This window comes from Brassica rapa, chromosome A02 (assembly GCF_000309985.2).
Source record: "Brassica rapa cultivar Chiifu-401-42 chromosome A02, CAAS_Brap_v3.01, whole genome shotgun sequence".
Classification (NCBI taxonomy): domain Eukaryota; kingdom Viridiplantae; phylum Streptophyta; class Magnoliopsida; order Brassicales; family Brassicaceae; genus Brassica; species Brassica rapa.
Genome location: NC_024796.2, coordinates 9,015,379 through 9,149,170, shown reverse-complemented (window position 1 = coordinate 9,149,170; position 133,792 = coordinate 9,015,379). Strand labels below are relative to the sequence as shown.

Below are 133,792 nucleotides of genomic sequence, written 5' to 3'. Positions count from 1 at the left end.
ATCATATTATTATGATAATATATAAAATTAGTCATTTAATATAATTAATAACAATCTTATGTTTATCTTTTACTTTTATTTTTATTTTTATTAGATGAAAGATAATTTCAATGAAATTGTGAATATTTATATTAAAATTTTAAAATATATTTTGTTTGATTTATATATATGTATATATTTTATATATGTATATACATTAGTGTCTAAAACATTATAGTGAATATTTTTGGTTTATAGTTTTTAATATCACTACAAGAAAACAGCGGTATTCTGACGGACGTTCCGACGGAAAATGAATTCCTCGGAATATACCGAGGAATTTCCGAGGCAATTCCGAGGAAACACAAAATTTGGCTTCCTCGAAATTTCCTCGGAATATACCGACGGAATTCCGAGGAAAATTCAGTTCGTCGGAATATTCCGACGGAATACCGAGGAAAATTCAGTTCGTCGGAATATTCCGACGGAATACCGAGGAAAATAGTATTCCTAGGAAAAAACCGATGAATTCCGAGGAAATATTATAGACGTTAGAGAGCCGTTGGGGAGATTTTAAAAATTCCGAGGAAATTCCGAGGGCATAAAGGTTTTCCTCGGAATTTCCTCGGAATAGATCTTGTCGATTTAGGGATTTGATTATGCATTCCTTTTCCTCGGAATTTCCTCGGAATTTTCCGAGGAAATTCCGACGACGATAGAGTTTTCCTCGGAATTCCCTCGGAAAATTCCGAGGAAATTCCGAGGAACTTGGGGTTTTAAACCGAAAACAACATTTTACGGATTGAATAACACATATATAACCTTCATTAAGTGTCTTAACCAGATTATGAAGTCAAACTTTGGTGTTTTACCCAATAACAAACACTTTTACGATTGCATGAACGAAAACCACACAACATAAGAGAAACACTTATACACTTTAACAAACGGTAAAGAGAATACTTACAATTATTTTTGAAATTTTGTTATTTCATGGTTTATGATCATCTATACAAAGAATCCTCAATGGTATGCATTATAATTGTATAAGAAATGAAATACGGCGAAAATAATCGATGTTTTGAAACCCCAAACCCTGGTTCCTCGGAATTTCCTCGGTAAATTCCGAGGAAATTCCGAGGAAACCTGGTTCCTCGGAATATTTTCATTTAACCGGGTAAACCAAGCCGCCAAATATTTCGCGAAAATTGAATTAATGATTTCCGAGGAAATTCCGACGGATATAGTAAATATTTCCGAGGAAATTCCGACGGATAATTTCCGTCGGACCCCTCATTTTATTAGGTCGAGCCCGACCTTCTTCCCCATTTCTCTCCGCCGCAATCTCTCTTTCTCCTGCGATTTCGTCGACTCCTCTCTTCTCCCTTGCGATTTGCGGCGCTTTCTCTCTTCTCCCTCGCGATTTCCACCCTAATCCTCATGTATGAACCCTATCCCACTCTTTTAGGTTAGATTTGTATGGTTTTTAAGTAGATTTGATGATTTTGGAATGAGATTTATAGATTTTGTTAGGGTGAATGGTAGATTTATAGATTTTGTTAGGGTGAATGGTAGATTTGATTTGTATCACTTGATTTGAATTTTTTTTTTTAGTTTTTATTAATTTTGTGGTTATAAAAATCGAATTTGTAATTATATATATATATTGAAAACGTTTTTTGTATATAAAATCTATTTTTTGCATTTTAAATTCATTTATATATTTATTAAACATTTTTAAAATCTATAAAACTTTTTTAAGATTAAAAATCATATATATAATATTTAAAATCATTTTTTTGTGGTTATAAAACGTTTTATGTATTTTATATAAAAAATATAAATTTCTATATTTATTAAACATTTTTAATATTATGAAAACTATTTTTTGTAATTATTTAACATTTTAAATATTTTTAAAACTATTTTTTGTAATTATTAACTGTTTTTGTGATTTATTTAAACTATTTTTTTAATTTTTATACTATTTTATATTTATTAAAACTAATTTTGTATTTATAAAACATTTTTTTTATTATAAACACTATTTTATTATTTTTTGTATTTATAAAAACTATTTTGTATTTATAAAAAGATGATTTCATATTTATAAAAATATTTATATTTATTAAAACTAATTTTGTATTTATAAAACATTTTTTTGATTTATAAACACTATTTTATTATTTTTTGTATTTATAAAAACTATTTTGTATTTATAAAAAGATGATTTCATATTTATAAAAATATTTATATTTATTATAACTAATTTTGTATTTATAAAACATTTTTTTATTTATAAAAACTATTTTAGTTTTTTTGTATTTATAAAAACTATTTTGTATTTATAAAAAGATGATTTCATATTTATAAAAATATTTATATTTATTATAACTAATTTTGTATTTATAAAACATTTTTTTTATTTATAAAAACTATTTTATTTTTTTTGTATTTTAAATATATTTTCTATTTCAATTTTAATTTTATATTTTCGAATTTCAATTTAAAAAAATAAATTTATATTTTTTTTTTAATTTTGGAAATATTCCGAGGAAGTGTATCCCTCGGGATATTCCGACGACATCTTCCTCGGAATATTCCGAGGAAATTCCGACGAACATGTGGTCCTCGGAATTTCCTCGGAAATTCGTTTCCTCGGAATTCCGTCGGAAATTTCCGAGGAATTTCCGAGGAAAAATGAAATTCCGAGGAGTTATTTCCGAGGACTTTTTTCGTCGGTATGTCGTCGGAATAGCGTTATTCCGACGACATACCGACGATATTTTCCCTCAGTATGTCGCTGTTTTCTTGTAGTGTATAAATTATGATAGTTTTAGTGGATATAAATTAAAATATGAAATGTTTTGTATTTTTGTATTTATAAATTTTGGTTTTAAATTTCTTTCTGATATTTAAAAGATTAAAAAATATTATTATTTATATGTAATTTCTTTTAACTTTTAACTGCAAACGTTAACTTAAGCTAATTTTTTATGGGAAATTGCCACAAATACCACATTCATAGTATCACTTTTCATGTTTACACTAACCACTTTTACCCTCACTTTTAATGAAGGGTAAAATACAATTATACCCTTAGGGTTGACTAATCTAGACTTAGGGTTTAGAGTTGAGGGGTGGGGTAGGGTTTTGGAATGTGAAATTTATGATTCTAATAAATATATAAATACTTAAAAAATAGATAAATTTTTTTTAAAAATAGTTTCAAACACAATTTCCGTTTTTCAAAAAGAAATTTGAAATTTTTTTTTTAAATAAATTCGAAAAAAATTAAAAAAAAATTCGAATTTTAAAAAGTATGTTTCAAAAAAAAAATTTACCTTTTATTTTTTATTTCTTATTTTTTTATTTTTTATTTTTTTTATTTTTTTTTATTTTTTTTTTTATTATTTTTTTTTTTTTATTTTTTAATTTTCTAATTTTTATTTTTTTTTATTTTTTAATTTTTTAATTTTTTTATTTTTTTATTTTTTTATTTTTTATTTTTTTATTTTTTTTATTTTTTTATTTTTATTTTTATTGTTATTTTTATTTTTATTTTATTTAAATAATAATTTATTATATATATAAATAACAAGGTTATAAAAGTCTTTTGTCACTTAATGAAGAATGTATTTTTGAAAATGTCTCATTAGTAGTGGTAAAAATGAAAAGTGGTACCATAAAAGTGGTAAACATGTAATTTCCGCATTTTTTATTTTGAAATTTTTTAAACAATTTGAAGTGCTTTACAATCTTTTGTGATTATTGTAAACGTCAACAACCACTACGATTCACAATATATTACTACGATAAAATTGTCAAACCCTTTAAAACTAATATTAATATATTATAAAATTTTAAATTTATATTATTATGATAATATATAAATTAGTCATTTAATATAATTAATAACAATCTTATGTTTATCTTTTACTTTTATTTTTATTTTTATTAGATGAAAGATAATTTCAATGAAATTTTGAACATTTATATTTAAATTTTAAAATTTATTGTGTTTGATATATATATATATATATATATATATATGTATATATTTTATATATGTATATACATTAGTGTCTAAAACATTATAGTGAATATTTTTGGTTTATAGTTTTTAATATTAATTATGATAGTTTTAGTGGATATAAATTAAAATATGAAAATTTTTATATTTCTCTATTTATAAATTTTGGTTTTATTTTTTTTCGATATTTAAAATATTTTTTAAAAAAATATTATTATTTATATGTAATTGATTTTGTCTTTTAACTGCAACGGCTAACTTAAGCTATTTTTTTTTATTTTGAATTTTTTTAAACAATTTGAAGTGGTTTACAATCTTTTGTGATTTTTGTAAACGTAAACAACCACTACGATTCACAATATATTACTACGATAAAGTTGTCAAACCCTTTAATACTCTTGTCTACTAAGAAAATTGTTTACCACTCCAAATTTGGTACAAAATCCATATATTTACCATTCGTTGAATCTACAGATTGAGGTGTTTGTTTGTCTCATTTAAAATGATTCTTAGTCAAAGTTAATTCCTAACTAATATAACAAAGAGAATAAATTGTATGTAATAATTCCTTTTTAACTTTTTTTGAAAAAAAGATTTAGTCCTATTCAACTTTCCATTCCAAATTAATCTTTATATACTAAGAAGATCCAGCAATTATGACAACATCATCATATAGTTTATCATTCGTTGAATCTAACGATTCTAAAAGATTTGATCCCTTTTGTTCTTGTTTCGGTTCCTTCATGCATAGATGACAGATTTATTAACATTATTAGCAAATAGTGCAAATTTGCAAAGCTCCTAAAAACAAATGGCTGTCAAATTATATGTGTTCACTATTAAATATTTTTATAAATAACTGTTTCCTTTTAAAATACGTATTTTTAAAGATAAATAATATTTTTTAAAATTTGTAATCAATCATTTAAAATTTATTCTTAATAAAAAATTATATTCAAAATAATATAATATATGGTTTCCATTCAACTTGTTGATTTTAAAGACTGCATCATAGTGGGCAACAAGAGAAGACTGCGTTAGTTGTGATAAAACCTCAAAATTATTCTAGGTGTTCGAATAATGCCAAAGATGCATTACCAACTAAACATGGTGATAGGTTTATAGTTAAAAAGTTTATTTAATTAATAAGTTTTCATTGATTTATGAAAAAAAATATGAAAAGATTTATGAAAAACTAGAATTGAAAATCTATAGTCTCTGGTCATGCAAACTATTGTGCACTCCGGAGGTCAAAGATAGGTTTCTAAATTCAAAAAATACCACTTATAGTATTTTGTTCTGGAGACACCTCTCAGATCATGACTAGATTCACAGAACCCTATCATGCAACCTATCAAGAGTGTATATATAAGCACTCTCTGTAGCATCTAACATATCAGATACAAATCCGCAAACACCTCTTTTCTTTCAAAAATCTCCACTTTCTCTTGATTATCACAATGGATTCGAGTGATCAAGCAGACAGAATATCAAATCTACCAGATGTTCTTTTGGTCCTCATAGTTTCATGCTTGTCTTTCAAGGAATGTGTTCAAACATGTGTCCTCTCCAAGCGGTGGAGATCTGTCTACCTTGAGACGAGGAATGTTTCTTTCAAGGAAACCGACTTCTTGAGCCCTTCTGTCAACGCAAATCCCATAAGAAATGCTTTGGGTAGGATTGTGTTTGTTGATTACGTGCGTCGTTGGGTCGCTAGAATCCATGACCAACCCATCGATACATTCGAGATCTCTATCTCGTATCCAAAGACTTACTTGTATGTGATCGAGTCCCTGATAGCGTTCGCGGTCCGAAAAAGGGTCAAGAACTTGGTTCTTGATTTCTCAAACCCGGCGTGGAGAACCTTTCATGATGTAAACCTTGATGAGTTGGTTGTTGAAATCCCAGAAAGCGTCTATGATCTAGCGACTCTTGAGTCGTTGAAAGTTTGCGCGTGCAATAAGTTTGACCCCGCAAACCTATCAAACCTAGGAAAGCTCAAAACCGTCTCTTTCGGCTGGATGGAACTGACAGATCCTGAACCTTTTCTAACGACTTCAAGGGTTGAGAGTTTAACTATCAATGACTGTTGGGGACTTGAATTCAATATGATAAAAGGGAATATGAGAGAAGTTGCAATCATAAACTGCGAATTTCTCCTTAACTGCATCTTTGATCTCCCTAGAGTTGACATACTCAAGTACTCGGGAGATATTTTCCCCTTCGAATTCGATAAAATGAATACCATCATAAGCGAAGTTGATTTAGATTTCCGCGTGTTGGACAATAACAATGATGAATCAGACGATTCCAACGCAGAAGGAGGAATGCTTTGTCATCTCCTTAATAATCTCCTTGATGATGGTGGTCGATCTGCTACGACGTTAACGGTTTGTCCGTTTCTACTCAAGGTATGTCTTTAGATTTACATTACATTTTGACACATTAGGTCAGTCAGTATAGGTTCATTTTAATTCATGGTTCTTTGAATGTTTTGAATACTTTGGCATGTGGTAGTAATTGCACCTAGTGAAAAGAAAATATGTTGAATATTTAGATGTTGTATAAACAGATTAGATATTAGTAGTTTTTTGAAATTTATTAGGTTAAGTGTCTGTGTGTGTGTCACAGTGTTTTCGAAATATAGTGTTGAGATTTTTTGTAGATATGATATTTTGAGAAAAAAAACAATGAGATTTTTTCTGTTAAATATTAAATAGTTTTTATTAATTTTTTGTTGATAGTTTCTATATATTATATTTTAAAAAGTAACAATTCCTATACAACAAACAAAATTCGTTTTTAATTAAAATCTCACATAAGTTTTTTTTGTTTATAAATGATAAAAAAAAATGAAACTATTTTTCCTAAATTTTAGGAAATCTATTTATTAAAAATTAGGTTGGCTAATAAAGTGTTTTAGAAAAAAAAAAAAACCAAAATCTGAATCCTGAATAGTTTAAAAAGTGTTTTTGAAAATCTAAAATCCAATTATGTTTTAGAATCTATAAAACAAGCAATGCATATATTTTGTTTACATAGGAGACAAAATTTCTTTCCATAGTGTTAATTAAAGTAATTTCTTAGTGAACAAAGAGCTATACCTAAAAGTTTAGCGTTAAATTGTTGTATATATTGACTGTTTAGAATAAAATAGTGACATATTGAATTTTTTTTTTCTTATGTAAGATGATTCCAAGATCTGAGCATCCACATTTTCTTCGCCCGATGGAAACAAAACATTTAGTGCTGAAGACGGAGTTGCATCCGAGAGAGTTCAATGGAATTGGGCTTCTTCTCATGAATTGCCCAAAATTGGAAACACTCACAATAGATTTGCTTCCTCCAAGCCCCATTGCGGTAAGTTTTCTTAATGTAAATTATATATACCCTCAAAAATGAATTATATGTTACAATATATATATGTGGATCTCTTCATATTATTAAACCACGCGACAATAATTTCATATTTCTCAGATGGCTTCATCATATGCTGGAATCGATCCACAGACATACTGGATGCAAAACATATCATATGAGTGCCAGAGAGAAACTCTAAAAGCAGTTATAGTGAAAAACTTCATTGGTGGCGCAAAGGAGCTGCACATAGTGAAGTTTTTTATTCGATCTGGATGTAAGCGCCTGGAAAGAGTTGAGCTATACATGCCGTTTGATTTGGACAACGGTCGAAAGGTGTTTGCATATGCCAAATCTGAAATGTTGCAGAAAATTTCAAAGCATCTTCAAGTTGTGGTGCACAATTCTTGAAGAGGTGATCTATCAAGACTTCAGTACCGGGTTTACTTTGCCATTTAATAATGTTTTCAAGTTTGGTTTAATAACTTCAAGAATGGATGTTCTTGTTTAAATCTGTTATGTTTGTTTCGGTTTATTTGTTTTATGAATAAGAGCCTCAGGAAAGACGAGGACTTGGTCATCTCTATGAACCAAAGAAAAACTTTCTCTTTTAAAGATTTGGTTATTGTTTCCTGCTAGCTTAATTTCTTTGAGTTCATATGCTTTTGGTGCATCTTTGGCTTAGTTAAATTGATAATGTACAGGTGCTCTTGTTATGAAAAATGTTTATACTAGTATATTAATTGATATAAGTGGTAACTCGTGCCCTGCGCGGAGTGATGGATTAAAAGAGATTATAACTTTGAAACTATATTAATTTATTGGTGTAATTTAAGTATATTTGAAAGAAATAAATCTGTAAGAGTAAGTAAAGACTTATATAAATTTATTATGAGTTTAAGATAAAATAGAACAAAACATAAGCAATAAAATTATTGTTTTCATAATATAAATTATGAATATAAAATAAAATAAAACATAGGGAATAGAGTAATAAAATACGAAAGAAACAAATTATAAAAAAACAAATAAAAACTGATAAAATCACAACTGCTGTGAGAAGTGTCTTCAGAACTCCTAGTATGCAATCCTATAAATAGCCATAACAAAGTATCAGCTTACTAAACTAAACACAGTTAATGATATTCCAAATTCACTAAACGAAATGATATACCACTTTCTGAAAGCATTAATTTCTAGAACATCATTGGGTTCATAAATAATTTTTGAAAACCCATCAATGTTAGTAACGTTATTCAATCGATCTTATCATGATAAACAAAACAATGTAAGCAAAATATTAAGAGGATATCACCTCCAACACTTTTTATTTAAATTATTACAGTACATTACCTATTCTCCAATTAATTTTCCAAAACTGTAACACACAGGATACAACATTTGCATATATAGAATTCCATAAATCTTGGAAAACATGAGCAAGTGCTTCATAAGCAACCCAATTAATCACGACGTTACTATAATCAATTAAAAATTATAATATTTCAGCACACATGAAAACAAACTAAATGAGTAAAAAAAAAATCAAATGTGGAATACTTACTCCATGTATGTATGATATATATGCATAAATTAGAGGGTTTATTGCACAAGAATTACGTAAATAAATTTATTACATCGCGAGATCGTAGGCAATCAAAAAATCACAAAGATTTCGACTTTCCATATTGACTTAAGTAAATTTATGCGTAAGTAAATGTATACCATATTGACTTTCCATAAACTTTTAAATCAGATATTAGTTACTTTCCTATATTAACCGGATTGGACTGCGTCGCGATGATTTCGTGCATGGTATCCATAATTAGTGTATTTCTTCAATTCCTTGTTGACACAGCAATTAGTGCTGAGAATCCCATAAATATATGACTACTAATAGATTTATTTGACGAAATTCAAATACATGATCGAATCCACAATTAATTATTCGGAAAATCGGAAACCTTATTTTTATTTTATAACTATAAAGGTTGAAGTTGGAAACCACAATTAATTATTCAGCAAGAAATTTTCAAATTGTTATCTTCCAGTCAGTCAAGAAATCACATTGCGAGTGGCGTTGTAGGATTAATACGCCTACACAAATTGCCATCACAGATACTCAAATTGCCAAAAAAAACAAAACAATAGAAAAACATGATCTGGATGAAAAGGATCAAACTTAAGACATGGCCGGGTTTCTTTTTATTTGACCAGAGATTTTAAAATGATATTATATATATATATATATATATATATATTTCTAAACCTTATAATGAAAAGATCAGAAAATTATAACGTAACCCTCGATGAGTAATATTAAAATCGCAGGTCAAATGATCAAAAAATCATGTTTCCAAACCCTCGATGAGTAATATTAAAAGATCAGATAATTATAACGTAACCTAAGATGACCACATTGGTCAATTTATACACAATTAAGATATCTTATTTGACGTGGGATTTCCAATGATATGATATATATATATATATATATATATTTTTAAAGCTTATAATGTTTTATATATTTTCATAATACGGTAACATTTTCATTGTTATGTAGTGACATGGTAAAAGAAAAGTATATAAAACATACCAATAGAGACTCATAATGTACAATAAAATCACTATGTAGTGACATGGTATAAGTATGTAAAGACATAATGTTATAGAATATAAGTCTCTTCCGTATAGAAACCAATATTTAGATATAGCAAGACACGGATCTTTTAAGTATGATAACATCGTATCCTATATGGTATATTAAGTATTAACAAACATGACAATTTTAAGTAAAGGTTATCATGTTAAATGACCAATGACATAACATCTAATTCGTTTAGGCAATGGAAAGTTATTCTTTAAAGGCTATGAGGAAGACTCTCGTGATGACACATAAGTTCGTGACAAATTTGATAATAACACATGAAGCAAATCTATACTATACTAAAAGGGAGATATAAGCCATGGAGAGGGTGTCCACATAGGATAGAAAAATCAACCAATCAGAGAACCCGAAATTGCCATGTCATCTCATTTATTTTTCGTAAAAAATAAAAAAACAATGCGAAGGTGAGAATCGAACCCGGGTTAGTATGATATATATATAGGACAGTTACCACTAAGCCATTGAAACTTTCTTGGACACATATACAAAAACCTCTATACTATACTAAAAGAGAGATATAAGCCATGGAAAGGGTGTCCACATAGGATAGAAAAATCAACCAATCAGAGAACCCGAAATTGCCATGTCATCTCATTTATTTTTCGTAAAAAATAAAAAAACAATGCGAAGGTGAGAATCGAACCCGGGTTAGTATGATATATATATAGGACAGTTACCACTAAGACATTGAAACTTTCTTGGACACATATACAAAAACCACTAAGTATATAATCACAAACTCTTATGTACATTTACAATAATATGAATTCAACTTTCAAGACTCCGATACTTTGTTTTGTAAAAAAAAAATAAGTAAGTGACTAAGCTAATATATTCTTAGAAAGTGTGAGAACGTTGACAAATATGAAAAAGCATAGATTTTTGTTTTCGTGACAAAGTTAAGATTTTGTAAAAGTAAGTTTAACATATAAATTTTCGTGACAAATATGAAAAAGCATAGATTTTTGTAAAATTTTGACAAAACAACTCATAACATACTTCTCTAATGTCTTAATAAAATATTATTTAAGGGTGCAATAATTAAATATATTAATTCAATAAATTTTGTAATTTATAGACAAAATAATAACACAACAAATTTTGAAACATTTGTTTAACCTATCGATTTTTTTCATGAGAATCCAACTAAACAAGATAAAAATAATAATTAGATTTACAAATATTTAATTACCATTTTATTCAATTTTGATTAATTTCAAATTGTCATAATGTATCTTTTTGAAGTTACAAATATGAAAAAGCATAGATTTTTGTACAATTTGACAAAACAACTCAAAACATATTTTTCTAATGTCTTAATAAAATATTATTTAAGGATGCAATAATTAAATATATTAATTCAATAAATTTTATAATTTATAGACAAAACAATACCACAACAAATTTTGAAACATTTGTTTAACCAATCGATTTTTTTTCATGAGAATCCAACTAAACAATTAGATTTACAAATATTTAATTACCATTTTATTCAATTTTGATTCATTTTAAATTGTAATAATGTATCTTTTTGAAGTTACAAAAAAATAATGTTCTTTCTTTATTACACTAGCATTATATATAGATTCTATATCCACAAAATAAATATAATATAACAACATAAGCTTGCTTTCCCTGATTCATATGAAAACTTTTTAAGTTATCCACCAAAGCAAATTAATTAAATCAATGAAATTGTTAAAATACAGCAAATTAATATATAATTTTATTTTAAATTAAATTATTTAAAAAGTGTATTTTCGTTAAAACAAAATAATAAATAAGTAAAACTGATTTGATGGTAATTTTTATGATATATATATATATCAATTCCGTGAAAGAAATAGAAGCTTAATATGGAAAAAAATCTTAAATACAAAAACCTCTAAAAATTAACAAAAAAAACTAATAAACTAAACTATGATATCACTTAAAAGCTTCTTAGACCATATTAATAAAATATTTAAGCGATAATTAGACAAATTTGATTTTTTTTCAGCAAAAAGTTTATTATTAATTAGCATCAGTTATTTCAAGATGTTTAAGAAATGGTGGACAAAAAGTAGAATGGACATTAATGATATATGAACTATGAATAGTACTTTGTGAAGCAGACTTAGATAACATATCTGCACATCCATTTTCAGTCCTTTTTGATGCCTAAATTCAATTTCTTCAGAGTAGTTATTCCACAAATAAATCGTATGAGATATTGTTTTGATATGTAGATTTGTTTTTTCAATGTTAAGAAGATTGATAACTGCAAAAATGTCTCCTTCGTATATGATATGTCTATAACCGAGTCTCCAACATGAGACAAGTTTGTTTAAAAAGTAAATAATTTTATTTTTCTTATATTATATAATCAATATATATTATTTACTGATAATAAAAATATAGTTATTCATCGATCACAAATATCTATGCAAATATGTGAATCAAGTACAACAATCAAACAACATAATGATTTCCACAAAGAAAATTTAAAAAATATATTTATGTTTTTTTTTTGTCATCATATATTTATGTTATGTAGTCATATTTTATATTTTTTAAATAATGTAATACAATATTATACATTATTTTTTTAGAATTGAGAAATACATATATCAGTTAGACAAATTAAGCGATAATTAGACAAATTTGATTTTTATTTTGTGAGCAAAAAGTTTATTATTAATTAGCATTACTTATTTCAAGATGTTTAAGAAATGATGGACAAAAAAATAGGATGGACATAAATGATATATGAACTATAAATAGTTTTTTGTAAAGCTGACTTAGATAACACATATGCACATCCATTTCCAGTCCTTTTTTATGCATAAATTCAATTTTTTCAGAGCAGTTATTCCACAAAGAGATCGTATGAGATATTGTTTTGATATTCAGATTTGTTTCTTGATTGTTAAGAAGATTGATAAGTGTAAAAATGTTTCATTCGAATATGATATGTCTATAACCGAGTCCCCAACATGAGACAAGTTTGTTAAAAAGTAAATAATTCTATTTTTCTTATATTATATAATAAATATATATTATTTACTGATAATAAAAATATAGTTATTCATCTATCACAAATATCTATGCAAATATGTGAATTAAGTACAACAATCAAACAAAATAATGATTTCCACAAAAAAAATATAAAAAATATATTTATGTTATGTAATCTTATTTTCTATTCTTTAAATAATATAATACAATATTATACATTATTTTTTAGAATTGATAAGTACATATAATATCTTATCCGCGCGTAGCGCGGTTAAAAAATCTAGTGTTTAATAATTAGAATGTTCCTCAAATAATAGTAAAGGGATATGTTTAGTCACTCTTACTTTCTTAAACTTCTTTATATCGTGTGAAATCCTTCAAGTTCATATTGTTGTCTGAATTTGAAAATCTTGTTAAATTTTATTGGAGTCATACTTCTTTGTCAATTGTTGTATGTATGCCATGTTATCTGTGGTAGTCAGATATAACAATTCTCGTTCTCTAAAATTTTAGCAAGTTTGGTCAATGTTAAAAACGATGAATATGAAAATGATGAATATGAACAACTGGTCTAGTATCAAGATGATTTCAAGCTAAAACTCATAGGTTACTACTACATATAATATCTTCATTTAAAAAACCAATTGCAAAATAGACATAAAGTTTTTAGACAGCTGGGTGGTGGCGTGCGGACGACGGGTGATGGAATGCGGTGGTGCTCAGGCGCGAGGGGAGAGAGCGACACAAGAGAGAAAGAGGCCGAAAGAGAGAGAAAAGGGAGAAAGAGAGCTATGACGGTGAGGTTAAATTTCTGCAAAGCTTTGTTCTATATTCGGATGGAAGAGAAAAAGAGAGGAAAGCACTCTATTTATGAAAAAGAGAGATATTCATAGATTTACATATAAGGTCTATTTACAAGTTTTTATTACATTGTAGGACACTTATTACTACTGAAATTGTTTTCTCTGACCAAACCACAACTAGAAGTAGGCTTGTTTGGTTTTTTTTTTTAAACAAAAAAATATTTTTGATTTTTTATTAAAAAAATTAGAACTTAAAAATTGAAGATCTAAAGTTTAACAAATGACGATGGTGGCTTACTCTGCCAAAAACACTCGTGGTCACTCTGCCAAAATACTATATATCTCCTCTGTTACGCAGTTTCTTGAACTGCGCTGCGCCATCACTACGCAATCATCTCCGCCGCGTCTCCTCCTTCTTTTGATTCAAAGCCACAAACAATGAAATTTTGGACCAGGGGTTTTGGGATGTTACACCTTTGGCGTTTTCTCCATTAAACTCTCGGATACATCATAGTAGCCTTTCTACATTTACGAAACGTTTTACTGTGGGTCCGTTTGTTTCTTCGTCTGGATGAGTCATTTGGATGAAGATGAAAGTTTTGTTTGTTTAGGCATTAAAAGTGCAATTCATTCAGATGGATCATTCGGATGACTTTTGAAAATTTAGGCTTAATTTAAAGTTCATTCAGCTGAACCAATTTGGATCATTTGAACGGAGATGGTTCATTCAAAATGATATAATGTTTATTATGCCCCTAATGTAATTCACAAATTACAAACCTAAACATAATATCATCTTTGTCACATACAAAAACTGACAAAACTACAAAACATGTTTTCCTGCGAAAACCTAAAAACTATTTTTTTCACGCCAAAATCCCAAAAACGCAATTTCTCGCCAAAATTGCAAAAACATGTTTTCCCGCCAAAATTGCAAAAAACTTATTTTTCCGCATAAACAAAAAAAAACGTGTTTTTCCGCTAAAACCAAAAATCCCATTTTCCCGCCAAAACCGAAATCAAAACCGAAAAATCTCGTTTTCCCGCGAAAACCGCAAAAACGTGTTTCTCCACCAAAACCGCAAAAAACATGTTTTTCCGCCAAAAACGTGTTTTCCCGCCAAAACCGCAAAAAAACGTGTTTTCCCACCAAAACCGGAAAAACACGTTTTCCATAAAACCGTAAAAACGTGTTTTTCCGCCAAAACCGCAAAAACGTGTTTTTCCGCCAAAACCGCAAAAACGTGTTTTTCCGCCAAAACCACAAAAATGCATTTTCCGCCAAAACGCATTTTCCCGCCTAAACCGCAAAAACGCGTTTTCCGCCAAAAACACATTTTCCCACCAAAACCGCAAAAATGCTTTTTCCCGCCAAAACTGCAAAAACGCGTTTCTCCGCAAAAAACGTGTTTTCCCGCCAAAACTGCAAAACGCGTTTTCCTGCCAATAATGAAAGATCTCGTTTTCTCGCCATAATCGAAAAATTTTGTTTTTCCGCGAAAATCGCCAAAACGTGTTTCCCTCCAAAACTGCAAAAAATGCGTTTTCCCGCAAAAACGCGTTTTCTCGCCAAAAACGTTTTTTCCACCAAAAACGTGTTTTCTCCCCAAAACCGAAAATTTGTATTTTCTTGCCAAAACAGAAAAATATCATTTTCCTGCAAAAACCGAAAAATGTGTTTTCCCGCGAAAACCGAAAAATGTGTTTTCTCACTAAAGCCGAAAAATCTTTTTTTTTTCACCCAAACCGCAAAAAGAAAATCGTTAATTTTGAAATAATTTTAATGTAAGTATATTAAACTAAATTATTAAATGTAATATAGTTAAAATTAATATCAAACATATGATTAAACCAACACAAGGATATTTTGGTGATTTGTATATAAACTCATTTGAATGGAAATGAAAATAAAGAAATAAACATAAGATCCATTTAGATGATTCATCTAGATGAAACATGTGGATGGACAAACAAACAATCACAAAAATCTGAATAGATGATACAAATGAATCATTTAGATGGAGATGACAAATGGTGAAACAAACAGGGCATATGTGTGTGGAATCTTCATCCATTTCACATCTCTTTGAGATATAAAAGTGGGGACTCATTTATCAGGAAAGACCTAGCATTTCACGTACATGGTGTTATGATTTTGTAGCATTTTGCTACCCTTCTTCAGTCTATATAAAGTTCCCACTTTTTGAGTGAGATCAAAATTGAAGAGTGAGAATAGAAAGGAAGGACCATTTTAAATGTTTTCTTGGTTTTTGTTGTGTACAAAATCGAATCCAACACAAATCTTAACTCCAATTCCCAACCTAACGAAAGTTAAAAAAACTCTTATGTCCGAAAGATTCTCTCACAAGAAAGCAACAAGGTTCAAAATCACTGTCAAAATGCTCCACATTCCCCGACTGTAATACAAATCATCACTCCCTACTCCAGAGCTCGTCGAATTCGCCGATGGCGCCGTTATGTTCACAGAGGTCCCGTTCTTGCCACTACCGCGGCTGCAACCCAAAAAAAACAAACAAATATTAATACATGTTACTAGTACAAAAGACATAACCATGGTATAACCATATTCTGAGACTACACCTAGACCGAACTAAGCTGTACCAAACCCATTGGTTGACTCAAAACCAGAATACACCCAAGCATAAACCAAGATTAAACACCTAAACCAAAAATAGCTTAAAGAAGTACGAGATGATGTACCTTCCTGAAAACACACATAAACCATGACCTGCATAGCAACCACAAAGCATGTAAAAAGGATATCAGTATTACACACTGTAACTATTTAATAATAATAAAAAAAATCTTTCTTGTGTCTCACTCGGATCTGTAGTGGTGACACTAGCAACACCATTGAAGTTGCAAGCTTCCGGATTATTCCCAGTCTGATGATAATAAGTATCAAACGCATAGTTAGCATGCGCAATCACATTATCAGGTTCATAACAAGCCTCTCCTTGCTTGATAGGCGAACAATCAATCTTCCCAGGCCCACAAGCCCAGTCAAGAGCAGCCTGAAGCATCTTAGGATCAGCGCCCTCTCTCGCAGTACAGTAAGTCTGGTTGGTCGTGTCATTCGCTAGAATCGAGCCTGAGTTAGTCAGCCTCAGTATGTAAACAGGATCCCCATTCGCGTTAAACAAACCCCAGCTCTTCTCCGACAAGGACCCCGCCTTCGTGTCTTCGTTGTAAAGCTCGTAGATGTACGTGCTCACGGCGATTCCGGGACGCTTAGGCGTCCCGGTCTTGTTGAGAACGTGTCGTATGAGATTACTGTTGTAAGTGTTGGCATTGTCCAGCGTGGCGTCGGGCTCGTTGGTCTCGCCTTTGGAAGGCCAGCCTGACTCGGTTACGAGGACCGGGATGTTCGTGAAGTTGAGGAAAGCCATAGCGAAGTAAGTAGCGTCGACCATCGCGTCGAAGGCGTTTGAGTAGTGGACAAGCGTGTTGGCGTCAACGGCTTCTTTGTTCGGAGGGATCGGTTTGAAGAGGGCGTAGTCTAGAGGAATCACGCCGTTTGATTGCATGTAGTCGTAGTATGGATACACGTTGATCATTAGGTACGAGTTCGTGGACTGGAGGAAGCTGAGGAGTGGGACTATAACCGGATTCAAAGACCGGTTAAAGAAGGCTTGCGAGGGAGGGAAAGGGTCAAGGATCAAGGAAGTGGATAACGGAGTAGAGACTTTGATCAAACGGTCGAGATTCGCGGAGAGCAAAGCGGAGTGAACGTTTTTGATGGCGCTGACTAGAACAGGTGCGGCGTTTGAGAGGCTGGTTAGTACCTCAGAGCCAACGGAAATTGCGGTGATAGTGGTCGCAGGGTAATGTGCGATGACGTTGCGTTTAACCCAATTGGCTGCGGTTGAGTTGGACTGACCGATGCCGAGAAGCTGGTCGTTAGGGATTGTGATTATGACTTTGATCCCTGAGTTTGCTAGAGCAATTAGCATCCCTGGATCAGCGTCGTATAAGCGGATGTGTCGGATTTGTTGTACTTTTAGGAGAGCAACAACTTGTGTTGGATGTGGCATGTCGGAAAGATCAGTTCCTATGTTTACTCCAATGTACGCACCTAAAAAAATTGTAAACAAACCGTTACGCCATCAAGATAATACATAAAGATTTGCATTTTTGTTTTTAAATGCCCTTAACCCTTAAACACTAAACTACATTTGAGGTGCAACAAGATTTAAACTCCTAAACAGAACTGTGAGTATCCATTATATGTCCAAATACATTTGTTCTGTAATAAATCTGTGGGGCATTACAAACACCATTCTTGTTTCCTAGTGGGGGAATTAAAATAATAAGCCAACCGGCCAAACACATACAGACATTTAATATCATAACCTACCACTCAATCAATTAAACAGGATAGATAAAGCCAAACAATACATATACAAAACCTTATTAATCTGATGCAAATTAGTTTATAATAAGAGAGAAGAGCCAGATTTAAGCTATTTGATTAATCACTGACAGTGTGTATTGCTAATGAAATGTAACTAACTGACACATGCAAAGCTATAAAATGGAGATTTTGGTTAAGCCTCGAATATGAATCTGAAACTCGAGCTCAATGATTGAAAACAGAGATTCAAGATCAAGAAAATACATATTCACCTTCATCAGGTGGAGCAGAGGGAGAAGCTGAAGCAAGAACGAAAAGAGAAAGGAGAAGAAGAGGAAGAAGAAGATGAGGAGCCATGGAAAGAGACAAAGACTTTTTTTCTGAGAATCTGAGATAACCCAAAGAGACAAGAAACAGAGGAGGAAGCAAATATTTATGGGTTGTGAGTTATAATAATGTCGACTTTATGAAGAATAAGTTGAAGCCAACAAAAAGGGGAAAGGTGAAAATTGCGTGAGGGTAGAGAAAATAGGGTAAAGCTGTGAGGAAGAAAGGACATGGAGAAAAAGTTAGAAAATTTGTTGGTGATATCGAAAGAGAAAGAGTAATGAAGTAGCAGTCGACTGGACGGCTGAGATCTTTTCTTGAGATTTCAAACGGTCAAAAATAAATCCAACGGTGTTCTCAAATCTATAGAGACACTACACAGTCAGTTGTCACTGTGGTACTGTGGGAAACAAAACCTAGAAACTTGAATCATACTATTAAAAGGGAGATTATAAAACTATAACATCCTGTAAATAAAATAAAATCAACTTCGTATAAATTCCAAAATGATTTCTGAAATATTTTTAAATAAGTTCTAACTATTTAAAATACTCGTCAATAAAATAATTGTTATTAGTTTTTTTTATTTGTGAGACATTAATGACATCTTTTCTTTATAAAGAAAAGAAGAAATAAAATTGAGCATGTTAGTGCAATTTGGTACTGAGTACTGTGTTAAATGTCTATATGTAAATAAGAAAATGTACACGACAATCAATGCTATCTGAATATTCTGAGCATATGATGTTAACAAAACACATATATATATATAGATTACATTTTGTTTTTTATTTAATTAAAAGTTTTAAGAGCACAACTTTTGAGTGAAAACAATTTGCATTGGACAGCAAAATAAGTGGGTAACTACGAAGTAGCCGTTGCCACTCTTTTGTTTGCTTCCTCCTCACCTTAAGTTTACTCTATGAATTACCTGACATCATCCATTAATAAGTTAATTCTTATTTTCCATTTTTGTGCATTTGCTAGATATTGCTCCTTCTGTTTTCAATATAGATGCTTTTAGCTCAAAAAAATTGTTTCGTGTTTACATAACTCAAAGCAATTTTTACATTTATTAGATATTGTCTGATCAATCCAACAATTCATGTTTTGCTATTATTGGTTGAAGTTAGGGCTGGGCATAAAATCCGAAACCCGAAATTCGAACCGAATCCGAACCGAAAAATCCGATCTGTACCTGATCCGAAATGTAAAAATACCTCAATAGATTTTATAGGGTGTTACAAACATATCCGAACCCGAAATGTTATTAACCGAACCCGAACGGGTAATCCGAAAACCCGAAAAACCCGAAAACCCAAAAAATATCCGAAGAAACCGATCCAAATGTACAAATTAATATATAATATAAATATTTGAAACATAAATATGTATTTCAAATATTCAATTTCATATTTATTTGGATATGATATCTAACAACAAGTATTGAAAATTTAAATAAATACCTTAAATACTCCATTATATACAAAGAAAGATATATTTCTTATGTTTTACTTTTAAATTTTAGATTTTACTTTGGATATATCCGAACCGATCCGATATAACCCGAATCTGAATGATATATAGTTATTTTGAATATATCCGAACCAATCCGAAACTGAAGTGTTATATCTGAATCCGATCCGTACTTGTAAATTTACTAGAATGGGACCAATGAGGTGTTACAAAATAGAACCAAAATCCAAAACACCCGATCCAAACCCGAACGGGTACCCGAACGCCCATGCCTAGTTGAACTTATATATTAAATACTATTTTTCAATATTAACAAAACTTTTATTACTTTTAACAAATTCTACTTACATATTGAAACGAAGATAGTATTCGATTGTTAATTGTTTTTTACCTTAACCATTATAAGAACATAATGACATTTATTATATTATTAAAAGAGAAGTACCCATTAAAAAATACTCCTAAATTTTTTAAGTTAATTACACTTTCATGCCACTGAGAATTAAATTAAATTTCCTATTTTAATGCTTGTCTTTTTCAGTTAGATTAATTTGTTTTTCTTATTCAAATATAAACTTAACATCATTAAATTAACTTACATATTTTAATGTTTGTCTTTTTCAGTTAAATTAATGAGTTTTCCTTAATCAAATTTAAACTTAATGTCATTAAATGAACCTAAAAATACATCATATTTAACATAGCTTATTATGGACGAGTACGACCCAATAATGAATTTGAATTTTATTTTTACGAAAACGTGAATCACTTGACGTATGTAATATTTAAAATATATTAACTACAATATAACAAATGCATATAACATTCTTATACTTTAGTTTGAAATGATCATGCTCAAGTTTTATATAGTCAACTTACATCTTGCATCAATCGATGTACAATATTCAAATCACCTATAGTTTTTGTTTTACTTATAAGATGTATCAACCAACCAATCATCATATTGATTTTCTAAGCTTTATAAAAAACAAATCAATAAATACAAACTCAAAATGTCGTATCTTTAATGTATTTATCAAATATAGAAACTGTAACCATCATTACACTAATTATAAGAATAGATTTGATTACAACCAATTGATATATTACTTCGGTAATTGATTTGCTTGCAGAAGAGGAAACAATAAATTTAAAATTTGTAAGACTATAAAGATATAGAGATTCCAATCAATTTCCTATATTTGCGTATGATTTTCGCATAATAAGCTTTAAATTGAACATTGAAAAAGATAGAGAGATTTTTTTAATCTTTTACCGACACAGAACTTAAACAAAATGAAGAGTTAAATGTAATTTTTTTGTTACACTTCCCGGAAAAAATGGTTACAACATGGAATTTCATAATATGACCTTTTAACATAATAATGTTATGGACATTTAATAATTATCTTGACGAAAAACAGAGACTATAAATAATTTATTATTAAAAAATTATGAAATTATTTACAATTTGATGACTAATTCATCGCCATTTTTTATATGTTAAATTTTTCGTAGAAGTTTTAAAATCATTGTATTTTCTTTAAACATGTATAACTAATTTAAAATTTTTTATGCCATCCTAAGTCATAATATAATATTTTTTCATATTTTACATTAATAACCATTATTTTTATATATCGTCTACAATTCTATAATTACGTCTGTTTGTTCTTTTTTTTATATATGATATCGAATATTCGTCATAAATAGATGGTTTAAGATGCCAAAAAATTATTTATTTGGTGAATATAATACATCAAATATTACAAATATATCATTTAGTTAAATAAATAACCAAAAACCAAAAATTCATACCGGCGCTAGCGCGCGGATCAGGGTCTAGTAGTCTATTATTAATAGTAGCTAGACTTTGATTCACACGACCGTGAAGGTAAGAATTTTCTATTTTTAATTTTTATTTGTACAAAATGATGTATTTGTACTATTTGGTTGTTTTACATTAACTAAATCATGATTAAAATAATATCATTCTTGAAGATGATATTTGGTTGTATTTCTAGTTTCCAAGTTGGCTCAATGATATCATTCTTGAAGATGCTTCCAATTCTCCATCTACATACCCAAGATGAGACTGCAATAGTCTCTCTTAAGGAAGTATGAATACATGGTTTCTACACATTTCGCCCTTTATAGGGTATTTGTCTTTCAAGCATCTATTGGTGTATTCTTTTATCTGTCTTTCTCTTTTGTACTTCCTTTACTCCGACAATTATGTTGGAGACCAAACATTTGAAGTTATTTCAATGACAAAAAAAAATAAACTAACTTTGATAAGTTCTAGACAACATCTTGCGTAAAACCACACTATATACAAAATTCTAGGAAACAAACTTTCACAAAACTAACTTCGACAAGTTTTATGGAATATTTTTCGTAAAAATTTAAATTTAACATACCTTTACGAAAAAAATTCCGTAAAGCCAATGAAACCATTTTAAGAAACAGCTTTTGTAAAGTTAAAATTTAACAAAGTTCTACGAAAAACTTTCAGAGACTAAACAAGATCATACAAAACGATCACAAGGTGAGCTACTAAGGGAGAGGACCTAGCATATTGCTGTTGATATTTTTATGACACTTCAACATTGTAGCAGCTTTATACTTTGTAGATGTAATTTCTGAATTTCAACTATTATGGGCGTGAAGTTGACGCAAAACGTGTTGTCCAGTAGTGATTCTCTTTCTATGTAACACGAGGTTCCCATCTTGTTTAAATTTCTGCTCCTACCACTTGTTGCCGAGGATGTATGCTCTACATATCCCATTTTAAACCTTGTAGTTGGAGGAATTAACAAAGTATTACCATTGTCTTGCCTGTTTCCTTGGCGATTCAAGTCAAGATCCTTGCTTCTGATCACTTTTTGCGTACCTTTTCATACTTCGGTTCTATGACTTCAGCTTACCCATTAGGAAGATTGATTTTCTTTGCGTCTCTCACAAGCTGTTCCGGGTCTAAAATTGCCAACACTGATACATATTCTTGTAGAACTTAATTTTCTGGATCACATTCAACTTCCTTCACAAAGCATCAAATCCATGTATCCACTACCATACTAGTAATTACAAGTCCAAACTGATGCTTCATCACAGCTCGAATGTTTGTTAACTCAGTACCTCTAACCCTTTCATAAACCTTCCATATGTTTGGCTCAGCATTATCGGCATGTTTTGACAGTTAGGATTGAGTAGCTTCCCAATCAAACTTCATACGTGCCTCATAAATGCACTTAAACTTCATACATAAAGTTTATCATCTTCACTGAAGCTTTGCTTCAACTCACATGGTATTAAAGCCCTGGATCTTTACATTCCACATTCCATTTTGTAAGAGACAGTTTGGAACCATCCTCAGTGGTCAAGGACTTCTCGGCTTTGTTACAGGGTCTTCTCCACCACCTGTTTTGGTTCTAAACATTCCGAGTATTCGGAGTTGAGTCTATTTTAGGGGTTTTTTTAAGTTTACGTTTGTTAGGATGGGCCTCAGTCCAAGCCAATTTTGAAAACATATAAGTGTGCTATAAAAAAACCCAAAAACACACACACAAAAAATATATTAATGCAAACAAAAGTAAAAAAATAAAAAATCTTACAAAAAAAATATCAAGAGTAAACAAAAGCTGATAAATTATGGACAATCTCTCAGCACTAGATAAAAAAAAAATCGTTGATTTAAATTACTGAATTTCGTTGATTCATTTTTTACCAAATACACTCGCGAATTCTTGAAGAAAAAACAAATATTCCAATTGTAAAATAATGGGAATATACCTTTAAGATAAGATGTAACATCCAAGGGAAAAAAAGCAAAGCTGAATAACATCAACCGCCCAATGAGCCTAGACTACCAGTAATAGGCAAATTTCTTTGTTTCATCTTTTCTCTGTGTCCACCACATTACCTAAACTGAGTCAGTGCCCACTCGACGAGCATACATAACACACACATATTCGGATTAAAAGTGGATTTTTAGTCTTTTGAGATTAACGGATGTAAAAGTAGATTCTGAGTGGTTCTTGATCGATCGGGTCGTAGTCGTAGAACCCATAAAAGCAGTGACAAAGTCTAGTTAATATCTAAGAAAAAGATGTCAAGCCCTCTACCATAGCGATACATTTTATGGATGATTAAATTCTATCATTTGTGGTAAAATTCTAAACAATTTCTTAATTATATATATTGAGTTGTACATTTTTTCATAAACTACTAATATAAGAACTCTAGAAAATGAAAAGAAATAAGAAGTATAAGAACAAGTAGTTTTTTGGGAGCATACTTAACACTGTCTTTCTAAAAGTTTCTACTATAAACCTACATGGTATTAAAAAAAAGAAATGCTTCTTCAATGGATGTTTTCCCAATATAGAACCTTTATAATAAAGACTGCGCCACTAATACATAAAAGATGGGAAGAAGAGTTCTAAAAGTGATTCGCATTAGATTCGACCCAAACAAACGACTGGTTTTCCTTCGATACAAAAGCAATGGCGTAAGAATTTATAATATTTTCATTTAAAATAATTATTTTTTATCCTGGATGCATATTGTTTCTCTACTCTTGATATCATCATGTATGATGAAACTTTTGTTGTCCAGTCGTGCTCTGAGCGTGAAACTAAAAAGTGGTTTTTTTTCTTTTGCTAAAATAATGGTGTTTTGTTTTGTTAGTTGCCAAATATTACCTTCTATCATATCCCTTTTGGTGGCAGTAATTATGTATACTTTGTCTACGATAGTTGTTTATTTGGTTATATATGTGTGATGTCATCGTTTGTTTATGCAGTTTGATAAGTGTATAGATAGCATTTATAAGATGTAATTCCAATTAAAATTGCTGAAATTGATGAATGCCCAAATGTTGTAAAATGGGATAGGATCATGTTCATGTCATTCGTTTCTAAGGTTAGGTTTTTTAATGCATTTTATAAATGTATAGGCTGAACACAATTTTTTTTGACAAAGAGGCTGTACAAATTTATGAATCTATATTATACCGAACTGAATTAAAAATGAAAGCAACATTTGTTGGCTAGCTATATTCTGGACTTGTTCATATATACACACAGCAACCCGTAATACACGAAAGCAACACAATTTGACTTGTTCATATCTGACTTAAGTTCAAATTATGTAAGCGTCATTTCGGTTAAATTCGTGTTTATAAGTTAAAACTGCACGCATACAGTGCTCTAGCTAGCTAATATGCACGTAATGAGTTGCGTAAAAATATGCTGTAAACTGTTGACAATTTGACATGGATATATATACATACACTGAAACGATAGTAGCCTAAATTTACTTATGGTTCGGTATAATCGTATTAAAATTATAATAACACATTGCCTATTTTATTAACATATGTATATGGTCGGATGCATGTTCATTGTCAAACACATTACCATTGATTTGATTACAACGGGTACATTTTCTGTTAAAGCAAACAACCAATTTGTCAAATAATCACATATAATAATAAATTATATATGATATATATATGTGTGTGTGTGTGTGTCTATATGTTATAATACTGTGTGTTTAACCATACGTATTACATACAAATGTCCGAACTAGTTGATGTTATTTAGAAACAAATAAATAGTAATATGAATAAAAAAACATTAATTTATATTTTTGATGTGTGATATAAATATCACTTGGTTGACCAATCGACTACCATCAAGCAAATTTTACTCAACAAATTAACAAGTGTTAAAATGGTTGGGATTTAAAGAAATTTAATACCATGAGAGGCCACTTCTACGTGGTGGGGCTATTAATTCGAAATCGGTAGCATATTTTGAGTTTCCCAAAAAGAGTATGAACCGTTTACGGTCACGGCCCCACGGGTCATCTCTCCGGCTACGCTTCTCCGCATATTTTTTCACTAGAGCGACCACTAATTTTCATAACTTAAATAACTCTTATATTTGCCGAAAAAATTATCTTTTTTAGATTGATCAACAGACTTTGACCCAAAAAAAAGATTGATCAACAGACAGACTATAACTGTTTATGAAACTCAACTTTTGTAGTCTGTATCATCTTGAAAGCAAAACAGATTACCGATTCATTAGTTAAAATTGCATGTACTTTTCATAGAAATTTATTTTTTATTAGTTATTCTATTTTGGTGGCTTTCCATATAACATATTATGGAGTAATATAATAGCATTTTGATCTACAAAAAGTTGATAATTTCGTTCTTGACATAATTAAAAGGGAAAACAATTTACCTTTTCGCATAATTGAGACAATTTAGCTTGACATCAAATCTTTGCAATAGAAATGAATTTTGAGTTTTTAATTATATATAGTTGGAAACCCTAAGAACTGAATAATTATATACGAAGAAAATGATTAGAGTTTATAGCTTTAAGTGTGTACTTAAGGCCAAATTAAAGCATTAACGTCTTAGATTAAATAGAGTGACAATGGCTAAAGTCTTTTCCAAAAGGCAAAGTTGACTAGCATTTGTCCCTTAATCTCCTTCTGGCGTATGTATGAGGAGACCAATCATAAATAGTTAATCATACAATCTACAGAATATAATACTAGTTCATAAAATATACTTAGAACCGTAATAAATATGATACATCATTAGGAAAATAAAAGATGCTCAAGTATACATTATCGGCTGTTTATAAAAGTAATTGTTGTAGATTATACTTCTATAACAATAATGTGGGCGCTCCATTATATATCAGTTGTAAATTTGCAGGTATAGACATATGAGGACATGAGCGCTGGATCGTGAGAGTACATAACATGTGATGACGTCTAGAAACCGCTAATCATATAAATCTGACATTAACTATAATTTAAGTTGGTTGAGATTCAGATTCTATATTTCAATTATAAGAGCACTATTTACTTTATACTTATATTTGTATGGAATATAGTGTATTAATTCAACAATGCGATTAATAATCAACAGAGGGACTTCAATACGTCATTGTACTAATAATTCATCAACATTAAGCTACTAATTGTTGAAAGATCTTCTTTTAATTGGGAACCGGTAATTAGATCTATTCACTATCCGAAAAGTAATCTTTTTTTTTTTGGAAAAGATCCGATTTTAATATACAGGTCGGATAAATAGTGGAAGATATTCTTTAAATGTATCATGTATATTTTAATTTCAAAATATTTACTAAACCTGACTATACGGTCACTTCAAAATGTACTTTGTTTTATCTATATATATACTATTAAAACAAGATCCTATTGTCATAATTACCTTAGGGGCATGTTTCCTTCACTAACATTGCATGTTTCATTAAGAGCAATTAAGTAATATTAATAACAAATCTATATTGGGTCATTATTTTTGGATCCAGCCCAAATCAAATCTCTCTTGGGCCATTTGGGCCTATTAAAAAATCAGATTCAATTCTCACTTTTTTTTTTCCTTTGGGCCATTGAGTCCAAGTTCAAATAATTTTTTTCAACTATTCTTAATTATTATTTTTTTCTTTTCTTAATATAATTTAAGCATTCATAAAAATAATTGAATTTTTTATTGAAAAGTATAAATCTTTATTAAAAGTATATAATTTTTTAATTAAAATATTAACCCCATAATAAAATTAATTTATCAGAGTTATACCAACTTAATTCATTAAAAAAATAAAGTTTAATTTTTTTAACATAAATAGTCATTTAAAATAAAATACGATAAATAAAGATAAAATTTTTAAGTCTTTTATAAAATAAAACACAAATATATGAAAATGTGACATTTACTAAATATTTGTCAATTGAAAAAAAAACAAAAATAAATCCGCGCTTTGAAAGCGCGGGTCAAAATCTAGTATACTATTAAAGCATAATCCATCTTAGAATTATGCCTTTAGTTTTTTTTTTCTAATTTACAATCCCATGCCATTTTTTTATTTATGAATAACAATATTAATTATTTTAAAAATATTTATGGATACTATCTAACTATTTATCCATAATCATTCCATATAAATATTTCATATTTTTTGTGTGACCCATATCATTTATATTTCGGTTTTGTTGGACTATATAATTATAACTTTAATAATGAAAGTTATAAATATACGTTGGAAAATAAAGATTTTTTATAAAAACAATTTTTTTTTATGAAATTGAAACTTGCACACTGTGACATATAGTCAACTTAAGATTTCTAAGAAAATGAATCTCAAATTAATACTAAATTATTATATTTTAAACAATGTAAAAACTGAACAAACTAGTTTCATCTAAAATTTTAAATTCAACTGATACTTTAAACCGAATTACTTCTTGTATTCACAGTTTATTGGATCAATTGTAGTTGATCCATAAACAAAATAATAGTAAAATGTTTACATATAAATATAAATAAAACACAACGTATACTAGAAAATACAATATAAAATATAAATACACGTTTTATTTATAAAATAAAATTAAATGTGAGATTTATGTTTTCACATTCAGTTTTTAATTAAGTAACTTTTATAACAAAACAGTAATCATTATAAAAAAATAAGATAATAAATAATTAAAATGATTATTTAAAGTTAATTTTGAAAATACATCCAACTAATTTTAGTTCTTTATATCACAATTTTTTTTTGGTGGCATAATATCAGATCCTGGGTTGATAACGGTTTTTCGATATTTTAACAAAATTTTAGTTATTAGTTTTTTATTATATCAAAACATGTTTATATACGAGTCACCGGGTTCATCGTTGAAACCGCATGTTTAAAATAGATATGAAAATATTGATTTGATCTAATTTAAATAATTTAGTTAAAAATAATGAACACTTTAAGTCCTGGTTTAAAGATAGATAGAGATTACAATATAAATAAATATAAATAATCAAAACAATTAAAATACAATTACATAAATATAAGTTTTCTATTTATGTGTTCATAGAAATATAAATTATGCATATTGAAAGATAAAAATATATAAAACATGTAAATTTTATATGTGTACTTAATATATTTTTTGACAAATAAAAAGGTTCCGCGCTTTTAAAACGCGGATCAAAATCTACATTACTTATTAAATTAGTGACTATAGATCATCTAATATTTTAGTCACTATAAATGATATAAAATTATTTTTATGACCATCGTCAAATTTTTTTTTTTTTTTTATAATAAAACTAAATAAAAAAATATTTATAAATGTTATATGGATGGAGTTTAGAAAGATAAAAACATATTTATATGTCAAAGATGGTTTTAGTGCACAGAAAATCTAACATGCAATATCATGGAAATCATGAATATCCGATATAGTATATTACTTTTACATGCAAAATGTGAAACTTGGATTTGGCAATAGAGTGAATGAAAACTCTGCAGTTTCAGTTGGTATTTGCATAAGACTATTCTCTACTGATAAAAATAGTGCGTAGGTGTCTATAGAAAGACCAGCTTTTACCGTGCATTTGAATAATTTTTAACAATGAAATAATTTATTCTCTAGTCACAATCCAACATATCACAAAAACAAAGAATACAATGATGGATAAATTTACACGAAGTGCTCCTCAACTATCATCTATGGTTTATGTTAATACCGTTCCACCGGTTTGAATACTTTCGTCGGTGTCTAGTTTGAAGTAGTGTAGTTTATTGTTAGAAAAAAATGTAAGTCCTTCTTTTAATTTATGGTATCATCAATATTATACAGTTTTTCTTATAAAAAAACTCAACTATCATCTAAAAAAGTCGTATCAGTCATTGCATTAAAAACATTATTTGCAGTTGAAAATTAGAACAGTTTACGTCTACATCTACACTACATAAAGTGTCCACATCTACATTGCAAATTGCATATGCAATAATAAATAATACCCCTTGAATTGTACAAGGAAGTTCAATCCTTTTTTTAATTGGTTATTGGTCCCCATAGCTTTCCAACTTCAGGATTATTTCTCTTCTCAAAATTTCTTCTAATGTTTCTTTTTCTTTTTATCTTGATCTCATTCTTTAAAAAAAATTATCAGTATACCAGTTCAATTTTTCTTCTCTCTATTCTCTCTTGATTATTTCAACTAAGCTAAATTGATATGTTTAGAGATCAAAACAATATGACCAGTGAATGGCCTCAACTTTCTTATAAATTATTATTAGTCCTTTTAAAAATTTGATATGGAATCTTATCATCGTAACACACAGAACATGCTGGTCGACTGAGAAGTCGGTTCTAGACTAAGAGCATGTCCAATCTAACACCATTTATTTTTTTCGAAATGGAGTAAAAAGAAATATAAAGTAAAAAGTACTTCAATTCTATTTTATTTTTAATTCTACAATGGGATTTACTTTATAAATAGAATAATCTATTTTTGTTTGTTCATGTGACATTTTGATTTTTGGTATATGCGGAGAGGTTTAAGAAAATTGATTTGGCTACCTATGTCATCAAAGTGCATTTACTTTTTTCGTTATATAACCGTTTAGAATTTCAGGATTAAGCGTGATTAAGCTGAAGTTGTGAAAGGATGAGTGGCCTATGGGAAATTGATTCCCGAGTGAGGTCGAAGCACGAGAAAAGACCATGTGATGATTGCAGGGTAAGTAAATAATGATTTCGAGCTTTCGAAAAAATTAACGCACTGTCCGTCCAACGGGATGAGGTCCATGGGCCGAGTGAGCGTGTGTGGGTGGCCCATAGAGCTGGGAATTTTAATCAATTCCCGCGGGCCCCGCCCCGTTTGATCCGCGGGTGCTGGTCGAACAATTTGAAAATTTGCAATGGCGGGTGCGGATGCAGGTCAAGATTATTTTAAGCAGAGCGGGTGCGGGTCAGTCGAATTTGAGTCGCGGGTACTCGCTAACCCGCAATTTAAAAAAAAAGATTTTTTAAAAAAAAAACGTTTTTTATAAAAATATATAAAATCTCGTATATATTTATATAATTTTAGTTATAAATATATAATTTTAATATAATTTTTTAAAAAATAATAACTTTGAACTATATAATAATTATTTTTAATATAATTAATATTACCTGCGGGTTTGACGGGTTACCCGCAGATTTTTGCGGGGCGGGTGCGGATAGAAAATTTTTTGTTTGCGGGTTACGCGGGTTGATTTTTTGAATCAAAAATTGATTCAATCCGCAGCGGGGCGGGGCGGGGCGGGTTGATCCGCAAAGCCAGCACTAGTGGCCCATTAGCTGTGGGCGGTCGGGACGTTACAGACTACAGTTTGTTATTCCATTATGGAATGAGAAATGAAGTAGGATTGAAACATTTTTACTCTATATTCCTTTCTACTCAATTTTGAAGGAAAAAAGAAGTTTTACATTAGACTATTTTCAATGGTTTATTTTTTTATTCTAAAATATAGTAGTATTTTATAATAGAATTGAGTTATACTTTAATGGTACTCTATTTTAGAATGAAAAATAAAATAATGAATAAAAAATAAAAATTTATTCTATTTATAGAGTAAACCTGTTTTTTATTTTATGATAAAGTGAAGAATAGAATATAATTGAATCTTTTATTTAAATTCTATTTTATAGTGAGAAATATAGTGGAGTTGGAGATGCCATTAGAGATACATAGGAAATGGAGTAAAGTGATACACGGTTTCAATCAATCTTTTTCATTTGTTTGTAATGTGGTAGTTAAACGTAAAGGAAATAACATAAGGAAGCCAATAACCCGAAGTAGCTTAAAGATTTTTAATCTACGAACCGTATTAATCAGCGACTCTAAGATTCATCCCTTTATCAAGTTGGAATTTTAATAGACCAAATTTTGTTAGTGAGAACTAATCATATCGTTGACTTTTGATTCACGTTGGTTCGATATTAAACAACCTATCAACTTTTTTTTGTGAGAACGTAAAATCGACTCTAGCTGTTGGTGAAAATTAACATACATTGCAAAAAGACCGCAAAGGTATTCTATTCAACTTTTAAACACAAAAGATGTGAAAGAAGAATATTCTATTTGGTTGGTAAGGTGTGAAAAATTAGACGTACGGTCAAAAATCAAAGCATATACTTTACTTTCCAATTCTTCTCAGAAAAAAGAAGTAATTAGTAGAATTAAGTCACATGCATTCTTTTTTTGAAACTTAAGTCACATGCATATTGAATACACTAAAAGAATTCTTGTTAAACTTTCCATGGAAAAGTTTAGAATATAAAACAACAAAACAAAAATTTATTGATATAATGTAAAGAATTTTTTTTATTTTACTTTAGTTTTGCATTTTTATCCTAAGAAACAGGCAGACAATAAACATGCTACGTAAGTTTTATTATTATTTTGTTTCCACTAACTTTTCTTGTGGTTATGGGTCAAAGAATTATGGCTATCACGGGCCTTGAAATGGAGTGCTTAAAATGGCCATTGTGGTTGTTGTGGTGGTACAACTATTAATCTGGTTCTTTTTAGAAAAAATTCTTAAGAACATAAAACATTATAGTAACATATCTGCCTAGCCTTTCTCATTTTAAACTTTATTTTTAAGATATATTTTTTAAAAATTTATTTGGTAACTAGAGATTAAGTACTTGAAAATAATAAATACTTAAGAATATATTTAATCAGTATTTTTTGATGAAAATGCGAAAATATAAAAATATTACTATAAAAATATAAATTATTTTAAATATAAATAATAATAATAAATTTATATGGAAAAGGTTATAAACAAAATTTAAGGTTTCATGGATGTCCTAGTCGGTGGTTTTGATGGTTGTACTCCGGGCCAGCCTTGTTGCGAAGTCATTTTAGTAAAACATTAAAGTCGGAGAAATTTAGCTATTACTTGGTTTTCTCATTGGTTACTGTTTAGAGTTGAACATATATTTTTCTTATTATTTACGGGATTATAGTAGGAGATATTCTGCGCTATTCAAATTGATGATGATACACAATTAAATTTAGAAAATTTACTTCTCAGATTATATTTAAGAAAAAGAGATGGATATCTTTTTTGCAATTTGATATCTTTTTAATATATATATATATATATGGTTTTCTATTACAAAATTGTTTTAAAATTAGTATTAATGATATTACTTGAGGCTGATTACATATATATAATGTAGTATCAGAGTTTTTTTTTACTAATTTTGAAGGCATGTAAAAGACTAAAATATTCTATCATTCGAAGCTGTTTACAATAGCTAAAAAAAATTTAACACTGAAATTCATCCAAAATTAAAAATGAAAAAATATAATAATTTTAAGATTTTTTCAATTAAATATCAATACTATATTGTGTTTATGTTAGATTTCGTATATGAACGTAAATCTTTATTGGAAAAGCTCTACAATTTAAATTATTAATAAATGGTCAAGGTTGATCTCTAACATAAACCTCCAAAAACATTTTTTTTTTACCATTTGAACAGGATTGGTTTGTAGGTGATTTACTAAAAAATATAATAATTATTTTTTAAAAAAAATTGAAAATCTATATCTATGTAATTTATTTAAAAAAAATTGAGACCATAAACTAATATTTTATATAACTTTGCCCAGAACCCCTGCATTTGAACTCTGTGCCACATGACGGATTATTGGTTTCCTCGATAATTCTTAATATCATATAATCTACATGTAAAAATAACAAAAAATAATAATAATAACAAACTAAACAATATATGTATATATTATATAATATTTTTAACATAAATAATAATATATATATTCAACAAAGAACGGAGTGTGCTTATCAAAGATCGAATCTTTTTGTTTCTTTTCTGATATTTGATTGATTATTTTATAATAACAGAGTGCGGCTCGCACCTTAAGACTGGCACGAGTTAGCAACAACTTTGAGGAAGCAGTTACTTTGGTTTGTGGACTGAGAGTGGACCGGACGCGTCCTCTAGCCGTACAATAGCCTTCCTACTTGCAATTAACCGGCTGCCGGTTTAAACCGGTTCTTCTCCTTTTGATTGGGACAATATGCACACGTGTTTACTTTTATACTACTCTTTCGTTGTTAATAATCTTGCACGAATGGATTAAAATGGCGGTGTTGTTGTAATTAGCTAGTTGTAATCGAATCATCAAACGACGGTTTTCTTTCATTTCTGTCAATTTTCGTTTTAACAATTGTTCAACTGAAAAAATAATTTGGTTGAAAGCTTTGGTTAATTTCATGTTTCAGGTTGGACCATTGGATCACAAAATTTCAAACTGTTTACCATAGCTTTACTAAGAATATATGGTTCCTTTCGCATAACTAGATTTCTGATGAGTCATTTTAAATAATATAATATTTAACAAAAAATTAAAGTATAATGTAAGAGATGATGAAAATGATAACGTCAAAGCTTTATTGTTGGTGTTTTCAAAGCTTTTATTGTTGGTGTTTCAGGTTGGATCACAAACTTTCAAACTGTTTACCACAGCTTTACTAAGAATATATGGTTCATTTCGCCAATGCATTTTCCATTCAGCAAATTATGAGTTTGAAGAGTCTTATAAATAGAAATAAAACAGTATTTTTTGGTTACTTTCATTTTTGGTGTTTTGGAGTACATTAGTTTTTTTTCCAATTTATTTTGCGTATTTTTCTTTGTAAATATATGATCTACCTTTTAATTTTTTGAACGATGATATTACGTCTATTATATGCTAATCATATTTATCGTGTTTCATCCATTTGATATTTTTATTTTCAGCGTCTTCTGCTCTTATATTCTTACGTCTGTAATAAGCTAATTAGTAAATTATACGTCTATTATATTTTGATTTTCATCCATTTGATATTTTATATTTATCATTCGGACTTTTTAAGTCTGTTTTTTTCCACAAACGATACTTACAAAACATTTTTGGTCCAAAATCGGTGAAAAAACGGTTTTTTATTTTTCCTCGCCTATTTGGCCAACTTCCTTGTAAGACAAAAGTATGAACGGTTACTTTATCATGCTAAAGTTATTATTACCCTAGAATACCTACTCAGCTACTCTTACAAGAAAATCAACGCATACATAACTTCTCATAAATTATCCACCTACTTGAATATCAAATGTACAATATACAGTAATCAGAGAATAAGTCAATAATGAATTATTTTGATTCTTGTAAAAAGTCAACAATCAAATTTAAGGACGACACGAAAACAAAAATCACCATTAAACTATATAACTTCAATTTAATACATTGGTTAGATAAAAAGAAATCGCGTTAATATATTTTATGGTTTTAATTTAAAAATAATATTTGGAAAACAGAGGCTCTGCTCTCTCTCCCTATCTCTGTAGTATGTACCCTCGTTGCTCTCTATAAGTACTCCCACAACCACGAACTCCAAAACATCATCTCATAAACCAAAAACCACATTATCCGAGATTTGAGTATATTTCATTGCAACCTTCTTGTCATTTTCTCTGTAACCATGAGTCTTCTGACCGATCTCGTTAACCTTGACCTCTCAGACAACACTGAGAAAATCATCGCTGAATACATATGGTTCGTCTTCCTCCTTCGTTCTTGCCTCTTTCTTACACATTCTTGTTTATGTTCTTGTTCTTTCCTTATCCAGATAGATAGAAGATATTGTTTTGTAATTACATATTTACATCTTCTACCACACAAAAAAAGGGTTATGTGTTTTGTCTTTTCTTATTTTGTTTTTTTTTTTTTGAAAAAAAAACAGGGTTGGTGGTTCAGGAATGGATATGAGAAGCAAAGCCAGGGTATATGTTTTTCACTTAACTCGACGAAAAATAAAAAAAAATTGTCGGAAAATTGACCCACACGGAGAAAGATTCTGAACTTTTTTGGTATTAGAAAGATTAGGAGTTTGATTATACTGAGTTACTGATTCTCTGTTTTATTTACCTGCAGACTCTCCCTGGACCTGTGACCGATCCATCAAAGCTCCCAAAATGGAATTATGATGGTTCAAGCACTGGCCAAGCTCCTGGTGAAGACAGTGAAGTGATCTTATAGTAAGGCCTCTTCTCAAATTTTTATCACTATTTCAAACTCATCTTTTAATTTTATTTTTTGCTTAATAACCTTCCTTTTTATTTGTGTTCCTTAGCCCTCAAGCGATTTTCAAAGATCCGTTCCGTAGAGGCAACAACATTCTTGTGAGTTGTTAAACTTCGGTTTTCTTGCGCATGTTCTGTTTTGGCAGTTAATGATAACGTTTTTTTTAATCGGTTTTGTTAGGTCATGTGTGATACTTACACCCCTGCGGGTGAACCAATCCCTACGAACAAGAGACATGCTGCAGCTCAGATCTTTAGCAACCCTGATGTTGTTGCTGAAGTGCCATGGTTAACCCAAATTCCCCTGTTCCCGTTTTCGTTATATATTTTTTTGGTTTCTTGCGGTCTGATTTAGCTCTGCATACTAGGTACGGAATCGAACAAGAATACACTCTGTTGCAGAAAGATGTGAATTGGCCTGTCGGATGGCCCATTGGTGGATTCCCCGGCCCTCAGGGACCATACTACTGCAGTGTTGGAGCTGACAAATCTTTTGGAAGAGACATTGTTGATGCTCACTACAAGGCTTGTTTGTATGCTGGAATTAACATCAGTGGAATCAATGGAGAAGTCATGCCTGGTCAGGTATAACTTCAAGATCCAACAGAATTAAATCTTTTTTGCATAATGTAGTAATGACCAAATAATTTTTTTTTTGTTGAGACAGTGGGAGTTCCAGGTCGGACCATCGGTTGGTATCTCAGCTGCTGATGAAGTGTGGATTGCTCGTTTTATTTTGGAGGTATCACCCACTCTCAATTGTTGTTGCTCTCTTAATGGAATATAAAATTGAGTACAATTTTTTGGTGGTTTTAAAAAACAGAGGATCACAGAGATTGCTGGTGTGGTTGTATCTTTTGACCCGAAACCAATTCCGGGTGACTGGAACGGAGCTGGTGCTCACACCAATTACAGGTAAAAGGATCATGTAACTTAAGCTTGTTATATAATTTGTTCTTTTGGAAAAAAAAAATCTGAAATATGGTAAATAATTTTTTCAGTACTAAATCGATGAGGGAGGAAGGAGGATACGAGATAATCAAGAAGGCAATTGATAAGCTCGGACTGAGACACAAGGAGCACATTTCTGCTTACGGTGAAGGCAACGAGCGTCGTCTCACTGGACACCATGAAACTGCTGATATCAACACTTTCAAATGGGTAAACATTTAAATTTTTTAAAGAGTTGATAACATTTTTGTGTACTGAACTTTGTGTTAATTTTTTTTGAATCTTTGTTAAAAGGGTGTTGCAAACCGTGGAGCATCAATCCGTGTAGGACGTGACACGGAGAAGGAAGGGAAAGGATACTTTGAGGATAGGAGGCCAGCTTCCAACATGGACCCTTACACTGTAACTTCCATGATTGCAGAGACTACACTTCTTTGGAATCCTTGAAGAAATATGACAATAATATAACTTGAATCTGGTTTCAAGTTTGTGTTTCTACAGTTTATTAAGCAATTACCGGGTTGATACTGCCGGAGTTTGTGGTTTGAGGCCTTTCTTTTAATCTCTTTGTGTTTTGGGGTTTGTGATTGGAGCAAAAACCCTGATTTGCTCTGTTTCTTTGACCTTTTATTTGAACCCTTTGTATTTGAATTAATAAGACGATCTGAAAAGGCCTTTTCATGTTTCTATCTGAGACTGCTCAACATGTTCACAAATAACAAAACTCTTTGGTAGGCCGAGAACCTGTAAGCTAGACGGGTCCATCTATAAATATATTGGTACACACATAAATGTATTCTAGGCACCGTATAAAATACAATCATAGATCATATTCAATCCGGAGAAACATGTCTTTCTCGAACAATAGATGGAACCTAACTAATTAGAAATTGGGCATTTGAAATGTTTGTAATGCGAGTATCAAGTCCTCAATCAAACTTGAATTGGCATGATGTTGCTGGTTGCACCTCCAAGAAAATGACAACTCGATCACCTTATCCTTTGGATCATGCGATGAGAGTCCCAAGATTGTGCAGTCTTTAAGCAACAAGAATTTCTCGAGATCAATCTTGTTCTGTGATCCATCGAACGTTGTCCACTTGAGACTTTTTATTTGTTTATGTCAGTTTGCCTCGATGATTAGGAACCATACACAACCGGTATTTATGAAAAGTTATTTTCATAACTCCTGATTTTTGGTTTGAAAAAATGTGTTTCTTCGTTGAAAATATATGTAAGTTTTTCATATTATTTCTTGGTTGTTATATATATGAGACAATGCAAAGAAGAGATAATCAAAACAAAAACAACAGTTAAGGACTGTTGTTAGAATTCTATAGAAAATTCAAGAGATAGTATTGAGATGAAGACTTGAAGAGAAGTTAACATGATCTCTGCATGTTTAACATTTATTCTCCTAGGAAATGAAGATCTCTTGCATGTTCATCATTTAAATTATTCATGCAAGAGAGTGCAAGTGTTGTTACATTTATTGATGAATCGTGTATTGCCTATATAAAGGCTGTGACTTCTCTCTTGTAATATATAGAAATACACTGAATATACATAAAATAGACAAGTTCTCTCATCTATTTAGTGCTCTCTCTTCTCTCTTTGTGTTTAATCAATGTTCACAATGTAAAGTGCTTGAGGATCATGCTTTAGAGGCTGCTTTGTGGCAGCCTAATACTTGTCTAGATGTTCACTAAATTCTTTATTTTTTCTTCTTAACTCTAGATTACTGATTCTTAGTCCCCTGAATCTTTGGTACACAAACTCTATGTGTTGTGTTACTTTTAAGGACTAGTCTCAAACTAGAGTGTTTATCTCCTTCGTATAACCGATTTACTCTGTAGTATTTTTGGTTGTATGGTAGAGTAATTGTGTAGATTCAACTACAAGTTGGTTGTATCTTCTCTTGTTAAGAACGGGTTCTCTCTTGTGGGTGAAGGAGATTCAGTCACAAGTTGATTGTATTCTTTCTTGCTATGAGTCAATCCTCATAAATTCTTACATGGTATGAGAGCTTTGTTGCTATTCTTTGGGAAAACTCGTTCTCTCTGTTTTTGAATCAATTTTTTCTCTCTTTTGTTGTGTTTGCTTGGTCTATATTTTTTGTACCTTGGGATCAAACATGGGGGAGGGAAGAGAATTAGACCAAACAGTTTTGTTGATGAAGCATCACTTTGGACTGTGGATGATCTGTGTTGTTCCATTGGTTTCGATTGTGTCTCAGCCTACACCAAATCTCTTTTAGATTTGTGGGTGCAGTTGGCTGCTAAATGCTTTTGCTTAAATCAAGAAAACAGAGCATATATCTGTCCATTGGAACTCTTGAGTAAATTCTCTATAATCCATTCATTCATTCTCGATTTACTTCCGCTTAATCTCTGGTTCTCCTATTCTGGTTTACATTTCTATGGTTTCTTATTCTCTGGTTATGTGTTTGATGCATTCACACGAGCAGGGGGGTCTGTTGGTGATCTGATTCAAACCTTAAAGGCTTTAAAGAAAGAAATAAAAGGCGCAGCTCATTGCTTGGAAGTTCAAGTGTTACCACCAAGTTTCAGAGACCACAAGACAAGCCCAACCTAGTTTAATCCGACTGACTTGGACATGGCAGACCATAGTGGATGACCGGAAGAAGCAGACCCCAAGGTGGCTATTGTGGAAGTTCGAGTGGAGAGGCAAGCTGGTGGGAAGCTTTGGATCAGCCCAATGCATGTTTTTTTTTGGTGCTAAGTTGTTGGAACTCAAGTCTGGATGTGCACAAGATGACAAGATCCGTGCTGCACAAGGTTTCAGGAGTTCAAAACGTGGCTTCATACCATGACAAGAAAGCAATCTCAAAATGGCTCAATCCGTATCTCGTTCAAAGCCTTCTTCTTCGAAACGAAAAGGCTGAACTCTAAAACTCTATCCAATTTTTTACCTTAGTTTAAATGATATTCTTATATTTCTCTTTTTGCTATCGCAATGTCCCATGTTGTTTTTTCTTAAACCCCACGACATTTACTTTACAAAAATTTTCTTTAAATCTCTTGAAGAAGGTTTAAAGGGGAGGAGTCATGCATGAACATTCTCAAGAGAAACACAAGCCGAAGCAAAGAAGGCCATTATTAGAGAAATCAAGTCAAGAAGAACTAAGAAATTGAAACTCTTGGAGAACGAGCCGGTTCTCATGTTTATATACCAAGGTCTTGCTACTTCATGCACCGTGAAAGCTATACTATTTTTCCTCATCATGGTTTTGTCTCATGTGGTTTTACATGATGAGATTTTTTATAATGAGGCAGTCTTTCGCGTGTGGCAAGCTTGACCTTTGGTCCTTTCAGTTCCCGACGATCAAGCTTGGGGGAGGGAAATAGAGAGGATAAAGGAAAGGAGAGGTAGAAGCCGATGTCTCTGGACAAGGCTGATCATCTCCATGAAAAAGAAGAATAGAGAGAGAGTCAAGGCCGCAGTCATCATGACAAGGCCGAAGACTTCTCATGTCTGTCCAAATTAAAGAAGATGATGTGCACTTAATGCTGAAGATCGAAGCTCTTTGATCAAGCCATGTCACAACCAAGAAATTGATGATGAAGGTTTTCATGGTTTCCTAGCTTGACTAGTTCCTATTGTCAAGCTTGAGGGATAATATTGAGATGAAGACTTGAAGATAAGTTAACATGATCTCTGTATGTTAACATTTATTCTCCTAGGAAATGAAGATCTCTTGCATGTTCATCATTTAAATTATTCATGCAAAAGCATGCAAGTGTTGTTGCATTTATTGATGAATCTTGTATTACCTATATAAAGGTTGTGACTTCTCTCTTGTAAAACATAGAAATACACTGAATATACATAAAATAGACAAGTTTTCTCATCTATTTCGTGCTCTCTCTTCTCTCTTTACTTGTGTTTAATCAATGTTCACAATGTAAAGTGTTTGAGGATCACGGTTTAGAGGCTGCCTTGTGGCAGCCTAATACTTGTCTAGATACTCACTTAATTCTTAATTTTTTCTTCTTAACTTTAGATTACTGATTATTAGTCCTCTTAATCTCTGGTACACAAACTCTATGTGTTGTGTTACTTCTTAAGGACTAGTCTCAAGCTAGAGTGTTTATCTCCGTCGTATAACTGATTTACTACTCTGTAGTATTTTGGGTTGTATGGTAGGGAAATTGTGTAGATTCATCTACAAGTTGGTTTGAATCTTCTCTTGTTAAGAAAGAGCTCTCTCTTGTGGGTGAAGGAGATTCAGTCACAAGTTGATTGTATTCTCTCTTGCTATGAGTCAATCCTCATAAATTCTTACAGATAGACAAGAGAAAGTTCTGAGGAATCAATGAGAAAGACACTTAGAAGTGGTTGATTTTCATCTGTGATTTTTCCCGACTGTTGTATCTATTTCCAACTCGTACCGAGTGATATTTATTTCTAAATCGGGTTACAATATGCATTCAGTTTAACATGTTTCCACATATAATTTTCTTACTAATGCATTTGGATTCGGTGCTGAGTTCTGACATGTTAACGTTCTTAGTAATCATGGTTGAAAAGTAATGTGTTAGTTGTGCTCATTCATTATAACTGAAGAAACGGACACTATTTAAAATAATGAACCCTAGAATTTAAATAAATGGGAAATCAACCCTAGAATTTAAATAAATGGGGGATTTGATGGCTTCTTTTAACATCAAATCCAATAATATTGGTTTCCTATATTTACTTTATTCCTTTTGTTAATTTTAAGTTTGACTGTAATTTATGTAATAGACAAATAAAAAAAAAACTGTTATACAAAATCAACATAACACAATCTGATTTCGGTAAATATAGAAAAGTCACTACTAATTTATACACAACTTTCATGACCAATTAAAAATTATACACAAAATTGTAGATATTTTTTTACCACTAATCTCGCGATGGAATATATTTGATTGACTTAATTCTTGTGGCCTATAATTTGTTTCCTTATAGTTTGTTTATTTCATATTATATTTTTCTATAGTCTATGCTTCATTTTATCTTATATTCATAATTTGTATCATGAAAGCAATAATTATATTGCCTATATTTTATTTTATCTTAAATTTATAATTATTTTATATAAGTTTTTGCTTACTCTTATATGTTTGCTTTCACAGATTATACTTCAATTACACTTAACCAAAAACAAATGTTTTTTTTTTTAAATCGAAGGTTACTTTATATAAACATACATAATTTTGTTCAATCTTTCATTATATAACATGTAAAATTTATGATTATGACTTTTACATTTTTACTATCTATAGATTAAGTCATAATTTTTTTACTTTATTTACTCCGCGCATGACGTGGTCATGAATACCACCTAGTATATACAAATAATATATGAATTATATTAAATCACACTGTCCGCCTAGTTTTATTGATTAGTCTGGCCTTCTTAGAGTCACCAACATGAACAGGCGGGTCAAAATTAACGTCTGGCTCAATGTCCCACGTTCAAAACGTTGATATATAGGCTTTACATAATTTTATCATTTAATGTAATCAAAAACGAAAAAATTATATGTAATCAACCACCACGAAATCCCATAACATCATCCACTTCAAATTTGTGTGGACGTGGCCTAAACTTTTACTTATATATAATCAACCCACACAAGTATTCTCATTATAACATCATCCACTTTAATCTGAGGGGAATGGCTGGAGAAGAGCAAAGACGTAGATGGAGCCTTCAAGGCAAGACCGCACTTGTCACCGGTGGAACCAAAGGCATTGGGTTCGTAAAACCTTCTTCTTTCGATATTCATCTTAAAAGCAACGGTGACAGACTCTTTTGAATATATGCTGTTGATTCTTGAAATTTTTAGGCATGCTATAGTAGAGGAACTTGCAGGATTTGGGGTGATAATACATACATGTGCTCGAGACGAAGCACATCTCAACGAGTGTTTAAGCAAGTGGAAGAATAAAGGGTTTCAAGTCACTGGTTCAGTCTGTGACGTATCGTCCTGGACCGAAAGAGAGAAGCTAATGCAAACTGTGTACTCTTTGTTTGATGCCAAGCTCAGTATCCTTGTAATTAATCTCCCTATATCATTTGATTGTTTTTATGTTATCTTAAGAAAGACAGATCAAGTGTAAAACTTTTGGCTGATTAACTTTTTTAAAAAATTGGCTGATTCATGTCTCCGGTTGTATTCTTGTTATTAGATCAACAATGCTGGCGCAATCCGGTCAAAGCCAACAATAGAGCATACGGCTGAGGATTTCTCGTTCCACATTTCGACCAACTTGGAATCTGCGTATCATTTTAGCCAGCTTGCACATCCTCTGCTCAAAGCTTCAGGATGTGGTAACATCGTGTTCATATCCTCCATTTCTGGGGTCGTCTCACTTAGCATCAGCTCCATCTACAGTGCCACAAAAGGTACATACTGACCAGTCGCGAACCTAGATGTAGCTTTTACTAGGTGCATAAAGTTTATAACTGGATCACTGGGTGCAAATATAATAATTTTTAAATTCACCTTATAAAATAATCAAAAAGTGAAACCAAAACCAGAACCACTCAGCTCAATAAAATAATTTTCACCGTGATACAGTGATACTGACTCACTCAATAAGAAACCAAAACAGTGATACTGACTCACTCAATAAGAAACCAAAACCAAATATCAGAAATAGTCCAAAACCCATCTGTGTGTGAGTCTTGTTACTACAGCTTACACTAGATCGTCAATGTTCTAAAATATGATGTGTTAGCCGGATGGTGAACTACAGCTGTATATACAAACATTGTAGTTACAGCCAAAATATATATATATATATATATATATATATATATATATATATATATATATATATCGTAACTTTATATAATTTTAATTATTTTAAGCTAAAATAAATATTATTTATTTACAAATAAAAAATATATTATTATTTCAAATGTATATATTGAGATGATTTTTTTTGTTCAAACCGGATATTGAACAAAAAATTACATTATAAGTTTAAATAGTTTGGACAATAAAATACAACGGCCACACGTTTATCTCCCGCACTGGTACAAACCTTCGGTATAAACATATGAATTCATTCACACTTTACAGGTAATTTGAGTATTGATCTTTGTCAACATGCCCAGTAAAATAATTGTCTTTTTAATATAAGTAAGAGATTCCAAAATAGGTAATGCCGTCTAAATTAACCGAACTATGAAATTCGGTATGTCATGCTTCCGTATAACGATAGATGGCCCTTGGACGGCCTTATAGGGCATAGCTGAGAATCATGGGTAGTAAGAGCATTAATATCGGTGCCTCTTAAAGACTGATTCTTCCAAAAAATAATAATTTAAAATTATGTGGGTCCTACTATTAATTAAAACCTGCATCTTCTACCTTTTCCGTAAAAGGTTAGTTTGTGAGGATTTTATCACTTTTCGCGGATCCCACTAATACGTGGCGGTCCACGATTGGTCAACTTTTTTTTTTTAAATCGGACAAAACAAAAAAAATAATAATAAAAATTTTTTTTTAACCCACTCTTCCTCCCCTTGCGTTAATGCTGCTCTAAGCTCTCGACAACCAAGTATTATGATTGGTTTTGAAGAATATCTAACGCGCACAAGTATCTAACATAGATATCTCAAATAAAATGAATTAAATAGATCTATAGCAAATGGTAAAATTCATCCAAACTTTTTTTTATTTGAGACATTATTAGGTAGATTTCTCCACTATTCATCTAACTAAATATTATTATTATTATTATTATTATTATTCAGTTTGAAATTCAATCCACTTGTATTATATTTTAAACTACATTTAAAGTAGAAATTATCTATAATTATCTTTATATCTCAAGAAAATGCATACCTCAAAATAAATACTTGATCCGATCCCAAATATTATACTTGAAATCAAATATTTAATTAAGATGAGTTTTCATACATGTAAATTATAAAATGACTTCAAACTTATAAATAAAAGAAAGAATTATTTACAAGCTGTTATCATATATTTTAAAATAAATAAATAAATAAAAATTAAATTAAATAAATTTTATTTTTTGAAAATTTTATTAATTATAGGCATTAATAATTAAATACAATTTAAATATTCATTTTTAAATAAAGAATGATATATTGAAAGTTACTCTATATACAAAAATTGAAGAATTAATAGAGATTATTTAGTTATTTGTATTGTTGCTCTTTCTCTTTTTTAGAGAGTCCAATTTGACCTTTATGGATTGTGTCATTACCTTTTTGTTGGATTTGAATATTTTCAATATATTTCTATGCCAATCATGTTCTATGATATTTGTTCCAGTAGGAATAGAGATCAGACTTAGACCTATATTGTTTGAAATTTAACTTGTTCGTTCATGTTCACGTCATAAACAAACTTAGACCTATAAAATTCACCGCTCAAAAAAGCAAAGAATGTGTTCTGCTACACAAAATATGAATGTCAACACGGTAAACAAACCAGGTTTTATAACACATTAATATGTGTGTACATAGGGGCAATGAATCAGCTAGCAAGGAATTTGGCATGCGAGTGGGCGAGCGACAGCATAAGAGCTAATTCTGTAGCTCCTACATTCATTGCCACTCCACTGGTTGATAATGTGAGATACAATTATTTTTTGAAGATATGCTCATTTTAATTTGATGATATTTTGATTTCTTGCGCATTGGATGATGATTTGTAGGCGTTTGATGATGAATTTAAAAAAGTGGTAGAATCAACAAATCCCTTGGGGCGCATAGGAAAACCAGAGGAGGTAGCATCGGTGGTGGCATTTCTTTGTATGCCTGCAGCTTCTTACATAACGGGTCAGACCATTTGCGTTGATGGAGGTCTTTCGGTCAATGGCTTCTCGTATCAGCCACACGCTTAATCCCAACCACCAAAACAAATAAAATTGAAGTTCAGTAATAAGTTTGAGTCTTCAGACTTTGTATCCTTCATATGATTATGTTTTTCATTATTTCCCTCTGTTTCAAATAAGTTGATGTTTTTTAAAATAAATAAAATTAGTTGATGTTTTAAGGTCACGTTTTATGAAATTATTAATTTTATTTCATTTTTCATTAGTTAAAGTCAATCTAACAAATAAAAATAATTCAATAGAATATGATTGGTTAAATATACCAAACAACATTTAGGTTTTGCATAGAAATCTTTTAAAGAAATAGAATGAAACAAAAATACAATCTTAAAACATCAACTAATATGAAACAAAGAGAATAGCATATGTGGCTGAGTCACCATTTTTGTTGTAAGATTTGAATTTTTCCACTATCTCCTAAGTGTTATTGCGAAAGCCCAAGTAACAAAAGACTACTAGAGCTTGATCAGTGCAAAATTTTCGTTTTTATAAATAAAATAATATAAATTTATTGTTTACGTATATTATATAAATGTTTAATATAAAATTTTAAACATAATAGTTATTTTATTTATTGAGTAATTAAATTTCTATTTTTTTAATAGTCAATTATATCACCCATACTTTTTAACATATAAATTTATTGTATTCAGCTTTCAGTGAACTTTTATTTATATGAAAATATGTTACAAATAATATATTAACTGAATAATTTATATTTTATTTATATATTCTATAAATGATTAATTTATTTTTTAGTTATTACTAATAAATAATAGGAAATATAACTATATAGTTTTAAAATGATATTGTATTCTAAATTTATTAAACGGATACCTAAATCCGTTTAAGTGGCTTTTAAAAATTATTTTACGTTTATGTAAATTATTTATTGTTTTACATTAACCTTATATCACGTTTTGACATATTTATTAATTAATGAAACACCCGTTTTTTTCTTCTAAATCAATTATATATAGATGCATGTTTGACTTTATATAAATCTATTTGACTAAATCTGATGACACACATAACTAAATCAAAATGTGAGACCTATTCATCTTTATAATATGAAAATTAATTTTCAGTATCAATCTAAAAATTATATTTAAATTTTGATGCGTCTTACTTATAAAAACACACACATGACTATAGTACTTCATATATATATATATATATATTTTATTAATTAGTAAAATTTATTTTTTAATAAATATTGATACAAAGTAAATTTTGGGAAAGTAATTATTATATAGGAGATTTGTTATTGTATTTATTTATTAGGTAGTTTTTTTTGTTGATGACAAAAAAAAGAGACTTACCAATTATAGAGATCCTAAATATATGGATCTTGATTTATGGTATATTAATTAAGTTTTAAATTTATCTTGAATTTGTTATAAATTTAGTTTAGGTAATTGTCAATTAAATTAGGAAAAAACAGTTAATGATAAAGATAAATTAGTTATTACTTCAGTGGCATTGAGACGTAAATAAATTTAAGTTTTAAGGGCTAATTTATAAGTGTACTTCTGTTTTAATAATATATATAGATTTGACCAAGAGAAGAAGTTAATGAGTGATTTCAACATATGTAATACTCTTGTTTTTCATATATATACAATATAATCTCTTTAAATTAATACTTTATAAATTAAGAGAAATTGGGACTCCTATACAAACATAACCTTGTAATTTGCAGGGATGGAAATTGACCTTTTTTGGATGATGCGTTTTTTTTAATGACACTTTTACCCCTATATTGATATATCACAGTGAAAATGTTTTTTTTTCAATAAAAAACACTATAATCGATATATGCTTTGTTTCTGAAATAAACAAATTGTTCATTTCTCTTCTTTCACATTTACATTGTTTACATCGAAAAAGAGAGATGATGAACAGCTCCACCCTCTCTCTCTCTCTTGCTTTTCTCTTCATCCTCCTCCCTTCATCTTCCATTACCTCTTCATCTAAATCCCCTTTGTTTCCATCGACTGGTGTTTGCCCATTCCTCAGTTGGATCGTCCCATCGAAATTCTCTGAGAATATCTCACGAGAGGTTCCATACTCACAGAGCTCGTGTCTCCGCCTCCGATTGTGTTCCTCCTTATCACCACTGGTTGCCTGAATGGTCAGAGATACTCAAATCTCAAAAGGATGAGTCTTCACCAGATCGCTCTTCTTGCTGAGAACTGGAATTAAATACCTTTTGGCTGGTAGTATGTCATGTTTTAAATTCGAAAGTTTTTTGTTGTTTTCAGTTTTAATTGATTTCGTCAGATTCCGATTGAAGCTTTACTTAATGAGGAGTGTTATTGACGACCATGATTTTGTTGTACATACATGGTAAATTTTGAGAGAACCTTTTATTATCAGAAACAGTGTTAGCCGGATAAATATAATAGAAAACAATTTTTTTAATGGACTCACACTTTTATCATCTGGTAACCAACTTTTTTGTTTTATTAGAGTTAAACGAACAAATTGGAACATAGCCATTCTTAGCTCAATCATACATAACTATATTTTAAATATTATCCGTTTACGAATTGACATAACCATCAACAGATCCAATAGCAGGTAATTTTAACTCTAAACATTAGTCAATATGTAAAGTATCCGGATAAATCACAATATAATCATGCTAATTTATGAAAAATATAAAAAACCACATTTAACCGTGTTAATTTACATATCAACTATATGATTTGATATTTATTAGCTGGCTAAAATAAGTCAAAATAAAATCAAAGAAAATAAATACAAAAACATATATTTGTTAACAGGCTAAAATAGCTTAATAGCTAGAAGCATATACATATTAGCCGGCTAAAATAAGTCTAAATAAAATCAAGAAAAATAAATACAAAAGCATATATTTGTTAACCGGCTAAATTAACTTAGTAGCTAGAAACATATACATATTAGCCGGCTAAACTAACAAATATACTGCATGAAAACATTTGACTTAAATACATAAAAATATATTTGGTAGCCGGCTAAACTAACAAATACGTAAACATTAATAATTCATGTTGGCTGGCTAATTATTATATTATCTTTGCGCCGTCCTTGTGAAGATTTTGGTGTCGACAAGCTTGTGTTAGAGATGTCGGTTCTCCGGGACATCTCCCTCTTAGACGTGAAGCTCTTCTTGGCCTGTAGATTTTAGAGTTTGTGCGCGGCGATGTAGGATGCGTGTGACAGCGAGGAGCAGCTGAACTTTACAGAGGAAGTTTGAGAATCAACTCTCTTGTAGATTCCGGTGGTCGGGGCGCGGAGCAACTCCGGGGATAACTCTTTTGGTGAAGACTAATTATGGATAGATCAATGTCCTGTTTCAAACACACCGGCTGCCGAGAAGCTGCGATACCCATTCGCGTTCGTCGAAGCATTCACGTTCGTCGAAGCTGGGGCAATAGCTCTTTTGTCTTCTTTCCCTCGCTCTAGTCTTCTCTCTTTAAATCTTGATGTGATTATGCTTGTTTTTTTTGTTGAATCTACTTGGGGTTTTGATGTTTCTTTGATTTCTCCTGGTACCATAATGTATATAAATGTATGCTTTTGCCGATGTCCTTTTATCAGAAAGAAATAATTTAATTTTGTTTCTTTAAAAAAAGAGAGAGAGATACAAGTGATAGGGTTATCAGTGTATTTTCATACCCACTGGTGCTGGGCTCCACTGTTTTTTTCCATTCCCGCCAATTTCCCACTCTTTGTATATTTATGGTGCAAATCGCTCATAAATTAATATACACTATAAATTTCTATAAAATAATATAATTTTATAGTTTCAAATTGAGTTTTTGGTTCAATTAGTATATCGATAAATTAATCTTTATAAATTAGTAAAAAAGTTATAGTTTTGGTGTAGTCTCAATATTATAATTTATAGAGGTTTCACTGTATATGATGTTTAGCTAAATAATTGATTCAAAATATTCTAAAAGTAGTGAACACAATATTTTATATGTTATGACATTAGAGAGGTCAAACTTTGTAAATTATTCAGGCCCATTAGCCTATTTATCTAGGGGTTTTTTAGCTAAGATAAAATTAATTTAAATACGTGTAAGTCAATTGTGTTTGGAAACTTTGGCTGCACGACAGCACGAGTACCTCTCTCTTTCTCATTTATGAATGAATCAAAACCTTCTTTATCTTTGTGACAAAAGCTAAAGCTTTCTTCTTTTCTTTATTCTTTTGCTTGTCAGTAAAGCTCTGGTGAGGTATGTATTTTCTTTCGTTTATGTATCAATAAGAACACAACTTTTATCTTCTTTTGAATCTGTAACATGGTATCAGAGCACCAAGAAGCAGATCTTGGATTTGTATCTCTTGTTTGCGCATAAAATCATCATGTGACAGTTAGAGATTGTGGAAGCCATGACGGTGCAGGAAACTCAGCCAAGGCAGGATACTGAGGAATCTCTACTTGCAAAAGGAGGTGCTAAGACAAGAATCTGGACAGGAGAAGCAAAGCCAAAAGATGAGTACTTTTCTTCATGGGATTAAGAGCGGCTCACTGCCTATGCTTGCAAACAAGCTCTAATAAGCCTCAACATCAGAGGTTGTTGTTTTGAGAAGATTCCAAGAGAAAGCACAGTGTTTAACAATACCGGTTTAAACACACAGGAGTAACATTTGAATACTAGCTTTGAACTCATGAAGCTAGAGTGTAATCAGATTGTGCGACTGGTTTTTGTTGCTGTGTCTAAGATTGTGATTAAGAAATGTGCTTCAAAGATATCTAGCAGAAACTAAGCTCGATCGATGGGGTTTGTTTTCTGAAGTACAATCAGTGTTGGACTTTGGCAAAAGGTCATTTTATTTGAGCTTGGGCTAATTCATTCTGTTGCTGAAGTTTTGTTATTTCAACGTCTATTTCAAGCTAGTGTTAGTGGTTACAGACTACGTATTTGGTAAAATGCCAGAGATGAAGAAGTTGATAATGGCTTATGGATATGAAGTAGAGAATGAGTAGGACCGTTTGGTAGATCTGGAAATAGAGTTCTTCTTCTTTCTTCATGAGACATGTTAGCAGAATTAGAAAGGTAAGAGGAACCTTGGTTCTTAGTGAGACAAATAGGCCACAAATACGTCTGAGTGAGATTGTTTAGATTCTTCAAATATCAAGAGAATACCTCTAAGTGAGTCATGCGATACTCTCTATGTATAGATCTGAATAGATCTAACACTAAGTTTGTTCTCCATGTATAATTAATAAATAACTTTCCTACATCAAACCACCTTCGATTATTCATTTTCCTGTCACAGCCATCTTAGTTTGCGTCCAAACTCGGACCCTTGATTTTACCCGACGCCAAGTTTGCGTGAGAGTATTATAGAGCTCAAGTCCAAAGAATTTTTTAAATACCCATTAGCCTATGTAGGGTCATTGTGTTTGGAAACTTTGGCTGTGCACTATCAGCCTCTCTCTTTCTCATTTATGAATTAATCAAAACCTTCTTTATATTGGTAACAAAGCTAAAACTATCTTCTTCCCTTTACTTTCTTGCGATATTTCTACTGAACTATATGTCTTTGTTTTCGTTTGTGTCAATAAGAACACAACTCTGATCTTGTTTTAATTCTGTTAACACATGATAGAATTTTGTGATATTTCTATGAGAAAAATAAAAGCTAAGACAAAAGAAGTAAGATTGATGGTAACAAAACAGAATTACAAAAATGATTTAAATTCAGATTAAAAATGGAGCTAGATCTAAGGCGGTGGTTTGGAAATCTAACGATCATGAGTCAAAAAATTATTCAAGGAACCAAACAAAACAAGTCTCAAACTCAATTAAAAGAGCTAGATCGATCCACTTTCATGGCTTCATTTATCAAACAATTTTAAAATCTAAACTTCCGTTTGAATTAGAGAAAGATGATAAACATTAATGATCATAATTGATAAGTTCACGATTTGCCTTAACATCTACTTTTGTCGGTCAAAAACAAATCGCTTGTATTTCTAGCAGCTTAAAACATTTTCGGTGAATAGATTAGACCTAGGATCATGCACTAAGTGATCTATTTAGGATATGACTGGTTCTCCGCTACCACCCACAAACACAATTTTTTGCGGTTGGTAGCGATTGTTGGTTTTTTGCAACAATTACAAAAGTGCTTTAAATGGTTTGAACCGCTTCAAACCTCTTAAAATCAAAATCTGGTTCCCGCAAGTTTATGGTTACGGGTGGATAAATAATTATAAAAATATTTAAAAAATATTTAAAAATTTTAAATTAAAGTTTTAAAATGGAAATGTTATAAATAAATATACATATATATATATATATATATTTCATATTTTAATTAAAATACACAAACAATATCATAATTTATTTATAAAAATTTAAACTAAGCATAATCACTATAACTTTTCAACGTTAATATATGTACATATATAAAGATATATACATAGATTAACGAAAAAATAATATTTTTTAATATAAATCTTCCAGAAGAATGACCAACTTTTACAATTATTTAGAAGATATCAAGATTCTGAAAAAAGTTTTCATACCTCAAAGCTTAGTCATACACTAAGAACGATGAATTGAAGGGCATACAACCTTGGACGCAGTGTCAGGATACAACTGTCTTTTGTCGTGCATATGGATGCAGAGTTACCAAAGTGGTTCACATAGTCTATATGAGTCTGTAATGCTGATGACAAAATAATAATATAAATTTTCAAAATAAATTTTAATGAAATTATAACTTTCATCTAAATTAAAAAATTTAATCAATAAACATAATATTATTATTAATTATATTATATTAACAATTATTGTATTTTATCACAATAGTATGTTTTTGATATTTTTATTATGTTATAATATGTTAATATTGGTAGTTTATTATTAATACGATGTAGTATCTCATAATCAACCGGTCACAAATCAATCAAACATACCAATTTCTAACCGATGTATTGTCGTACATATCGCTTAATAACACTAGAAACCGCAACCACCCAAATCCACAAACTCCCTCGACAGCACCCACAACCAATGCATTTCAACTAGTCATACCCTTAATACAAGCCTTAAATTCAAATATGAATGGAGACAATCAAAACATCAATCCTTATTTTTGTTCAGCTCACGAATCTATGATCTCCTTGCCCCATAGACCTAAAAAATAGACTACTCAATCATGGATAGAGAAAAAATAGAAGTAAGAGACCTTGTTTGTTTCTATATCCAGACGCTGTATCTTGATGTTAATAAGATTTTGTTCGTTTGGACACTATTGCATCAGCATCTAAATACAACATATATAATATCTTGAATATCTATATATTTGAGATGCTAAAAAAAATATAGAGTTTAAATGCTACATTTGCATGTCAAAATTCAAATACCTAAATACCCTTAATACAAATATACAAATAAATGAAATTAAATATTAGAATTATTATATAATATTTTTATTTTTCCGTCAAAATCAAAATTCACGTTTTTCCATCAATATCATAAAATTGCATTTTCTCGCCAAAACCTAAAAATACACTTTTCTCATCAAAATGTAAAAGTATGTTTTTTACCAAAACCAAAAAAATCACGTTCTAACCAAATACGAAAACCGCATTTTTCCGTCAAAACCAAAAAAATTGTGTTTTTCCGCCAAAACCGGAAAATTGTGTTTTTATGCCAAAGCCGAATATTGCTTTTTCTGCCAAAACCGGAAAATCACATGTATACCAAAACCGGAAAACCGCCTCTTCTCGCCAAAATCGGAGGATCGTGTTTTTCCGTCAAAATCGAAAAATAGCATTTTCCTGCCTAACTAAAATATTACGTTTTTCCGCCAAAATCGCTAATTGTATGTTATTCACTAAATTTCATAATTAAATTTCAGTTCAAAATCTGCGAAATAGCATTTTTCCACAAAAAATACAAAATTAGTTTTCAAAATATTTATTTGAATATTTTAATCAATTCATTATTAAGAATAAAACTATGTTTTCTAGTCTTTCTAACTATTAGACTTTTGGTCGTATTGTCTTCTGATTGAGACTGACCTGGTTGAGCCGGATGGTTAGATTGTCTAAGCTGGTTGGTGAAGTCAGGAGAACCTCAATTGACTGGTTGAAACTTTCTCATAAATCCTTTTAGGATCGGTCCTTGGAGCTATCTTTATGATTAGAATTTGGGTGGTTGGGTTAAGGTCAGTTTATGATCTTGTATCAAGAACACTTTCACCTTAGAAATTAGTTATTTAGAAAACCTGTTTGGTTAGGCAAATACCACCTCCATATGGGATTTGGGGACAGGGTAGATGGTCTTGGCATTGAATTGCGTCAGAAAGCTGTTAAAGATAGGCATTTTATCCACGTACGTCTACAACAACACCTATCCCCACAATAAGCCAAGTTGTCTTATAAATAATCTTGGATTGTCTTCGTTCTTTGAGGAAGATAAGACAATCCGCGTTATTCTTTGTCCAAGGATAAATGGATCCGACTGATTATGATAGATAGTTAAAGATAATCTTTACAAAATGAAGTACAATTGGAAATTTGAATTCTTATATGTAACCACTTATTCTTTCTTTCGCAATGACCACTTTTCCACTTTGGATTACTGTTGTAAAGATTCTACTTTTGTAGTCCAGAACATGGACTTAAAGTTTCATCATCCATGCTTTATTGATATATTAATCCACGATAATAAATATGCGTAGAGGGACCGATGGTGATACGTTGGATATACACTATGTACAGTACATCCAATTCCAACTAACACAAAATAAAAATAACATTTTCCCTGTGGAATTATTTAGATTTCCGTATCCATTGGTGGACCTTAAAGAAAGACCAACACACCTACTTTCTCTAATTTTATTTAATATACACACAAAAAAAATGAAATATGTTCCTCAATAATATTTCTTAGCATTTCCTTTTGCCATTATTTAACATGAATCACCCAAATGTGACATACTCTAATTCCACAAACCATTATCACAATGCTCCCATTCGCCAACTACTACATATCTTCCACATCCATGTCCGAGAACAATGTTAACAACAGCAAGAGGAGGAAGAAGAAACGTCCGATGATGGTTTATGGAGGCGGAGGAGGAGATGATTTGGCGGTGGTGAAGGCGGCGGCGTGGGCTTGGTATCAAAGGAAGGAAGGCAAACCGATTATGAGAGAGTTTGAGATAACAAGAGCACCGAGAACACCTCGACCTTCGCGATACAAGATCGAAGCTACAAAGAACATGATCCTCTCTGACAACAAGGTTTTAGCCGAGAATAGGGTTTCTAAGTCATCGCTTTGGTACACAAATTTCCATTACCAAGAGGATCAAGAAACCCAATACTCTCGTCTACTTGACACTTACGAGAACAAGAACATCTCAAAAGGGCTTAATTTGGATGATCCTGGTTTATCCGTGAGTTTGAGCAGTGCTTTCATGCTGAAGGACGATAATAATAATCATGATTGTGTTTGTGATGATCATGGTATGTTAAAGAGAAATGGCTATGATAAGAATACTAATAGTAGTAGAAAAACTGATAACAAGAGTTCCATGAAAAAAGTGAGCAAAAGAAGTTTGTGGAAGGGACTGATTGTTATGGGTCCAGTGTCTACGGTTTGTGGGAGAAGCGATGATGTGGATCTACGGGCTTCTAAAGCTAGCCGGAGAACAGTTAAGGTTGCGGCGGCGGCCGAGGCTCTCCTCAGGTCGGCAGCAAGTGGCAAGATCACTCAGACCCGTAGTCACTAATTTTAGTGGTTATTAGGATGGAAAGATTTGAACAAATTGTTAAAAATTCGTACATTTTCATGTTTCTGTATTTGTTGAACTAGCGTTGTATTTTCTTCCAGTTTCAGTAAATACGTACATTTTTTTTTAAATTTAATATGTACATCTTCGGGGAACAAAATGACAAGAAAATATTGAATTTATTCTAACTCGGTTGCGAGTCTTGTGACATTTGTACTGATGTTTAACAATTCTTTTAATTTCAGTAATTTTTTTATTATGGTGTTGTTTACATGCATTGATTCATCTGGATAAAGCTGCATTGATATCCATGTTGTTAATTCAACATAGAAATGGATCAAATTTGTTTTTGAGCTTAGCTGAATTTTCATAAAAAATTAATAAAGCTTTCACAGATGATCTGGATGAACGCAATTCAATTGAAAATAATAAATGACAAAATGACAATTCTAAACTTAAAATGATCTATAATTTTTTTAATATACGCTATTTAAAATTAAAATTTCTATCACATATTTTATTCAAAACTAACAATAATATTTTCAGCAAAAAAATAACAGAAAAAATCATAGTTTCTCCAGAAGTCACAAAATTACATTTTACACTAAAAAGGTCAATTGTTTTCCTAAAATCGAGAAATCATATTTTTGTTAAAATCATAAAATCACATTCTCTCTCAGAAACTGGAAAATCATATTTTTGACAAAATCATAAAATCACATTTCTTCAGAAATGAAAATCACATCTTCCTATAATAAACTTAAACTCACATTTTTAACCAAAACCACAATTCACATTTTCTACCAAAATTGCAAATTACTTTTTTTTTTGTCTAACTGTATATCTCAGTTATCGCCATAATAAATCGTCAATATATTTTTGTTACAACAAAATGGTAAATTCCTTTTATGAATTTTACATTGAGTTAAAAATTCGTATAAGGTTTATCCACAAAGTCACATGCATCTAGAAATTGAGATTAAAATTTAGGATTTTAAATTTAAAAATATTAGATTTTGGATTTTAAATAAGAATATGTAATTTAAAATATATATAATTTGGAATTTAGAACTATGATGTTTGTGTTTAGAGTCAAAGGTTTAAAATTTAGAAATTTGTGTTTTAGAGTTTATGTTTAAGATTTAGAATTTTAGTTTGAAAATATTAGAACTAAAATTTAGATTTAGAGTTTAGAGTTAAAGTTTAGTGTTTATAATATAAGGTTTGGAGTATGGGGTTTAGGGGGTTTAGGGTAAGATTTGAGAATAAAATTTGAAAATATTAGATTTATAGTTTATATTTAAGATTTGGTGTTTAAGTTTGAAAATGTTAGATTTAGTCTTTAGATTTATTATTATTAGGGTATAGGGTTTGAAATATAGGTTATAAGGTTTTGGTTTATAGCTTAGGGTTTTAAATAGCAATGAAATATTTGTTGCAAAATCATGGCTATTTTAACCATGAAAAGTTGTAAGACTAAATTGTAGAAAAAAATATTGTGGACTAACAATGATTATAGCCATATTTTATCTTGTGACTATTATGACACAAAATATTTATCGTAAAATTGTGGCTATTTATAAATGTTACGATTGTGATTAAATTATGACAAAAATTTTTTTTGGATTAGCCATAGTCTTAATCTCATGTTATTTCATGACCATTTTGTCATGAAATATTTGTGGTAAAGATTTGACTATTTTACTTACACACGTTTTGTCTTGTGGCAAATCCATTGCTTCTGCCACAATTCAGACACGGATGTTTAGATTTTTCACATTGTGACTTTTCATGGTTTTTTTTGTGGCTTTCAAAATTGCTACAAAAATTTTGTGGTAATTTCTGTGGCTATAACCAAAAATTTTATTAATGAAATAATGGTGGAACATACTCACACTATGCGAGTCACACACATAGACATATGATCAATGGTTCACAAGTAGTATATTCTCCGTTCTCATGTGGACTAAAGTACAGCTCCATTCTTGCCATCGGATCTTCGACGAAGCAGTGTGAGCTACGATTCGTAGAGGCATAGCTGGGATATTCCTGGTAAAGGCTGACAACTTTTCTTGCTCCAAATGGAAAATTTCACATAGTATGAACTGAAAAATAATATTTATTCATGTAGAACCATATTAATGTATCATAGAAAAAACTCTTTATGTAAGGCAACTATTACCACATCAGATCTTATATATTCATATACATATATATAGTAAGAAATACTTAATATTAAGGCTAATTGAGTTTAGCACACTTGTGTTGCCTAAAGTGCTTATGAGCTGCACGATTTTCTTCGACCGCCACATCAATGAATTTTTTCTCTTGTTTGTCAGAAAAGGTTGTACTGGAAAACGTACATAGATGAACAAGAAAGTCTATGATGCAACCAAGAAGAGGAATACTCGAAACTTTTGATGTAACTGGAGGAACCTGAGGATCATCTATATGAACTGGAGGAACCTGAGGATCATCCATATGAATCTATCTCTTGCAATATTGTAAGAGTTCTTTTTGAGATCTGAAAATTGGGATGATGAATAACAGAAAAGAGGAAGAGATGTGTTTATCTAATCCTAATGGGAAGAGTGACTCGATTTCCACGAATGACCTAAAGTTCTCACCGCCTCTTATGATTTTTCAAAAGTTGAGTGGTCATAAAGAATCAAGAAAATGCCTTTCTCATTCTTTTGACGTGTTGTAATCACAAAAAATGTTACAAAATATACAAATCTGCAAATATTATTCTAATCACAAAATTTAATTATATCTTACATTAATTTAATCTGAATTTTGGTAAATTAAATTAAATCATTTTGGAAGATTAGTTATAATAAACATGTCCTTTTAGAGCGGTGGTTAAGCTAAAACGTTACAATTTGTATATGAACACTTTTACATGTTTATATATGCATGTAAAAACGTAAAATTACGATTTTTTAAGAATGCTTTTTTTTGTTAAAAAAGTAAAAAAATTGGATATTACGCTCATAGTTTGGATCCAAAGTTGGCCTTTAAATATATTGATTAACGCTAAAGAATCATCCAGAATCAAAGCAGTAATAAATATAATACAACTAGGAGCGTGTCCGCTTATCTGATATATGGTGTTTTTGATATCATTGTAAATATTTTTTTTTATCTTTTTCAGTCTTCTATCGAGTCTATCTAAATTTTTTTGAATCATTTCAGGTTTCGAGTAGGTTGCAGAGTTGAAGGAAGGTGCATATAAAAAAAATCATAATTGGAGTATTTCCTGCAGAGCAGCCAGACAGAGCAGTCTACAATTGATCTCAGAAGGAGCAGCCGAGTGATTGCTCGCGACTTTTATAGAAACTTTCAAGATATTTTAAGATTAACCTTAACCACCATATCTTCACTTCTAACCCAGCGGCGCCTCCATATAAAATTGCCACTTATCCTTTATTTCTTTGGACTTCCGTTTTTGTAAGAAACACGGCTACATCTTTCTCACCATAGAGAAGATTATCCTGAACCTAGTTTTGTTCTATTAAATCGTATCATGTATTATTCAGAATTTCTTTCTATGTTTGCTTGTCCTATGATTGAGTAGCCGTTCTTGTTAGCATCATTAATTGTCTTCATTCATAACTGATTTTAACGTTTACATCAAACTGGTCACTTAATGCATGAACTTATGTAGATATATTGATTAACCGTGAGATAGATTGCTTGACACGTTTTGAAGGAGCATTTCATCCCTAATCAACGAAAAATAGATATTAGGATGTCTTCTGAACAGATCGGGTCAGTTCTTAATGTTTATCATCGCATCTCAGTCCAAACGAGAGTTTAAGTACTGAGATTGATTGATAAAAGAAGAAGCACCACAACAGTGGGCTGATTTTCCTTGCTACTCGAGTTCTAGACTCGAAATAAAAGAATTTGAATAGTTGTTTGGTTCGCACCCTTGTAACTCGTTCAATCATTCTAGGCTAGCTCGCTTATCATCCTCGAGAAACCCCTTGAATTACTTGTTACTTGCTTTCTACGCTTCAAACAATTATTAAACTCACTCGTTGTTTTAGCTTAATATTGAACCAATAGGATAAATTGTGAACTTGTCCTCTGGAATTTAATCTAAACATATTACAACAACACTGTTAACTTGACAGTAGCATAAGATTCATTTTTACTGTATCAACTTCTTACCATTACCAGAAAAAGACTCACTTATAAGCTCTTGTTCTTCCTCGTTTTCTTCTCTTGTGAAATTATCTCGTATTTGTTTTAAATCAGATTTTACATTTATAGTTGATTCGATAATGATAAACTCAATTTGAAGACATTAATCAGATAGAAAAATAGAGACACAACTATTTAGATAATTTTTAGACCTTTTTCCCTTGAAAAAAAAATCGGTGATCATCTAGATCTATGGAATATTGTAGTTTCTAATCTAGAGATAGAGAAAGATGGGAGGGTGCATGTGATATTTTTGATCATTTTAGTGCTCCGAGTTGTATTTAATAGTCATATTTGTGTGCATTAATGATTTGTGTGAATTAGGGGTTAAGGTCACGATTATAAATTTTGGGATCAATCCAAGTATGAAAGTGCACAATTAAAAAGTGTTGTGCCAACTTGTAGTAATCTAAAGAAAAAAGACTTAAAATGTAAAAATAAAGATTAATTGAAGACACATATCAACAAACTCTCTCCCTCTACATGTTTCAAATAGCTTTTAAAAGTTTTTGTCACAAAAATAAGGAAAAAAATAACCAAAATAATCTCTTTTATTTTGAAATTTTTAAATATTTATTTTTATTTTAAAAACATGAAATCATGTCACCAAACTATCACCTCTTAACCCTAAACCTTAAGTCTATATTAATTAATCCTAGGATAAAAATGTATTTTTACTCTTTAATAAAATTTATTTGATCATTTTTTCCGTTAAAGGCTATTTTTGTGAAAATAAAATTAAAAAAAATTATCTTAAGAAATTTCTCAATTTAAAAACTCTAAAAGAGCAGTAAAATATTTTTTTTTTTTTTGGGCAAAAGCATACTTGAATTAGAAAATAACAAAGCGTTCGAAACTCATCCACAAGCCGGAGAGTTAGATAAGGAGAGTAGCGCTGACTTAGCAATTGTATCAGCCAGAGTATTACCCAATCGAGGGATAAAATGAAAAGAAATACTACTAAAGGAGACTGATAGAGAGTGAATATCAAAGAGAATTCCTTGAATCCACACATGGTTCTTCTTGGTAGACAGAAGGGTGATGAGACTTTTGGAGTCTGAGAACACTCTAAGGGAGTCAACACCACGTGTAACTGCAGATTGGACTGCAGCCTTTAACGCCAGGGCCTCAGCTACAAGGGCTGAGGGGACAGATCGGCGGTATGAAGAGAAGTTGCCTGCTGGTGCGTCTGTGTAGTCTCGAAAGTGCCACCCCATACCACATCTTCCAGTCTTTGAGTCCCAAGCTGCATCAGAGTAAAGACTCCATGTGTTGGTACCTGAAAGAGAAGAAGGCGGAGGCAAAAGGTTGTTAGGCGCTAGCAGGGAAGGATCCACACACTGTGGCACTGCGGGAATATGCTGTGATTCTTGAGCTCCCTTCCAAGCTCTTGAATCCTGTAGTATTTTCAGAACAGTTTCTTCAACAGAAAAATCTTTACTTTCAAACAGTAACTTATTCCTGTTAGTCCATAGGGTCCAAAACACCCATGGGAACAAGGGAATGTCGCTTAGACCCGTTGGGGGCAGATTAACAATTTTACTGCAGCTTTCGATGAGGTTCATGACTGAGTTTGGTAGCTGTGGACGTGAGGACGGTGAGTGCATACATGGAAGCTGACTCCAAACTCTCTTAGCAAAAGGGCATTCGAACAAAACATGGAGTTCTGTTTCTAGTTCCCCACATCTCTTACAGTTTGCATCAATGGCCATTCCTCTGTTTTGGATCGCTGAGCCCACGGGTAAGGCTCCTGCCGTAGCTTTCCAGAGTAGATGTCTTAGTTTTGGGGAGGTATTAACCTGCCAGATGCGTTTCTTCCAGTCAAACTGGTCAAAAGGCTCAGCCTCAGTGTTGAGTTTGGCAACTGCGTAACCCGATTTTGTAGTATAAGTCCCCGACTTATCCTTTAGCCACACCAGTTCGTCGCTCATATTACAGTCACTGGGGGTGATCGCCTTAATGTTCTCCTCATACTGAGGCAGGTGCTCTCTTATGGCTTGTACGTTCCACTCGGAGGAGTTAGGTAGCAGGAGGTCAGCCACACATAGGTTAGCGTTTTCTAGTGTTGGTGGCCCTATGGGAGTTGAAGGTCTGTCGAGTTGTAGCCATGGTTGAGACCAGACCGGAATCGATTTCCCATTTCCCACAATCCAGCCAAGGCCCTTCTTTAGCACCTCCCGCCCCGCTAGTATACTTCGCCAGCCATGAGATGCTGAGGCCGGAGCAACACAATCCAAAAAAGATGAATTGTTGCAGTATTTTCCCATGAGGATTTGGGTAAGCAGGGACTGAGGTTCCTTTAGCATTCTCCAAGCAAGTTTTGCAAGCAAAGCATCATTAAACTGTTCTATCTCCCTGAATCCCAAGCCCCCAACACTTTTTGGCCGAGTTAGCCTTGTCCAAGAGACCCAGCACTATGGGAAAAAAAATAGACGCAAAGTACTAAACATATCTATAAAAATACTCATTAGTTTGCAGTTGAGTGTCTCGGGGCCAACTCCTCTGAGGTAGTTAAACCGTAACAAACTTACAGTTACGATAATAGACGGCCGAGATGCATCTAACAACCAAATCAATCTTCAACCGTTAGATCTTAACGAGATGATAACGAGCTCGATGGCACTAACCGTAGATTCTGATCACTCCGAGTGTATTTTCTAAAACAGACTCCGTTCCGTTTCGTTTCAAATTGAAGCGCCTAAACTCATTCCACAGTGAGTGAGAGAGAGAGAACAGTCTTCGTCTTCAACGGTGATGAAATCTCAGAAACCCTAAGCTTCACAGACGATGCCGCTTCCGATAATGGACACATGCCGGAAGCGAAAGCGGAAGCCGAGCGTGTACAGTCTCCAACGATTGGGAGAAGAAGAGTTCCCGATTAGCCGGAGCGGGAGCTTCCGAGACAACGTCAGGGTTTTTCTCCGGGACTTCGCGGAGGTCGAGGAGTATAACGTCCGCGGATCGCCGGTTTGGTGTACGCTCCTCAGCCACGAAGCGAAGAACACTGTGATTCCTCTGTATACAATCGAAGAAGACGTTGTTCGATCCTCGGAGCCTTACTGCGATCACTGCAGGTGTACAGGTTCGTTCCGCTTGGGTTTTCGATCGTATTCAAGTCTCTGATTGTAGAAATTGGAATCGGATGTTTGTTATCATCAATCGTATTTGGGGTTTGAGGAGATTGTGAAGAGATGAGTTTGCAGTTTGATTTTGTGTTTTAGATGTCAAAATGAATGAAAGTTTGTTTCTTTTACAGGATGGAGCAATCACTTTGTGTCAAAACGAAAGTATCATTTTATCATACCGGTTGATGCTGAGTGGGATTTGCCTCTAGAGGATGATGTATTCGATCTGCAGACTCATCTTTTGCATGGACTGATTCACACGAATGGGTTTGGTCATTTGATCTGCGTCAATGGTCTTGAAGGAGGGTCCAGATACTTGTGCGGAAGAGAAATGGTTGATCTTTGGGATCGAATTTGTACCAACCTTGGAGCAAGGTAATAGAAAAAACTATTATCCTTTTGTGTTTTTTGGTTTTGACTTGATTGGAGATTGAATGAATGTGTTATATTGCAGGATGATAACTGTTGAGGATTTGTCAAAGAAGAGATCTTTGGATCTTCGGTTGTTGTACGGTGTGGCTTATGGACACTCGTGGTTTGGGAGATGGGGATACAAGTTCTGTCGTGGGAGCTACGGTGTGACCAAGAATGATTACGAGAATGCTATAGAGCTTCTTGGTTCCCTTGAGCTTGATCAGATTGAGTTTGATTTTGGAGAGCATAGACAATGCAAACGGATCAAACAGGTTTTCCGGCACTACAGAGAAATGAGTGAAGGGCATTTGAAGACATTCAAGGATCTCTTGCGGTTTATCCTCATCATCAAGTCTCATGCTCCTAAAAAGAACAAGCTTCACTCTGCTCCTCCTCCTACTCTCTCAACTGATTCTCCTCCGAAGAAGAGATCAAACAGGTTGTTTATGAAGAAAAGCGATGCCGTGGAGAGTGAGAAGTCTCAGGGGTACCGGAGTTACAGCACTGTGGCAGCTAATTTGGGAAGTAGATGGCCTGTGAGAAGACTGGAGTATGCTGCTGAAGTAATCGTGGAGGCACTAAAAGAGATGAAAGTACTGAAGCAGAGTGGTATGACTCGGCAAGATGTTAGGGACTCAGCTAGATTGCATATTGGAGATACGGGTCTGCTAGACTACGTGTTGAAGTCGATGAACAATGTGATTGTTGGGAATGCTTTGGTTCAACGTTATGTGGATCCTCTTACAAGGATTCTTCACTACACAATACAGGAGCTTGATGATGCTACTAAACTGGTGGAACAGAAGAAAGATGCTGTGATAGAGGCGGTTCCTTTGAGGGTTGTCAGTGAATCAAAAGCTGGAGGTCATGTTCATGGAGATCTGTTGTTACTATACACAAACGTGCTCTTGAACTATCCAAAGTCCGAGTCAGTGAGATCTGCAGCTCAAGTAGTCCTAGACAGCAAACACTTCGTAAAGGAGTGGCCTCTACGGGACAACGATGACAAAATCTTCCGGTTTGTTTGTCGTATCAATAACCCAAGTTTGATTGATTTGAGAACAGAACAGGTCACAGAGCTGCCTCCAGGTGAGCTAGTCACAGTCTCGTTACAAGCCACAGTCTTTGATCTAAAGCAAGCCATCGAAGAAACTTTCAGAGACACTTACTGCATCTTGACAAACTTTGAGGTGAACGAGATCGATGAGCTTAAGGAAGATGATGATGATGATAGCAACTTGCTGTTTGGAAAACTCGAGCCTTGCTCTGCTTTGACTGTGAGAGGAGATGGGATTGATTTGGAATCAACGCTCAAGTTCCAAGGTGGAAGCGACACATGGATGGTGAAGTGTGTTTGCAGAGCTAGAGATGACGATGGGGAGAGGATGATTTCGTGTGATGTCTGTGAGGTTTGGCAGCACACAAGATGCTGCGGAATTGATGATTCAGATACTTTGCCTCCACTTTATGTTTGTTCGAGTTGCTGTGATGAATTTGCAGAGCAACAGAAGAGAGTTTTGCAGCCCAAGTACGAGTTTCAGAATCCAGGTCAGATGTTGATGCTTGGAGCAGCGGATGATTACTTCGCCGAAGAAGATGAGGGATGTCTTGGAATGATGATGTTTCCTTCAGAAAGTTTCGTTAGTGAACAATTCATTTTGTAAACCATTTTTTTGGTGTCAAACCAAACACTGATGATTTTTTGTTTGTAGATAAATCATTCTTTGGTAATGAACCCAAAAGGGGGAAAAAAACCTGTATATACATTTTTTGTGTTAACGAAGCAAAATGCATTTGTTACCATTTGGTCTCTGGTTTTACTATACTTGTTTAGACTTCTTCTAATCCAACTAGAGTTCGGATTGCTTGCATATCAAGGTAAAAGTATTTATTTTCCAACTGATTGATGTAACATACTTTTAAATGAAAAGATCGCTTATTAGTTATTACTACATCACTACCGTGTCCATGTCTCTATTCTAAATCAGTTTAGTGATTTAGAACCCGAAAATGTAACTCACTACCGCAAAGAAACAATCAAAATGAACTAACCCCTTATAGACAAGCATCCACTAAAATGAATCATTTTGTAATGAACCTGAAATCAATAATCTGAATAAAGATCCCTCCCAACGCGAAACAGACCTGGAACTTGAACTCTTGTTTTTTTGAATCAAAATTGTCTATGATTTAGAAAACAAATGTTGTTTCCACTTATTTAACAAATAAAAGTGAATTAAGAAGGCTTCTTTAAATGCTTAAATTCAATTGAAGAATCAGAAACATCAACAAATCCATTCATCTTCATATGTCTATTCATCATCTTCAACAACTCTGTAACTTTCTCCTTCGTCCCTTCTCCACATCCAACTTGTAACATCACAACAAGCTTCTTAAACGCACCTAATCGCAACGCTTCCTCAACCTCAGACCCATCTCCACTTTTACAAATCTTCCACATCACAGAAACCAAACTCTTCTTCGCAAACTCTGAAATCTTCAGAATCTTCTTCACCAGAATCGGCATCACTAGCTCGTTTCCTCTCACTATCGTCCTCCCTTCGTTACTTTCACAAATCGCGTCTAGAACCAGTAACGCTTTCTCGCAAACGCTATTCTCTGAGTCAACAAGCATCTCCACCGTTGAATTAACCAGACCCAGCTCCATAAATCTCGAGGTAGTCTCTGGTTTGGCGGAGATCATGTGGAAGATCGAAGTCAGGGACGACGAATCGCGAATCGATTTCACCAGCGCGTCGAAAACGCCGTTAATCGCGGCTAACTTGTGCACGATTGCTTCGTCGAGAGATAAAAGCTCCTTGACCAAAAACGCGGCGTTTTGATCACCGCTTTTCAGAAACCCCACTATACGCGTAAACGACGTCGTGGAAGTTAAATTCGCTTGACCTTCCGACCCAATAGGAAACATCCACGTCAGCAAAAGCAAAACATCCTCCAACAACTCCGACGCGTTTGCGTTTTCGGAAAACGCGTTGAAACAAACGCAAAGAACCAATCCGACGCCGTTTGCTTTAAAACATTTCGTGTTCCTCTCACTCTCTTGCCCTAACCTCTTCATTTTCTCGACCATCTCCACACACACCACGTGATCTCCACGCCGCGTCGCAGACAATAGCTTCCCGCAAATCTCGATCGCTTGATGACTTGAAATGGGAACACGTGGGGTCGGAACACGATCTAACGATGATCCTTTAGCGACGCACCATTCTTGGATCATCCTCCGAATCGCGTGGTTCGGTGTCTGTTCCAAAGTGGCTAGAACCGTGTTAGTCACCGGACACGTTTGGTTACCTGACTCAAACCATTTCTCGATGTTTTCGCGGTCGTAGGTAATCCCCGAGGCGATAATCACCGGGTCTTTCATTAAATCGTACGATATCGGACACTGAAACTGCGACGGAATAACGATTTCTTCCTCCTCTTCCTCCGAGGAACTCATCGCCGGAGTTAGTATGTCCTTCTTGGCTCCTCCTCGCCGTCTCATTCTCAACGAAAGTCCCATAACAAGAGGAGGTTAAGGAAAAATAAATAAACTTTCTTTGACTGTCTCATACTAATGAAGGAGACAAGTTGGGAAGAGTTTATATATGTTTTGTAATGTGATGATAATGGTTGGTCATAGGTTTCTGGAAACGCGAGTGGGTCAAAGTGAATGAAGAAGGTTTTTATGTCATATGATTTGATTATTCGCTAGCTGTTAGGAATCGGAAAAATTGACCGTTGAATGTTTGAAAATCTTGAATGATAAATTGACAACTAATCGGAAAGAGGAAAAAAATTTAAGTTCGAGATTTAACTTATTATTTGGGGTTAGGATTGGGTTTTCTATTTCTTTAAAGGTGTGAAATTACATACATACTAATACTCAGAGCAGTATATAGTCTGTTTTAGTACTTTTTGCAATATGTTTCACTAAGTTCTTTGCTTTAGATCTGAACTGATGGCAACAAAAAAAAACAGAACTGAACTTAAAAGAAAAGTTTTACACTAACGAGTTTAAGCAAAAACTTACATACTAATATTCAGAGAAAATATTCTAAAATATAAATAAACAAATATATGTGTATATTAAGTATTTCTTTTGTCATCCTAATTCTATAACTATAAATTTAAGGAAGGTTTTTATGTGTTTTAATTATTCTTTCACAAAACAATTATTACTTTTAATAATTTTAGCATGCAATAAAATATCTGATTAAAAATTAAAAATTTATCAGACATCTGCTGATTAAATATACGGGTATATATATATGGGCAATTCTCTTAAATAGAATTTTTTTAAAAATTTTATCATAAAAAGCCTCAAAAGAAAAAAAATGACCAAACTAGATTTTATTAAAGAAAGAAAAGACCCTTATACCATAGATATATAAATACAAATAAATAATAAATAAAATAAAATAAAAATTGTATAGTTTCAAATTATATGTTTTCAATTTCGAACTTTCAAATTAAAAAAAATTGATTTTTTAAAAACAATTTGTTTTAGTTGTTCAAAAAATAATTTGAAATTTGAAAATGCTTTTTGAAGCTATATTTAAAATATTTAAAAATTTTATTTTTAAAAATTTAATATTTACTGTTAAAAATTTTAAACCTCAATCCTCAAACCCCATTCTTTAACTCTAAACCGTAAATCTAGATTGATTAATCTTAAGGGTATAAATATATATTTACCGATGTCAAAAAAAAAATATATATATATATATATATATATTTACCAAGATAAAAATTGTTTTTTTTTTACATTTTTTTAACACTAAGTGTATATTTATCTCTTCGATGAACCATTTTGGTTAGAGGTATATTTGTGACAAAAACATTTTTAGGACTATCTTAGAGTTTTTCTCTATATGTATTATTAAAGTGTAAATATTACATATACCTAAGAATTAAAATGATATATTTTTGAGGGAATTTCATGTTTACCACTTTCTTGGTACCATTATTCATCTTTACCACCACTAAATGAATATTTCTAAAAATAAATTTTTTCATTAAGTGGAAAAAAACTTTTATACCATTTATATATATATATATAATAAATAATTATTTAAAATAAAAAAAAGAAAAAAAATTATGATTTCGAATTATACTTTTTCAAATTCGAAATTTTTTATAATTCTTTTTTTTGAACTTTTTTCAAATTTGTTTTTTTCAAAATTTCTTTTGAAAATTGAAAATTATGTTTGAAACTATTTTTAAAATTTTTTATTTATTTTAAGTATTTATTATATATTTATTAGAATCATAACTTTCACATTCCAAAAAAACTTTATCCACCTCTTAACTATAAACCCTAAGTCTAGATTAGTTAAACCTAGAGTTATAAATGTTTTTTATTCTTTGTTAAAAGTGAAGGTAAAATTGGTTAGTGTAAACATGAAAAATAGTACTATGACTACAATATTTTTGGCAATTTCCCTATTTTCTTTGGGTAACTTTACATGTAGTAGTTTTTTTTCAACACAACACGCAATAGTATAATTTTTGTTTTTAGTAAATAAGTGAGAAATTAATATTTAAATGTTGAATAATGTGAAATCGGCTAGTGATTGACTAAGTCAGTCAATGGTCGGTGCATGAAAACGCTACCATGCGCATACTTTACGTGTTTAACCTGTTTGATTTTTTCTTGAGAAATCACTCTGTCCATATTCATTTTTTCACACTACTATTCTTTTTTGTAGATCAGAAACACCAAACTCCAACTCCCAATTTGAAATGCCCCATACCTGCCCTTCCAGCAAATTCAGTGTTATATTGTATAGTTTTTGTATTCGTCCTCTTGGATATTACCTTAGCATATGTACGCATGCATGTATATATGATTAAGGTTTAGTAATAATATGTATACTATTAATTTTTTTTACTATTAATTTTTGGCCTAAAGCACATTAACATAATGTGGCCTCATCATTTAAATAGCAAATGATTTATATAATATAACTTTATACTTACAACTCAATATATTATATCAATTTACACTTTCACATATTAAGGAGTTTTTCTCAAAGATGAGCAAATATTTTAACAAGAATATAATACAAAATAAGTTTTGCTTCAAATTTAATATAGTTTTATAATTATGGCAGAAAAAATTAATAATTGTAAAAATGATATTCCCTTTTTAAAAAAATTGGTTATGTTTTTTTATGTAAATTTGTCTCGATTATCACTTTATTTTTTGTAGTTTTATTTTTTCAAATTAACATATACCAAATTATTTTAAAATGAAAATATACTTACACATATAAAATTAAGAACTAAACTAATATAATGACTGCAATTAATTTAATTTGACTTATTAAATGAATAATAGTTGTAAAAAAAATGAAAAATAGTTGTTCTTTAATTTGAAGGAATATATATAACACAAGATATCCCAAAAGAGTAACTAGACCAATCCCATTTTTTACTCAAAACCAAAAAAATTAACTAAAATTATAATATATTATTATTTATAATAATATATAAATATATAACGACTTAACATACCAATAAATAAATAATAAATTCTCAAATAATATTATGAAGACATTAACCAACTTTTACAATTAAGTTCATATGTATAACTTATATATATATATATATGTGTGTATGAGATCTCAAAATATTATTGATGTTATTTTCATTTATGTAACTTCAAATCAATCAACACTTTAGTTTATTTTACTATCTGGTACTCAAAATAACATATATTAAATTTTATATATTGTTACTAAATATATTTAAAAATTTAAGACCAGAATCAAACTAAATGAAAATAACAAAATTAGTCAAATTTTAATCTATAGAACAAAAATATTATTTTTGAATCGGAAAAATGTATGTTAACCAAAAAATGAGATATTATATATCAAAATCATATGTCTAAAGAAAATAACATATATTATTTAAAATAAATCATGCTTAAAATTACAATGTATATAATTTTGAAATAAAAATAAAATATTAACAAATTTTTTTAATGTATCTATTTTGTAAATATTTATATCTGAGCATAATCACGAAAAAATCACATATTATAACGGTTGTTGTACAAATATGAATGGTTACCATCTAACTCTTTTTGACGCACCATTTAGACTTCCGATCAACGTCATAGCCAGATCATATTTTATGCAAATTGTGTCGTCATTACAGTTATCTTTATAACTGAATAGTTTTTCAAAAATGAAAAAAAAAATAGACGACAGTACATGACTCTTTTTATAACAGTTACTAAAAAAATTTTGTATAACAAAGAATATTTCTACAATTACTCTTACATTTCATCTTTCTTTTCTCAAGAACAATCTAAATTTTGCAATGGTCGATAGCGATATAGAAGATTCGTAGGACCTCAAATTTCATTTACCTATTTTTTTTATGAATCGACAATATGAAAGTTTCAAAACGGGTACTTTTGCTTTGTAAATTATAACAGTATTTCCTAATGAAAAAAATAGTATCCTAAAATAATGGAACTATTGCAGTCATAACTCATAACACCAAGACTTATTTTTATCTAGAATTGGTTGAACTGTCGCCAAACGTTGTCATAGTGATTTTCTTATTTAAGATACATTTTGTTAAATGTCCTATTTTCCTTCGAAACATATTTGTTTTGATTCTCAAAGTGTAACCAAAATATTCAAATATTAGCCACAATCTCAAAACTCTTAGCCTAACTTTTACTCTACTATCTACCCTAGATAAAACAAGTATTTTAGTTTGTTCTAGCATTTATGCTATGTTCTAAACATATTATAATTTCTATTCCAACAAAATGTCAGTGCTCCACCTCGATTGAAACGTGTATTCTATTTGTAGTTATTATTTTTCCAAAATCTGAGGAAAGCTAGAAAACAATCGTAACTAAATATATTCAGCGTCATTTTCATAAATTCCTCTGATTTTTTTCTTCGCGTTGAAGAGAAAGATGACTGATATTACGAGGAAGAGAAAGCGAAATAGAAACCTGCTGAGAAATAATAAAAAAGACGATTGATGATTACAGAGAGAATGAGAGGAGGAAACAAAGCGGAGAGCAGGAGAAGAAGCTCATTAAAATCACCGGAGAGCTTTTGTGATAGGATAAAGGAGAATTAGGGAATTGTAAAAGTCCGAGTTTGATTTCTTGGGAATTTAGCTAATACATAATACGGAGTATTTTATTATATAGAGTTTAGTACCTCAACATTACTAATTAACATGATCTAACCCATGTCAATAAAAATTAAGATTGTGACATGTGTTAGAATTATTTATAAATATATAATTATAATTATTTAACATAATTGATGTAAGTTATTAGTTTTCTTTTTTACAAATCCTTAAGAAAAGAGAATTATAAAACTTATTTGATACTTATTTTCCTTTTTTAAATAATTTCGTGAAGAAAATTATATTAAAAATTATTTACTTAAAATAATAGTAATGACATAAATAAAAACAAATTGTAAAATAGTAATTAATTTTAAAAATTATTTGATAGTAATATGAAATTTTTATTTTTCTAAAATTAAAAAAGGATAATTGTATAAGTTTAACTGTTTAAGTGATGGTAATTTTCCTTTTCGAAAATTATAAACATTAAAATTTTTGTAAAAGAGTATTTGATAGTAGATTTGCTTTTAAAAATCTTAAAACAGATTTTCAAAAATAAAATTTTCCTTATAATAACCATTATTCCTTTTTAATAGTAGTTTTTTTTGTTAAAAATCATAAACAAAAAAACGACAAATATTAACATTTATATAGTGCTAAACTCTCACATACTTATTTAACCAAACACAATAGTAAATACAAGAAATAAGTTTTTCTTTCTTAAAACTTCTCTAAACTTTATTTACTATTAATACTGCTATATCTTATATCATAATTGTCATACAGTTAAGGTGTCACTATTATACTTATGCTTTTGTACATAGAGACCATTAATTATAATGTCCTAATACCATCTTCAATGTATTTTGCTATTTTCACCTCTAAAATAAGGAAACTCTATAATAGAGGTGAGATATGCTCTAATGTATTCCTCTAAAATAGCAATCTCTAAAATATAGAGTAAAAAATAGAGAAATGCTATTTCTTCCTCTATAAATAAAGGAAAAAATAGAAATTTCTATTATAGAGAAAGAAATAGAGGTGGGTTAGAGCAATTTCACCTCTAAATACTATTATAGAGGTGAAAATAACAATGGGTTGGAGATGCTCTAAAGAACGCCTTGACCTCATTAGTAATAATGTAGCTTTGTTATAACGTCACTTTATCACGTTAATACATGTTTGTTAGTGATTTGAAAATAAAAACTGATTCTTATGATTTTGATATATTAAGAATCAAAGCCGCTGTGTCATTATGATTTAATTAAACGCTTTTCCAATCAAGAAAAATACAAGATAACGTTTAAAAAAAAAATTAACCCAAATTATTAATTAATTGGTTAACATGAATTATCAAGGAAACAATGAATTCAAGAAATTCATAAATGAATACGAACTATAGGAAGAAATTATATTTTACAATTGTCTTTTGTTTAGGATTATAAAAATGTGTCAATAAGAAAATTTAAGATTATGACATATATTAAAACAATTTTTACAAATATTTATTTATTTAATAATAATTATTATTTCTTATAAAACTTAAAAAAAGTCTATTTGGAAGAATTGCCCTTCTTTTTTCTACTGTTTTTTTTCACGGTTCTTCTACGTTAATATAATTTTCATATACATAATATGTGGTGAATGGAGAATAGATGACAATAAAGGGTGGGTGTTTATTGTTGACGAGGTAAAACGTGGTAGATTACTTGTTTTAGACATGAATGTTACTGTTGATAAAAAAAAGACTTGAATGTTACTTTGTGTTCAAAAAAAAAAAGGACTGGAATGTTACTTTTGATGAGTTTAAGACTGGTTTCAGAACACTACTTAACGAACTAACAATAAGGTACCAGATTAAGATTTATACTCGGCGATTTGATCAACATGCTAGGATCTCATCCGGTTGTGCTCTATAATGATCCCCAAGTCATGAGTTTTTTTATATATGTAAAAGAGATTGATGTGGTAGTCTAATATAGTATGTGACATTTACAAATCACAAATCAGATGAGTAGAGTAAATGCTGATTTGAGTAAAAAGCCATCTAATTCAAATACTGAGAAGATGATAGTATTATTTCTGAATTTTTTAACAAATTTGTTGTAAACCAAATTTTGTTGGTATTCTTTTTCATCTGGTTTTTAGTTTCAGTTAATATACATAAATAAACTTTCTATGTCAATACTTATAAGTATAACTAAATACAAGTACTATTTTATGCGAGTTGTGGGATTATATCATTATATGGAAACTGATGTTGCGGTTTTAAATTTGCTCCACTGTAATAGTTCATTGCTCCCAAGTGCATTAGTTTGGTCAGACAAAAATGACAATGTCCACATGGCAAATTATTAAAATCACTAATATTTAAGACTAGGCCTAAATTAAGATAAACTTTATTCCTTTGTCGTGTAATAATCCTAGGTAGAGAGTGAGAGAGATAGCCATCATCCACGTGCTTAGCCTTCTGATCACCTACTCGCTAGGTGTTTAAGGCTACAAATATTTCTCTGTTTAAACTCCTTAGTCCCAACCCATCATCCTTTGTCTTCAACTATTTGTTTTCTTTCAGTTAAATCCCTAAGGGTTAATCTTACCATTCTTTTCTTTTTAGGAAAAAAATGTGTGTTACAAATCGACTCCTTAAACAAGGGAAAACCAAGAGTGACTTTTAGAATTGATTCCAAGAGCGATCGTCCAAATCTTTTGTTGGAAGTTGGCCTTCTTAACTCTTTTATGCATTTTTGTTAATATATTTTAATATTTAGACAAAAATCTTGTTTTATCAACATCATCTAATAAATGTTTGAATCCTTGTTGTCTGTGTATATCTGTTCATTCACGATATGTTAAACAATTTAAATTTTAAAAATAAAACTGCCTGTGCATTGTACTATTATTTTGCTACTTCTAGAGGATGTCGTATATGGCTCTGAAAATTAAGACAGTTACCAAGAATCACATGCAATAAAAAGAGTGCTATGTGAAATTGCATAGAGCATGCAGCAATACTTTACTTATATGATTTAGCAAAAAAAATATACTTTACTTATATTTTGTTGGTATTTAAAGCCAAAAATACCTTATTATCATTATTCTATCATAGTTGGGACATCTTTTGAGTAGTACACTACAGCCTGAAACTTAAGAATGTAAGAAAAAATCTTCACATCTAAAAACAAATCTTCGAAAGTTCCGTTTCACGTCTTATCATCTTTTCCAAAAGAGATTTTCACAAAAAAACACACCTTTCATGTATAAGAATATTATTACTAGGCATGTAATATTAAAACTCTTTAAAAGTAAGTGGAAGATGAAAACACTTTGAGGAAAAAAGAATCGGAGAGAAACGAGACAAATAATAAACTAAAGAAAAAAGTATCAAATATGCTCAAATAAAATAGTGAACGTTTTACTAAAAGTGAACAAGCATGTGGCTACATATTTTGTTCATCTGCACAAAAGTTAAGCATACACATAAAAAAAAATCATATGTTTACAAAACCTATTAATATGTATGTATATTTTATATTAAGTACTAAACTCATACAGAAAAACCAAAATACATATGTTGACAAACAGAAAAAAAATTTTTTGATGAAAAATACAAAAAACAAAATTTTCACAGCTTGAATAGTTATTTTTACACAAGATTTTGATTCACACAGTGGAATTATTTTTTGATTGCCAAATTTTATTCAACTGTATGCATAATTTATGCATTTCTAAAGTTTGTACATAAATAATGTTTACATATTTATGCATGATTTATTTTTTAAAAAATTGATCCGTTGATTTAACATTTCTTGCATTAGTTTTAATTGTGACTCGATATATATATATATAATATTTGATTACATATAATAAAAATATTAAAATATTTTAATAAAATGAATTTTATAAATATGTAAGAGTATATTTTAGTTATTCTACTTAAGAAATGTTTTTAAAAATATTTGTTGGTAAATAAATTTGCAATAACGAAAAACATTAATAAACAAGATATTACGAAAAATTTAGTAAAATAATAAATAATACACTAGGTGACATAAATATTTTTCCCATACAGTATAACTTCCAAATATTTCAATATGTACATAAAGATTTGATGATATTACATAAATTTTCCAATTAATATATTACAACATTTCGTTCATTATTATTGATTTTCTAAAAACTCAATTTACAGAATATATGATGTTACAATAACTTTTGTATCCTTTATAAAATATATACTTATCCAAACTATTATTTTATGTTTTAAGAAACATTTAGAAAATATTAAATTTTAGTTTTCATATTTTTATTTTCATAGCAAATATAATATTATATAATACAATTATTTTATTTATTAACTCGCTGTTCACCCGCGGTCGATTCAGTGATCCAGCCACCTGGTAAGTCGTTCGGTTCAGTGTCGTGATCGGGTTTAAAAAACTGGTTATCGGTATTGCCGTTGTTGATAGCATAATTAATCGATTAAAAATCATACATAGAACGTAAATTTATAGATTTTTTGGGGTTTTATGTATTCTAAATACGTTCTTACGTGGCGATGAATTTTTGATACTTAACAATATATGTGAATGTTTAAAAAAGATTTAGACAGATATAATTTTATTTAAAATATATATATAATATATATACACATTAGTTTTAGAAAATTGAGAAAAAATATATTTCAGAAATATCTTTTATGTATAAAATATAGTTTAATATATATAAATAGTTTCAAATGATATAAAATATATATTAAGATGATGAATTTATAAGTTTAAATTACTTTGCAAACAATCAAACTACTAGCTATAATCATATAAATACATAAAATAAACAATAATTAATATAATTAATAATACTAATAAAATTTATAATAATATTAATAACTTAGGTTTTGAATATCGTCCATACTTAAAATCCGTCCAAATGTTCGTGTACACTGTATAATATCCGCTTTAACACTTTTCATTATCTGAATTATATAAATCCGTATAAATCAAAACATAATATCTGGATGACAAAGGATTAACTGGTAGAACTATAAATAGCGGATAGTTTTTTAAGAAAGGGTTATGTAATTGATTGTGGATGCAAAAAGAAATAACATTAGAAAATCTTTTATCAAAAAAAAAAAAAAAAAAAAAAAAAAGAAATAACATGCTGACCATTTTCGTATCTGCTGTAGAAGAAAACAATTAGTTAGGTCGGAGTTGTGTTTGGACGTAGAAGGGAACGGCGGATGTCAATTATTCACACAATGGGGAAAGAGATTCGAATTATTTGATTAGACATGAAATGAAAAAGCAGTTTGGTGGTCAGAAAAAATAATTAAAGAGAGAAAAGAACAAACAAAAACAACTGAAAGAAGCTAAGGTCCAATGGGCGAGGAGAGGCTACCAAGGCACAGCAAAGGTCAAGTAGTTTCCAATAATCAGAAGTGTTCTGGGACTTCAATATTCTTAACATAAAAATAATTACAGAATTTTTTTTTAAAAAGCAAAATTTGCAGTTGTCCTCCCCATGCACTGAGGAGCTACTTCACTTTTTTTCTTTCCTTTTTCCTTTTGTAAGGAGGAAAGGAACAAAAAAAAGACACAATAACATAAAGAATCTTTTGTTGGGATGCTATCACCATCCTTGTAATTCTTCGATTGGATATCTAAATACATTCATATAAATTATTTTCTGTTTTGTGATTAACAAGTAATTTTATACATATTTTGTTCTCGGTTATTATTTTTCTTCCACTATTATTCGAACAAATATTATATCCGTTTATTAATATTAAAAACCAAAATACCATTTCTTAAAATCAATAGTATTACAGTAATATAAAATATGCATCTCCGGTATGCACATACCAAAACTCTTCTGGTTAAAGATAAAATGGTTCAAATGCTCCTGAAATTTTTTGTTTTTATTGGACCATTTGAACTTATATGCATTTAATATCAAAAATCTTTAAAAAAAAAATCAAAATATCAGTTATCATAATTTGGAAAATACATATATTTTCAGTTTTTTTAACGGTTGCAGATGTGTTTCTAGGCTTTGATACAGTGAACTGTGTGTCTGTGTCTCAATTATTTTTGTTAACCATAGTAAATACGAATTGACTTGAATTTTTTTTTTTTTGAATACGAAGATTCGAAGAAGTTCGGAGCTCAATCTTACAATCTTTATAAAGCCACCACGTCTTATAATATTAACTGAAGATTTCTTCCTTTCTAGTTAGACTAACGATCTCGCGTAATTTGGAAAAGGTATCATCTGAACATATCAAATCATGATGCACGTAAATGCAGCGGCAGGAAATAACCTGCCAACTTCTGCCTCAAAAAAAAAAGATTCAAAATCACTTCAAACATCTTAGAAAGAATAGTTGACTTGTTAAAGAAGGAATCTAAACCCTACATCTACTATCCAAAACCTTCCGATTCTCTATTTAGAAATTTCACATGAAACTACGTACGCCTTATGAACAATTAATAAAGTTGACGAATTATTTGTGTAAAGAGAATATAATAATATATGTATCGGACAAGAACATACGTAGCTAGTGGAGACTGCGAAAAAAACAATGGAACTAGTTGTCGTGGTCCTACATGGATATGCTTTCTGTGTAGTGATGATATTCACTTCAACTCTGGACGATTATCTTTTTCTTCTTTTTTGTGGACTCTTATCTTATACTTGCGGACAGCTCCCAGTCAGTAATCTCACCTCTCACATCAATGTCCGGAATAGGATACACAACTTTTTTTTTATTAAGAAGGATACAAAACTTATACTTCGCATTTCGCAATTTGAAAGAAAATTTTACTTTTTGTATAATATTTGTTAGCGTTTACATATTTTAGAAAATTTATTTTGTAGAACGTAAACGTTAACGTAAAAAACAAGACCATCAACTTTTACGAATTTTGATTACTTGTTTTGGAAAGTGTCTACTGAGATAAAAATAAAATAAAAGTGTTTTCTAAGATATGCAGAAGCAAGAAATTTATCATTATTTTCCGTGGATTCTCTGATTTAAGTCATTCAATTCGGTATGACGATGAGTTAATTCTAACATATTTTGTCATTCAACTCAGCGAATTATACTGTGATGCTGCAATATATTTTAACTCGGCCTCGAACGAACGTGACACGTGTGTATCATTCAATTCGGCGAAGTTGCTGTGATGCCGCTGCGTCTTTATAAATTTCCATCTCGTCAGACAGAAGTTATTTTGAAAATATATTGGAGCATTTATCGCTTAGATGAATCATAAACGAATATGTCAACTAAGTGTTTGATTAGGACATAGTCGACATGTTGTGAACATAGTTTATCCAAAATATTTTTTGGTATTTGTCTTAGCTTCACATGACACCAAACTTTTTGTTTAGTAGAACATGCTTTATGTTCACTATCTGACTGAGTTTACTATATCAAATGTATAAGTCATTCAACCCGGCATAACTTTATAAACGGGTTAAGCATGGAAAAGGATGTCACTCAACTCGACAAGCTTACTGTGTCATTGTCAAGATTGTTTTTTAACTCGGCTTTCACGATTAGTAAGACTGTGAAATTGAGATGAGTGATTCATCTCGGCGAATTTACCATGACATGAAAAATATCTTTCAACACGAGTTTTTAGCCAATGAAACAGCTTACATATTACTTTTTTGCATAATTGAACTTGTTAAAGCTGCCTACGTACCCCTGAAAAAGATTAAACCTTATGTAGTTTTTTTTCTTGAAGTAACGTTTGAGGTTCATAGATTCTATGATCTCGTCTACCCAGTAACCTTTCTTAAGATTAATATGTTTCTTGATTATGTATATGATGATTTTCTTGGTGGCTTTTGCCTTTTCGTTCCTTTAAATATATTTTGGTATGAATGTACTTAGGCGGATCTGCCATCTCTCGCAGAAACCGCAAAAATTATTAGAGGTGAACTGAGAATCGTTGTTGGTGACAATATCGTAGCGGAGTCTGTGTCAGAATATGATGTATTTTCAGAAAAAGTTATGTACTTTGGGATCAGTGATTTGAATAAATGTATTTTCCTCCACCATTTTATGTAGTCTGTAATCATAAGTAAGAAGCGTCGCTTCCATGAACTCAGCAGATGGTGAACAATATCCATTGCCCAATGCATGACAGGATACAGAGTGGTGATCAGTCTTAGCAACTTGATAGGATAGTGAATGTTTGGAACATCTCTAGCATCTCTTTCACTTTGCTGCACACTCTTTGCAATCTGCTACCGTTGTTGGCCAAAAATGTCCATGGCCTTTGATTTTTAGAGCAACTGCTCGTTCACCGGAATGGTTCCCTTCTTCTCCTTCATGTGTCTAAGCCATGACTATTCTAGTTTCTTTGTTGTGGACACATGGTAACATGAACTTGTTAGCCATCCATCCGTAAAGGTTTCCACCCATTGGGATGTAATGGGTGCTTTGGTATTTGAGCATGTGTGCTTCCCATCTATCATCTGGTAACTTTCCGTTGGCCAAGTACTGTAGAATAGGAAGCCTCTAATCAGGGATAAGGACTTTGGCACCAAGGTCAGGGGAGTGAATGTCCATATTGGTTACATCAGAATCAGATAGCCGTGATGGGGACAACAACTTCAGAAGCCAATGGATGCTCGGTATCTTTATCTTTTGAACCGGGACTTTCCTCTTTACTTGATCTTTAGGATTACTCGCCCAACGCAATGATTACATCTGCACGTGTGTTCTTTCCCTGGGTAACCTTTGTTAATTTGAAAAATCTGAATTCTTTAAGATCTTGGACGACTTTCATATAAGTGTCTATTCTTTTGTTCTTTGCATAGTAGTCTTTGCTATACTACACAATAGGCTTGGATATGTTTTTCTCTAGTTGTCTTTTCCATTAAGAGTCTGGTAATGAGAGCTTCATATTCAGTTTTGTATTCAGCTTCGTTGTTAGATGCTGCGAATCTTAACTGGATTGACTAGTAAACCGGAGACTGTTGAGAAGGGGACCATATCTGTATGAATCGGAGAAGATTCAGGATGAAGCTGGGGAAGGCCAAACTGAAAAGGTCTGGATTGTGAAGACTAATGAGCTCAATCCTGGAGAAGATGGGCAATAAACAGACCGTTCACCCCTCTTTTGTTTTTATGCTTCTATTTAGTTTGTGTTTTAAACTTGCTCATTGAGATTTTTGCCATTGGGTGGCTTTAATATATTTCGTAAGTTTATGTAATCATCTCGTCAATAATAGTTTAACTTAGAAATATGATTGAGTAATTCCAACAACTGACCAGGAAGTCGACTTTCACCCTTTGTAGATATGTCACTTGTTAATATTACCAGGACGAAATTGACATAAAACAAACACAATTTTATTTAGAACCGTTTCTCAGTACTTTCAACTTGAAAATGTACTCAGTCGATTAAGAAGAGTTCTAATATTTCCCAATAATATCTTTGTTTCAGCGTAATGAAACTACTGTTGTGCTGGGCTGGTTCTGGTTCTCTCAATCAAGTAAAGGAGTCTGGTTCTCTCAATCAACTCCAAAATACTCCTTCTTGCTTTGGATCGCCATACGTGGAAGGCTTCAAACGCTTGATCTAGTGCAACAGTGGTGTGCTGGGCTCAACACCACCTGTGTTGTATGCAATGTTGCTCAAGAATCATGCTCCCATCTCTTTTTTGGATGTCGCTAATCAGAAAAGGTTTGGAAGAAGCTTGTGGGGGGGGGGGGGGGGGGGGTATTATGAAAGACAGATACACTGCAGACTGGAATGATCTTATTGAGATGATAGCAAATCCCGGGTTCAATCCAACAGAGACGTTTCTCATCAAATACAGCTTGCAAGCAACTGTGCATACAATATGGAGGGAGAGAAACTCGCGTAGTCATGGTGAACAACCACATGATGTGGCTTGTTTGATCACGTTCATATATAAGGCAATCAGGCTGAAGCTCCTTTCGGTGAAAGGAAAAGGGCACAAACATCTTGCAGAGGGCCTCATGGCTTGGTTTGGGTCGCGAGGAGAGTGAGAAAAAGGTTTTGTGATAGATGCTCATATTTTTTTATTCTTTGTACAAAATAAAACAGTAGCACCAGATGTAATACAGTTTTGACTGAATAAATTTTACGTTCATTCAAAAAAAAATGAAACTACCGTTGAGAAATTTTACGAAAAAAAAATAGAAATCCTTTTTCCGTGAAATTAGCTAAACATTGAGTCAAAAATAGTTAAACGTAAATACCAAATATGTTTTTCGACAAAAAATATTTTCATCAATTCGAATAACTAATGGCACAAATAACACGACTTGGAGTGATACAGAATATTTTGGGGAAAATCGTAAAAAACCTAAATCGTAAAACTGTCTGAAATGACCTAAAACACAAAAACGATCCGCAATTATTTAAACCGTAAAAATCCCAAATCAATGATGGTTTACATACTTGGAAAATAATAAAAAGAAAATGAGAAAAGATAACTTTCAAAGAAGATAGGATCGAAGCTTGGATATGAGGAAATATCATTGAAAATGGAAAGAAGATAGATACAAAATTACAAATCTACAAAAAAAATGGAAAAATGGTCGACCTAAGGATGAATATATAAAGATGATCGAGACCGAAGAGAATGGCACAAACACACATAAATCTTGCTTGTTTGAAATACGACTGAACTTCTCTAAAAATTTATGTAGTAAGAATATTTGTTATTTTGGTATGAAAATATTAAGTTAAACTTGTCAATTCTATTCAGCTCGTTTACATATCTCGGGTTCTGAATAACCCTATTTTAGGCATTCAAATCCATCTTCAATCTTTTGCTTGTATAAGACTAATATGCCAATTTTAGTCTTCGAATGGAAAAAGCGAACAAAGTGTTGTGTATCTAGCGGATCAAACGGATCTAACGTAACAAGAGTGGATCAAACGGTTTTAACGGTCTGAAAATTATTTTTGAATGGTGAAAGTGGATATAAAGCGATCCAAAATACAATAAAGATTTAATATAAAACTTTCTAATAATATGTTTTTCAGAATTAATATTATTTATTTTAAAACCAATGTATAGATACAATAATTATAAAATGTATTTAGAATTTAATAGAAAATTAATTTAAACATATATAAAAGAATACTTTATTTAAAAGTCGTTTATACGTCTTCTTTCTTTTTCTTTGATTTATATTTTAGAAAATAAAATATATGGTTATAATTTAATGTGTTTGGATAATATAGTTGACCAATTTTATTTTCTGAGTTTGGATTGTTTCTTACTTACATATATACAAATAATTTATTGTTCAATATTTAAACTACTTATTCTTATATTATATTGTATTTAGTTAACAATGTGTATTTTTCAGAAATTCGAATAGATTTGAACCAAATCCGAACAAATACTAGAATATCCACTCATAATCATATTGGCAATATACATGCAGATCAAAACTATATATTTTAATATATTTAATATAGAAACACATTTGTAGGTAAAATAAGTTAAATGGAAATTTTCATGCGGTCGTTATAGTGTGTATCGCTATTGTTTTCTTCTCTTTCCATTCAAAATCCTAGATATTACATTTGAATTCAAATGCATAAATGACATTTTTCTAATCCACTTCTGTTTCACCCTCTAAAATAAAGATTGTTATTTTTTCTTTTATATATAGAGAAAATATATTTATTATTTTAAAAGCATAATTGGAAAATCACATTTTATTTTAGTATAAAAATAAAGGAATACATTTAACGATGGTCTAACATGTATGAAATTATTTGTTTTCACATTTTCTTTACTCAATAAATCTCTTGAGTTTCCTTTAATTTTGATATCCTCATTCAATTGTCTTACATAATTTATCAGATCTTGTAAATGCATCACCATCAACTTATGTTTTTATACTGAGAAAAATTATGACTTCTAATTTGAAATCTTTTTTACTTCGATAGATACTAAATATGATGAATCAAAAGAGTATTAACTCAGACAACAATTCCTCTCTTATTTCCTCTCAAAGAAAAGTAGTCCTTAAGGTGACCGTTCTCCTCTGGCGCGGTGCTCGACAAGCCGAAGCAGGTCGCACTTCCTCTCCCTTTCTTTGTTTTTCTCTTTGCCTCCTATTTTCTTTTGTTTTCCCCTCTGTGAGATGTCAACCCCTAGCGACGTCATTGATATCTCGAGCTCCTATTCGGGGCCCCGGTGAACACTCGGCTTGATGGTGACTGACTCCGGTGTAGAGTCGAGGTCAGGGAGGCTTGGAAGCGGCAGAGGTCAAATTTTAGAGTGGTGATTTTTGAGATGGCAATTTCAAATTACTTCTTGCCAATGCGGTTCCAATCTCAGCTCGTCTTCAACTTGGTCAGGGGTGGTTGCGACTTCGTTCTTAGATATGGAGTTTCCATGTCCACTCGATAGTGATTTCGAGCTTCAAAGCATGTGGTGGATTTAGTTGTGGAGGAAAGTGGGAAGCCTATATATAGCTCCTTTCATGGATTAACATCAATCGAGAAGTGATGAACATGTGTAATCCGATGTTGCTAATAACAACTCGTCAATGTAGTCTATCAGATTTAATCTTTTAAGATTGTATGTTGTACCGATTTTGTTTCTCTCGGTTGTAAATTGATTTTATCCATATTTTTGGGTTGAAAGTAATAACAAGTAAATATTTTAAAAATGTGATGAATCAGTAGATGGTAAAACATTTTTCTTTAAAGTGTAACATCTTGGAGTTGAACTCAGATCCCATGATACTAAAGCAACACTAATCTAATTGGCCTGAGATTGGCCGCACTTGACTGCCAACTTTCACCTTTAACAGAGTTTTAGTTAAATAAGTTAAAGAGTTATGGACCCCGAGTATGAAACCAATTGAACCAACACATACATACACAATGAATTATTATAAAAATCATAAGAAAAATAAAAAAATTAAAGAAAATTATCCCAATTTTTTTTTTTTTTTAACTCTAGTCTGACTTAAGTGTGAGACGTCCCACTAGGGATGGGCACTTTACCCGATATCCGAAGTGGCACCCGAACCCGATCCGAAAAACCCGAACCGAAATCCGAACCGAAGTAGCAAAATACCCGAACGGGTATTGAATAAGGAGAGATTGGATACCCGAACCCGAATGGATAATACCCGAACCCGAATGGATATCCGAAGATAACCGAACATATATATAATTAACCTTATATTTCTAGTTTACATCTCTCATTTTATATAAAATATTTATATTGATACTACACATACTTTAAGTTCATATGATATACATACAATTACGAAAAAAATGATTTGTTACTCACTTAAAATGCATGTCAAGTTTTTTATTTCAAAAATTAACAAAAAGTTACATCCAAAATTAAAAAAAAAATAACTAAATTAATGTTTTTTTAGTTTTAAAATGTTATATCTAAATTTATTAACCATTCAATCTATTAAAAATAAAAAGTTAGTTAATTGAAAGTTATATTTTTAAATACAAGAAACTTGAGAAATAAAAATTTTAGTTTTTTTTTTCAAAATCTAAATATCCGAACCCGATCCGAAATAACCGAATCCGAACTAAAAATACCCGAACCCGACCCGAAGTACAGAAATACCCGAACGGGTTCTACACCTCTATACCGAAATACCCAAAAATCCGAAATACCCGACCCGAACCCGAACGGATACCCGAACGCCCACCCCTACGTCCCACCATTGTCCCCTCCACTCCCACTCACAGCAACCTTAGCTTTTCCCATCATAATAAAAATCATCTTACACTATATCAATCCCACTTCTTTCCTCTCTTTTGTGCTCCCAAACCGAACAAAACACTCACAAACGCAATTAACTCATCTTTCTCCCATCTCTCATCTCTCATCTCTCATCTCTCATCTCTTCTTCTCTCTCATATCAAAAACCTAAAAAAACTCTCGAGACAGATGCAGACAAAGCTTATCATAACTCTCAGTTCTTCCTTCAAATCCCAAGCCTTTGTCTCTTCATCATTTTAAGAGGTATGAATATTTTTTGTTTTCTTTTGAAAATCTGAATCCCTCAATGTTCTTGGATTAACTTTTGTCTCAAAACTGTTGCATCTAAGGTTGATGAAGTTTTGATGATTAATCAACAATTATTAGTATGGTTTGTAACACTTTTATTAAAGGTTTCGGTCAGTAAAATATTGTTATTTAGTTCCAACTCGTTCTTTCTTTTCGTTTTGCACGAAACATTGAATACCCAAAAAATATTACTTTTCTTTATCCCTCAATTTTTGTAAAAAAAATCCTTCTATTTACACATCTTTTCATATCCAATTTAGAATTACAGTTAACAATGTAATTTAAAGTTTAAAGAAATTTCATTGGGTATTGTTTAGGTATTCCGTCCCACAAATGTCAGCTGATATTGGGATAGGATCTTTAGAAAAAAAAAAACTGAATTCGGATCTTATAGAAAAAAAAACACACACAGATAATGATTTAAATGATGGATCTTGCTTCATATGTAATTTGATTTTGCTGTCGGTGATATTTTCGCTATATATGTCTTTTTGTCTTTTTGTTTGTTGCTAAGTGTCTGTGCGTCTGTTTTCTGTTTGTCTAGTTGTGTAAATGTCAGTGTTTTATTTTTCGATTTTGACTGTCAATGACGCAGAATCAAAAAAATAAAATAGAAAATCATTTGGATCTATTTCTGTTTAACATTTTACACAATTATTTGAATTTTTTTATTTAGATTATTATCAAGCAAATGAAGTAGAAAACGATTTGGATAAAATTCAATCTACTAGCTTTTTTGAGTTACTGCTAAAAATGGAATTCGATTAATTATAAATTTTGATTTATTAAGAAATAGAAATAGAAGAATATAATTGGTTTGGAGTTGACTGCACGATGGATGTGTCAGTACTAAATTTGGCACTTCTGATGTTGTCTACTCATTGACTCACTAGGACCATTTATAGTCACACCAATGTTTCCTCCCACTTGTTTTTCTTGATTATTATTAATTTTATTACAATACTTTGAAGACATTATCGACTTTGTTTGGCCAGAAGTGATCCATCTAAGTTCTTAAAGTTATTAGAGCACCTCCATCGGGGTAGTTTAATACAGGTTCTAACCAAAAGCAAAAATAAAAATAAATGAAAAATGCTAAATAAACAGAGAACCGCTGCCAAACGTGGGCTTTTTAGAATCAGTAAGACACCCTAACGTGTCATCTTGTAATTGGAATGCACATTAATGTCTTTCTCTCTCCTTCGTTTGTGCAAAACCAGTTTTCTTTCTCCTCCATTCTTGAAGACTCCGCTTCTCTCTCGAATCTCCTTTCGATCTCTTTCTCGGGTAGGTAAAATCATCCTTTCGATTTCGTGAATGGAAGGAGGAGGATCAAGATCTTCGACCCCATCCAGCTAACACCGAAGAAGGATGATGGTAAGCCTGGGGAGGAGGAAGATCACAGGAGGAAGAAGGTGAGGAAAGAAGCTGCTGCGACCGCGAGAGCCTCTGCGAAAGATGCTGCAGCGAGGGCAGGGGATCCGGATGAGGAGAAGTATAGGTTGGGGTACGGTGTTGCTGGTAAAGGAGTGAAGCTTCCTTGGTACGTTGAGAACAAACGTGAGTATGAAGATAGAGCTGGTGGTGAAGGGGAGGAGGAGGAGGATGGTGGACGTAGGAGTGAATCTAAGAAGAAGAGTGGGAAGAAGAGCTTGAAGGAGCTGAGGGAAGAGCGGTTGAAGAGGGAGAGGGTTGAGAAGGAAAGAGAGAGGGCTCTTTTCATGAAACAGAGCCAATGAAGTGGTGGCTTTTCACGTAGGTGAGAGAGTTTCTTCTTTTTTTTTTTTGTTTCCAAGTGTTGCCCTTTTCAAGGTGTACTTATATAGATTAATTCACACTTTATGATCAAGTTAGTATCCAAACTTATCGTTTGTACTTCATTTGTGTAGATACAGTCATGGTAGATAGTTTTGGAGTGTGATAATAATTTACCAGTTGCTAGACTCGAGCATATTTTGCTGTTTAGGAGAAGCATGGTTGTCTTAATTTTATTGTAGCAGCATTTAGACATTGAAGTTGGAACTATGTGTGTGATATGTACACTTGTGTCAACATTTGCTTCCTGCTCTAAAAGTATTAATAGTACACGATCATGAACCTGGTGGCAATTGAATTTTTCTCCATTTACGCTGATAGATTCATGGTAGATAGTTTAGAATGCGTTTTGTAGACATGACAGTCTATTGTCCTGTCCTAAATACGCTGAGGGCCGTATGACACTGCTAGTTTTTGTGGTGCTTGTTTCTGTAAGTCTGTACAGAAGCTGCTGTTTGCCCAACTCCTTGTCTTCAACACTTCCCCATTGATGATAAAAGAAAACAGAACCGCGTCTTTTTAACACACTAATATGATCACCATCATGAAGAAGAGTACAAAAATGAATGATCGGAAATGAATTAGTTTGTGAAATGCATGCATGCGATGATTAAATCACAAGGATGACAAAAAAAGATGGAAAGGAAACGTGTTGCAGAGAGAACCCCTATGGGGTTCTCCCATTGGAAGAGTAAAAAAATATTTGCACTAACCAAGGTTCTAAACTTGCCAAATCATCTTATTTATTCTTAATTTAATCATTAGAACTCATTAGAGGTCCTAATGGATGGAGGTGGTCTTACTTCCTATATAATTCTCAATTATCACTCATCTAGACATTCTTAACATTCTTTCCAGATAAAATCATTGCAGAAAAAGATAAAACAACCGTCAGGTTCTGCCAAAATGATGAGACCGATCTTAGACCTCGAGATTGAAGCTTCATCGAAACATGATCATTCAGACAGTACCAGTAGCCAAGTTGCCTCGAACTTGTCTCCCGTTGGAGACGATTACAAGCCCATCTCTCTCGATCTTAGCCTCTGTTTCAATAACAACAACAACAACTTGGATCTTGAATCATCTTCTTTGACGCTGCCAATTTCAAGCACCAGCGAAATTAGCAATCCGGAGCAACAACAACCATCAGTATCCAAGAGGGTTTTCTCTTGCAACTATTGTCAACGGAAGTTTTACAGCTCTCAGGCTCTTGGCGGTCACCAAAACGCTCATAAACGCGAGAGAACGCTTGCCAAACGCGCTATGCGTATGGGCCTCGCTGGAGTTTTCCCTGGCAGAGGATCTAGTAGCTCCTACGCCGCTGCTGCCACAGCAGCTGCTCTCTCGTGCCTCCCGCTGCATGGAAGCGGAAACAACGGTAACATGACGTCGTTCAGGACTTTGGGAATCAGAGCGCATGCCTCCCCCCACGACCTCGGCATTACAAGGCCAACACAAGAAACGATCATTAGAAACATTGCCAGGTTTAACCAGGGGTACTTCAGTAATTTCGTTCCTTTTTTGGTTGAGGACGACGAGGCCGAGCTGCTATGGCCGGGGAGCTTCAGGCAACAGGCGTCGGATGCGGCTGAAGGAGGTAATGGTGATTTAGGTCAACGGAAAATGGATTACTTGGAGGTCAAACAAGCAGTGGACATGAAGTGTTCTCTTCCAGATCTAACGTTGAAGCTTTGAGCTATCTTCCTTTTTTCTCTTTTTGAATTTGGATTCTTAATTTGCTTTCGCGAGATTTATAACTCTATTATGTACAGTGAGCGTTTTACAAACCATTTCTAATATGTTTTCGCTATGTGGTCACTTTCAATTGATGGACTTAGAAGTCAATTCTAGTGTTTTCTTATGTGTATTAACGAAAGGGATATGTATTTGATATAAAGTATATAAGTGTGCACTTGTGAATAATCACTAGGTAAAAATCTATGAAACCTTTTATTTTAAGTATGATTTTGTATTTGTTGATCAGTTTTGCTACGTCTCCTCTGGGTAACGATCCTATAACATTCGGAAATTGTGTTTTGCCTTTGTTTTAGAATTGGAAAATGTTTTTGTCTGTTGGTGAATGTAGGTTTGCGACCGATGTTGTATGCTGTATCTGGAGTTGTAAGATGTCTTTTTGAATTGTGCTCTCTTCACAAAAAGAATTCTGTTGTAGATTGTGTAAGACCATTTCCAACCCAAATTTATCTTTTCCTCTATAATTTCTATTAAAATAGAGGGAATATAGAATGAAAAAGTGAAATTCAACTTTTTTTTTCTATAATAGAGTAAATACTCTATCTATTATAGAATAAACCATTCGAGTAAAATTTACTATATAATAAAGTTTCTCTATTTTATTAGGAATTATAGAGAAAAAGATAACTTTGGTTTGGAGATGGCCTAAACACGAAGAAGAATATATATACATATAACCTAAGTTAATCTATATGGACCCCTAACATGTTAATTTACTTTTAAAATGAATAAGATTAAAGTTTCGATTAGTAAAGACTTTCGTTTTAGACTTTAGCTTTAGAACTTTTGACTGTAGAGATTTTGGCTTTAAAGATTGTAGTTGTTACTTTAAAATTTTTAAATTTTTGATTGGTATCGAAAGCTTTAATTTATTTTATAATTATATAAAAAATATTAATATTTATGAACTATGTTCAAAAGATAATATAAAATCTGTAAGAATACAAAATCTTAAAAATAAAATATGAAAGGAACATTTAGAAGAAAAAGTTCATATTTATTATTTTATTTATCGGTTTGATAAAAAACTATATTTAAGGAATGGAATATCATAAAAATAATTTGCAGAATTTTGAGTTTCCAATTCTTATTATATAAATTATCTTTAGATCATCAAAATTTAATTTTTCTTTTTCTTTTAACTCAAATTTGTTCTAAATTGGTTTTTGACAATCTAAAGTTTTAGTAATATTTAAGTTTAGTTTAGTTTCTAATTAATAAATACTAGAAAATAAGACTGATTTCTATTACAACATAAACATATTTAAAATTATCTCTAACTGACTTGTAGGCTTTAGTTTATTCCGATTGGATATGTAAATAATTAAAAAAGAAGAAAATTATATTATTAGAGAGGTCAAATTTAGATTTTTTTTACGCTTTGAGGCCAAATCCCCCAAAAGTCTTTATTTGGTTGATAGACAGTCTCCGTCCTTGCGTAACTATTGCAGTCTCGCTGTTTCCAGAATCATCTGGACACTCTTCTTCCTTCCTTAGTCGATCACCGCAAAACTCAAAATCAACAAACAGCTAACAAAAAAACAAATGTTCGGCGTCGTGTTCCCCAACCGAAGCTTCCCAATCGACATCTCAACCTTCACCCAAATCGACACTTTCCACTGGGTTCTCGACATGAACCACTTCGTCGGTAAGTTCCCTCATCCTCCTCCTCTTCCCCCCCACACTAATCTAACCGTCTCTCTTCAGGCGAAGCATACGATCAAATCGGAGAGATGTGCATCTTCCTCCTCAACAACTTCACCCTCCCACCCGACAAAGCCCTAGCCGTCTACGTCCAGTCTCCCGGTTCCGCGTTCGCCTTCTGCGGCGCCGTAACCCTATCTCGCCCCTCGGCGGTTTTGTCTCTCCAGTGGCCGGAGGCGGGGAGCGCGGCTCAGATGCAGCTCACGGCGGGGGACTCCGCTCCTTTATCGGCCAAAATCGGTATCTCGGTGGAGGATGCGGCGGCGCTTCCGTCGCTGGACGTGGCGGCGGAGAGGAAGATCGAGCGGCTGGCGATGAAGGTCGGCGAGAATCTTTTCAACTTCATGCAGTCGTTTTGCGGCGTCGACGGGAGCAAGTTGGTTGTTCCGATGGATATTTTGGATCGGTGGTTTAAGAAGTTTCAGGAGAGAGCTAAACGCGATCCTGGGTTTCTCAAAAGCTTCGCTTTGTAATGTTTGTAAACCTCAAAGAGATTGTAGTGTACTTTTGTTTGGCAATGGGAAAGTGTTTGCTTTTAATGCTTTCACTAACTTGATGATGTTTCAGATTTGGTTATGCTCATTAGCTTTCTTATCTTAGCAATTGAAAGTGTTAAGACTTTATCCATTACAGGGAAGCTTCACTTGTAGTACTATGTCGGTTTTGCTCATTTTAGCATGGGTTCTATACGCTGAGTTGAAGAAGAGATTGTAGTTTTACTTCAGTTTGCCAATGAGAAACTGTGAGGGATATGAATTATGAAGTTTTTGGCTTCTACTGTTCTTGGTTGCATACAGTTTCAGCAAGTCAGATGGTGTTTCAGATATGATCTTGTTTCATAAGCTCATAAACAATTAAAAACTCTTCTTATCTCATTTTCTAAGGTACATGAAAGGTGAAAAACAACCCAAATGATTGAACCTATGGTCACTAGGGCCGTTCTCTACATCTTCTGAATATACTTGTTTCTCCTTTATTAGTCTATCTTTGTATGGTTTTTATGAAGCTGTTAACAAATTACCATACGGTCTCTACTTGAATGTACCGGGCTATCTGCATTTATATTTTTGGAAGCTTTATGGTCTCTACAGTTAATTTTTGAACCCGTCTCTGCATTTGCTTGACTGGGAAAATTATGCTACTTTGAGTTTCCCATATTACGAAGTTGCGACTGATTTATCTCAAAAGTGTAAATTGAAGAACACTTACCAATGCGTTTAGCCTTGGAGAGAAAAAGTGATAAATATATTTGGCTTGGATAGCATGGACTTGCCATTACCTGTTGCGGTATAACTCTTTTGGGATGTCAAAGAGGGATGGATGGGTTATTGGATTTTATAAAAGTTTTATCAAGCCCAAGGACAAAACTGCCGGTTTTCTCAGGTTTGGTCATATGATGGAGAGCTGATCTTTTTGCTTGATGGTTGGCCACAGTTAGAAAGGTTAACAGACATCACAGAAGAATCTGGTACGAGATCATTGGGTGTTAAATGTTCAGATATGGTTTCAGTTGCACCATCTTGAACTTCTTGGCGCATTATGGCTCATTCAGACATGTCAATGATCCTTGACCGAATCCTTACTGTTCCAGTTCCAAGTAATAATGGTGCATGTGATATACATTCCCTCATAAAAACATGCCGATGCCGATGAAAACCATCCTTATCTGCTACCAAGACATGGAAACTGGTTTGAATACATCGTGAACAGGTTCAATGGTCAATATTGGTCTTGTTTGCTCAAAAGATTCCATCATGTTGTTTCATTTTGTGCTTAGCATTCTAGACAACCTATCTATGGTTGTCAGACGAGGGCTTGAGAACTGAAGCAGCAATGTGTACTTTGTGGAGATAACGACTAACGAGGGATCATATATATCTTCTTCGTATGCCCATACTCTTTACATGGTCTGTACTAGTGTATGCGAAAGGCTCCTTGGGTCAAATATTATTATTACACTTGACCGATCTGTTACTCTTGGCATCGCACGAGTTATACCTCCTCTAATATATAAGCCATCTTAGTTTAACTCAGTTTCCAGACAGGAGACAGCACAACACATTATACTTTTAGAACATCTCTAAGCAGTAAGCACTGCAGCCTTACATTTTACTTTGCTATCAAAGTTTTCACAAGTATGAGAGATACCATATTACTTTGAGAACAGACAATGCTTTATCTTAAGATAACACATTCGTTTATCTTTGCCTTAATTTTTTCTTGGTCAACTCTTAGACACGTCTTTCTTTTTCTTTCCTTTCTTTTGTTCATTTATCAAATTTTCAAGGAAGAAAATGTAAACTGAAAAAGATAACATTTGGGACACTTGTGACTGGTTCGGCCGTTTGTATCTGATTTTCGGTTAGGCTATATATTTGTGTTTTTTTTTTCTTAAATTTTAAAAGGTCAAAGACATTTCCAGTCCATAACACTATATTATATTTTTCCTTAAATTTTAAAAGGACAACTAGATATTGACCCGCCCTCGAGAGGGCGGGTATATTTTTTGTTTTTAAATTTCTTACCTAATATAATTTATATGTTTGTGTGTTTGTGTGTTTGTATAATCATATTTTTGTATGATATGAATTTAATAGAACATATAAACATAAGATGAAAACTATAAAATTATTGCTAAAATTTGATAATATTCGTTAATCATAATTATCCCTGAATATAATGTTTGTATTAATTGTTTCTAAATGACGTTTGTTTCTAATTTATATCATCGAGTTATCTTACCAGTCAAAAATATGAGTCTAAACAATGCAATCTTTAGCCGTTATTTTTTTTTTACAAAACAGCTTTTATTAGACATATATAATTATTATTTTTAATTTATAAAATTTTAGTTAAATAGAAATATGTTTTTAATCATTGTAGATTTTGTTAATATGTGTCACTACAAACTCCGATAAAAGGAAATTCATATAAAATGCGACTAAATTTTTAATGAAGAGGGGATATGTTTTATAGAATTATCTTTTATGTTAGTTTACAGTATTAATAAATTTTTATTATATTATTATCATGATAATACTTTTATATGTGTGGTTTGGTGATAGAATAAATAAAAAATTCTGTAAGTATCAAAACATTTTATCTATGTTGTGATGTAGTAAATAAAGTAAATTATATCTTGTACTTAATTTAATATTTGAAATTAATTAAACAAATCAAATTAAAATTAAACATTATGTTAAAATTTGATTTATTTGGATATATATTAGTCCGCACAAGTGTGCGGGCCATCATCTAGTAAAACAGTAATTAAATAGATAGATTAAATAACTGCAATTTTTTTTCATAAATTGGAATTACTTAATTTTTTATATAATTATAATTACATCATTATTACACATAATATTACACATAATAATTTGTATAGAAATTATAAATGGGTTATGTAAATCAAAATTCATGGCCCAATTTTAATGGGTTTTGTAATTATTTTCCTGTTTTTTCAATATTTATAAGAGGATGGCGATAGAAACCACTGTGGGGGAAAGAAAAAGTTTTTAGTTAAAAAAATTGTTGCAAAATATGAGGGTATATTTTACAGGACTAAGGAGTTAGATGACCAAATTTCGAAATTGATTTTAGAATAATTGATTTGATTCCTGGAATGTTCTTGTTTTATTGGATAAATAATTAAAAAAAATAGACATGCTCCATATTATTAAGATACAATCGATTATTAACTATGGTATTAAGGTTACATATTATTTAGCTATCGAAAATATGGTGGTAAAGTCCAGAAAAATATATTAGTTGCTAATTTAATTGATAGTAAATAATGGTCCCGATTAGTAGGAAAAAAATTGTAAAAAAAGGAAATTAGATATAAATAGAGGTTCCCTATATTGTCGCTGTGATTATGATGTGGGGGTTACTTTAGTTTGTTAGGCGTGGGAAGGATAAACTAAAGCTATTAAGGAATAGTGGTTACGTTGGAAAATTATATAAAGGGGTGGTTATGTTCGAAAATGATGGATGCATGTATTGTTGTCATTAATTGTTGGATCCAACTTTTATCAATGGGTCACACAGGTGTTTTAATAGAATAGATGACATTTTCAATTCATAACATTATTTAATACTATTTTTTTTCTTCTCAATCACAACACCAAATTTCATACCAAAACTATTTTTATACTATTATACTATTTAATATTTAAAATATAAACACTTATAATTATATTAAATAAATATATATTACAATAAAATAATTATACACCATTCATTTATTTTATATTTTATTATAAATATTTCAATTATTATTTTATGTATTTTATATTTTATCGTTTAGTTAATTAATAAATAAATGAATGGTTTAATGTGGTGAATAATATAACACCAAATTTGATGTGATATTATGGTATTGCAGTAAATAGTGTAATTTTTTAAGAGAAATTTTTTATGATAATCATTTTTAAAATTTTGTCACAAAAATAGCTAGCTTTCAATTAGAAAAATGACTAAAAGAAATTTTATTTAAGAGTAAAATGTATTTATACCCTAGGGTTAACTAATTTAGACTTATGGTTTATAGTTAAGGCGTAAGGTTTTGAGGAAAGAGTTTCAAATTTTAAAAAATTAAAAATTAAAATTAAAATTTTTAAAATAAAAAATGGGTTATTTTGGTTTTTTTTTTTATTGAAGGCTGTTTTTGTGACAAAAACTTTAAATTAGTCAATTCTTTCAAATAATCATGTTGAATCGGAGATGTTTTATATCAAAATTACACTAGATAAAATTTTGGAGTTGAGTTAAAGATAATTTAATAGAAATTGTCAATAAGTTAAAGAAAAAAACTTAATAGAAAAGGAAGGGTGAATATCGAACAAAGAAATTAAAAATAGGTAGTAAATCTAAGGGAAAAAAAAGGAAACCTCCAAATCCAACAAAACCACGTGGAGACCAGCCTTTCCTTTTGACCCATCGTTTCAGCAACGGAAGATTTGATCCCAACGAAAACGCGTCTTCATCTTCCTCCTCCTCCTTTCTTTTCTCTCGATTTTGGCTGAAAGGTATGTTTCTGCTTTCGCAACGCTCCTAGATCTCAACGTTTCTTCTTTCTAACTGATTGTTCTCTGGTTGGGTTTCTCGAATTCCCTCTGCATGATTACATCATTACTCCACTTGTATTCCTAAAATTCAAAGAATCTCCTGTTAATTGCGTTACAGAAATTACCATTAAATGTTATGGATTTGATTGTTACTATTTGTCTGATTCTGCTGTTGGATTTGTGATAGCAGCTTTGTCTTTTTTACTACAACCAAATATGGATGACTGGGGTAAGACTTAACTGTCCTGTCTTTTATATGTTTCTGAGTTGGTTTTGTTGGAATTTAATGAGTTGTTCTTTTTATTTTATTTCAGAGGATGAACAAATTGCACCACTTCCAGCAAAAGTTGTGCTTAAAAGCAACTGGGATGATGAAGATGTAGATGAGAATGAGATTAAGGACTCCTGGGAGGATGATGATGACGACGACCAACCTGCTCCCGTATTTAAACTCTTCATTATCATCTCTGGTTTGTTCTTGTTCCTTTAAAGTTTCTGAAACTTGAATTTACTTTCGTGTAGCCGCCTCCGGTAAAGCCTGCTCCTCCGAAGAAAGCTGTTGAGAAAAAGGGCAAAGCAGCTGAGGCTCCAAAAGAAGAACCTTTAGATCCTCTCTCTGAGAAACTTCGCATGCAGAGGTAATGTTAATTTAAGAGACAGATGACCAAAGGCTGTGACGTGTTCTTCTTATACATTATGTTATTTTACTTTGACAGGCTTGTTGAAGAAGCGGACTACAGGGCAACTGCTGAACTCTTTGGAACGAAGGGTGAAGAGAAAAGCCTTGACATGTTCATCCCCAAGTCTGAATCTGATTTTTTGGAATATGCTGAAATGATTTCTCATAGGCTTACACCATATGAGGTATGGTTGCGTTCTGTATCTCTTCTCTCTTCTCTCGGCTTTGGAGAGTGGTATCTTAGAATCATATACTTTGTATTGCAGAAAAGTTATCACTATATCGCATTGCTCAAAGCAGTCATGAGACTTTCGGTGACCAACATGAAGGCAGCAGATGTTAAAGATGTTGCTTCGTCCGTTACAGCAATAGCAAATGAAAAGCTTAAGGCTGAGAAAGAAGCTGCTGCTGGTAGAAAGAAGACGGGTACGTGCACTGACGACCACTTTCTAAACTCACTCTTGATAGCACTATAGCAGTTTATATTTGGTTTGAATTAGTTAGTGTGGATAAACTTTTTGTGATCATTAAATGGGTTTTTTGATTTATTTCATCAGGTGGCAAGAAGAAACAGCTTATTGTAGATAAGGCCGATGACGATCTAGTAGCTGGTCCTTATGATGCCATGGACGATTTTGACTTCATGTAGATTACAAGAGCTTTGTGATTGTGAGGGAATACAGTTTCGATTGCCTGGCGTCTGTTTCATCATTATCTCTCGGGAAGAAGAGCAAAAGTTTCTTAATTCTGGGATATATATAGTTGGAACAAAGAAGTCTTGCTTTATGGGTTTTGGTCTGTTTGGTCTGGAGACATTCTCTAAAGAGTCATGTTTTGTTTCTTTTCTGTTGGTTAAAAAGCTAATACTTTAATCAATTCTCGTGTAATGGTAATACAAATGTCTTATCTTTGCTCATGGTTCTCTCTATCATAGCTTCCCACTTATATAGAGGGTCTGTTGTTACAGAGTCTTCATAGCTTCCCACTTATATACCGTTGTTCTTGGAGGTATGCATTTCATGGGAATTGTATGCGCTTATGGTATCTCATCTCTCGCTGACATTATGGAACACTCTCGCCATTACGCAAATCTGAATTGGATTGATGGGATGCGCGAGATTGCTCGCTAGGTCTCCCCACCGTCACCAATACGCTAATCCGAATTGGAGTAATGGGATAAGCCGAGATAGCTCGCTAGGTCTCTGTGAAGGAACATATGCGTAAATATAAGTATAAAGGCGAGAAATAAAGAACACAGTGATTAATGTGGTTCGCTAAGTTGCATACCCCCACATGCAATGCAAGGAGAAATTTTATTATTTAGAGGCTATGTATAACTCATATTAGGGGTACAAGAATACAAACCGCACATTAGACTTGTAGATTTTAAGTCCAATAATATCATATGCAACTTCCAACAACTTATGCAATACACTTGATGAAGAGTACTTCATGCAATCCATTAACTAGATTCAACATCAAGATTCAAAGCACATCAACGAATCTCCTTTCGGACCAGATGCCTCTTCAGGTAAAATATCCTTTCAGACCATATGACCCTTCGTGCTAGACTAACATGTCGAGATGTTCAACAAGTCCAAGCAATTATTAAACCTGCTTTGAGGAACAAACTTAGTGAAAATGTAAGTAGGATTATATGCAGTTCTCACTTTCTTCACTTTAGTTCGCTTCTCATCTTGCAAGAAGGAATACCTCACGTCAATATGCTTGGTTCTCTTATGGTAAATATGATCTTTTGGCTAAGCATATATCATCAAACTGTCGCAATACACAGTAGCCTGATATCATTAACCAATCGTCTCAGCCATTTTTCCTTCACTTGCAGCGTTTGTTAATACTATATACTTTACCTAAGTAGTAGACAAAGTCACTGCGACTACAGAGTCGCCTTCCAGCTAACCACATAACCACCAAAGGTGAACAAATAACCTTTCATATATTTTTTGCTGTCCACAACTCCAGCATAGTCAGAATCAAAATAGCATATAACAATCGTGGGTTTTCGCCTCCATAAACGAGATTAACATCAGATGTATCCTTAAAGTACCAATAAATCTACTTCACAGTTGTCCGGTTTTTCTTCACAGGTTATCCCAAAAATGAAGAAGGTAAATTTTGTAAAGGTTTGATTAGGCCTGGACAAAAAAACCGGAACCAAAGATCTGAATCGAAACCGAACCGAAATATTTGAAACTGGAATCGGACCGAAACTCTCAAATATCCTAATGGTTCATATATTTCTATATCCGAAATAATCAAACGAACTGAAACCGAACCAAAATCGAACAAATACTCGAATATATAAAAATATTAATTATATATATATATATAACATATATATATATATAACATAACTAAATATATGTTTATAATTTAAAAATATATTAAAAGTATCAAAAATATTTGAAGAAAACTAAATTCTTATAAAAAATCCGACCTACCCGAAATCATTCGAAAGTATCCGGATATTTTTATCCAAAATATCTAAAATAATCAGAAATATTTGAGATTTTATCCGAATCATTCTTATTATTTGATATTTTATCCAAAATATCTGATATTTAACCCAAATTACCGGAACTATCCGAAATAACCAAACCGAAACCAAATGAGAACCGGTTTTCCGGCTATTTTCTGGTTTATAGTGTACTATTCGAACCGAAAATAGATAAGGTGGTAATGGATCTTTTAGTTCTCTATTTGAATTATCCGATATTCAAAATATCCGTGACATATCCGAACCGATACCCGAAATGTCCAAGAGACCTAGGTTTGACTACCAAGAACTTATTGTTGTATTTTTGGAACAGTATTAATTTTGAGTACTGGTCAAGAATCATAAAGTGAGAGCCAATAGAATTTTACGTGACAGTCAATGGTTAAATTTAATTACGGATGGGCAGATTAATTACCCAAACTCCTATATAACTAATTTCCTCTCAAGTCCAACTCTTCAGACAGCGTTTCATTATCACTTCCGACAAGACTCTTTATACCTTTCCGCACTCCCTTTCCGCCGACCTCCTCCATGGCTCCGATTGCTGTTGGCGATGTTGTACCTGACGGATCTATCTCCTTCTTCGACGAGAACGATCAGCTCCAGACTGTCTCCGTTCACTCCCTCGCCGCCGGTAAGAAGGTCATCCTCTTCGGTGTCCCTGGTGCTTTCACCCCCACCTGCAGGTAAACTCCTCCCCACACTACCTTTTCCTTGTAATAGATCTGGGAGACTTATTCGATTTTCAGATCTTGTCTCTGAGATTAGGGGTTTCAGATCTATATGAGTTGTGTATGTCAGTGGAGATCTATATAAGCTGATGAATCTTGTTGACTTGTGTTTTATTTTTCTCTGGATTAGCATGAAGCATGTGCCTGGATTCATCGAGAAAGCAGAGGAGCTGAAGTCAAAGGGTGTTGACGAGATCATTTGCTTTAGTGGTGAGTGTTGATAAAATAGTGTGTGTATTCTCATCATATTCAAAAGTATATGATGTTTGGTCTGATTGTAACAACGATACCATTTTGCATTGATTTGTTGCAGTGAATGATCCGTTTGTGATGAAGGCATGGGGGAAGACGTACCCAGAGAACAAGCATGTGAAGTTTGTGGCAGACGGTTCAGGAGAATACACGAAGCTTCTTGGACTCGAGCTCGACCTCAAGGACAAGGGTCTTGGCGTTAGGTCAAGGAGATTTGCTCTGTTGATTGATAACCTCAAGGTCACTGTTGCAAACGTTGAATCTGGCGGCGAGTTCACAGTTTCCAGCGCCGATGATATCCTCAAGGCTCTCTAAGAAACTCTTATCGTTTGTGTGTATGAAGAACCGCTGCATGTGATAGTAGTAAAGAGTGTATCTCTGGCCTGATTTGTGACGATAAATTAGGCATAATAATAAAGCGGTTTAAGTTGCTTATTTAATATTAAACTATTGGCTCTTCTTGTTGTCGAATTTATGAAAAAAATTGAGTAATTCATAAATTTGAGTGTGGCATACCAAATATTTGCATTCTGGTCGAGACTATGACATGGACAAATACCTTAAACTTACCTACGAGTTAGGCTACCCGAGATTTGTGATAGAATTGTTGGTATCATGCTTTTTATTACTTGGCAATCTATTGTCCGTAACACTCGCCAAGTTAGTTGGTGTCATGCTCTCTTCATCTGCATTATGGTAGAGTAATCATGTTTCTGTGTGTTATTAAGTTGAGTTTTACATACTCGTCACTCATTGAAAACTCTTAAAAATTAACATAAATATTCTTCCCAAAATTGCATCTACAATATTTCACAAAACCAAATTTAACTTTGAAGGAGAAAAGCTTAAATCTATGTGATTGTGTTCTTAAAACTGCCAAAAAAACATTATACGAACTTTAAAACTCACTAAACCCGAAAGACGTATTGCATTTCTTCACCTAAAAAAAATAATGGATATTTGTTTTGACAAAATTAGTAAAGAAAGTTCTAAAAACCTTGAAATCATCCACTGATAAACATATTCACATCACAACACAAGTCCTTTCTAACTTCCAGGAGTTGGTTACAATTCTCTGGTATCCGGCTTAATATTAGAGCATTGGTTAATGTTGTCTTTTTTTTTTAACTGGTTCCAGCTCTGTTTTGAAATCAAAGCTAAATCTGAGGTCTCTTCTTCTCTTTTTCCCAGGATTTGTAATTTTATCCCATGCAATTTCTTCCACGCCAGATTATGTTTCTCCTTATCAGAAGACCACCGCCGTTACCTTCTTATCACGACATACAGCAATATATATCAATGCACTTAGGAATAACATCAACTCGAATCAATGAAAAGAGTCTCGAAAATCAATTTCAAAAGTAAAAAAAGGAAGCATGTCACAATGTTTGGAAAATATTGTAGGAGATGAAACAAATCGTTCTCATTATTCCCATTAAGTAAACGTTCTCTCTTTTATTTCTTTCTTCCACTCTCACAAACCCACCAAATAAGACACTTATGACTGAGGAACTGACCCAAACTTCTTAAGCTTTGACGCCAAGTCTTGTCTTGAGCTCATCTGCAACTGCATCGATGAACTCCTCTGTGTTCAAGTAAGTGTCCCTTGAGAGCCTGGAAAAACACAGAACACAAATCATAAATCAACTGAACCAATCTTGATCAGAAACGTGGAATGAACAAGTCTTTGTGACTTACTTCGAGCCGTGAATGATGAGTGCAAGATCTTTCGTCATTTTTCCAGACTCCACTGTACCCACACAAGCAGCTTCAAGCTTCTCGGTAAATTCCAAGAGTTTTGAGTTGTCATCTAACTTTGCCCTGTTCAAACAGCAGATCTTTTCATTCGTTTTATATATAATCATCATCTTCCTTAAGGATGCTTTTCTCGTTACCTGTGTGCAAGTCCACGTGTCCAAGCAAAGATGGAGGCTATGCTGTTTGTGCTGGTCTCCCCACCTTTCTGGTGTACCCTGTAGTGACGAGTTACCGTTCCATGAGCTGCTTCAGCTTCAATCGTCTTTCCATCTGGGCAGACCTAATCAAGATAACACAACCGTGGTAAGAGCACAAACTTAGAATCAGCAACTCAAAGGGAACATGTGTCATGTTATTTACCAGAACAGATGTCATCAATCCAAGTGACCCGAATCCTACACACATTTTTAAGAAATTATTAAGCTAACAATATCTATGTGAATACCAAAAAAATACAGCTTAAGGCATATTCATTTATCAGCATCACACAAACCTTGTGCCAGGAAATCACTTTGGACATCACCATCGTAGTTCTTGCATGCCCACACATAGCCTCCCTCACTCTTCAGAGCGTAAGCCACCATATCATCAATGAGACGGTGTTCATACCTAACCAGTTCAATCTTTTAGATCCTCCTTGATCAAAAGCCAACATACACAAGAAAAGGATGAAGAAAAAAACTAAGAGTCGACTCACCATATTCCAGCAGCCTCATACTTTGATTTCCAGCTGGCTTCATACACCTCCTGGAAGATGTCTTTGAATCTTCATAGTAAAGCACAAATGCAACCAACATCAAATATGGATATGAGTAGAGCAAAATGATATATGGTAAAAGATAACCGAAACTAACTGTCCACATACCTGCCATCGTATTTCTTAAGAATGGTGTTCTTTGTGCTGAGATAAAGTGGCCACTTTTTCTCATAAGCCGTGTTCATCGATGCCTCAGCGAAAGCACGGATGGACTGTATTTAAAAGGAAACATAAATATATAATTTGATCTGTGAGGTCAATCTCCAAAAGAACAAGTTTGACTGTAGTTGGAAGAGAGTGTAAATGTTTACTTATATACCTCATCAGTGTTGTACATGGCCATAGCAACACCACCTTCACCGGTAAATGTGAACACTTCAGTTTCAGTTTTCCCATCTTTTCCCTCTGAAAATCAAAGAAATTACAGCTTATATTGGAAAGAAGAAACGAAAAGAGATTTCAAAATTATACAATGCCAGTCCCAAATGAGAGTAGTAAGTTTTACCAAAAGTCATAGTCAGTTTTCCTGGACCCTTGATAACAGCATCAGTGGCACGGTACTGATCACCAAAAGCATGCCTTCCAATGCAGATGGGCTTTGTCCAGCCTGGAGAAAACAAAGACACATTCTCAGAACCCGTTGGGCAATATAAAATGTAAATGGAAGTAGACCATTGTCAATAAATTACCTGGGACAAGCTTGGGAACATTTTTGCAGATAATTGGTTCTCTAAATACAGTTCCTGTGAGAGAAAAGACAAACAAAGTGTAAGGCAACATAGAATGATATTGGACAGGGTAAACATATAACTGTGAGTTTCTTACCATTCAGAATATTCCTGATGGTTCCATTTGGACTTCTCCACATCTGCTTCAAGCCAAATTCAGTGACACGGCCTTCATCTGCGGTGGAGAAAATCAATAATTAGTAAAATGAAACTCAACAGCTAAACAAATATATCTGTTAAAGCAGACCTGGAGTGATGGTGGCACACTTGATTGCAACATTATACCTAAAACGAAATTATAAGCATCAAAGATTAATAAATATTCCACAGAGTATAGCAGAAGAGATGCAACATAAGGTAGAGTAAGAAACACATACTTCTTAGTGGCTTCAGCGCTTTCGATAGTAACTTTGTCATCAGTAGCATCACGGTGAGGAAGGCCAAGGTCGAAGTACTTGATATCCAACTCCACGAAAGGGGTAATAAGCTGAAAAACATTTAAGCAAACGAAATTTAAAAACATAAATGCGAAAATAAAATGAAGGCGTGGGTAGAGAGAGCTCTTGTACCTTATCCTTGATGGACTTCCAGATAACTCGTGTCATTTCATCACCTAATTATTACACAAGACCAACGAGAAGGATAAAGTGTGAGTAAAAGATACACGAAAAACAAATCAATAGCTATTTTTGTTTTTTTGTTTTTAAAACAATAGCTGAAAAATCAGATTTTTTTGATATGAAACTATTACGAAGAGACAGAACAATGAACACACCGGTCTAATTTTCTGAGAGTGTTCTAAACAAACATCGAAGCTATTCCTCTATGTAGATCAAATAGTTCAGCAATATAAAAATCTCCTGACACTGAAACGTAAGGCACGTTCGAAAAAAAAACACAAAAACCAAATCTAGCATGGAAGTAAAAACTAGTTTGCACACGCTTGTCTTCTAGCTATCAGATCAGAACGAAAGAACGGAACTTCGATAAAAACGAGGCAAGTGAAATGTAATACGTTTTTTTCATTTTCGCATCGAAAAGATCTGAACTAAAGAAAATCTAGAGAGAGAGAGAGAGATCTCATCTCACCATCCATCTCGACGATGGGATTTGCAACCTTGATCTTCTCAAAGGCCATGTTTTTTCGTTAGATTTACGGATCCAGACGATCGGATTGGACGTTCTAGTCTTCGGCGATCTGCAAACGAGAGAAGTGGTCCCGGCGGGAGACAGAGATGGTCGATGGTGGTGAGTGGAGTAGGTGAAAAGGGGTGTGCAGGGGAGAGGGAGGTTCTATTTATGCTTCTCCTTTTTTAGGATTTCGGAAATTTATTTTTGGACCCCATTATTATTACTTATTCCAGTTTTGTCCCTTCTTTCATTTCTTGGATATACTGCCCAGTTGTTCTGGAATGGAATGAGGGGTGTATGATGTAGATACGAAATTGTGCATTTAAAAATGTATTTCTCCTGAATTTTCTTGGTAGAATATGTTTAATCACAATATCAAATTATATTATTACAATAATGTTGGATTTTAAAAATAATATGTTCATTTTACTTTTGCAAAACTAATTTTGGAAAGTTTTTATATAAAAATATATCGGAAAACAAAACAACTAACCATCAATGCATAACGGAAAAGACGAGACAAAAGATGAGACTGAGTTCTCTTTCTGGACTACATCGCCCATTTCCTCTCATTTGAACCACGATGCCCATTCATAGGCAGTGCCGTGCGAAGGTTTAATGGAGCTTGGGGCGAGTATAAAAATGGGGCTTCTTATAAAAAAAGTTTCCTGTCAAAAGTATAATATATATTTGAAAACATAAAAAAAAACTAAAACAATAACTTGAAAATACTAAGACATAATTTTTCTTCATATATAACTTGAAAGTACTAAGACATAATAGGAGACAATTGTTGGTATACAGAAGAAAGAGAAAAGACGTGTGTTGGCTTGAAAAATAGATTGATATGAGATTCTATGTAAAATATTTAGGAATCTATAAAGGTTAAAGGATTTACACTTTTTCCTTTTTTTTATTAGAAATTTGACATATACAACGATATTTTCTTGTTTGAAATTTGGAAAAGTGACAATAAAGTAAAATTTCTTTTTTGGAAAATATCTACCAGAAATTTAAGAAGATCGAACATGGATTGAATGGGTAAACAATTAAATAAAACCAATATGTTACTAAATATTTTTAGAAATCTGGGGGCCCTAAAAAAATTATTTATTTTGGGGGTCAGGGGCAAAAGCCCTTTTGGTAACACTTGAGGCACGGCACTGTTCATAGGGCTTGGATCACATCGCCCATTTCTTCTCTCTCAGTGATCTTCACCCGCTCGAAGCATGTCGTATACTTCATCTCCTTTGGAACACGTCATCCATTCCTCGAACTTGGATCAGCTCGCAAACTTCTCCATGATTAGAGCACGTCACCCACTTCTCGGAAAAATCAAATCACATATTATGAGTATTTAAATGTTATGTTTTTTTTTTGGAACGAATGTTTAATTGTATTCATCAAAAGCTCTGTTTTACAATGAGTGCAACGATGGTGAAAAAATCTTAATATTTACAAAAACTCATTTCTTAAACACATGTGTTTAACCAAAGACGATGTATTCCCTCGTACTTCTTCTCTCGGGAGTTCACCAGTAGAGAGAGGCGATTGTGAATGTTCTTGTCAACTGTCTTGTGGATCGAGGAAAACGTGGAAGGAGGGGGGGGGGGGGTCTCCATGGCTATGCATATTTCTTTCCATCCAGACAGAGTGAATTGTGATCTGAAATGCATAGTGTATAAGGAAAAACCGTTGGCAGTCCAAGTCATTTTTTGCAAGTTCCTAGACAGTATTCAACTACTCAGAGGTGTGGTGGTGTCCGAGCATGCCTTTCGTGAGATTACTCCAAATCTTTCTAGAGAATCGCACTGGAAGAACATATGATTTGTCGACTCTGCACCATTGTTACAAAGACAACATGTTGAACAAGTGATTTTATCCAAAGTACCTTACGATCATATGTTCATGTTTTAAATACTACTATTCATGTTTCTAAACAATATAATAGTTAAAATTGTATCTTTTTGTCATCAGAATAAACAGATTCGATTAAGACTCTTATAACCAAACATGGGACTCCGTGTCAATGTAGACAATTTGAGACGGTTGGATACAAACACCACGTGCAAGACTATCCGCCTTTTTGTTTTGAGTCCGGGTACATGCGCGATCATGAATGTTATGAAACTTACCTTCATCTGTTGTATTTCTTCGAGATAGGATGCAACAGCGGTCATTCTTCTAGTTCCAAAACCCTTTTCACCCGTTGCAAACAATCTGCCGCAAACGTTAGGTGAAATTATCGTAGATTTCGCATACATTCCATTGGCCATATATATAAAGGCTTCAAATTTCGTGTGAAGTGCAGATATACTATTTCTTATGTTTCCGGCCTCCATCAATCCATCAAAACATTCAAGTGTAGTATACCAACCATGACCAGAAAAAAATTTCTTTATCTTTCCAAGACCTATCTGTAAAACACCATCTCCCTATTCTCCTAGGTTAAAAATTAACTATTTGAAGGTTTAAATTGTAAAATATTTTTATTAATATAAAATAAATCAATTAACAGATTAAATTCTAAAATATATAAGATCTTGAAATCAATCAATTTACATTAAATAAATTTAACAATAACAGTTTTATATATCAGAATTATTTTAAATAAATGCAAATATTTATAACAGTTCATTACGGAAATTCATAATACAGATTAAAAAAAAATAAACTGAAATAGTATTTAATATATATATTTTTATATTTAATATAATTATGAAGCAATAAAATTATATTTTTATTAAATTATATTGTGTTAAAAAATATTTTCTACTTGTATTACTTACATATCTATATTATTTGCGAAGTGATTTTTCGAATCCGAGCTCTCACGTTAAAAGTTAGAGTGGTTAATATCGTTTATTCCCTTAATGAATAAAATATATAAATTACCTACAAAATAAAAAAGAATTTAAATTATTTTGATTAGACAAGTGATTAAAACTAATAATAATTATTATTATCTAAAATCCAAATATATATTTTAAAATAAAAAAGATAATTTATATATATACTATGTTATCTGGAAAATATCATTAATAATTGTTAAAAAAATAGAAAACACATATTACTAAATCTTAATGAAGTATTAATTTTATATAATTGAAAAGGGAATATTGAATGATTTTTAAGATTGACCTATTAATAATAAATATAATGTACGAATAATTTTTTTTAAAAATATACATAAAAATGTTCAAATGCAAATATAAATAATAATTGGTTGACAAAAATAAATTATATATAATAATGTATTATAATAGTCTTTTAGTTAGTAAATAATGTATTAACTTTAATAAGTAATTACAAAATGTTCATGCCCGCAAAGTTAACGCATGTATAAACAAAGAAAAAACTATTTATATGTTAACGTTTTTTTATTTTGAAACTTATGTTAACGTGTTTTTCTAATATGTTTAACATCTAACTGAAAAAGCTTAATGAGAATCAAATTTACGCGGAAAATATATAAAATAATAGATAAAATAAACACATTAAAGTAAAAGAAAAGATAAAGTGCAAAAGATGTTGTGGGGTTTGCAATTGGCAACCGACTCAAAATGCTTTTTCAGCTTCTTTACATAGTTTTAATCTCTTTTTGTCTTTCTTACAGTTCCATCGTTGATCGATCGAATTCAAACCCTTATATTACGCTTCTTTTTCTTATATAACTCTCTTTATAATCCCAACTCTCCTTCTCCTTTGCTCTCTCAACTCGCAAGTTCTATATATGTTCACATTTATCTCTTTAATATATTTCTTTATCATTAGCTTCTAGCGAGGAAGTAGATATGGCTCCTGTTTCAATGCCTCCTGGTTTCCGGTTTCATCCAACAGACGAAGAGCTTGTCATCTACTACCTCAAACGAAAGATTAATGGCCGGACGATCGAATTAGAGATAATTCCCGAGATTGATCTTTACAAATGCGAGCCCTGGGATTTACCCGGTACTATTAATCTCTCTTCCCCTTATTATTGTTCTCTTAAGATGCAAATCACTGTTATCGTCTGGATCAAGAAAAATACCAATTTAAAAGTCTACATCGTTTATACATGGACATGTTTATCTCATTCTAAAAAGGAATTAATATTTGAGGCAATATAGCATAGCAAAAGAAAAAAAACTCTGTCTCGTTGCTTTTCATATATATCATTAATCATCTAATTGATAATCATTGCAAGATCGATTTTTGGACTTCAGAATAACTTCATTTTATAAAAACTAAAAAAAAAAAAAAAAAAAAAAAAAAAAAAAACTACATAGTGTGACTGTGTGAACATATCTATTGATAAGAATAGCCCTAGGATCAGAAGAGACATTTCGTTACGTTATATATATATATATATATGTTTTTTTTTCTTTTCCAACACTAGTTTCTAGTTTTTAAAAATTGTTTACGTACCAAGTTATGTATCTCCAGACACGCATCGAACTTGAAGGCTTTATTAACTAAAAATAATAAACAATGCCTACTTTATAGTTCATAAAATAAAACAATGCCAACTTTATATTGGAATAAAACTTAAATGGACCCACCCTTACATTTATTCTTTAAGAGGATTGTAAAAAACCGAGAGATGCGGTGGATAGTGAGACAAATTCGGAAGACCGAGTCAAAAAGGTAAGAAGATACAAAAAAGGAAAAAAAGTAACACAATTAAGATTTGGCATGCTTTAGGGTTTCGGAAGCTTCTCATTCACCCTCAACTTTTGTTTTATAAAAAAGTGTTCTCCTTTCGTCTTTTATTTAGTCTTTTTGATTCTCATATTAAGAACCTTAAGTGTATTCAAAGTTATTGTTGAATAGACCTAATTCATATGTTCTCTTAATATGATTTGTAAAATTTGCAGGGAAGTCCTTGCTCCCAAGTAAAGACCTAGAATGGTTTTTCTTCAGTCCCAGAGACCGGAAATATCCCAATGGATCCAGAACTAACCGGGCGACAAAAGCAGGTTACTGGAAAGCCACAGGAAAAGATCGTAAAGTTACTTCCCATTCGCGGACTGTCGGAACAAAGAAAACGCTAGTTTATTATCGAGGACGAGCGCCTCACGGCTCTCGTACCGATTGGGTCATGCATGAGTACCGTCTTGAAGAGCAAGAATGCGACTCCAAGTCCGGCATACAGGTAGATAACAAAACATCATAAAGATGATATTCTCTTACAATTTTATTATAATTTAAATGAATGAATAAACATTTCAGGATGCGTATGCACTTTGTCGAGTATTCAAGAAGAGTGCTTTAGCCAACAAGTTAGAAGAACAACATCATGGAATGAAGAGGAAGAAAGCAACGACTAATAGTGAAAAATCTACTTCTAGTACTTGTTTGTATTCTGATGGAATGTATGAAAATCTAGAAAACTCGGGATATCCGGTCTCACCCGATCACGGATTAACTCAACTGGGTAACATTTCTTCGTCCGATATGGAAACGATAGAGAACAAATGGAGTCATTCTATGTCGCATGACACGTCTTATAACTTCCCAGCACAGTCACAGTTTTGTTCTCAATATGGAACAATCACATATCCTCCCTCAAAGGTAACAAGATCATTTACTTATATTATCTTAAAGAATGTGAAATCTAACGTAAATTTTAATTCGTTTCAAACTAATCTTTAATTGATCTAATTCTCTGCACAAAATAGGCCGAGATAGCGTTCGAGTGTGCAAGACTAAAAAATCGTATGTTGCCGCCAGCACCACCACTCCACGTTGAAGATCTCGCACATAGCGAACATTTGGGAACCAATGTAGCTAATGACACGGATCAAATGTTGAGCAAGATCATAGCATTAGCTCAAGCTTCTCACGAGCCACACAACAGTCTAGGCTCATGGGAATTTGCTTCTGCTTCCGGAAACTTTCAGGGAGACGTTTGCTATCCCGGAGAAAAAGCCTCAGGTTCATGGGTAGAGGCGAACATGAAGGCTGTTGATATGCAAGCGCATGATGGGAGGTTTAAGGAAGAGAGAATTGTCGAGAACTTGAGATGGGTAGGAGTATCAAACAAGGAACTAGAAAAGGTAGTGGTGCTCATAGGTATTCTAATACTTGCAAAATACTTTATACATAATATATATTTTTCCTTTTTCTAACTTATTAATTCTTGAATAAAACTCTTAATAAAAACATGATAGGGTGCGTTATCTAAATTTTATCTTGTACTCCAATTTCCAGAGCTTCATTGAAGAACACTCCACAGTAGTTCCTATAGAAGATATTTGGAGTTATCGTACGGATAGTCATGAACATCAAGGTAACTTCTGCTCATAAAATATGTTCCAATTTGACTTTTGCTGTTTTGAGTTACTCAGTCTCCTTTGGCTTGGGACCATACCAAGTTAATTTAGTTTCTCCCCTAGAACCAGACTCGCCTCGTAACTTTGAGTTGCATTTTCCATGGAAAGCCCCCTCTTATAGCTGTAGAGCTCCATGCAGTTAGGTATAGAGCTATTGAATTTGTCTTACTAATAAATTTTATATTTTTTTAATTGGAGATGGTGAGGGAGTTAACAACAATGGAGATGTGGATGATGTTTACACACTTGAGTTCTCCGAAAACGAACTCAACGCCAATAATTCGGACAAGATAAACAACAATGATCATGACGCAACGAGTTCACCTCGTTTTGAGATGGTTAACAAAGTTGAGGTTAGCCATGGATTGTCTGTTACAACTCGTCAGGTAACCAATACATGCTTTCAACAGATTGTACCATCTCAAACCGTAATTGTTTACATAAATCCAACGGGTACCGTAAACTGTGGACATGAGAAGAAACTAACGGAGGAGGTTCATGTCGTTAAGCAGATTAATCCGCGAATTGACAGCTTTGTCTCCAAAATTCTTGGACCGTGGAGAAGATTTGCGTATTTATTGGTTTCGTTCATATCCTCTTATTAATATACTGTGCTAATCAAGGAGGTAACTCTAATGAAAACCAACGCAGTGAAGGAGATTGTAACGATCGGGGAAAAATACTAAATACGAAATGCTGTAGTGAGAAAAATATTTGGAAGAAGAAGAACGAGAAAAACATAGTTGATGAAAAAGTTTTCAGCGTTCAAGATAGTTTTATGTTGAAGAAGTTGGGGCTTTCTGTTGCTGTTACCTTAACTGTTTCAACCATATGTCTTATATTTAATGTGAAGTTCAATATGGATTTGCACTTTTTCTATTGTACTACGGACTATATGTCTAGGAGGGCTTTCCTCTCCTTTGCTTTCTTTTTTACTTTTTCATTTTTCTACACCGTCTGAAATCTACGTATTATGTGCTACTTTACATCATGTAATGTAGTTTTTCTTCCTTTGTTAGTAACCAATATGACCTCTCGGTAATCAACCTTTTAAAATTTGATTTTTATGTGAACATATATTGGAATATATTTGACTTTATCCATACTAGAAGATCCTCAAATAACCACAGAATAAACCACACTAATTCATTATGATGAACCTCCAAATGAAGCTGAGACTTTCAGGGAGACGCTTTATTGAGGTGCTTCATAACCTGTGAGGTTAATAACCCGAAAGATCTGAACTATTAATTTGAAATGACTGAGTCAGATATATATGCGAGCACTTTACTTAAAAGAATATTTGATCCTATTATTTTTCTATAGGATAAGATAATCAAACTCTCACTTTTGTTATGAACTAAGATACGATATTAAAAAATAGTTTTTTTTTTGTTCTCCTTTGTTATTGTCCACAACTCCTTATGCTAAAGGTTATATTGGTTAATACCAACATTTTTATATTGGTTAATGCCAACAATTGCAATTACTTCTTGTGCCATAGGACAACGAAATAGGACGTGGCTAATTGTTTCATCTCTTGCTTGGCATAATCAGCATATACTCACCACATTCATATCCCACGTATTCAGGCGATCTGCAACTGCCAGCGCCTCAGAGAGAGAGCCCGCCAAAGAAACATTTTAATTTTTAGAAGAGGCTGAATCTTCCAAATTCGCGACTTACGACCATTGGTAACAACATCATTCCGGTTAGATTGTTGGGTTTCGGTGACTGTATGATTTAATACCAACCAGTACCCACTCTTTACCGTATAGGATCCATGTCTTATGAAGGCCCATATTTGTCTGTCTGGTGTTCTTCCAATAGCATCAGAATTCTAGCCACTTCATTCACCGGAAATAAGTCTTCAAGCAATTCATATCTCCAGTCCCAACATTGTCTATCAGCTGAGAAAGTCTCAACTTTAAATCAATGAGACTTTGTTTGTTAACAGGGCGTCTAGGCAGAGGATCTAAAATCCATTTTTCAGACCAAACTCGAGTGTTTTGGCCATCACCTACTGATTTGATCAGTCCTTTCTTCAAGAGCTCACGGCCAAAGAGTATGCTGCACCATGCATATGATGGTCTGTAACCTTTCCACAGTCTAGGAAGTCTTTTGTTGCATAGTAGCACCCTTTGTAGACTCTTCCAAACAGCTGTCTGGTTCATTCAATAGTTTCCCGGCATGTTTAGCCAAAAGTGGTTGGTTGAAGCCAAAAGTGCTTGATTCATTCAGGAGTTGTAATAGTTAACACCAAGAGTTGTAATGATTAGCCAATAATTACAAATGTGAATACTAGTTGTTGCAATGGTTGAACGAGTTGTAATGGTTGAACACCTAAAGTTGAAATGATTGATAATAAAAAGTTGCAAAATATTTCTCTCTCTAAATGAGTGTATTCAATCTGAAATTTGAAGTGATTTGATTTTAATGAGCTTTTAGATGATTTTAGGTAATTTTGAGAATTTTGTGTGATTTTTGTTAACTCGCTGTAGACTTTTATCTAAAACCATGAGATTTGAATTTTTAGTTTATAGCTAAGAAACTCCTCTGAAACATTCTAGGAACACTTAAAGCACTCTAAAATGTACAACTTAAATTTTGTTCAATAACAAAGAATTTAAAGTACTTTATGAAATGACAAGTTCATTAGCAGCTGATTTTAAAGCTTTTTTAAAAAAATCACATTTCAATAAAAGTGGATTTGTCATTTTAATACAACTCACTAGTTGAATAGATCCTTATAAGTGTTTAAACACTTGTTCTCGTAAAAAAGTTGGAGAGAAGATGCTAGAGTTTGACTAAGTGTCAGATGTTCCATAAACACTGAAACCTAATTGGCTTGGGATAAGTGACGGTGAAATGATCATGCAACGATCAGGTATAAGTAAAGAAAGAACAATACCAGAAAGCTGATTAAGGAAAATTTTACTATCATATAATGTGGGTAAAGTAAAGTAAGTTTGACTAGCTCTAGTTGCAGAAATTAGTTAAGAAAACTATTGTAGAGAATGAGTCAGAACATTGATGGCGAGATGTGAATACACCAAATAAAGAAACAACATCAAATACCCGACTAGGAAAGGAAGGCCATGTAATACTATAAAAAAGAACATACATCTCTAATTCTTTCCACAACTCAAAAACGAGTCTTAGAGAGAAGTCAAAGCAAGAACAAAGTTCTAGAGAGAGAAATTTGAGAAGAAGGATTGAACGATCAAAGGAGTTCTTGGCCGGAACCAAATTTGAGGCAATTCGAAAGATTATGTTATAATGCATGCTATGGAAAGTTCATTCTTTGTACGTAGTTCTCAATGATCAAAGAATGTGCTTTCGTTCTTATATTTTTCGTAGTATATTATGTACGGCGAATGTATATTTCAGTCGATCTGTTATGTGAGAAACGTGAAGCTGATCTTAAATAGAAGTGGTCACTACAAGAAAACAAATTTCTCCAACAAAAAAATTCATCAGGAATTCTCGAAGAAAGTCCGACAAAGCTCCGACGGAATGTCATATGGAGAAAGTTATCGAAAATTCCTAAAGAATTCCTGACGGAGATCAAATATTTGACTTCTGTCAAGAATCCATCAGAAATTTTTGGTAGACTCCCGACGAAGACAAATTTTTTTGACATCCATTACAAATATGTCGAGAACGAAAACCAAGAAAAAATTGACTTCCATCATGAATTCCTGACGTGTACCTAATGGATAACAATTTAATGTCGTAAAAATATAAAATTTTTGGTTAACGGTCTCAAAAGATTATCGGGTCATATGACATGTGTAAATATAATTTTGGACGTAGTTGATATCACTCAAATTATACTAAGGAGTGACTTTACTCTCTCAAATAAGAAGTTCAGTTGTAGTACTTAGGAATCGAATCCACAGATAGCTAGGGAACACAATATACTATAGAAATCAAGATTAAGCTAGGCAAACAGTTTATAAAGCAGTAAATCAATGAAAGTAAGATGAACAAAGTAGTTGTTCGATTGGTTGATTGAGGTTGTAAAAAATTAGGAGAAATAGCTAGACCTAGGGATTTATCAATCAAGAGATTCAAAACTTCAATTCAAGGATGCTAATGGTTTATAGATTCAATTCTAGAACTCGATTTTAATAAGTAAGTAATCCAACTTTCGCATGTAATTGCTAATCAGATGTCTGAGTATAGTCTCAGTTGTCGCTTATAGACTTGGAGCGAGCGTCGATCGATGTTATGGCCTGAGCGTCGATCGATGCTTCCTTAGACAAGTTTTAACGATCTAATCGATTTAGTTCAACTAGATTCCTAGACCAACTCTCGTATGCGCCAATGTATCTAATTCAGCAGAGATCGGGTTCCGTTAATTGATTGCATTTCCGTGCCTCTCAACTATCTTATGATTCTAGGTTCAAACAATTAATCACACTGTCGTGCTATTCTAACTATTCCAGATCCTAGTATTACAAATCACCCTGGTGTAGAGATCTATAGATAATCTAGCAATTCTAATTGATTATCATTTTGACATTAAGCTCATGAAATCCCTAAACCTAACAAGATGAATTACTCAGACATGCGAGCAATAACATAAATCATAGTCTGAATAATATAATAGATAAGAAATCAATGATAAAACCAATGGAGTTCCAATCAATCTCTAAAGGAGAATTGATATTCTCTCCAAACCTAAGAGAAAACAATAGAATATGATAATAGAAAGCTTGTTGCCATCAACAATGACTTAGACATACATAAATAGGATTTTTGGTCGTCTATGGGTATTTTGCTAACTTTTTGTGGCTTTTGGGCTTCAAACGGTCTTGAAATATGCTTGGCCCACGTTCTGGAATCATTGTCGATCGATACCAATGCTTTGTCGTCGATCAACAGTCCTTCATCTCCTCGACAGCTTCCTCTTGCGAGGCAGACTGACAACTCTTCAATAAAACGGGCATAACTTCTGCAACAGGATACTGATTGACTTCAAACCGGTGGCATTGGAAAACTAACTCAAAGATATATCGTGTGTTAAAAGATGGGCTCAATCTAACGGTGGAAAGATCTCCATCCATGGTTAAAAATTTGACGCGTCTGTGCAGCTCTACATTCAAAAGGCTCCTCCAAAATCACCATATATATTAATTCTCCTTTTTTTTTTTAACATCTCAATATTCCTGACTTCTTAACATGTAAATAATCACTCTGTATTTAACTGACGAAGACTTTTACGAAGTATATTAACAAATAAATGTATTCCTAAGCTTAATGTGCGAAAGCCCTGGCGAAAGCAACAAGAAATTAAAACTAATCTCCGCAAGTTTATCGTTAGCTCTTAAGAAATAGTTAAAAGTTAGGTGGTGTTCCATCAACATATATAATATTTAGTTTTTAACAAAGTAGTTTGGCGAGAATTCAGTTTTAAAATCTCCATGTGTTGCATGCGATGTGGACCGATGATTCTTCGAATATAATATATATATAAACTAAAACATGGTTGTATTTTAATAGAATTGGACATTATTTAAGTACCATTGATTTTCCAACATGCCACAGTTATCACCAACACTATGATCGGGGACGATTGTAATTACATATATATATACACTCTTATTTTAATTTTCTTGGAATACGCTCAAAATAAATAAAAAGGCACGTAGTCCGATCCTGTGACAAAAAAAGGTATGTAGTCCGATCGTTTGCGGTGGCAACTCAATCATTGTGGGAAAGTATATGAATATTAACCTTGCTCATTTTAAATTTACCAATCCTCTAATATATGATACATTTATACATAATTAAATATTATACCTTAACGTTTTTATATCAACTAAGCTTTTAGTGTTTTCAAATGCTAAATTAGGTGGAGATTCCAAAGTTATTTAATTTACATAATAATACGTAAGACCTGTTGTGACCGATTGAATTCGAAGGGTTAGTTTGTTGTTATCCTTATAAAAGGAGGCGAGATAAGCCTTCTTCAAAACACATCATCTGTCCAAAGTTCAAACCATTTTCTTTCTTTATTTCTTTGTTTTACTCTATCCAATGGTTCCGACTGTGCACCCTTCATCATCATCTTGTCTTACAAGGTTAAAAATACCATCTTATTATAAAAAAAATTGAAACGTCAAATGAAAATAAACATTTATTTCTCGTAATATGTATGCTGATATAGCTTTATCGTGTTGATTTGCCCTATTCGCCAGTTTTCTATTTATTCAAAATCATTTTAATCATTTGGGGTTCTTTTTGGTATTGTAATGCGTTGTATTTAAAACAGTGAAGCAGATGAAAAGTACGCAAATGTAAACTGGGAAGAGCTTGGATTCACTCTGATTCCAACAGATTATAGCCCTGTTCGTTTGGTTGCCGCAGGTTTCGGCGTCAGCGGCAGCGGCAGCAGCAGCGGCAGCGTCAGCGGCGGCGGCAGCGTCAATGAGGACAGTTGTTGTTCGTTTCGCAGACGTTGACGCTGCCGCTGACGCTGCCGCATATCATATCGCGACCGCAGGTTTTATCGGCGTCAGCCGCAGGACGCAGCGTTAAGACGCTGCCGCTGCCGCCGGTTCCTGCGTCAACGAAACGAACAAGAGTTGACGCAGAATGTTGACGCTGCCGCTGCCGCCGGTACCTGCGGCAACCAAACGAACAGCCCTTATATGTATGTGGCGAAATGCAAACAAGGAGAGAGCTTTTCAGAAGGGAAGATTGTTCCTTACGGGGACATTTCAATAAGCCCTAGTGCTGGGATTCTCAACTATGGCCAGGTCTTTGTCTATAGTGTTGGTTTTTCTTTCGATCTTATTTAGATAAGCTTGATACGGTTACGATTCAATTTTCCCTTCCCGATTCGCTTTCTGTTATAAATATTAAACCATCTATCATATAAAAACTCACTCATGGGTTGTCTACTAATTCAAGACCTCTGCTAGTTGGATACTAGAGTTGACTCCTCTATTAAGATTGCAATTATGATTGGTTACTACTGGCAAGGAAAAACTTATTAATTCCTACCATATTAATTAGACCATCTTCAATAGATATATATTTTTCTACAATGTATTCTTTTATTTCTTCCTCTTATAATAGAAATTTCTTTAGTATATATATTTCTAATACAATTAGTACATTTATTCACGAAAGTTTTTCAAAATTTTGCAACATTTTTATAAAATTATGACATTATTAAACAAAAGTTTCTTTAAAAGAGTATTATGTAAATAAAAGTGTGAATTTATTTATATAAACATTATTTCTTTAAGAGATAGAGTTATTACTGTATTTTTCTCATAACTATAAAATTTCAAAGTTAAAGAACCATTTTGAAAATAAAAAGGTAATGTTATATTTTCTTCTAAATGTAAAGATGGGCTGGAGTTTATTTTCCTCTATCTTAGCATTAAGAGAAGAAAAATAGCAATGAGCTGGAAATGCTTTTAGAAGATTAGTCTGGAATTCACCTAGTTAACAAAATACCGATTTCTTATGTTTATCCAGAATCGGATATGTAGATATTTTAGATTAAATATTTTTAAGAAAAAGCTTGTAATGTTACAGTTCATGTAAGAGATCAATTTCAGATTGCCTTTGGTTTGTAGGGACTATTTGAAGGTCTCAAGGCTTACAGGACACAAATGGGACGGATCACACTCTTTCGCCCTGAACAAAACGCTCTTCGTATGCAAATGGGTGCGGATAGGCTTTGTATGACACCTCCTTCCGTTGACCAGTTCGTCGAGGCAGTTACGCAAACTGTGATTGCCAACAAGAAATGGGTATGGCCTATGGACTACTGTGTCTCTTTGTCCAACCACTTATTAACCATTATAAGTAGCTAAAGATTTTTATGGAACTTTGTTTTTTTTAGGTTCCTCCTCCGGGTAAAGGAACTTTGTACATTAGGCCTCTGCTCATAGGGAGTGGTTGCGGTCCTTGGAATAGCTTCAGCACCTGAATATATGTTCGTTGTTTACGTATCTCCCGTTGGAAATTATCATAAGGTAAGGGTGTTTGTCATAGAAATAATAAAGTACTCTCGGTCCTTACATGGCCGTCTTAATAGTACTAAAAATATTATAGAAGCTATTTAATCTTTGAAATGTTGATTCGATTTGTATGTAATCTTTTTTTTTATGTAGAATCTAAAATATCGATATATTAAATTGTTTTGTTGAATCATATGCACCGTAGCACTTACAAATTGAGATTATATATTAACTTTATAGGTCAGCTCAGGCTTAAACCTCAAAGTTGATCATACGTATCGACGTGCCCATACCGGTGGAACTGGCGGTGTAAAGAGCTGCACAAACTATTCTCCAGTAAGCAAAGTCATAGAAATACCATAAAGATATCCATGGCAACAAGTTTATTGGAATATTATAAAAAAACCAAATTTAATGGAATGTTTCTTTAGTTTCTTTTTTCTCTGTATATCTATTTATTGTTTCTCTTGAAGGTTGTGAAATCGTTGCGTGAAGCAAAGTCAGCGGGTTTCTCTGATGTTTTGTTTCTGGATGCGGCAACTGGCAGAAACATCGAAGAGGTTTCTACTTGTAACATCTTCGTTGTCAAGGTCAACAATTACATTAATAAAAAGTTTAAACCATTAGATCCTTTGCAGTAACCTAGTATAAACTAATTGTATTCATTCATTTTATAGGAAAATATTCTGTCTACTCCACCAATTTCAGGAACTATTTTACCAGGAATCACAAGGAAAAGCATAAGCGAACTTGCCCGTGATATTGGCTACCAGGTTCGAGCTTTTATATAATAAATACCTTTTGTAAGTAGACATTTTCAAGATCCGTAAATTATTATTCAAATGTATACAGGTTCAAGAACGTGATGTTTCTGTGGATGAGCTATTAGAGGCGGAAGAAGTATTCTGTAAAGGAACTGCAGTGGTCGTTAGAGCTGTTGAAAGTGTGACCTTTTATGAGACAAAGTGATTAGTTTTTTTTAATATACTAGAACTCTAAAGATTTGATCTTCAATCTGTGGTTACTTAATGTCTGATTTGGCTCATACCATCTGTAACCGCAGGATAAAATACATAACAGGAGAAAATGCATTGTCTACGAAGCTTCACGTCATGTTAACCAATATTCAAATGGGCGTTGTTGAAGATACGAAGGATTGGATGGTAGAGATCAATGATACAATTGGAATAGATACGTTTCTTAATTAAAAAAAAAGTAAGAAAGTGGGGGAAAAGAAGAACAAAGAATAAAGGAATCAAACAATAAAAAATGGAAAGCGTGGAAGAATTGGAAGAAAAGTTTGCTATATTTTAAAGAGAAATCGCTCTGTAAAAAGCTCTTGTTTAAGAGTTTAAATCGTCAATAAAATATAAATTAAAAGAGTTTTTTATAAGTAATGTAAGGATGCAACTATGTTTTCGCTAATAATATGAGGAGGTTTTTTTTTATAAAAAAGGTTTTATGACTATTATATTTTTTCTTTGACATCAAAACACTATTTTCTTACTCAAATTTGAAATTTGAGATGTTTTGCAAAATTAAATTGGAATATACCAACCCATAAAAGCAAAACTTTATCAAAAGATCTTGCAGTCTGTGCTTAAAAATTTGCAGTGGAATTGACGACACGAGGTACTCGTGTAGGAAATGGAGAATGATTGAAAGTGCCTTTGGAGCCTAAAATTTTCTTTAAGCTTGTTGAGAAGTTGTCTGTGGAGAATTTGTGCCATTTTCCGTGATTTTAAATCATGGCAATCATACTTGGCAGTCTGCTGATATGACATATGTCAATGATGGACTAGCCGATTGACCGGACGATGGCGAGGACGTGTCTGATGGATGGGTCGAGAAGAGGGCTCAAATGAATCAAGATGGACCTGATCTCAATTTGGAAATTGGTGGGTCTTCTTAACGATCATGTGGGACATAAGAAACATTTTGATCAAGCTAGAAATGAAGTGGATCGAGACCAAAATGATGATGGTCGAGTTAAGGCCTTCTCGGCCTAAGAAATAATTGTTGACCATGATGATCCCATTTGTTTTCTGACTGGGTCTATGAGAACATTGAGAAGATATAAAACCAAACAACTTAAAGAGGAATTGGACACCTGCCCCAGTCTATTGAAAATGAAGAATCATCTTTTGGTCGAGTCAATGGGACAGCTTTGCTATTCAACATCTCGTTTTCCTGAGTTTAAGGCTTGACATTTTTCCTTTCAAGTCTTTCTAGTTTTTCTACATTCTTATTATGTGTTCACGCTTTTTCTTTCCTACATAAACCTTTGAAGGTGTTTCTTTTGAAATTAACCATCATGTTTCAATCAAAATCCTTTTTACAATTTGGTGGTTCATTTGTTCTTGACGTACAACTTGGTTGTGAGGTGTGTGAACCTGAAGCAACCAACAACTTATCATGTTGACTTGGTGAGTTATATCCATAGACAAGAGAGTGGGTGAATCCAGGGTCTTTGGCGCCCTAATATAACTCATTTAGTCCATTTATCACCCGAAATAAGCTAGTAGCTACTCAGCTCATACTATCTTTCCGCTCCAACCAAAATCAGGGTGGCCGAGTCCTGGGCAAGGTTTTATCAGGTTGCATTAGAGCACCACTCTAAATATCTGTACCATTTGGTTTAGTTTTCATTCTCATTTCAAAATTCAATTCATTCTTATCTATCTATCTGATTGAAAGTGAGCCGACCGTGTTTTTAGAAAAGATCAAAAGAAAAGTTTAAAACAAAATTACTTCAAAGACCGATTTGTTGATTTTTTCGTAAGTCAAATGATTGGTTAGCGAAGACTCAACATGAATGTTCTGGCTCAAGATGTCAACCTTCTTGTTAATTATGAAAATGTCTTAAATATCCGTGTACAAGGAAAAAGTCTTATACCTTCTTGCCAGATACGCTTTTTAGGATCAGGAAAATTACATTTTCTAAAATTACATTTTCTAGGATAAGTATATTTTCATAAAGGGAAAAAGAAATTGAGAATTGTGGCTACTATAAATATAGGTCAAAAAAATTTTAAATTATTTATTTCACATAATGAATATACAAACGTAAACGGGTATTTATCTCAGATCGTTTTGTTTTTTTTTTTTCATTTTTTAAAGTTAGTTCGCGTTCGTTCATAACACTTCTTCTTCTTCGTATCCTTGATCACCTCACCATTTACAACATTATGAACATTATCGCTTTTTATGTTGGTGTTGTAGCCTACATCAAATCAAAGTAGTTCAAACATGCACTTCCAAGTTTCTATTTTCCTAATTTTTTTATTTTATATATATATATAACTGTTACGTTTATAAATCAATAACATGAACACTCACTACAAAAAAAAAATAGTGAACTGAATCACTTAAGTTGTATCATAAAAATAAGTGATACTATTTTACATTACTTATTCTCAAATGAAATAAATGTCCATAATTTAAAATCAGTTATAACAATTGACGTTATTATGAATTGATTTAACATCAGTTTAATTAAATGATATAATTCTTACTAATTTGTATCATTTTAACGGAACTGATATTATTTTAATATTTTAAATCGCTTAAATAACTGATACATGTGTTTATTTTTGGCTAACGTCATTTGTTAGAATGTTACAAAACTTACGTCAATAAATAACTGATACAAACAAAATAGATTTTCTTTTTGTTATTTTACCTTAGTTTGCATCATTTTTTTTTACTCAATTAGAATTTGATTAAACAGATGAAATGAAACTTACAAACATAATGCCAATACTCAGACAAACAAAGCCCGAATGATTTACGGGAACCTACACCCAATAGATTTATGGGAACAACACTATCGTACCAACTTGAGACAAAAGAGAGACTAATCACTAGAGGGTCTCCAAATCCATAATACTCAAACATACTATTTTCACATCGCCAACAGAGCTGAAAGACAAGAGCTCGAGTAGAACCACACTGCTACAAAGCGGAGAGTGAACACCAAGAACCCCACCAGACTCTAAATGGCCGAGATAGTTGCAACATAACAAAGAGCAAAGGCAGAAACTTCACCGCGACCATTATCAAGAGGAGCCAAAACCGAAAACAAGCTCAAGCACAAGATAAAAACCTTGAACTCTGACCGGGAAAATGCCTTCCAAGACCTCCAATTCTTACACGGGGACCCTCGCATCCCAAACTCAGCCATCTACCGACTGAAGAACGGCCACCTCCTCGCAAGAGAAGAACTGAAGGACGGAACCACTGCGACGCTAGTAACCCCACTAGAAACACACAGCTTCTAGGAAGAGAGAATAGATGCTCCCGCAACAAGACCACAACCAAAAGACGAACCACAAACCAGACTTGAACCAACTCCTAGCATAGCAACCTTGATACGGATAAGAAGAAAAGCCGAGCACATGAACAAGACCAGGCCAAACCAACTAGGAATCTGTTATAGAAACTAAAGCCGGAACATCTGGCCCCGCCAAAACAAACCCGTTGCTAAAGACACAACAGACACCAACCGGAAAGACCAACACCAGCGATCAACTCCAAAACCACCGCCAAGACCATGACGCTACAAGACCATCCGATATACCAACCCAAACAAGCACGAAGGAATCCGAGACACGACTCGATAAGGGACCACCATGAACCGGCGGCTGACCCAACCAACTAGCCACACGACCTCCAAGAAGACCGTGACCCGACACAAGCTCCTCGAACCAAAGCCTTCCGCCTAACTAGAAACACACCCTAACATAATCTAAATACGAGATCTACTAAAGACGTTGAAAATAAAGCTGAACGGACCGGCGGTGGCGCTAACGGAACCGCCACGCGCCGGTCATCGGAGTTGCAGAGATGAACGGTTGAAGGGAGAAATAGGGAGGAGAGGATAAGGTGATGAACAGTTTTTGGAAGTTGTGTTATGTTTTTGCATAGTTTGCATCATTTAAAATATTTGTTCTATTATAAAACATTTAAAGAAATATCAGCCAAACTTACGTGAAATTAGTTACGATTTCTGCGATTTTGTTTTTTTTTTAATGGTTTTAATAGATTAGATTGACTCATGTTCTTCTATAACTGCTTCATGATCTCAAAAAAATCACATTATCTGTCAATATTCTCACTCATCTGTTCGTGTTGCTTCTCAGTTTCCTCAACTTTTTTATAAGTTCCAAATTTATTGTTCTAGGCTACTTGATAAGAAAAATTCACACATATGTATAATACCTGCGATGAATTACTTCTCTAGTAGTCAAGCATTTTTCATTTTTTATGGGTCATGATGATAATGATTATATTTTTTCTTATGCAGGGTTTGAAAGTAAAAAAGTAAAGAAGAATCTGCTAACTGGACGAATCTGATAAAAAAAATCTGAAAAGGTATATTATTTTTCTTTTGTTCTTCTTCTTCTCTTCTTTGGAAAATTATAATTTGTTTCCTTCTGTTTATGACTTGAGTATTTTCTTTGTTAGAATTCATTCTTTTCTGTGGCAAATGAAGAATCACTTGCATATTTAAAGGAGTAGAAGTCTCGGAAAAAAACAGATGATGGAAAATTCTTCAATAAATCAATTGAGTTTCAGGCTACAAATGGAGACCGAAGATGAAGATAAAAAAAGAAGAATTCTTTTTAATTTACAATCTTTTTCTCTACATGAATTCAAGTTCTTTCATCTTCATGCTTTTTGTGGAGTCTATGTATTTTTTTTCTTGTTCTTCAGATTATCGTCAATGAAAAATAGTTTTTGGAAAAGCATTTTCCTTTCTAAGCCAAACGTTCAAATGGTAAAGTACATTTACTCGACAATTATAAATTACACAATTATTAAAATATTAATTTAAAAAATTAAAATTAGTTTATATCAGTTATTGTTAAATTATAGAAATAATTAAAATCATTTGCTTTAATTGACACAAAACTAACATCATTTAAAAACTGATGTAGATTTTAATATCATTTTCGTACAATTGATACATTTTGAAATCATTTGGTATAACTGATACAAATATTTAACATTTTTACATCAATTGTAAAAGGAATGATAGCAAATTATTTGCATCACTACTTTCAGAGTCATTTAATTAACTAATGTAAAATTATCTTACATCATTTATAAGTAATGTAAATATATAAAATAAATGATACTAAACAACTATTTTTTTGTAGTGACTGTTTTATACGAGCCATCTTCGATTTCTCAAGAATGGTGTAATTTTGTTCCACAGATTTTAAACTTTTCTTAAACATTGATGTAATCTTATATTAAGATATCAATTTCTGATCTATAAAAAGAAAGAACAAAAAAAAAAAAGAGGTACTTAGTTCTCTATATCAAAAACCAAAATTTTAGGTCGCAACATATCTCTGTCGACAACGACCTGTTTTCTATTATAAGATTACAAACGCATGTGAACAATAAAAAGCAATAATGCAAATGGATGGTCACACTGCGATATGTCAGGTATTTCGTGCCTAATGTTTTAAGCAACTATTATATCATAAACGGGTATGTCCTTCTCAATGACTTAGTTTATGTCGATTCTTTCAAAATTCGGCCATCTGTTTGGATGTGAACTCACCTCATTTGATGATTTTTCTGGTTTTGAATTGCATATTCTAATTAATTCGTTTAGTTAAAAAATTTAGCCATCTATTTTTCTCACTTATTATTCAGCATAACTCTAAACCTATTAATATTTAGAGGCAATAAAGGCATTTCAAAATCAGTCAAACTCGGTTTAGTTTTCGACGTAATAGCAGCATATGTTGATTTAACCTTTTATGCAGTTTCCTTATTCGAAAATTACTCAAGGTAAAAAATATGAATGTCAGATATGTTGACTTGCACACAGATAATCCTTTTAACTTGAGTGGAGTTTTGAATGCGTATGTTATAATGTACCCTAGGCAGATTCAGTATATAGAATGATCATCAAGTGACACTCAACATGTGAAATTATCACATTATACAACCTTTATAACCAAAAAAAAAAGCAAAGTGATCGCATTATCTAGTTTGGTCGCTACCAAAACTTTAGGCAACCTGCATGGCTGCATGTCATTAACCAATTAGTACTAATATTAGGCACGACCTGCATGTCACTATTCTACAATTTTCTCTATATAATGTGGATTTGCATATCCTTATTGCCCCACACATATTCACTCATACAAGATGGATATTCTGACGATATGTGAAGCAAACAATGTTCCTCTAACACCCATAACGTTCTTGAAACGAGCTTCGGAATGTTACCCCAATCGAACCTCCATAATCTACAGACAAACTCGTTTCACTTGGCCCCAGACCTATGACCGTTGCTGTCGACTGGCCGCCGCTCTTCTCTCTCTTAATATCACCCGAAACAACATCGTATGCTTATCCCTTTTACTTTCTCTTTTCCTATGCAAGGCTAATAATTGTATGGATTCCTCGTTAGCCATTCTAACGATAATATGATGACATATATAGCATATGAATCGCATAACTTTTCCTTTCTCTTTGTTTTATCTTTATCGATGCCTTACATACTGAATATTTATCTATATCTGTTTAGGTCTCGATTTTGGCCCCAAACGTACCCGCCATGTACGAGATGCATTTTGCCATTCCAATGACCGGGGCCGTACTGAATCCTATTAACACTCGCCTGGACGCCAAAACCATAGCCATCATCCTACGCCACGCCCAGCCAAAGATCTTATTCGTTGACCATGAGTTTGCTCCTTTGACCCAAGAAGTCCTCCATCTCCTACCGTTTGACGACTCAATACCTAAGCCACTAATCATATTCATTAATGATATGGATTCCACTACAAAACATTCCCCTGGGGAGTTGGAGTACGAGGGTCTCATCCGTACAGGAGATCCTTCGCAATTTCTTTCCACAAGTACGTTCTGTGTCCGCAATGAGCATGACCCTATTTCTTTGAACTACACGTCTGGTACAACAGCCGACCCAAAAGGTGTGGTGGTTAGCCACCGAGGGGCGTACTTGAGCGCTTTGAGCACGATTATGGACTGGGAGATGGGGATTTCACCGGTCTACCTCTGGACCTTGCCAATGTTTCATGCCAATGGATGGTCGCACACATGGTCTGTGGCTGCGCGTGGAGGCACCAATGTATGCTTAAGGCACGTGACTGCCCCAGAGATCTATAAGAACATAAGTTCTCATGGCGTTACGCACATGTCTTGTGTTCCTACAGTCTTGAGATTTCTTATAGAAGGAGAGCAGAGTGACCGGTCACACAGGTCACGGCCTGTTCACATTTTGACCGGAGGTTCATCCCCACCCACTGCACTTCTTAAGAAGGTAGAGCAGTTGGGGTTCCGAATAATGCATGGCTATGGGCTTACGGAGACCAGCGGACCCGTTCTCTTTTGTGAGTGGCAAGACGAATGGAACAGGTAAATATATAATATAACCATGTTAAAGAAATTTCCTTAACAGTGATGTTGAAAATTATAACGTTTGATAAGACAATTCTTCTACACAATTTTGAACAGACTACCAGAGCATCGACAGATGCAGCTGAAAGCAAGGCAAGGGATAAGAAACATAACGCTAGCAGACGTTGACGTAAAGAACACGACAACTCAGGAGAGTGTCCCACGCGACGGCAAGACAACAGGAGAGATCGTCATCAAAGGAAACAGTGTAATGAAAGGCTATCTAAAGAACCCTAAAGCAACATCTGAAGCGTTTAAAGACGGATGGTTCAACACTGGAGATATAGGTGTGATTCATCCTGATGGGCACTTAGAGATCAAAGATCGATCCAAAGACATCATCATCTCGGGAGGTGAGAACATCAGCAGTATAGAGGTCGAGAAAGTCCTTTACGAGAATCAGAAAGTGGTCGAGGCTGCTGTGGTGGCCATGCCTCACCCTCTTTGGGGTGAAACTCCCTGTGCATTTATTGTTCTAAAAGTTGTTGAGACTAGACAAGGACCCCGTGAAGAGGAATTCGTGACCAGCGAAAGAGACTTGATTGCATATTGCCGTGATAGTATGCCACATTTTATGTGTCCAAGGAAGGTTGTGTTCCTTCAAGAGCTGCCAAAGAACAGCAACGGAAAGATCCTCAAGTCTAAACTGAGAGACATCGCTAAGGCTTTTGTAGTCGATGAGGACGGTGTGGGTTCCAAGAAAGTTCAACGACGCCGTGTTGATCATGTTAGTTCTAGGCTTTAAAGCCATATCCATCCATGTATTTCTCTCTCTTTGTTTCAGTATTTGTGCTTTGCTAGACAGATCCAGATCGCTACCAAAAATACCTTCATTATTATTTACATCACAACATATATCATATCATGTTTTAAAGTCCTAAAGAGAATAATACTTTTTATTTTTACTTCTGCTCTTAAAAGCAAGGCACTATTTTATTAAATATTTTACTCAAAAGTACACTATTTAATAATTAGGGAAGCTTTATTTTTTATTTTTGGAACACCACTTATTTTTCATTCATTCAAATTGATTGGTTACAGTAAAAAGAAATTGTACGTCGTCTTTGACACAAAGCATAACAAACAACATCAAAAGTAATGAAACCATATAGATCTTCAAAAGACGATGATAGTGAACTCAAAAACAAGCTTGAAAACATCGATAATGTCTTCACGACAAAGTCAGACAGCTAAGAATTAGTCACAGTTACATGTGACGTTGAAAATTAATACTCACAAGCCTCTTCTAGCCCAATAAAACCGCTATAAAAAAAGTTGGGCTCTTGGACTTCAAAGGAGTTATCAATGGCTTGTCGCCGTACTCTCATTTCTTCGGTAATTGTAGGTATAACATGCTTCTGGATGTCTGCTTTCCTTTAGCCAAAGTGTGTAATGAGGAAAATTAATAGCCTATGTAGCTCATTTCTTTGGCATGGTACTATTGGCATCTACGGGCGCAAAGGTATCTTGAGAAGAATTGTCAGCCCCAAAGGCCGAGGGGGGTTTGGGAATGCGCAATATTTTTCACTGGAATGAGACCTGTATTTTAAAGCTTCTATGGATAATCTTCAGGGTCTCTTTGGGTGGTACGGTTAAGACATAAATTATAAATACATCTCTTCTTCTTTTTTTTGGGCGTTAAAAGATGAAAACTATAGCTATTTTTGGATGTTCAAAAAAAAATCCTTGGCCTGAGATCAAAAACTTTGCTACTACCTCATGGCTACTATTCATTCTTAATCGTAACCCTACCTTTGATCGCATTGCAGCTTGGAATCCGGACTCTGAGGCAGTCTGTTTGTTGTGTGGAAATAGTAATGGAAGCAGGGATTTTTAGCTGCTCTTTCTCTTCAGTTGTTTGGAACTTGGTTATAAGCTGATTTCACATTCCATCTTGGCCTTCAGCTTGGTTGGGGATGTTTTAAACTGGTTGCCCATTTCTCATGTGGATAAAATAATTAAGCTTGCTATTCTTCAGGTTTGGCAAAGGCAAACTGTGTGTTTATGAGCTCTAGAGAGAACGTAAGAGACGCCTTCATGATGGTCTTCCTTGGCCCCCTTCGTGCGTTCTTAGGTTCACCTTTTCTTGACTGCGTGACAAATGCTCCGCTATGACTTCTCAGGGTCTTTCACGAAGTCTTACCCTGGCTACTTTTTTGGTTTGATTCACCATAGATTTTAGTCCCACTTTACTTCTATATTGGCTGTTGTGCGTAGATCATCCTCTGCTGTTTCATTCCCCTCCTTTCTTTTCACAGGTGTTGTTTCTGTTGGTGTTTGCTTCCTTGCGACTTTTAATCTTTATTAATGAAAATTCTTTAACAAAAATAAGAACAACTCCAACGGTACATATACCCACTTGAGGTTCGTAGTGCTAAAATATTAACGTTTTTATAATTATCTTTTAGTTTATATTTAAATTTTACTTTTTTTTTCTTCTAAAAGCTGCTTAATCAAAAATATACCCTTTGATAAAAAGGAAAGTAAAAAAATATACCCATGTGTTTACGGGTTCTCAAAGTACTTCACCATGCAGAAGTCGAAATGTTTATTTGTTTTTGTTTTCAGATAGGAAAAAAAAAGAACCATTGCTTGTGTTTTAAGCAGAAAACTAAATGAAAGTAAAAGAAAGATAAGAGGTAGAACAATTACATCCTGGAGATCTGGAGAGGAACAGTTCCAGTTTCAAGTATATCACTATTTCTCATAAGAGAAACAAGTTTGAGTTTCTCCCAAGCTCCGAGTCTCTCGAAGATATACCTCTGACAATTCTGAGAGGCCGAGACTCCTGCTAAGAAGGCTCCGTGAGCAGACCCTTGATGCTCGACGTTCACAGCTTCTCCTCCAAAGAATATATTATCAACCGGCTCTCCTAGCCTCGCGTATAGATCTTCCGGCATCCCAACTACGTCATATGCGTAACACCCCAATGTGTTTGGATCCGTTCCCCACCGTGTCACAAGATACTGAGCCTGTTTTCGTTTGTTTGTAAGTACTTAAAACAACATATGAGATACAGGTTGTGCAATAAGATGATGATTTCTTACCGGGTCAGGTGCGTCGGGAAACATTTTCTTAAGTTGTAGCATTACGAAATTTGCAGTAGCCTCATCGGATAGCTTTTCAAGGTCCTTAGCGAGGTTTCCTGCAGCCATATAAACAAGCACAGGATGGCCTGTTGCTTTGTGAAGATTCAGAAAATAGCCACACGAGTAAGAAGTTGGTGCAACCATCCCCAGGAACTCCACGTTGGGCCAAAACACGTTTTCAAATCTCAGGGCAATCTTATTCTCGTTGCCTACTCCAAGATCAGATATCGCAGAGGTCTTCCATTGTGGGAGCTCCGGCTCAAACTGAATCAGGTTTGCCTTGAGCACACCGATGGGCACAGTGATGATAACAGCATCAGCAACGAAGTTGGTTCCTCCTTCAACTTCCACTATAACCTTGTTATTAGATGTTCTTGACACTTTAGTAACCCTGAGTTAATTAAATTACAAAACACACGTGATAAGGTTTAACTGTTTTAAGTACGATACATGTATAAGCTCTTATGAATTATGATGAGTTACCTGTGGTTCAAGCGGATATCAATGTCTTTAGCAATTGTTCTGATCACTGGCTCATAACCCTGTACCATTAGACCATGGCCACCGGAAAGACATTCATCCTGCACAACAATTATAAGCTTTGATGAGCCTTTTTCTTTAGTGTATTGCTTCCACTAATAAACAAATTAAAACTCTTCATATATAGACCATCCTTAGAACTACTACATGAAGTTACAGTTGGCAGAATGTGTTTATAAATGGACAATAGAATTGGTTGGCTTGCCTGATCCCAACATTTGAGCGATATCAAATTCGCATCTACAGCAAACCATGCTTCCATCCTACATATGTACCATTGCAAAACTTCGTAGGCAATTCCTTCTTGCCTTAGTTCTGGATGTCTATCCAAGACGATGGATATTCCTTGAAGAACTGACATGTCATTGGCAGTTTCATCCCTTATTTTCTCCGTCTAGAAATCAACAAGGGAAGCAAGCATGGGTCAGCTTCTACTGTTACGACAAAGGATGCTAATTCAAAAATTTAATCAAGCAAATGCAAAGCTTACCTCTTCGAGAATTCTCTTGAATGCATCTCCAACTTGAGTGACCAACTGCGGCGGAATTTTATTCCCGTGCATGTCATAAAGTCCATAACTGAGATAGGAAAACCAGATTTATACTTACAAAAGTTGATATAAACTAACTCGCTAAACAGAGAAATTGGGTTATAACAGGTTTCAGACAGAAACCTATCTAGTCATAGTATGTACCATGGTTCTAAAAATCAGTCTGGCAATGCTTAGTCGGCAAATCGACTAAGCCGAAACGTTTTTTTTAGTTCGATTTATACGACTCAAACCGGTTTAAACCTTTTTGAATCGGTTTAAAACATTCTAAATCGGTTTAGTTTGGTCTAAATTAGCTTAAATCTGTTGAATTAACTAATAATATTAGTACAATACAAATCCACAAATTTTTCTAACTTATTTATATTGTGTATCTAATTTTGATAATTCATCAAAATAAGTTTATAATTAAATCTAAAAAATAAATTATCTTATATAAAATATATATAATATCAATAATTAGCTAACTCCAAGGCTCCTTAATGTTTAAAAAGTTTCTCCAAACACAAGTACAGCGTAAAGGCAGGAAAAGGTTACCTTTCGAGATCATGGTCATACAAGATGGAGTCATCCCCGCTAGTTCGGTATAGAGTGAGCCCTAGACGGCGTATAATAGGAGCCAAGGGGTTGTCGTTGGAGACTCCATGTAACCTACACAACGTTTGACAAAGGGTTTTAAACGAATAGAGGCTGTTCAAAACGTAGACATCACAATTATCCATTCCACACCAACAAATACTACAAATCATAAAAATAAAATAAAAAAGAAACTCACCAAGAAGCTCCCATATCAACAGGACAACCAAAGGAGTAATCGGTATGGATGCGACCACCAATCCTATCACGTGATTCGAGAACAGTCACGTTAAAAGAAGCTTCAGAGAGGCTCCTAGCAGCAGCCAGACCTGATATGCCACTGCCTATCACGATCACACAAGGCTGCACCACATTGTTCTGCTTCTGTAGAAGCGCTGAGATTGTAACTGCACGAAACACATGTTACAATGAATCATTCTACAATGAATCTTAAATCTATATTAAAACCGCAATGCATAATCTCAATTACCATCAGGAAGCTCATCGGTAAACGAAACCTTCTTATCCATTGAAGAAACAGGGAGATTTCCCAAAATTCGTGAAAAAAATCAACTAAACGATCCGATTAAAGAGGAAATTTGAAAATCTGCAGAGATCGGAGGAGGAGGAGCAGCTTATCGGACCAGCTCATCGCAAAAACGGGAGATCGAATTATTCAATAGCGACGATTCAAAAACGAATAAAACTTTGAGATTAGAGATCGATAGACGGCAAGCGTGTATGGCTTCGTTCCCACAGATCTTGCAATTTCGTGATCGCTGCATTTTTTTTTCTTCTATTTTGTTTTAAAAGACGAGAAACATGAATTCCCTTAGAAGAAAGATAAACAAAGAATAATATGCTTCGGTATCGACGAGGTGGCTTTCGTGAAAACCAGATAGGTAAAGCCTTTTATACTGCTGCAGGTGCCGACTATTACAGATTTTTTTTCCATCATCAACGTGTAAATGACGTGTTTGCCCTTTAATTTTCTGGTTTTATTCTCTGGCCAACATGTTCTTGCCATTTTAGATACTTTATGGCTTTTTTTAAAAAAAAATGTGTGATTACTATAGAAAACAGCTGGGAAATCGGCTAATTCCTACATCAACAAGGATCAACGGTCCCGATCAGTACATAAACATGTTACCTGTGCGAAAACATACATCAACTAGTACAAAATTTAATTTTCATACATGAACTTTCAAAATTTGGTTTTATCATACATTGACCTAATTTCCGTTAGTCAAACGTTGAGTTGTCGTTAACCGGTAATAGAAAACCGGCTAATTCCTACAACAACAGGGACCAATGATACATATCAATACATAAACACTTTACTTGTGCAAAAACATACATCAACTAATACAAAATTCAAATTCAATACATGAACTTTTGAAATCTGGTTTTAACATACGCTAAAGCTTGATATTTACCTAACTTCAACTAGTCAAATAATATCGAAGATAAATTGTCTGTCACGTATTGATTAAATAAGGTTTTTAATGTATTATGTGGTAATTAAACTGTATTACGCGGTAATTGAATGAGAAAAATAAATCATGTATGTCAAACGATTTTTTTGTGTGTAATTTATTAGTTAGTTTTTCTCTTTAATTTTTTCTTCAACTTTTACGACAACAGAAAACACTAACACCAAAAAAATGAAAGAAGAAAAATTGAACAAAGAGAAAAGAGAATTTCTTCGATAAGCTAAACATTTTCATTTCTCTCTGTCAATTACTACGTACTATGGTTTAATTATCACATAATACAATAAAAAACTTTACTTAATCAATACATGACATACCATTTACTTTCGGTATTATTTGACTAGTGGAAATTAGGTAAATCTATTTTATTAAATTTAATTACAAAATAAAACT

General features: G+C 32.7%; 16 protein-coding genes, 1 long non-coding RNA gene and 2 pseudogenes across 25 annotated transcripts; 13 read left to right on the top strand and 6 right to left on the bottom strand.

Moving 5' to 3' along the window:
* Window positions 1–3,504: 3,504 nt before the first annotated feature.
* Window positions 3,505–9,490, top strand: LOC103852320 (putative F-box/LRR-repeat protein At1g56400). Its single transcript, XM_033285867.1, has 2 exons — window positions 3,505–7,372; window positions 7,490–9,490. Exon 1 carries the CDS (start codon window positions 5,473–5,475, stop codon window positions 6,433–6,435), a length of 963 nt encoding a protein of 320 aa, XP_033141758.1. The 5' UTR covers window positions 3,505–5,472; the 3' UTR covers window positions 6,436–7,372; window positions 7,490–9,490.
* A 6,578-nt stretch (window positions 9,491–16,068) lies between these two features.
* LOC103852319 (glucan endo-1,3-beta-glucosidase 2) lies at window positions 16,069–18,804 on the bottom strand. 2 transcript variants are annotated; one of them, XM_009129228.3, is made up of 4 exons: window positions 18,485–18,804; window positions 16,680–17,933; window positions 16,559–16,586; window positions 16,069–16,350 (listed from the first exon to the last, which is right to left on the bottom strand). In XM_009129228.3, exons 1-4 carry the CDS (start codon window positions 18,567–18,569, stop codon window positions 16,200–16,202), a joined length of 1,518 nt encoding a protein of 505 aa, XP_009127476.1. In that variant the 5' UTR covers window positions 18,570–18,804; the 3' UTR covers window positions 16,069–16,199. The 2 variants fall into 2 exon arrangements, with proteins under 2 accessions (XP_009127476.1, XP_033141328.1); XM_033285437.1 differs by having other exon boundaries at window positions 18,477–18,797.
* Window positions 18,805–35,204: 16,400 nt separating this feature from the next.
* LOC103852318 (glutamine synthetase cytosolic isozyme 1-2) lies at window positions 35,205–37,633 on the top strand. Its single transcript, XM_009129226.3, has 10 exons — window positions 35,205–35,466; window positions 35,654–35,693; window positions 35,845–35,948; window positions 36,044–36,092; window positions 36,175–36,281; window positions 36,362–36,578; window positions 36,661–36,735; window positions 36,817–36,908; window positions 36,995–37,154; window positions 37,239–37,633. Exons 1-10 carry the CDS (start codon window positions 35,393–35,395, stop codon window positions 37,389–37,391), a joined length of 1,071 nt encoding a protein of 356 aa, XP_009127474.2. The 5' UTR covers window positions 35,205–35,392; the 3' UTR covers window positions 37,392–37,633.
* A 237-nt stretch (window positions 37,634–37,870) lies between these two features.
* LOC103852316 (tropinone reductase homolog At1g07440) lies at window positions 37,871–48,597 on the top strand. The gene is made up of 6 exons (XM_009129225.2): window positions 37,871–39,282; window positions 39,412–42,711; window positions 42,803–43,010; window positions 43,146–43,362; window positions 45,463–45,569; window positions 45,654–48,597. Exons 2-6 carry the CDS (start codon window positions 42,632–42,634, stop codon window positions 45,840–45,842), a joined length of 801 nt encoding a protein of 266 aa, XP_009127473.1. The 5' UTR covers window positions 37,871–39,282; window positions 39,412–42,631; the 3' UTR covers window positions 45,843–48,597.
* Window positions 48,598–50,837: 2,240 nt separating this feature from the next.
* LOC103852314 lies at window positions 50,838–55,768 on the top strand. The gene has a single exon (XM_009129224.3). The coding sequence runs from the start codon at window positions 54,819–54,821 to the stop codon at window positions 55,584–55,586; it is 768 nt and encodes a 255-aa protein (XP_009127472.1). The 5' UTR covers window positions 50,838–54,818; the 3' UTR covers window positions 55,587–55,768.
* Window positions 55,769–57,431: 1,663 nt separating this feature from the next.
* Window positions 57,432–62,147, bottom strand: LOC103852313. Its single transcript, XM_033284213.1, has 2 exons — window positions 57,950–62,147; window positions 57,432–57,691 (listed from the first exon to the last, which is right to left on the bottom strand). Exon 1 carries the CDS (start codon window positions 62,099–62,101, stop codon window positions 60,653–60,655), a length of 1,449 nt encoding a protein of 482 aa, XP_033140104.1. The 5' UTR covers window positions 62,102–62,147; the 3' UTR covers window positions 57,432–57,691; window positions 57,950–60,652.
* Window positions 62,148–62,527: 380 nt separating this feature from the next.
* Window positions 62,528–65,134, top strand: LOC103852312 (PHD finger protein MALE MEIOCYTE DEATH 1). The gene is made up of 3 exons (XM_009129222.3): window positions 62,528–62,877; window positions 63,052–63,295; window positions 63,375–65,134. The coding sequence occupies exons 1-3, from the start codon at window positions 62,583–62,585 to the stop codon at window positions 64,996–64,998; spliced, it is 2,163 nt and encodes a 720-aa protein (XP_009127470.1). The 5' UTR covers window positions 62,528–62,582; the 3' UTR covers window positions 64,999–65,134.
* A 293-nt stretch (window positions 65,135–65,427) lies between these two features.
* LOC103852310 (U-box domain-containing protein 20) lies at window positions 65,428–74,118 on the bottom strand. Its single transcript, XM_033284214.1, has one exon. It carries the CDS (start codon window positions 66,855–66,857, stop codon window positions 65,571–65,573), a length of 1,287 nt encoding a protein of 428 aa, XP_033140105.1. The 5' UTR covers window positions 66,858–74,118; the 3' UTR covers window positions 65,428–65,570.
* An 11,017-nt stretch (window positions 74,119–85,135) lies between these two features.
* On the top strand, window positions 85,136–89,285 carry LOC103852308 (zinc finger protein 4). 4 transcript variants are annotated; one of them, XM_009129219.3, is made up of 2 exons: window positions 85,136–85,462; window positions 88,196–89,285. In XM_009129219.3, the coding sequence occupies exon 2, from the start codon at window positions 88,229–88,231 to the stop codon at window positions 89,015–89,017; it is 789 nt and encodes a 262-aa protein (XP_009127467.1). In that variant the 5' UTR covers window positions 85,136–85,462; window positions 88,196–88,228; the 3' UTR covers window positions 89,018–89,285. The 4 variants fall into 4 exon arrangements, with proteins under 4 accessions (XP_009127467.1, XP_009127466.1, XP_033141753.1 ...); XM_009129218.3 differs by having other exon boundaries at window positions 85,163–85,462; window positions 88,181–89,285; XM_033285862.1 differs by lacking the exon at window positions 85,136–85,462 and adding an exon at window positions 85,470–86,530 and having other exon boundaries at window positions 88,122–89,285.
* LOC108870955 lies at window positions 86,803–87,549 on the top strand (annotated as a pseudogene).
* A 1,072-nt stretch (window positions 89,286–90,357) lies between the features above and the next one.
* Window positions 90,358–91,433, top strand: LOC103852307 (protein OPI10 homolog). The gene is made up of 2 exons (XM_018656337.2): window positions 90,358–90,725; window positions 90,785–91,433. The coding sequence occupies exons 1-2, from the start codon at window positions 90,623–90,625 to the stop codon at window positions 91,252–91,254; spliced, it is 573 nt and encodes a 190-aa protein (XP_018511853.2). The 5' UTR covers window positions 90,358–90,622; the 3' UTR covers window positions 91,255–91,433.
* A 4,194-nt stretch (window positions 91,434–95,627) lies between these two features.
* On the top strand, window positions 95,628–97,445 carry LOC103852306 (eukaryotic translation initiation factor 3 subunit J). Of its 5 annotated transcripts, none has more exons than XM_009129214.3 (7): window positions 95,628–95,811; window positions 96,041–96,079; window positions 96,165–96,292; window positions 96,373–96,488; window positions 96,567–96,714; window positions 96,796–96,955; window positions 97,087–97,445. In XM_009129214.3, the coding sequence occupies exons 2-7, from the start codon at window positions 96,067–96,069 to the stop codon at window positions 97,176–97,178; spliced, it is 657 nt and encodes a 218-aa protein (XP_009127462.1). In that variant the 5' UTR covers window positions 95,628–95,811; window positions 96,041–96,066; the 3' UTR covers window positions 97,179–97,445. The 5 variants fall into 5 exon arrangements, with proteins under 5 accessions (XP_009127462.1, XP_018511670.1, XP_009127464.1 ...); XM_018656154.2 differs by having other exon boundaries at window positions 95,641–95,811; window positions 96,023–96,079; XM_009129216.3 differs by having other exon boundaries at window positions 95,658–95,811; window positions 96,038–96,079.
* On the bottom strand, window positions 97,200–99,219 carry LOC117132152. The gene is made up of 2 exons (XR_004455653.1): window positions 98,243–99,219; window positions 97,200–98,143 (listed from the first exon to the last, which is right to left on the bottom strand). It is a non-coding gene; the product is annotated as an uncharacterized LOC117132152 (long non-coding RNA).
* Window positions 99,220–99,505: 286 nt separating this feature from the next.
* Window positions 99,506–100,477, top strand: LOC103852305 (peroxiredoxin-2B). The gene is given in 3 exon segments (NM_001301901.1): window positions 99,506–99,733; window positions 99,909–99,988; window positions 100,092–100,477. Coding segments are annotated over 3 exon segments (489 nt in total). The 5' UTR covers window positions 99,506–99,578; the 3' UTR covers window positions 100,346–100,477.
* An 865-nt stretch (window positions 100,478–101,342) lies between these two features.
* On the bottom strand, window positions 101,343–104,607 carry LOC103852304 (cytosolic isocitrate dehydrogenase [NADP]). The gene is made up of 15 exons (XM_009129212.3): window positions 104,363–104,607; window positions 103,843–103,886; window positions 103,651–103,760; window positions 103,521–103,558; window positions 103,371–103,448; window positions 103,235–103,288; window positions 103,051–103,152; window positions 102,865–102,950; window positions 102,654–102,757; window positions 102,486–102,554; window positions 102,282–102,397; window positions 102,149–102,183; window positions 101,926–102,068; window positions 101,729–101,851; window positions 101,343–101,644 (listed from the first exon to the last, which is right to left on the bottom strand). The coding sequence occupies exons 1-15, from the start codon at window positions 104,409–104,411 to the stop codon at window positions 101,557–101,559; spliced, it is 1,239 nt and encodes a 412-aa protein (XP_009127460.1). The 5' UTR covers window positions 104,412–104,607; the 3' UTR covers window positions 101,343–101,556.
* A 246-nt stretch (window positions 104,608–104,853) lies between these two features.
* LOC103852303 (NAC domain-containing protein 86) lies at window positions 104,854–111,779 on the top strand. The gene is given in 7 exon segments (XM_009129210.3): window positions 104,854–108,355; window positions 109,261–109,538; window positions 109,616–109,957; window positions 110,065–110,442; window positions 110,597–110,675; window positions 110,917–111,291; window positions 111,294–111,779. Coding segments are annotated over 7 exon segments (1,995 nt in total). The 5' UTR covers window positions 104,854–108,198; the 3' UTR covers window positions 111,680–111,779.
* Window positions 111,780–116,058: 4,279 nt separating this feature from the next.
* On the top strand, window positions 116,059–123,474 carry LOC103852302 (annotated as a pseudogene).
* A 2,367-nt stretch (window positions 123,475–125,841) lies between these two features.
* On the top strand, window positions 125,842–128,056 carry LOC103852300 (butyrate--CoA ligase AAE11, peroxisomal). The gene is made up of 3 exons (XM_009129209.3): window positions 125,842–126,071; window positions 126,256–127,109; window positions 127,209–128,056. Exons 1-3 carry the CDS (start codon window positions 125,874–125,876, stop codon window positions 127,894–127,896), a joined length of 1,740 nt encoding a protein of 579 aa, XP_009127457.1. The 5' UTR covers window positions 125,842–125,873; the 3' UTR covers window positions 127,897–128,056.
* Window positions 128,057–129,604: 1,548 nt separating this feature from the next.
* LOC103852299 (probable polyamine oxidase 4) lies at window positions 129,605–132,809 on the bottom strand. The gene is made up of 8 exons (XM_009129208.2): window positions 132,397–132,809; window positions 132,106–132,313; window positions 131,868–131,981; window positions 131,271–131,358; window positions 130,986–131,174; window positions 130,724–130,821; window positions 130,199–130,631; window positions 129,605–130,123 (listed from the first exon to the last, which is right to left on the bottom strand). The coding sequence occupies exons 1-8, from the start codon at window positions 132,434–132,436 to the stop codon at window positions 129,800–129,802; spliced, it is 1,494 nt and encodes a 497-aa protein (XP_009127456.1). The 5' UTR covers window positions 132,437–132,809; the 3' UTR covers window positions 129,605–129,799.
* Between the last annotated feature and the right edge of the window lie 983 nt (window positions 132,810–133,792).

Bases quoted from the DNA above. Each gene is read 5' to 3' on its own strand.
- LOC103852320 (XM_033285867.1), top strand. From the start codon at position 5,473: ATGGATTCGAGTGATCAAGCAGACAGAATATCAAATCTACCAGATGTT.
- LOC103852319 (XM_009129228.3), bottom strand. From the start codon at position 18,569: ATGGCTCCTCATCTTCTTCTTCCTCTTCTTCTCCTTTCTCTTTTCGTT. The intron at 16,587-16,679 runs GTGAGACACAAG...GTTGCTATGCAG, and splicing joins TGTCACCACTACAGATCCGA to GTCATGGTTTATGTGTGTTT. The intron at 16,351-16,558 runs GTACATCATCTC...TTTGGGTTGCAG, and splicing joins TTATGTGTGTTTTCAGGAAG to CCGCGGTAGTGGCAAGAACG.
- LOC103852318 (XM_009129226.3), top strand. From the start codon at position 35,393: ATGAGTCTTCTGACCGATCTCGTTAACCTTGACCTCTCAGACAACACT. The intron at 36,093-36,174 runs GTGAGTTGTTAA...CGGTTTTGTTAG, and splicing joins GTAGAGGCAACAACATTCTT to GTCATGTGTGATACTTACAC. The intron at 36,736-36,816 runs GTATCACCCACT...TTTAAAAAACAG, and splicing joins TTGCTCGTTTTATTTTGGAG to AGGATCACAGAGATTGCTGG.
- LOC103852316 (XM_009129225.2), top strand. From the start codon at position 42,632: ATGGCTGGAGAAGAGCAAAGACGTAGATGGAGCCTTCAAGGCAAGACC. The intron at 42,712-42,802 runs GTTCGTAAAACC...TGAAATTTTTAG, and splicing joins GGTGGAACCAAAGGCATTGG to GCATGCTATAGTAGAGGAAC. The intron at 45,570-45,653 runs GTGAGATACAAT...GATGATTTGTAG, and splicing joins CCACTCCACTGGTTGATAAT to GCGTTTGATGATGAATTTAA.
- LOC103852314 (XM_009129224.3), top strand. From the start codon at position 54,819: ATGCTCCCATTCGCCAACTACTACATATCTTCCACATCCATGTCCGAG.
- LOC103852313 (XM_033284213.1), bottom strand. From the start codon at position 62,101: ATGCTAAAGGAACCTCAGTCCCTGCTTACCCAAATCCTCATGGGAAAA.
- LOC103852312 (XM_009129222.3), top strand. From the start codon at position 62,583: ATGCCGCTTCCGATAATGGACACATGCCGGAAGCGAAAGCGGAAGCCG. The intron at 62,878-63,051 runs GTTCGTTCCGCT...TTTCTTTTACAG, and splicing joins CGATCACTGCAGGTGTACAG to GATGGAGCAATCACTTTGTG. The intron at 63,296-63,374 runs GTAATAGAAAAA...GTTATATTGCAG, and splicing joins TGTACCAACCTTGGAGCAAG to GATGATAACTGTTGAGGATT.
- LOC103852310 (XM_033284214.1), bottom strand. From the start codon at position 66,857: ATGGGACTTTCGTTGAGAATGAGACGGCGAGGAGGAGCCAAGAAGGAC.
- LOC103852308 (XM_009129219.3), top strand. From the start codon at position 88,229: ATGATGAGACCGATCTTAGACCTCGAGATTGAAGCTTCATCGAAACAT.
- LOC103852307 (XM_018656337.2), top strand. From the start codon at position 90,623: ATGTTCGGCGTCGTGTTCCCCAACCGAAGCTTCCCAATCGACATCTCA. The intron at 90,726-90,784 runs GTAAGTTCCCTC...GTCTCTCTTCAG, and splicing joins CGACATGAACCACTTCGTCG to GCGAAGCATACGATCAAATC.
- LOC103852306 (XM_009129214.3), top strand. The intron at 96,489-96,566 runs GTAATGTTAATT...TTACTTTGACAG, and splicing joins GAGAAACTTCGCATGCAGAG to GCTTGTTGAAGAAGCGGACT. The intron at 96,715-96,795 runs GTATGGTTGCGT...TTTGTATTGCAG, and splicing joins ATAGGCTTACACCATATGAG to AAAAGTTATCACTATATCGC.
- LOC103852304 (XM_009129212.3), bottom strand. From the start codon at position 104,411: ATGGCCTTTGAGAAGATCAAGGTTGCAAATCCCATCGTCGAGATGGAT. The intron at 102,951-103,050 runs GTAAAACTTACT...TTTGATTTTCAG, and splicing joins AAAACTGACTATGACTTTTG to AGGGAAAAGATGGGAAAACT. The intron at 102,555-102,653 runs GTATGTGGACAG...TTTACTATGAAG, and splicing joins CTTAAGAAATACGATGGCAG to ATTCAAAGACATCTTCCAGG.
- LOC103852300 (XM_009129209.3), top strand. From the start codon at position 125,874: ATGGATATTCTGACGATATGTGAAGCAAACAATGTTCCTCTAACACCC. The intron at 126,072-126,255 runs GTATGCTTATCC...ATATCTGTTTAG, and splicing joins ATATCACCCGAAACAACATC to GTCTCGATTTTGGCCCCAAA. The intron at 127,110-127,208 runs GTAAATATATAA...AATTTTGAACAG, and splicing joins TGGCAAGACGAATGGAACAG to ACTACCAGAGCATCGACAGA.
- LOC103852299 (XM_009129208.2), bottom strand. From the start codon at position 132,436: ATGGATAAGAAGGTTTCGTTTACCGATGAGCTTCCTGATG. The intron at 131,175-131,270 runs GTAAGCTTTGCA...GTTGATTTCTAG, and splicing joins TCAAGAGAATTCTCGAAGAG to ACGGAGAAAATAAGGGATGA. The intron at 130,124-130,198 runs GTAAGAAATCAT...AAACGAAAACAG, and splicing joins TTCCCGACGCACCTGACCCG to GCTCAGTATCTTGTGACACG.